This window comes from Meles meles, chromosome 1 (assembly GCF_922984935.1).
Source record: "Meles meles chromosome 1, mMelMel3.1 paternal haplotype, whole genome shotgun sequence".
In the NCBI taxonomy this organism is placed as follows: Eukaryota; Metazoa; Chordata; class Mammalia; order Carnivora; family Mustelidae; genus Meles; species Meles meles.
Genome location: NC_060066.1, coordinates 110905046 through 111049224, shown reverse-complemented (window position 1 = coordinate 111049224; position 144179 = coordinate 110905046). Strand labels below are relative to the sequence as shown.

Genomic DNA, 144179 nt, shown 5'->3' with positions numbered 1-144179 from the left:
GGAACTTAGCAAACTCAACACCCAAAGAACAAACAATCCAATCAAGAAATGGGCAGAGGACATGAACAGACATTTCTGCAAAGAAGACATCCAGATGGCCAACAGACACATGAAAAAGTGCTCCACGTCACTCGGCATCAGGGAAATACAAATCAAAACCACAATGAGATATCACCTCACACCAGTCAGAATGGCTAAAATTAACAAGTCAGGAAATGACAGATGCTGGCGAGGATGCGGAGAAAGGGGAACCCTCCTACACTGTTGGTGGGAATGCAAGCTGGTGCAACCACTCTGGAAAACAGCATGGAGTTTCCTCAAAATGTTGAAAATAGAACTACCCTATGACTCAGCAATTGCACTACTGGGTATTTACCCTAAAGATACAGACGTCGTGATCCGAAGGGGCACGTGTACCCGAATGTTTATAGCAGCAATGTCTACAACAGCCAAACTATGGAAAGAACCTAGATGTCCATCAACAGATGAATGGATAAAGAAGATGTGGTATATATACACAATGGAATACTATGCAGCCATCAAAAGAAATGAAATCTTGCCATTTGCGACGACGTGGATGGAACTAGAGCGTATCATGCTTAGTGAAATAAGTCAATCGGAGAAAGACAACTATCATATGATCTCCCTTTGCCCATTTTTAAATCAGATTGTCTTTTTGGTGTTGAGTTGTGTAAGTTCTTTATATTTTCTGGATATTAACCTCTTATTGAATATAAGACTTACAAACATCTTTTCCCATTCAGTAGGTTGACTTTTCATCTTGTTGATGGTTTCCTTTGCTTTTTATTTGGTGTGGTGCCAATAGTTTATTTTTGTTTTTTTCCCCTTTCTTGAGGAGACATGCCCATAAGTGTGTTGCTAAAATCAATGTCTATCACTGCCTATGCTTTATTTGAGGAGTTTTATGGCTTCAGTTCTCGAATTTGGGTTTTTAGTCCATTTTGAGTTTATTTTGTGTATTATGTTAAAAAATGGTCCAGTTTCATTTTTTTTGCATGTAGCCATCCAGTTTTCCCAATCCCTTGATTTATTGAAAAAATTGCCTTTTCCTCATTATACATTCTTGCCTCCTTTGTTATAGATTAAGTGACAATATAAGTATGGGCTTATTTCCAGATTTTCTCTTTATTTTTTTTATTTTCAGCAGTTTGACTATAATTTCCTGAATAGGAATTGAATTGATGAACATTGAAAATCGGACCAGTATGTTCAGATTGCAGATTCAATCTTTTGAATCATTTCCTTTTTTATATACTCTGTTTGACCTCATATTTTCCCAAATAAAGAAGTCAGTGAAGGCTTTGGCAGTGTTGAGATTATATATCTAGAATAAAGAGGTGGTGGGGGCGCCTGGGTGGCTCAGTGGGTTAAAGCCTCTGCCTTCAGCTCAGGTCATGATCCCAGGGTCCTGGGATCGAGCCCCACATTGGGGTCTCTGCTCGGCAGGGAGCCTGCCTCCCCCTCTCTCTGTGCCTGCCTCTCTGCCTACTTGTGATTTCTGTCTGTCAAATAAATAAAAAAATTTTTAAAAAAAATTTCTAGAATAAAGAGGTGGGGGGGGGAGCCATGAAAAAAGATTAAAGAAATACTATATAAGAATTCTGGGAGGAATCATGAAGAGAAAATGCACAGATATCTAACAATAATTAAATCGATCTTCTAAAAGGTATGTTCACCCCCATGTTCATTGCTTCATTGTTTATAATAGCCAAGATATGCAAACAACCTAGGTGTCCATTGATGGATAAATAAGTAAATTAATAAATTGTGGTATATAAACTATGGAATGTTGTTCAGCCACAAGAAATTATGAAATCTTGCCATTTGCAACAATATGGTTGGGACTTGGGGACATTTTGCTAAGTGAAAGAAGTCAGACAGAGAAAGAAAAATTCCTATGATCACTCTTACATGTGGGATCTGGAAAAACACACACACACACACACACACACACACGCTCATAAATATATAGAACAGGTTGGTAGTTGCCAGAGGCAGGGAGAGGGTGGTGGGAAAAATGAGTGAGCATTTTTTTTAGTTTAAGTAAATTGAATAATTTTTCAAAAAACATTTAAAAGATTTTTTTTAAATTACCTTATGATTGAGTAAATCCACTCCTACCTATGTAACCAAATGATTTGAAAGCAGGGACTCAAAAAAGAAGGAGGAGAAAGAAAAAGAGTTCTTAGAAATTAAAATATAAAAGAAGGAGCAAAATAATTCAATAAAAATATTTAAAGATATAATTAAAAAATCTCTCAGAAAGTATAACAAGGAAATACATAAAAATAGAAGACAAAATTAGAAGATAAAATTCAGGATGTTCAACTCCTGATAAATTAAGTTTTGGAAAGAAAAAACATAGAGAAGGAAATCACCGAAGAAATAATACCAGAAAAGTTCCCCAAATTGAAGGACATAAATTTCACAATTGAAAGGACCCACCAAAAAATCTATGTAATGAATGGACTTATATCATCACTGTGCAATTTAAGAATGGTGGTGATAAAGATCAGATCCCAGGATTTCCCTGGAAGAAAGAAGAAAAAAAGAAAAAAATACAAGATTTTTTTTTTTAAGTTCAGAAATCAGAACAGTGTTGGACTTCTCAAAAACAAAATTAGATATCAGAGGATAATGGACAAATATCCTCAAATCTTTGAAGAAAAATGATTCCAACCTAGAATGGAGTTTCCAAGTGAACTGTTGCTTGAGCATGAGACAGAAAAAGATATATTTAAACATGCCAGTCTCCTGGTATCTGGGAATCTCCCAAAGATGTTGTCTGGAAAAATGTAATACATACAATGAAAATTGTGAGGAAAGGGGGAAAATGTTTGAGAAAAGGAATGATATTAAGAAAGCTGCATGCTTATCTTCTATTATGAAATAATGAGATAAATACCAAAAGAAATGTCTAATTGCCCCTGGAAAATGCAACTTAGAGATGGGGTATCTGTTTTTCAATCTAATCCTACAGTACAAAGTGAATTTTAAAATATGTGTATATTTTGTTTCTAGGAGGGAGAAAAACTAAAAATTACCTTCCTGACTTGTATGATAGGTAGTGCTATGTGTTCACCAAGACGATTTTATTTTTCTCCTGCAAAATTAAACTGGCCCCCTTATTAGGTTGGAGACACATGCATGTAAATGGAAGCCACACATGCTATCCTCAGGCCTGACACATAAAACACTACAATAAAAAAAAATTTTTTTTTTATTTGACAGAGAGGAATCGCAACCAGGCAGAGAGGCAGGCAGAGAGAGAGGAGGAAGCAGGCTCCCCGCAGAGCAGAGAGCCCAATGCGGGGCTAGATCCCAGGACCCTGGGATCATGACCTGAGCCGAAGGCAGAGGCTTTAACCCACTGAGCCACCCAGGCACCCCTACAATAAAAAAATTTTAATCAATCTTTGAGCTCTACCTAAATAAAATTCATTTTAATAACCAAAGGTGTTCTATAACGAAACAGGCTGTCTCAAAGAAGTAAGTTACCTGTTACTGATGTATTCAAAAAGGATCAGTAGGGATCCCTATCAGGAAGCTGGGGAAGATGGTCCTATCTTTGGCATAAGGATGGGATAATCAACATATATGTTTTCATCAAATTCTAGTGTTCTATACCTCACTTTCAGAATTTTGGGGTTCTCTTTCTTTCATTCATTCATTCATTCATTCAACAAATACTGAAAGCTTATTATATGCCAAGTGCTGGGGATACCATAGTGAGCAGGAGCAATTTACCCATTCTGGAGGAATTTACCCATCTAGCAAAGGTATGAGAAGAAAGAAATCTGAGCTCTAGCACAAAGCATTTAGATTCGCTCTGAAGAAGGCCTTGCTTAGTTATTAAACACGGGAATTTTGTGAGTTATGTTTCTTTCTTATAAATTTTTTAAAATAGAAAAGATCCTTGTCTATCTGTGATTGTTTAAAATATAATCAAGTAATGCTTATAGACAGAGGAATGAACTTGGATAGTCTAGGAAATATTTTCTAGTCTGATGAACCAATTGTCGTCTGAACACATCTGGGAATATGTTATGTCAAAACTTAGAATATTTCATTCAAAGTCTTCATGTGCATTTCCTAATCTTAATTAAGCAAAGTTTAGGAGATGAATGAGTCTCTTTTCCCCTCTAATTAGAAGGAAAACTGAGGCATACCTAATGAAATGATTGCCCAGAACCAAAGCTAAACTTAGAAAAGAGTATATTTTCTTATCATTGATATTGATTAAATATCTACTATGAGCTATGTATGCACTGACCTAGCTACCTTAAGTATATTATTTATTCCTTCCAGCAACACTAGGGGTACATATTATTTTTTTAAGATTTTTATTTATTTATTTGACAGCGAGAGACAGGGAGAGAGGGAATACATGCAGGGGGAGTAGGAGAGGGAGGAGCAGGCTTCTAGCCCAGTGTGGGCTAGATCCCAGAACCCTGAGCCAAAGGCAGATGCTTAATGACTAAGCCATCCAGGCACCCCAGGGGTACATATTATTATTCATACTTTGAAATTAGAAAACAGAAACCCAGAGACTAAAAATATTTTACTGGTAAGCAGCAAGATCAGTATTCAAACCCAGATCTGTCTGATTCTAAAGCCTCTGCTTTTAACCACTACACTATAGTATGATCATACACAATGTATATATAGCAAACTGGGTTTGTAAATGATTCCCTAGGCTCTGCTAGCCGAGAAACATCGATGGCATGTTCTCTCAGTAAAGACTCATCTTGACCCAGAATATGAAGGGTACTAGGTATGCAGGGTAGAGAAGGTAATGGCAGGATTCTGGGCCTTTAAGGCCAAGCACCATGTCTCCAAAGGATAGCTGCAGTGCTTCTAGATGAGGAGATGGACACTACTGCCAATAGCAGTATTCATTCTGGCTGAATCTAGCCTCCTCCCAGGGCTATAAAGCAGAAAGTTAGCCCCAGACTAGGGTGAAACCATCTTGCCTTCTGATGCCATGATCGCCCTGTGGTTTGCTGAAGAAGATGTTTTTCCACTTGCTAATTGGATATTAAGGGGTTATCTATCTGACCAATTCTATAGGAAACCACTGACATGATTACATTTATAACATGCTTCAAATCTTGGAAGACACATGTGACTGGAAAAGGCAGAGAAGAAATCCCTCAAAAGTCAGATACTAAAGCACTGCTGTGTCCCTCAAAACCTAATCCAGGTTGTGCTCTGTATTACACTTAATTGTATACTGAAACAAGTAATACATTATATGTTAAACTTAAAACAAGTAATTGTATACTGAAACAAGTAATACATTATATGTTAATTTAAAAAATCATAATAAATCTGTTTTCAATGAACTCAGTTATAGATTGGATTGAGATAAATTGCCCTAGGCCAGTTACTTTTAGAAGAAAAAGTATATATCCTCTAAAGTAAAAAAACATCATTAAGAGTCTCAAAATATCTCTACAATGTATTATACACGAAGTCTAAGATTCAAACAAATGTTACAATGTATCAGAAGACAAGACCAAATGTCTGAACAACAAGAGGGAAAAATTCAAATTGTAGTAATTATGACTAACATGTTCAAAAATAGATGAGAAACTTTCTCCATCCAGAGAACTGGAATCTATTTCAAAAAGAATCAGATGGAAATTCTAAAACTGAAAGAAATACAATAATTTAAATTAGGAATTCAGTGGAGAACTTTGAAAGTAGATTAGACACAGCTGAAAAGTGTGTTAGGGAACTGGAAAAAATAGGTCAATAGAAAGTACCAAGAGGCAAAGAGGGGGAAATAGAAGAGCTTAAGAGACCTGCAGGCCATGGTGAAAGGTCTAAAAGATGTGTAATTTAGGTCCAGAAAAAAGCAAGAGAGTGAATGGGGAAGAAGCAATATTAGAAGAGATAACGGGTGAGAATTTTCCAAAACTGATTAAAGGCATCAAGTCACATATTGGAATCTCAATGAACACAGCAGCATGCATACATATATAATCAACCCACAACTAGGCACATTATAGCAAAACTGCTGAAAATCAAGACCAAGAAAAAAACTTCAAAATCATCTGGGGCCATGGGTGAGGGAAGGAGAGTGAAATCACATTACCTACAAAGGAACAAAACAACACTAGCAGATGACTTTCCAACAGAAGCTGTAGAAACCAGGAGGCCATGACCTATTTAAACTGTTGGGAAAAAAAAATGCTAGTCTAGAATTCCATAACCCATCAGAAAAAAATCTGTCATCAGAAATGAAGTTTAATTTAATTCATTTTTAAACAAAAATAGGAAATTCATCAAAAGTAGGCTCGCACTAAGAGAAACACTGAAGTTATTTCCTTAGGAAGAAACAAAATCATCCCAGATGGTAGGTTGAAGACACGGAAAGGAAAACAGGCAACAGAAATGGTAAATATGTTGGTGATTCTAAAGAAGTAGTGTCTAAATTGATAGCATCATGTAAAGAAACCCCAGTTCCCAAAGCTGCATGCCTCATGGAAGCAAACACTTCCACATTTGGAAACACTTCCACATTTCTCAACCATCATATTTGTGCCATCTTCTCTTCTTTTTTTTTTTTTTAAGATTTATTTATTTATTTATTTGAGAGAGAGAGAGTATGCTGGGGGAGGGGCAGAGGAAGCAAGAGAAGCAGACTTCCCGCTGAGTAGGGAGCCAGCTATGGGGCTTGATCCCAAGATCCTGAGATCATGACCTGAGCCCAAGGCAGACACTTACCTAACTGAGCCACCCAGGGACCCCTGTGCTCTCTTCTCAACTTAAGCCACAGATGGATTTACCCTCTAACCATCAATACTAAGTGTTATTATTATTTGTTAAATTAGTTTGTCTTTGACCAAGATTTGTTGATCTATTATGATGACTCTGTTCCAATACAGCCGAACGTTCTTTCTCCAACATACTGTATATAAAAGACTGTACAATCTTTGCTAGCATAGTTCAAAGAATTCTGTGGTCCCAGAATCTAATGATATGTATTTAAAAATGAAAAGTCTTCTGTCTCCTTCATCACCATGTGTTGTCTACTCCTGCCATCAGCTCTGGTGGATGCTCTGGTACACTCTGCTCTACTTCAGCTCCAGCGGAGTTGTCCAATCCTGAGTAGCCACAGTCATTTTTGGCTTCACTTAAATGCAAGTCTTTCTTCAGGCTAGAACTAGGCACAGTCTTGATTATGGAATTCAGGCTAGTCTGTTGCATACGCTCTTTCAGTTTTTCAAATCTGCAGTTGCTTGTAGATCATTAGTACATCATTGGCTAGTCTATACACTGGGTACCCAGGATTTGGTAGTGATCCTTTTCATTGGTTGTTTACCCATTTTGTTTTCTTTCGAAAAAGTTTATCCCATGGTTTGGTCATATTGAGTGAGAAAAATTATATTGATTCAAACACTTTTTGAGCACCCAATACAGTAAAATCCTGGAGTGACATTGAATTAGAATTAAGATACTTATAATTCAATGGGGGTCCAGTGTGCCATGGCTACAAACAGTAGCCTCCTCGGTAGTGTATGCAGCCTGTTGATTGTATGGGTTGCCCTAAGGGACCTTGGAGACAGCCCTTTTGGTGGATGCTGGGGTCTGACCTCGTGGCTATCTCCAATTTAGGCTGCAGACAGGTATGTGGGGTGCCTTTGGAAAGCCCCAGGGCACAGTAGCCAGGGTGCACATTGGCCAAGTCATCATGTCCATCCGTCCCAAGCTGCAGAACAAGGAGCATGTTATTGAGGCCCTGTTCAGGGCCAAGTTCAAGTTCCCTGGCCACCAGAAGATCCACATCTCCAAGAAGTGGGGCTTTACTAAGTTCAATGCAGATGAATTCAAAGACATGGTGGCTGAAAAGCGGCTTATCCCAGATGGCTGTGGGGTCAAATACATCCCTAACCATGGTCCCTTGGACAAATGGAGGGCTCTGCACTCAGGAGAACCTTGGCACCACCCCTTCCCATCATACTCATGCCCACCAATAAATCCAACTTCCTGTCAAAAAAAAAAAAAAAAAGAATTAAAACACTTATAAGTTGACTCTTATCCCCTATGTAACCCCCATTCTCAAATGAAGCCATCTAAATTTCTTATTATTTGGGGGGAAAGAGAGGGAATGTGCAAGGGAGAAGGCAGGACAGGGGAAAATTGGTGTAACTGTAGGCAAATTTGCCTTTGAAATCAGAGAAGTGGTGTGTTCCAACATCCTCACCGATCTACTTAAATTGGGCCTCACTACCCAGATTTCTGGAATCACTGCTCTTGCCCTGGAAATAACAGGATCCAGAAGCATCCCCATCAATATGTAAGCTAGAAAAACTGCCACCAGGAGTTGCCAAAACACAGCCAGGTAGTGATAAATCTCGATGGAACTCCCTGCTGGCTAGTTGAGCTGGCTGGCCCCAGTTATCTTATTCACCCAATTAATTTGGATGCTCATTTTTTATTAGTGAATTTCTGGACACAATTTAATCAAGGATCAGCAAAATCTTCTTTAAATTAGTTTTAATTAATATGCCTTCAAGAAACTTATATTTTATTGGAGGAGCCAACCAAGTTAACTAATAATCATCATGTAATTTAATAAATTCCGTAACAGAGGTATGAAGAGGATGGGATCATCCCAACTAAACAAAAAGATAATTAGCTGATTTTCTTTTTTCATGTTTTTCAGGAAATGAGAGTGATCATCTTCACTGTAAACGCTTTCAGACTTTGAACAGATTGTCAAGAATAATGGGTTTAAAAAAAAAAAGAATAATGGGTTTTAGATCTGTGTTGGCCCAACAGATAAGTGTGTCGAACAAATACTACAAATGAATCAACCACCAGCCTCTACTGCAGTAGGGTTTGTTTTCATTGATTATATTCAGTGTTATGATTATTGTGATTAATTTCAGTTGGTTTTTTTTTTTGTTTTGTTTTTGTTTTTTAGGTAGGCTCCACCTCCAGTGTGGAGCCCAATACAGGGCTTAAACTCATGACCCTGAGATCAAGACCTGAGCTGAGATCAAGAGTTGGCGACTTAACCAACTGAGCCACCCAGATGCCCTTATTTCACTTGTTCTTAAGTTAAAGTTAGAGCCACATTAAGTCCATTCTTAAACAAAGCTAATTAACTTCTAGGCAGGAATAAACAGGAACTCCATTTGACTAAGCTAGTGGAAAAAAGACCAATTTAAAGAGGTTATGAAAAATCATTAAACATAAAACTAACATGAGAGAGAAAAAAGATTCCTTGGGAACCAAAGCTTTTATATTTCCAAGAATAGAAGAAATGGCAATAGGCAAAATCACACAATTGGAAGAGTAACGTTTTATAAGGCAGCTAGAGAAGGCTGTCCAAGGCTGATTTCTTATAGACAGTACAAGATGAAGGAAGATCAGAGACCAAAAATCCCTGGACACTAATCTTCTCAGTGTATTTTTCATGCTGTCTCTGCACAGTTCTTTTATGCCTCTTCTTCCAATCTACTTTAGCAGTCTGCCAAACAGCAGCCGACTGGTCTGGTTATCCAAAAAAAAAAAAAAAAAGTCCCACCCCCAGAATGGTTACAATGGGGTTTCAAAAAAGCAATTTACAAGCAAAAATTTACAGCAGGAAACATGAAAAGAACTGGGTTATGCATAAACCATAAGACATCTCTGCCAGGACCCTGTTTCCTAAAAGGTTGGATCTAATTATACAGGGAGCCATGAAGGGAAAGATGTTAGCATGAATGACTCGCTTCAGTTTACCAAGACTGAGGGACAAGGGCTAGAGGAGGACTTTGGTGTCTCTTGAAACAAAAATAACTCCAGCTTGCAACCACTCTGGAAAACAGCATGGAAGTTCCTCAAAATGTTGAAAATAGAACTACCCTATGACCCAGCAATTGCACTACTGGGTATTTACCCTAAAGATACAAACATAGTAATCTGAAGGGGCACGTGTACCCGAATGTTTATAGCAGCAATGTCTACAATAGCCAAACTATGGAAAGAACCTAGATGTCCATCAACAGATGAATGGATAAAGAAGATGTGGTATATATACACAATGGAATACTATGCAGCCATCAAAAGAAATGAAATCTTGCCATTTGCGACGACGTGGATGGAACTAGAGCGTATCATGCTTAGTGAAATAAGTCAATCGGAGAAAGACAACTATCATATGATCTCCCTGATATGAGGACATGGAGAAGCAACATGGGGGGTTAGGGGGATAGGAGAAGAATAAATGAAACAAGATGGGATTGGGAGGGAGACAAACAATAAACGACTCTTAATCTCACAAAACAAACTGGGGGTTGCTGGGGGAGGTGGGATTGGGAGAGGGGGAGGGGGCTATGGACATTGGGGAGGGTATGTGCTATCATGAGTGCTGTGAAGTGTGTAAACCTGGCGATTCACAGACCTGTACCCCTGGGGATAAAAATACATTATATGTTTATTAAAAAAAAAAAATTTGGAAGGGGAGGCGAACCATAAGAGACTATGGACTCTGAAAAACAACCTGAGGGTTTTGAAGGGTCAGGGGTGGGAGGTTGGGGGAACAGGTGGTGGGTGATGGGGAGGGCACGTTTTGCATGGAGCACTGGGTGTTGTGCAAAAACAATGAATACTGTTACGCTGAAAAAATAAATAAAATGGAAAGAAAAAAAAATAACTCCAGCTTGACAAGGACCTATATGTCACCTTTGTCTGTCATCCTCTGGGTCTTGGTCCTTTTAACGCTCTCTTTTATTTGCCCATTAGGCCTCTTGGTTTCTTTTACCAGAGCTGTCTCCTGACAGATGACAATTCATCTCTCATTTTAATGGGCACAGGAGGGTACAGGATCTTCTCCCCCAACCTGGGAGCAGACATCTTATTTCCTAGCCTTTCACACCAGGGCCCACCCAACAAAATGTGCTGAATGCAAAATGATGCAAGATGGGCTTCCACCAATCCCCAGTTTAAAGCTCAGTCATAGGGTCCCTCCACCCCACCCCCACTGTTTTTTCTTTATCAAGAGAAAGCAAATCATGTTACCAGAGTCTCAAACTCCAGCTGCTATCTCTACCTCTACATTCTCCAAAGGACATGTACCACAGTGTAAGGGGAAAAAAACCCAGGCTTTAACATGCAGTTGGGGGCCCGGATATAAATTCGGATTCTGCCACTTCTTGACACTGTGACCTTGGCCAAGTGAACTAGCGCATTTAACCTCCATTCCCCCATCTGTAAAATGGGAATAAAACAGCTACTTGATAGGGCTTACGTGCTGATTAAATGAAATGATGTATTTTATAAAAGCACAGGCTCTTACATGTGCATTTGATAAGGGCTAACTATTAGAAAAGAGACTCTTCCATTTTAGGTGGGTAATGTTTTCATTTCTCATAATAACATTGACGTTCACATTCACATTTTTCTCTTAGGATAGAATCGGTAAATGAGAACTGCATCATGTCAGTCCCTTAGAACATGAGTGATGGACAGTAGCAGACCTTCTTGTTTATAGTTTTGATCAAGGAGTTCCTGTACTCTTTATTTTTTGGTCTGATTTCCAACCAAAATGGATGATGAAGAGACCGGGACCAATTTCTCTGCTCTAGTAATTGACAGAACCATTTCTCAATCTAGTCCCACCCACCTCTGGGGCCTTTCCCACTTATAACGTGGTGTTCAGAGAAGGAAGTTAGCATTCTTCAAGAGAGAAAGCTCCACCAGAAACAGTGGCCTGGGCTTTAGGCAGGAGCAAACTTGTGCCCATTCAGAAACTAACCATGAAGCCGAACAAAGCATAGAGTAGGGCGTTGCTCCAACTATTAGTTAGCACCTCATAGTTTTCCAAGGGCTTTCAAATTTCTAACCCTCTGGGAAGGCCAGCTGTTCATTGTATGTGTATTTCATGCTGTATATGTCTGCTTCACTGACACAATATTAATTCAAGAATTACATATGTTATTTGTCTGATACCCATCTCCAGGAGAATGGGGAACATATCTAGTGAGGGCAGCATTGTCTTACCAGCTCCTTGGCCAACACCTGGTCCAGAGTGGGTCCTCAATAAATTTCTTTTAACGATTTTATTTATTTATTTGACAGACAGAGATCACAACTAGGCAGAGAGGCAGGCAGAGAGAGAGGGGAAGCAGGTTCCCTGCTGAGCAGAGAGCCCGATGTGGGGCTCGATCCCAGGACCCTGAGACCATGACCTGAGCCAAAGGCAGAGGCTTTAACCCACTAAGCCACACAGGCACTCCAATAAATTTTTTTTTAAGATTTTATTTCTTTATTTGACAGAGAGAGTGAGAGAGGGAACACAAACCAAGGGAGAGGGAGGGGAGAAGCAGAGGGGAGAAGCTTACTCCCCACTGAGCAGGGAGCCCAATGTGGGGCTCTATCCCAGGACCCTGGGATCATGACCCAAGCCGAAGGCAGAAGCTTAGTGATTGAGTCACCCAAGTGCCCCATCGATAAATATTTCTTGAATAAAAAGAGGTTAGAGCACACATAAGCCCATCACTCTCTAACAAAATATTTGTAACTGAGCTACCAGGTTTAGTTGAAAAATTAATCTACTGCCAAAACAAATACCATGACATTTCCCAAAGATCTTTTTGTATAAACTGCTCACCAATGATCAGCACAGGACTGCGGATAACCCTAACTCTTGCTGCTAATGAATGAATCATCATCCCAATGAAGAAGCCAGGAGAGCATTTTCTTCCAAATTCCATTTCATTAGTTTTACTTAAACAGTTGTCAGCCCTAATAGGTTATTTTTCCAGATTAATTCTTTTCACTTTTTTAGAAAGAATGATGGCACATTGCCCTCATTCTGGTCTTTCTACCCTTCAAGATTCTCCTCCCAGAAGATAGTGACACATTTTAGAGATTGTCTTATTCCAGCAGTCCAGGACCTAGAACGTATCTTGAAATTTACAATACATCTTTTGACAATTCTAGAAAAATTTCAGATTTTTCTAGATTGCTCATTCCTGATTCCCACCCACAGAATTATCTTTCTTTTATTTTTCTTTAAAATTTTCTTGTTGGAGACTCTAAAAATAAATGAACAATCAACGAGGTGTGATGGAAGCTCTGAGCTGTGCTTTATTCCTGGCATTACCCCAGATTCACTGTAGCTGTGCCTGCAGCTGCCAACACGGTTGAATGACATGTCAAACAGACTGTCCATGACCCGCTCTGTCTGTCGGTGCCAAAAGCTGCTTTGATTAATTTTTATTTTTAAATGTAATTGGTGTGTGTGTGGAAGTATGGATCCCGCCTTTGCACACGTTGTGCACAGTACATCATCTGTCTTGGTCACCCATTTCTCCACTTGCAAAATTGCTATGACAATATAATCTTTCCACATTGATATATAGTAAAAGAAAAGCTATCCAGGATCCTGGTCAAAAGGTGCCATATAAGTGCCTCAAAATGATCCATTTTCTGGACTCCCTGCTTCATATCTTGCATTTCCAACAGGCTTCCCTCAACCATGTTCTGAGCCCCTAGCCCCAGCACTTACCAGCTGTACAAGCAACAAATACAGATTCATCTTCGTTAAACTAAGTCAAATGAGAAAATAATTCTCCTAAAACGTTCATCACAGTACTCCAGAGGCATCCTTGGATAATTCAGGCCGCAGCTCTGCAGACGATGAGGGCTACCCTTCTTTGGATCCTTACTATGTGCCAGGAACTGTTTTCAGGGCACCATATGCATTAGCTAGCCAATCCTAACAAATAGGTATCATTATCAACTGCATTTTATATATAAGGCAACCAAGGCACAGAGAAGATTAAATGATTTGCTTGCTATCACACAGCTAGTAAGTGGTAGAGTCCCAATCTGAGCCAGCTGGCTTAGCTACTACACTCTACTGCCTTTCAAGATAATGACAGTGACCATTTACATGCCAGCCATTGGGCCAAGTACTTTGTATAGAGTATCTCATTATATCCCTGTTACAATCATCTTCATCTATAGATGATAAAACTGAGATTTCAAAGACTTAATTTGCCAAATATCACATAGTCAGGAAGTGGTAGGTTCAGAGTCAGGCTGTCTAGTTATAGAGTCTGAGAGCCAAGAAAATACTACATCATGTTGAGAATGCCAGTGATGAATTCCAACGACAGAGTCCTCCACGCAAGGCCCCCTCATCCTTTAAAAGGACATGAAAATGTACCTACTGGATCTAGTGGGCAGAGGAATATTCCTCGGAAGTCTCCACACAGGTTTGCGGACAGGCCAAGGAGAGCATGAATCGGTGGGTAGGAGCCTGGAGGCTGTGTTGGTACAGGCTGTCACACTGGCTGTGGATCAGCCTGCGGGCTCTTGGAGGGCAAGTCCAAGCTAGGCAGCTCACCCACGAGGAGGCCACCGCTCAAGCACCTTCTGCAGCTCCAAGAGTTCCACCAACTCTGCCTCCAGCTACAGAGGCTTCCCAGAATGATAGCAAGCAGCTGGATGAACTAAATTCACACACTGTCAGCCATAACTCTTAAAATGGACTCTCCCTTACTCTGGCCAGAATGGCCCCAGAGTGCTGCTGGCCCTGGGGCCTCTAATCTCTGAGGTTAGAGACAGATACCTGCTGAGGTTCTTTGCTTTGCTATCCCATGAACCAATGATACACCATATACTTTTGCCCTTTCACAATCAAATATTTCCCAGGGGTACAATCAGGGATACAGTCAAATAGTTCAGGAACAGAGGAAACAGGGCAGGCCTGAGAGAGGGAAGGGGGTATAGCAGAGAATTTCAGGACTCTCAGGTTTGACGGTTTAGGGGGACCATGAGAAATAGGGCAAATGTTGCAGTGATGAGAGGAGCTAGTGAGTAGGGAAAGAGGGTGCCCCTCTGGGGCACCCACTCACTAAAGAGGGTGAGGGAAGGCAAGCAAATATGGTCCCACAACAGTCCCCTAAGTTAAGGCCAGGCTTTGTCCTTTTGCATTCCCATCTTCTCAGCCACTCACACTTGAACCATGCCCTTCTATTCTGGTGTGATGAATAGAGTTCTTCTACTCTGAGGCACATCTGAAAGGGGCTTCTTTCTTAGCCCACAATATCTGAAGCCCCCAAAAAGCAAAACAAAACAAAACAAACAAACAAACAAACCAAAAAACCCTGCATGGAGTAAAAGAGAGAGAGCATCGCCCCCTACTGACGCAAGGACAGAATTGGTGGCGTTCTGGATGCTTTCCTGGGCTGCCCAGGCAGAGGCACAATGCTGAAATGGAAAAGATCTCTCTCAAAACTCTGTTACATGACACATTTTATCAGGTAGTGAGGGCTCCCAAAACCATCACCTTCCCCCCCCCACCCTCCCCGCTAAGTTCCCAACTCATGAGCTAGACCTGTCTGCAGTGCCTGCTTTAAAGACAGGTTGCCCCTGCAAGAAAACGTGTGGTTTGGTAAGTCAGTGGATTAAGGCTGAGGATGAGAAGAGAGCTCTGGTGTCTTTGTTCCCATTTCAGTCCATTCTGCCAAATTGAAGCAGACTGATTTTTCATTTGTCTTAAATCCAAAAAAACCAAAAACAAAACAAAACCAAAAAAAACCTCTTAAGCCAAACACCATCACATATGTACCCCTAAGGAATAATGAACTGCCTTTTTAGGCAAAGGAAGAAAGGCCCAGAGAATCATAGCCAAGCCTGGGGTGCATGAAGAAGGCAGGGAAGAACTTTGTTGACTGAGTAAATGTCTGGGTCTTGAGCTCAAAAGCCAGGAGAGCAGCATGGAGCTCTGAGTGCCCAGGTCAATGCTGTTCCCGCTGAGTGTCACTGCCTGCTGTCCACGGAGCCCTAGACAGACACACTATCTTCCTTCTGCCCTGCCTCTCTGGGCCTATCTGAAGCTTTACTGCCCTGCCCCAGCCCCAGCTCACTCTCCTCCGGCTGCCTGGCGGGAGGAGGCCAGGCTCAGTAGGGCAGGCAGGGCACAGCCAGAACGGCCCCCTACATCAGAGCAAAGAGCCTAGAGTCTAGACCCACCCCGGCCCACACAGGCGAGCAGGGAGGGAGAGAGGCAAAAGGAGCTAGCCTGTTTCCATAGATACCGATTTCAGTTGCATTTTATGACAGCCGCGCCTGGAGAGGCATTGTTTGGATGCCTGGGGACCCGCTCCAGAAGGAAAATGAAGAAGCAATTAAAAAAAAAAAAAAAATTCCAAGTGGTTTTTCTCCCAGTTTTAGGTCAAGAGCAGCCTCTGCCCTCCAGGGAGGTTCGCCTCTGGAGTGAAGAGAGGAAGGTGTCCACCTCCCTGGAGTCCTGGGCAGGATGAGTAATTCGGGCTATGAGCTCATTTACCCACTCCTAGGAATTCAGAGAATTTAGAATTCCCCTCTCTGCTTTGTCAACACTCTTCTTGAGCCTTTGCAAGCTCTCACACTTCAGGTAAAATGGGACTTGTCACCATTATGCCCCCCTCTACAGTTTGGAGGGGGTAACTAACATGTGTCCGGGGGGGGGGGGCCCATTTGAAGCCCTATGACTGTGGTAATGCCAGGAGGGCTAGATGTTTCTCCTCTGGGGCTCCCACGCTCTCCATTACACGTCCAGAGTCCCTTCTTGCCTGTGAGACTGGAAACTGGCTTTGACCTATTTTGGCAGACTATCTGGAGAAAAGCCACCTGGGGTCTGCAAAGAGACTGGCCTCAGCAACTTACATCAGTAGCTCAGAAGTTGAGGGAAATCCCAGCTATCCTCAGTAGCCACACGACCTATGCAGGTACAGGGCCCCGGAGTAGCAAGTCTTTGGGAAATGGGCAGCCTCTTCCCAGATGGAGGATAAAACGGGCCAGAGACTGAAGGTTCTTCAGTTTTGTATCACCTCACAAGTACAAGCTAATAAAGACTCCAGTTTCAGGAGCTAGAGGAGCTATTTGAGACAACAGGAAGGCAACATTCTCCCTCTAAAGTATGCCCTGGAGCACCTTGGCCCTTGAGTCTGCTGCTTAGGGAGGTGCCACAGTAAGGAAGTGTGGTAATACCATCTCTGTTTTTAGGGGGAAAGTAAATCTTCTAGTTTTTTTTGAAGCCCTCATGCCCCACAGGTCCAGAGGCCAGAGGGTGACAACTTGGTGGTCGGCTGTCTTGGTTCCCACACACAAAGCTGGCTCAGGACTGATTCCTGTGCCTGCAATTACAAGGAACAAGAACCACCTTCCCACTTCCCAGCCCCTTTTCCTCCTGGAATCATGTGGGCTGCTCAGGACTGATTCCTGTGCCTGCAATTACAAGGAACAAGAACCACCTTCCCACTTCCCAGCCCCTTTTCCTCCTGGAATCATGTGGGCTGCTCCCCGAGCATTTGCCCCTTTGAGAGAGTTCACCCTCATTAACCTGAGGAGCCCTGTCCTATGCCCTTCTCAGGGACCCTCAGAAGAAAAAGAGGATGCGGTCTCAGAAGAGGAAGAAAACAGAGAAAGAAAGTGTGTGTGTGTGTGTGTGTGTGTGTGAGAAAGAGAGAGAGAGAGAGAGAGAGATTTCTGGCAAAGGTCATTTGTGTTGGGGTCTTCACCTTTACCGTAGAGGGTCTGAGCAGCTCTAGACCCTCAATTCCAGTCCACTGAAGGTCACTGCCAAAATTATTCTCAGAAGCAGGCTACTTCTGGGGCTTCTCTTATAGCTGCCATACAATCCCCACCTTACATCCCCACCCCACTCCCATGACTTCATGAGGACTACTGTTGGCGCTTTGAGAGGACAGGGCTCAACCTGGTCTCCAGTGAGTGGCTCAGCCTGGATTGTGGGAAGAAATCCCCTTACTCCTGGACTCAAACCATCCACTCCCTGCAATAGTCACCTCCCTCTCCAACTTTTACATCTTCATCTCTTGCCATCTCATCTATCTGGAATACCCTTCCCTCTGTTCCTCACTCATTCATTGATTCTTTCCACAAAAACCCATTGAGTTCTCTCATTGGCCTGGCCTTCCTAAAATAGATACGAGAAAGACACATTTCTTGCACTCACAAATATCATAGACGAGTAGAGGAGAAAGACACATGAATGGCCTCTTGAAATCTAACCTAGATGGGGTCTGATGAGGTCTTCTTCCTCCTGAAGAAGGAATTCTTGGGTAAAGCCCAAACTGAGCATTGTTGGATGAGTCAGAGTTGAGGAGGAAGGTTCAAAGTAGAGGGGACTGCAGGGACAGAGGCACGGAGGCAAGAATCAGGGTGCTATGTAGAGGGAACTCAGTAGGTTATAGCAGCTGAAGGTCAGGAGCAAAGCAACGAGTGGCAAGATACGGGCTGGAGTAATAGGCAAGCTGCAGACAGCAGAGGACCCTATGCAATATATTCAAGGCCACAAGCTTCACTTTGTCTCTATTCTTGAGCCTTATTTCCTAGAGCTTCAGGGCTCCTGTGGTGCCTGAAAGGTGGGACTAGGGGCATGTTGCCCTTGACCTGAGTGACTTATTTTATATCCTCAATTCCAGAACAAGGTTGAACTTAAAATAAAAATATCAAATAGTACCTCTGTTTATATTAGCAAGCTATAGAAGGGTTTTTTTTTTTTTTAAAGACTTATTTATTTGACAGATAGAGATTACAAGTAGGCAGAGAGGCAGGCAGAGAGAGAGGAGGAAGCAGGCTCCCAGCTAAGCAGAGAGCCCCATGCGGGGCTCGATCCCAGCACCCCGGGATCATGACCTGAGCTGAAGGCAGAGGCACCCGGGATCATGACCTGAGCTGAAGGCAGAGGCTTTAACCCGCTGAGCCACCCAGGCGCCCCTATAGAAGGGTTTTAAGTATGGGAAGGACATGATCAAATTTGTGTTTCTGAAAGACTACTCTGGCTTCTGGGTCTCCTTGCAACCATTCCTCAGGGCAGTCTGTTGCCTAAGAAAAGCTCTGACAGTAACAAATGACTTACAGAAAAAATGAAAGCTTCTTTGTTACATCTGTAATCATCGCTGCTAAATATATTTCATTCATAGGGAAGAAAAGGAAGTGGGGATCCCCTTTCCCCAGCTTGGACTTCATACGGAACCATCTTAGCCAGCTGGCTGTGTTGATAACGCCATCTAGTGGCATGAGTGCAGCATAACCCCCGAAAGGAATCAAACTTGCCTCTGAAGAACCACCTTTTTGTCACGTGTGTTTATAAAATTCTGTATTCTCTTATTTAACCCTCAAAACAACTCAGCCAGGGGGCACCTGGGTGGCTCAGTGGGTTAAAGCCTCTGCCTTTCACTCAGGTCATGATCCCAGAGTCCTGGGATCGAGCCCCGCATCGGGCTCTCTGCTTGGCGGGGAGCCTGCTTCCTCCTCTCTCTCTGCCTGCCTCTCTCGCTACTTGTGATCTCTATCTGTCAAATAAATAAATAAAATCTTTAAAAAAAAAAAAAAAAACAACTCAGCCAGGTATGTCTCATTGTTTACCCATGTTACGGTTCAGGAAACTGAGAGGTGGATGTAAGGGCCTATTTAGCCAGAGTGATTCCATCCAGTTAAACAGTGATTTTGTTGTTTATGCAGTAAAACTTAAACTGACCCTGCCCACCCACCCAGGGGAACTTACTTAAAAGCAAGTCCAGGGGGGCGCCTGGGTGGCTCAGTGGATTAAGCCGCTGCCTTCGGCTCAGGTCATGATCTCCGGGTCCTGGGATCGAGCCCCGCATCGGGCTCTCTGCTCTGCAGGGAGACTGCTTCCTGCTCTCTCTCTGCCTGCCTCTCTGCCTACTTATGATCTCTCTCTGTGTCAAATAAATAAATAAAATCTTTAAAAAAAAAAAAAAAAAAAGCAAGTCCAGGAAACCAGTCCCAGGTAACAAAGCCCAAATACAAGGGTGGGTCAGGCCAGGTGGAGATAACAGCCCAAATGCAGGGATGAGTCGAACCAGGTGGAGACATCCAATCAGTGGGGCACGCATACTGTCTCCCTAGCTACCAAGGAGTGTGGACCCCGCCTTTTAGGCGCCTTTTGGGTGCCAATTCTGACCAAGGTGATAGGCTAGTTCAAATAGCTACTATGGGGTGAACTGTATTCAGTTGGTCACCCATGTGTGACCTAACATGACTGTGCAGCTTTCTCTGTATGTTGCAATCTCATTGGCCACCTGTGTGTGGCCAGGCTCAACCACAAGGCCTTTGCTCTATAATTATATATTTGCTCTATAGTTAGTCGGTAAGGCAGGGAGGGGTCATCTCTTTGTAAGAGACGGCCCCGGCCAGTTGGTTTAATTCTCAATGCTTGGCACGAAATAAAGCTTTGCTTGACCTTTGCTTTGTATCAGTCTCACTCCTTTGATCACGGACCCATTATTGGGGGACCCAACAGTGGACAGAGAACAATATTTGTTTTGAGTCTTTGGACTCAGAACCAGGGTAGACGACACAGAAGACTGACTAAAGACAGAGGAACCCAGTCCTTGGTGATGGAAAAACCAACTAGATTAAGCCACAGACTGAAGTTTTCCAGCTGCCAGAACCATGTTCTTCCCGACGAATCTGATCGAGTCAAGCCTCTTACTTAAGGCAAAAAGAAACCAAGTAGTAAAGGATTAAAAAAGAGGCAGGCTTTTTTGGAATTCAGGGTAACTGGCCCAGACTACAGCTATTTGATTTGCCACAAAGAAAAGACAAAGGCAAAAAGAAAAAGAAAAAAATGTCCTCCCCATAAGTAAGCCTGTGTAAAAGAAAATAATAATGTTCCATGCTCTCTCTCTCCACCCACGCATGATATCTGAATAGAAGTACAGATCAGGCATCCAAAACCATAGAGGCAAAACAAAAGTACATTTAGGAAGCAAAATGACACAGGTTTGGTTTTCTGATTTGCAAATCAAACGGGTCCTCAAAATGATGATGATGATGATGATGATGAAATCTGTTGTCAAATGTACCAAAACAATGAATGCAATTTACACAATTCCTTTATTATTAAAATTAAAAGGCCACTATCGACAAAACTAGGAGGAGAATTAGGCAGGGCTCATATTGCTCTGTTAATTCAGTTTTTCCAGGCTTAAATGCTGAACTGAAACGGAATCTACTCTGGCAAATTTCTTTCCTCACTGGTCTTCTGAATTTTAATGAAATGCAGAAGCCTTTCTAAGCAGGCACAAAGATGAGAAACCACAAAGTTTTTAACGACAGATTTGATTGGATAAAAATATAAGTCCTCTTTTACAGCAAAACACTCTAAGAGCAAAGTTACAAGTCATCATATGAAAAAATTTCACAATCCTTATGACAAATATTAGCTGTGGTCTATAAAAAGAGTCAAAAAACCAACAAGGAAAAGGAAAATAATCCCCCCAAAACAGACAAAGGATATGAGTGCATGATCCAGAAAAAAAGAAATGTAAATGGCTAGTAAATATATGAGTCATCCGATAATCAGAAAATGGCTAATTAAAATAAAGACTATCTCCTGCTCATACCACTGTCAAAGAAAAATGTAAAGAGAGACAATAGCTGGTGATGGTAAGACTAGAACACAAAATGCCTGCCCCCACACTCTTCTGAGCGTATAGTCAGGCACAGTCTGTTTTGAAAGTAACTGGTGTCACTTCACCAACTTTCAGGTCGTTCCTATGTTTCGAGTAATTTGTTCTACCTCCAGGGATCCATCCTCCAAAACTATTCCTTCATTTGCCCCTGAAATATGGACATATAGATGTTTATCCTTTTCTGAAAGTTTGTCATAGCCAAAAACGTGGAAGCAACCTAATGTCCTTCAACAGAGACCAGACTGAACAAACTTACAGGATGTCCTTATGATGGAATACTATTGCAGACATTAAAATGATGCAGACATATACAGCAAAGATATCAAGATATATTAGGCATATATTAATATGTATATATGAAGTGCATCTTTAAAAAGCAAAAACCGTCTGGAAGGACACACACCAAAGAGTTAAGCAAGGTTGTAGTGACGAGGAGGTGGGAAGACGAAGGTAAGCAGAGAACTTTACTCTTTATCCTGCATGTCCCTCTACCGTTTTGATTCTTTCCATCATGCAAGCTTTCACCCTGTAGATTTGTCATTTTTCAAAGATACACAGATAGGTACAAAGTTAATTCCTCTATATAGAAAATGTTTGCAGCTATGTGGGTTTTTCAGAATAAAAACAGCAACAGCAATAACAAACAAACAAACAAAAAACCCTTTTCTAAACACTCAAATGTTAACTGATTAGCACAAAGACCGGAGACCCCCAAATGCTCTGAAAGGTCAGCACTGTCGAACTGAATCTCATAATTAAAGGTGACAGCACGGACAGCCAGAGCAAACACCGGCTTTGGAGTCGAGCAGATCTGGTTCCAGTCCTCGCCCTGCCCCTTTCTTTCCATGACCGCGGGCAAATTACTTAACCTCGCTGAGCCTCAGTAAAATGGAGACAAATCGGCCCACCCCTCACCGTGGGTACAGCTGCCTACACCATGTATATGCAAAATATTTTTCTCCCCTTCTGACTTATGATATTACATATGTAGGATGGGCTACTACAGCAGCTGAGAGACTGCAGGGAACTCCACAAGACTACTTGGTTTATTTTCTGGATGAACCCAAAGACCTGTCTAGGGCCTCATGGTGGACGCAAGTATCAGAAAGTGCCGGCCGTGGGGACTAGGGGAGGGCTGTGGGCACCGGGGACCAGCACCACCAATTCTAGCGGCCAGGGTTACACTGAGCAGTGGTTCTAAAGTTTTAGCATGCACTAGAATTGCCTAGAAGGCTTTTATTTTGTGTGTGTGTGTTGTTGTTGTTGTTTTGTTTTTTGTTCTTTGTTTTTATTTTATTTTATTTTATTTTATTTTTTCAGTGTTCCAAGATTCATTGTTTATGTACCACACCCAGTGTTCCATGCAATACATGCCCTCCTTCACACCCACCACCAGGCTCACCCATCCTCCCAACCCCCTCCCCTCCAAAATCCTCAGTTTGTTTCTCAGAGGGCTTTTTAAAAACAGTTTTCAGGTCTCCACCTTCAGAGTTTCTGATTCAGTAGGTATGGGGCAGGGCTCACCCCCCTAACCAGTTCCCAGGCAATGCTGCCACCGCTGGCCCCAGGGAACTGCAGTTGAAGACCTACAGGCTTACAACATTCACAACTGCTCCCACCCCAGCGAATCTGAGGCTGCATCAGTCTCTTTCCCTACCCCTTTTCTGGGATATTCTCTCTGTCCCTCCCCAGGCAGCTAGAATGTCAGGACACTCCCTAGTCTCGCCTCCCCCCCAGCCAATGGCCGCTTTCTGCAGCCTGCGCTCATGTCCCCAAGGTGACGAACAGGGCTGCGGAAGAGAACCCAAGACCTTTAGTGGGGAGAGGAGAGGAAATGAAGGGGGCATGCCGAGAGCCAGATCTCGGCCTGGCCTGGGTCCTACTTGTTCTGCAGGCTCAGCACAAGGACGGGAAGTGTGTCCCCTTTCTGCCTAAGCAGATTGGGAAAGATAACTTTGTTAGCAGAAGATCTCAGGGCCGAGGGGCCGTGCTCTATAGAATTGGCACAGTCTGCTCTCATGCATGAGCTGCTCTGTTCAATAGAGTGCCGGGCCTTGTCCTGACAACTGTCTGTGTGGGAAATCCTGTCCCCAGTGAAAGTGACCCCTGTACCTCCCCTCCAACCCACCCTTTGCCCCTCAGGGCACAGGAGCTCTTGAATCCCAGCCAAACGGTTGTCATACAGAAGATTCTCTGGCTCACACCCAAACTGGCCAGGGAGGAGGGTTAGAGAGGGCCATGGCTCACCTCTGGGCCTCTCTAGGTGGTGCAAACAAGAAAAAGCAAGCATTGAGCCCCCCGCTGGTTAATTAAGGAAGGAACACTTGACCTCCTTCCGTGGGTAGTAGCCAAACCTTCTTCCAAAGGGTGGTGGTAATGGCCATTACTACTTAGCAACCACTGGCCCAATGTCAAGTACTAAACTCAGTTTTATGCATATTGTTTTACTGAATCACTCTGCTTCTTTGAGGAGACACTGGTTCCTAATTTTCGCAGGAGAAAACTGAAGAGGAGCCCAGGAAAGTCATGTGAGCGAGGTTTAGGCAGCCAATTTGGGGCAATGCTGAGCCAAACTCATTCTGAAGCCTGGCCATTCAGCGCTTCTCTGTTCAGCTTCCTGAAAGACGAAGGCCCCCCATTCTAAGGCCCAATGCGGGAACTGGGGTCTGGGAGACCAGAGCTCCCTCCAGTCCTCCATCTCCTTGAGAAGATGGGTGTGAGGCCTCTCTGCACACACTGTGTCCTAGGCATCCCTGAGTTTCATCCAAGTTTGAGCTCCCAGCACAGTGCCAGGCTCATACCAACCACTTCGCCAAAGCGTGTGGCAGAAGAGAAGGGCAAAGTTGCACGTTGGAGGCTGGGTATCTCCTTTCTTGGTGTTGTCGATGCTTTAAAGATGTGAAGGTGATCAAACCACACATGGATGAACAATCAGGAGACAAAAATTACATTTCCCAGCAGTTTTTGTCTGCACCCACTGTTCCAGCCCGGCCCTGGGCTGCCTGCTCCTGCAGGACTTGGCCTGGCTTACTCTCCCCCATGCCCCCCCCCCCCCACCGCCCACCCCACACCCTCACAGCTCCCTCCCTCACCCTCTTTAAAATGGGCTCCACCAGGGGCGCCTGGGTGGCTCAGTGGGTTAAGCCGCTGCCTTCGGCTCAGGTCATGATCTCGGGGTCCTGGGATGGAGTCCCGCATCGGGCTCTCTACTCAGCAGGGAGCCTGCTTCCCTCTCTCTCTCTCTCTGTCTGCCTCTCTATCTACTTGTGATCTCTCTCTGTCAAATAAATAAATAAAATCTTTAAAAAAAAAATGGGCTCCACCTCACCTCAGTGAGGTCTGCGTGGGAACCATCTCCCCTCCACTGGCTCTCCCAATCCCTTCCCTCGCACTCCCCCTCCCATACTTTTCCATTTGGTGCTAGCTGTTATCACCTCCTAACCTCCTGTGTCATTCCCTGAGTTATCACGTTTAATGAGAATCAGCCGCCTCCCCCACAAGACTGTGAGCTCTGCTATGGCAGGGATCTTTGTTTTACCCGCTGGTGGGTCCCAAACACCTCATGGAGTGGGAGTTCAGAAAATGCTTGTAAAATGAATCCCCAAACATTGCCCACGAAGTCAGAGGCAGGCCTGGATATTCAGGGAAATAACCCAATTCACCCACAGCCCCTGGCCCTGGGTTTCTCAGAGACTCATTCTACCCTGTACATCCAAGCAGCTGGAAGAGAGAGATTTTTTGCCTCCTAATTCCAGTCATTGCAATTGACTGAGAATTGTCCCCTCGGGCCCCATACATCTGTCTGCCTGACTTTCTACCCACGATAGGGCTTACCTGGTTCTCCCTAAAGAGCCTTACTGCTGAGTGAGTCTCTACCCCCACATGGAGGCATCCAGAGCCATGGAAAATGCCTGGGCCTCTAAGCTGCACCACGACCTCAAGACGTCATTTCCACCCTGAACTGACTTCTCATCTGTAAAATGAGGGAATTGAGGCCCACAGTTTCTTACGGTCTTTTCCAGTCCTGGTATTTTCCCTGTGGAAGGAAAACATATTATGACTGTAATCAAGACACACTTAGAAACAAGCCAACCCAGGACCTGGGGACACAAGACAGAGCCAGACTCAGAAAGGGAGGAGATCATGGTGAACATAACTAACAAGCGGACAGGGATTCACAGCATTGCCTGGGTTAGAGCAATCGCCACCATCATTGTTAAAAGGACTTTTCACAAAACAGGAAAGGTGGTCATTATCAACTCTCTGACATAGTTGAGAAAACCAAGACCCAGAGAGGCTGAGCAAACTGCTCAGGAAGGGTCACACCAAGAGCCAGGTCTTCCCACTGAAAATCCCACGACTTTCCCACATGTACTGCTTCACTGCTTCCAAAACACACCCTGGTGAAAGAATGCCACTGTTGAATTATCCAAAATGTCAATGATCTAATAATCCATATTACAGAACATAAAAGTGGGATTTGCCTTCAAATGTGGTTTTATCCCATGTTCTAGAGCTTTGTTTACATCAGATAAAACAATAGAGCCACCACAAGAAGACTTCCCACTGAAAGACCTGAGAAACTGACTCTAATTTCTGGTTAGGACATCTCTTAACCCCAGATGAACCTGGGTGTCTTCACCCAGAGTGTCTTCAACACCTATGGAGGAAATAAGCCAAAAAAGTGCTAAATTACAAAGCTAAATTTGTCCAAACCTGAGCTCTGATGACATTCCTTATTTTTCCAGACTTGAACACATCCTCTACGACCATCTCTTACACAATGATGTCAGGAGATGGGACTGCTCTACCACACAAGCAAGTTGGCCTGGAAAGCCCTGGATGAGAGAAATTCATCTGAAGAGAAGTTTGTAGTTTCTGGAAAATCCCAGAGAAAGCTCAAGCTTCAGGAATCAACACTGACCAAATGCTCTCAGAAGAAACACTGATTAGATTTCCTTCCCTCTCTCCTCTGACTTCTTGCCTCGTTGATATTGGGCAACAGCCTTGGCCAGTTGTTTTTAATTGACAGATTCTCTAGAAGACTCTGTTCCAGTTAGACTCATCCTTCAAATTTGAAGTCCGAAAGAAATCAGAATTCTAAAGTAAATAAGGTTTGGGCTAGTGAACATTAGAATACGATTGGAACTGGAGACTCGTACAACTTTGGTAACATCCCCCTTCAAACCACCACCATCAAAATGCAGTATGCCCATGACACCAGAAAGGGCAGGAAATGAGGGTAGAGAAGAGGCAAACACTTAGATTCTTTTTTTCTGGGTTTACCTCAAAGTGGCCTTCGGCTCAGTAATTATATATTGTAGGTTTCCTAAAACAATCCCAGTTTCAACTATGTTTGCTCCATTGTTTCCATATATCAACTTATATAATAAAATGCCCCAGTTTGGGGTTTGGAAAGGTGGTCAGTACAACCATCTTTCATACCAATGCAATGCTGAGTCCCAGACATTGGGAAGATGGTGGGCCTCGGGGAGGCAGAGGGCATGCGTTCATGCCCCCCGAGCTAGCTTCCCAAACATCATTCCTCATTAGACCACACAGGTATTTCAACCCAGAGCTTCTTGGTGACCCAAACCTCATACCCCCATTTCACAGTTGGAGGCGTGAGAGTTTAAAACTATTAGCTGACACTGCATAGTCCCCTTGACTCTGCAGTTTCTCAAAAGTATTTGTAATTATGAGTAAAACAAGGTGAGGGATGTTATTATATTGACAAATGACACCAGAATTCTTTGGCATATGCAGGCTCCTTTCAAAGAAAGAAACTTGGAGACAAATAAAGAAACCCCCAATAGAGAATGATAGATCAACCCTTGAAAAAACAACTCTTCCTTGGGGGTGGGGGTGCTTTGGTACAGTCTGACTGAGGGCAGGGGATGCATGCAAGTGACCTCTTACTGTCCCTACATCCCGAGCATTCTCTAAACTGATGATAAGGCACTGGAAAATTCCCCAAGGTAAAATAGCCCCTCTGGAGAGAAGCCAAAGGTTTTCTGCAGTACGGGACCAGGTCTCCAGCTAAAAGACACTTTGGGAGGCTACAGAAGCCCATCTAAGCTTTCCCACATCAGCTTTTCCCCACACTCCTCCCCTCTGTGCCCATCACAGCTCTCCCATTCTCTCTCTCTCCTATTGTTTTCCAAACATCCCTCCCTTCATAAAAGCTGTCTGGCTGGGAGCTTAAAATATTGCTGGACAGTAAAACCTACCCATCAGGGCCAATCCAGTCATATCTGCTCAGTCGTGCAGCACAGTAGGGGCGGGATAGAGAAGTGGGAGGTGGGCTTTTAGGCGCCAAAGGAAAGAGGCCAAAGTTGCCATTTTGCTGCTGAGCGCCAAGAGAGAAAGAGAGCACGTATTTCTCCGGGGGACCCTACTGCTATTGGCAAGTTTTCCTTGGGTTATTTTGGTTTGTCGCCTCCCCCACCTCCCATGCAACCTGGGCTTCTTTTCTAGCCTAATCTAAGGACCAGATCAGGGTTTCTACAAAAGGAAAAACGTTGTCACTAAGGTTTGGTCTTGGGTTGGGATGGTTGGACTTAGAGTCCAATTCTGAAACCCTCTTGTGACTGGCCTGACAGTTGGCAGTTTCGGAAGGGAAAGGACTGTAGGAATGGGGGAGGGGGAGGGGAGGGGAGATGCCCAAATTCTAACTACAATTTGACTTTTTAAGGTTTTCTCATTTTTTCAGAATGAATTAACATGCCTCCAGGAATTCCGAGAGATCTAAAATAAGTAATTGGTGTTTATGAAAGAGTTTTGCACTTTTTCCTTGACCTCTGTGATAGGTGTAACAGTGATTACCACTGAGTGCTGTGGGAGAGGAGGCTTCATGAGCTGCATTTTCAATGTTGGAGCATTTAACGGTGCATAAGAACAGGTCTAGTTGAAGACCCCAACAGTCTTCCTGGGGGCTGGTTCTCTAGGAAAGCTGCTCTTTGCAGTGGCTGCTCTAGAGACATGAAGGGAGACCCATTTACACTCCCTTACCAACCAGACTGGTAAGTGGCCATGTAATCCTTTGTGGGAACTGGCTAACATGGGTGTAAGTGTGGTATTCTGCCTCTTCTCAAAGCCAAGAGAAGAGGATATTTCTCTATATTGGAGATTGCCCTGGGCTTGAAGCCAGAAGACCAGGGCTCCCACCCTTGCTCTGCCCTCACTAGTTGAGCCCCCTTGGCAGACTTAGTTAACCTCCTGGTCTGCCTTCCTATCTGTTAATGGAGGCTGAAAATGCCTGGTTCACTGATTCTAAATGGTCATCCTGCGGACCTGTCAGTTCTGGTCCAAGATGAACCTTCCAGAAGCCTGTAGTAATAATGTAGTAAGCAATATAGTAAATTTTTCACCAACTTAAATGTGTTCCGTTTAAAGGACTTTTATTCTGAAATTATGTCTTTTCTGGTTTTGTGGTATGAAATTTCACCTCTTATGAAATGATGTAGTCATAATTGTGATTTAATAAGTTTATTTTTTTTTAAGATTTTATTTATTTATTTGATAGAGAGAGATCACAAGTAGGCAGAGCAGCAGGCAGAGAGAGGGGGGGAGGCAGTCTCCCCACTGAGCAGAGAGCCTGATGCGGGGCTCGATCCCAGGACCCTGAGACAATGACCTGAGCCGAAGGCAGAGGCTTAACCCACTGAGCCACCCAGGCACCACAAGCTTCTTATTTTTATATCCTTGCATGGCAAAATTAGGAGCTGGTAACTCTGCGTTGGTCCCCCTATTCTGCTGGTATTTTACTAGTTTGTGAAGCCCAAGCTTGAGAACCACTGGCCTAGTTTACAGGTTCTTATGAAGACTAAAATAAGATATGGAAAAGTGTATCAGTTATAAATAGACAAAGGATACCCAAACATAAGGTGTCATTTTAATCATTATTTAAAACCATAATCCTCTGGTGGAACGTTCTGTTGGATGACCTGGGGGTGGAGGCTTGAACTCCATCGGTTTATTTTCTATCTGTAAAAGATCTGTTTCTTTTTGCAGAAGAGAAGAGAAATAGTCTTCCTTTGGTTTAAATTACTCCCTGCTCCAGTGGAATAGTTTGTTCGGATATACACTTAACTGACTTCCTTTATGTGTAATTTTCATTGGTAGAAGTCAGGGACCCAAGGCATTTTCTCTTAGCACCTCTAAAGCTCCTCTTCTTAAAAGAGTAGTTGGTCAAAAAAAAAAAAGAATAGTTGGTCTGTTTCAACAGCATGGAATTGGAAAGATTTTTTCCTAAGTTAGTTTCTCTTCTTCCATTATCATGAGAAACTTTGTAAATAGACATTAAAACACACACACACATACACACACACACATACACATTAACACACTCAATCTTAGCATTGCAGAGTAGGGTATGGAAGGACACAACCTTGTTTGACTTAATTTGGAAACTACTGATGGGGTGGTCAGGAGGGTCTTCATGTTTCATGAATATGTCACAACAGTCACAACATGGCAAAAATCACTGGCCTTCCAGTTTATTTATACAAAACAGTCCCTCAAAACAGCCAGTTTGGGATCAATCTACGATCCTTGTTTTGGTATTTAGCCTTTCTTTGCAAGTTCTCTGTCTGCCCACTGCTAACTGCAGCAGAGAAGACTGGAGTTTCCTAGACTTTAACTAATACTGGTATTATATGCACTCAGAGATTGAGAATTTCAGATTTCAAATTATTACCATTGGTCCCATGTACTGGTTATTTATGGAGCTCCCACTCTGTGAAGGTCTTTGTTTTGTGTCATGACGTTTCATAGAAGATGAAGATAAAATGATCCCTGGCCTCCAAGAGCTTTTGATTCTCAAAGGGAGAAACAAGATTGATAGACGCGCCATCCTGAAGGTGTGTGCTCCCTGCACACGTCCACATAGGTACCTGAGTGAAATACACACGAAAATCCCAAAGGACAAATACAGTACAATACAAGGAAGAGTGTCAAATCTGAGTTGATACATCAATTGGGATAAGACATTAGCAACACTAGATGTAGAGTACGTTAAGGGGAGACTTGAGCTTATAAGAATAAATTACATAAACTGTTGTTTTCACATGAATGTTAGATTGAACCATGTGATAGGAAACTGGGGTTTTCCTGGCTCTGCCACCAGTAGGATTTCTGCCTGGGCTGCTTACCTGATTGTGAGATTTCCCATCTTTTTCCCCCCGGAAGGCGATGGAAATGGCTGCCCCTCACTACAGGGCAAGCACTAGATTTAACTGCTCATGGAGGAGTGTTAAAAGCAGAAGTATAACTAGACACATGTGGTTGGGATTCTGAACAGCTGGTTCTGGGTAGAGGACCCTCTCCCACTCTCAGCTCCCCATCCCTACAAGGAACTCTTTCCAATGCTGGAGTCATGACTGGGGAGCCCCAGATGCTCTCACCTTCTCAGGAGAAGAGAAGCTGCTCTTGGGTGCCCTACCTAGTTGTGAGTTTCTGGGGCTCCAAGAGGAGCAACACCCTCTGCTCTACAACAAAAAGCAGCAGCAGCTGTGCGTACCCTGAGAGCACAGGGTGCGCATTGCTCATGCCTGCAATCACTGTCTGCCTCCCGTACTGTCTGGCCAAACTCCAAACCACAGGCTGGAAGGAGGCTTTAAGATGTCACTTTGTTTATCCACTCCTATCTATGAAAATCACACCTTATTTAAGATACCACTTTTCATCACTCGTTCAAGTGTTTAACAAGTATCATGGCCATTAAAGTGGTGGTCTTCTGATCCTATAGGGTGAGACAAGGCTGAAAGAAGCCCAGAGCAACATTTCCAGCATGCGCTCTTGCCCCCATCTAAGAGCCACATTGAGAAAACAGTGCAACACTAGAAATGTTCAGGCTGGAGGAGCATTTGCCACAGGCTGAGATAGAAGTTTTGTTGTGTTTTGTTTTGTTTTTAAATTTATTTATTTATTTAAGTACTCTCTACACCCAACGTGGGGCTCAAACCCACAACCCCAAGGTCAAGGATCCCACGCTCCTCAGATTGAGCCAGCCAGGTGCCCCAATGTAGTTTTGATGATAGTCCCTCTTAGGTTAGCACAGGTTTGCACTGGGTGAGTGCCCCAGTTTACACACATCAGCCCCGTCAGTTCGATCCCCAGTGCATTAATCATTGCTGTTGCTAGGGGCATGATATGCTATCATGTTTAATGGTTGTTTTTTTTTTCAACAAATTTTTAGCTCTATTAAAGTAGGCACACATTACAGACCCTAAAACCTTTTCATTCTGTGGGACATTAAAAGTGTCTCAGTGGATCTTCCTCACCCTGTAACATGATTCCTCCCTGAAGCATGCTCCTCATTCTTTGGATTTAAAAGAGTAATAATAATCATATAAAAAAGACAGTGCTCTCCATTTGTGAAGCTGTTAAGAATGGTTTACAGATGTCAACCTAGAGACGAAAAAACATAAATTAAGAGTCCAGGAGTTGCAGGGGCGCCTGGGTAGCTCAGTGGGTTAAAGCCTCTGCCTTCGGCTCAGGTCATGATCCCAGGGTCCTGGGATGGAGCCCTGCATTGGGCTCTCTGCTCAGCAGGGAGCCTGCTTCCTCCTCTCTCTCTGCCTGCTGCTCTGCCTACTTGTGATCTCTGTCAAATAAATAAATAAAATCTTAAAAAAAAAAAGAGAGAGAGAGAGTCGAGGAGTTGCAGAATTGTGTGGTTCAGATCGAAAGCAGTGTATCTCCAGGGTGTGGTGGAAAGAACTCAACCCCTGGGACCAGGCAGACAAAACGGCTGCTATTTAACTGTCTGATCTCAGTTTGTTTAACCTCTCTGAACTTCGATTTTCTCATGTGTACAAATCAAATTGGTTAAACACTTCCTGAGCTTTCACTGGGTGCTGGGCTCTGTGACAGGCACTGAGTATGAAGCAGTGAATGAAACATGCATGGCCCATAGCCTTATGAAGACTACAGTCTAGCAGGATCCAATTAAATGAAATAATGTAATGTCAAAAGCCTGTCACAAAGTAGATGTTCAAAAAATGTTTCTTTCCTTCCACTTCCCTCCAAACACATCATTGTACATTTCAACACAGTCCAAGTAAAATGGCTACAGGCAGTTTCGCACATCCAAGAATTCTGTTGGGGGCCCAGACCCCCCACAGTGTAGGGTTTTCTTCACTATGATGCCTCTTAAAGCATAGTTTAGCTTGTGGTCTTGATTTAAACCCATGTAAACATGGGTTTCTATCTGTGGTCAACAACGAGCCCTTATTTGGAGTGGAATTCAAGGAATGATACACATATCGCCTTATCTACACTTTCAGACCACCCCTTGCAAGTGATGGAGAGCACGTATTAGCATTAAACCCATTTTGCAGATGAGGAAGATTCTTCACACCGCTCTTGTCCCCTCATCCCAGCCCGCAAGAGGAGGCACTCCACTCGACAGGTGCTCTTTTACATACTGATGGTTCCAGCAAACTCAGAAAGGAGAAGTACCTCACCCCACCCCCAGCGAGCAAGAGTTAGCAGAGAAAGACTGGCAGGGGATGGCACCACGGCCACTCAGCTCTTGCCTTCTTCCTCCTCCAGGTGGGTGAGAAATGGGTGACTGGAGTTTCCTGGGGAACATCTTGGAAGAGGTGAACGAGCACTCGACGGTCATCGGAAGAGTCTGGCTCACGGTGCTGTTCATCTTCCGGATCCTCATCCTGGGCACAGCCGCGGAGTTTGTGTGGGGGGACGAGCAGTCCGACTTCGTGTGCAATACCCAGCAGCCCGGCTGCGAGAACGTCTGCTACGACGAGGCCTTCCCCATCTCGCACATCCGCCTCTGGGTGCTACAGATCATCTTCGTGTCCACGCCGTCGCTGGTGTACGTGGGCCACGCCGTGCACCACGTCCGCATGGAGGAGAAGCGCAAGGAGCGCGAGGCCGAGGAGCTGTGCCAGCAGGCGGCGGGCGACGGCGGCGAGAGGGTGCCGCTGGCCGCCGACCAGGGCAGCGTTAAGAAGGGCAGCAACAGCAGTAAAGGCACCAAGAAGTTCCGGCTGGAGGGGACCCTGCTGCGGACCTACATCTGCCACATCATCTTCAAGACTCTCTTCGAGGTGGGCTTCATCGTGGGCCACTACTTCCTGTACGGCTTCCGGATCCTGCCCCTCTATCGCTGCAGCAGGTGGCCCTGCCCCAACGTGGTGGACTGCTTCGTGTCGCGGCCCACGGAGAAAACCATTTTCATCCTGTTCATGCTGTCGGTGGCCTCGGTGTCCCTCTTCCTCAACATCCTGGAGATGAGCCACCTGGGCCTGAAGAGAATCCGGTCTGCCTTCAAGAGGCCCGTGGAGCAGCCCCTGGGGGAGATCCCCGAGAAGTCCCTCCACTCCATTGCCGTCTCCTCCATCCAGAAAGCCAAGGGCTACCAGCTGCTGGAAGAAGAGAAAATCGTGTCCCACTATTTCCCCCTGACTGAGGTCGGCATGGTGGAGACCAGCCCACTTGCGGCCAAGCCTTTTAGTCAGTTCGAGGAGAAGATGGGTGCGGGGCCCCTCGGGGACCTGTCCCGAGCTTACCAAGAGACACTGCCTTCCTACGCTCAGGTGGGGGCACAGGATGGGGAGGTGGAGGAGCAGCCGGTGGAGGAGGGGACGGAACCAGAGGTGGGAGACAAGAGGCAGGAAGGGGAGACAGGGAGCACAGAAGGGCTGGAGACCACAGCAGTGCTGGAGGGGGAGAAAGCCGAGACTCCCGACGTGGGGAAGGAGGGTGAGAAGGAAGACCTACAGCCTGAGAAGGTATCAAAGCAAGGGTTGCTGGCAGAGAAATCACCTTCCCTGTGTCCAGACCTCACCAGGGATGACACCAGACCGCTGAGCAGGCTGAGCAAAGCCAGCAGCCGAGCAAGGTCAGACGATCTAACCGTGTGAAGTGGGGCCGAAGAATGAAAGAAAGAAAACACCAGAGTTAACATAGGGCAAGATGAAACGTAAAGAGGCCACCGGGATTCAAGGCTTCTGTCCCTCCCCTCACACCCACCCCTGATTGGACAGGTGCTGCAGAGGGCACAGCACTTGCTGTACAACTAGAAAACCACATTTCCCAAATAAAAGGGCCACCAAGATGAACCCACTGTCCCATCAAAGTTCCCAGTCTCGAATGACTGCCCTGCCCCCCAGCTCAACTACAATGGGAAGCTCTGCTTTCATCCTCGTTTCTCCACAGAAATCCCTCCAATCAGAATTGTGGTTGCCTCATAGCTTTTTGCCTGTCCGACTCAAGCTCACTAGCTCAGCCGGATTTTTATCACACCAGCACTTCCCTAGCAGACACCACATGATCATATATCAGGGGGCCCAAGCTCAGATGTCTATGGGGTGCAGGCAGGGGCTTTCAATCGATAGGGTGGGCCTGTTCTAATGCCTTGGGATGTCGAGGGTTGTGAAGACTGGGGGGGGGGGGGGGGGCAGAGGGCAGCTGCCACTCATTACCAGGCACTGATTATCAGGCAGTGTTACTGGACCATCTGATTTTTCTAGAGAATCCAGAAGTCCAAACTTCTCAGTGAAATTTTTAACACTGCCAACTAAATTTTTAAATATGCCACGTGGACCAAGCAAAATGTGCACAAGCCAAGTTTAAGCTTTGGGGTACCAGTTTGCAAAGTTTGCCTACACTAGGGAGCCCAGCTTTCCTGTGGAATTGATCATATTGTTTATGGTCTCAACTTGTGTCTATGGCTCCCAAATCTCAGTTCACCATTTTGAAGTGTTCAGCTTAAAATCATCAGTCCAAAAAAATAATAAAATTAAAATAAAATAAAATCATCAGTCCAGGAGATACCCAGTATTCTCAATGACCTTCCTTTTGGGTCACTGTAGCCCCTGGGTTCTGATTTAATTATCCCTTGAATTGGTGGGGATTCTGCCCTGGGCACCATTAGGGAAAGACCAAAAATCTTACCCTCTCCCTGAACTGAAAGGTCCTTGAGGCCTGGTCGCAGTTTTCTTCCCTGAAGAAAGAAGGTCCCCTTCTTTTCTCTCCTCTTCCAATATCAGTGAGTGTTCACCCTGAAATCGACACCTTCTTTCATCAGGGGCTGGGAGCAAGCCAGTCTGAGCCAGGAGATAACCTGCTCACTGGCCTGTCTTGAGGAAAGTCAGCTCTCAGGCCTTGCTGAGATATGAGATGTATACAAACAGGACCATCACAGTGGTACTAGGGAGAGCCTCTTATGAAGTGGGAGCTAAAACAGCCAGAATCCCAAAGTCTAGTCCCAGACCAGGTGCCATCCCTGGAAGGGACATAGAGACTAAAGGGAAAAAGAGGGACCTCGAAGTTCTCCTATCCTTTACCCTCACAACCAACACTCCTCAAACATAGAATCCAATCCAGGGAAATCCTCAAGTGCAAATACACACTTCACACAAGGAGCAATTTTTACCTGGAGCCAATCAATTCCCAGAGCTGAAGGACAAAGTGATAATCAAGACAGTTTATCTAAACCAAAACTAGCATCATGGGCTGCAGTGCCAAGGCTAAAGAAGGAGGGATAGAAACCAAGATGACATGGCAGAGATCTGGCAGGGGACCACCAGGGAACCCAAAAGAAGTACCCAGAAAACTGCCTTAATTCTTTTTCCCAACCAGCACTATCCCAAAGCATGCAAATCCCCTGGACTACCCTCTGGTTATCACATTCCTTTTACAATATTCATCCAAGATATGCTTTTCCAGAGCAAAGCCTCCTCCAAAACTATTCCTCCCCGGGTGTCAATATTCCCATTCCTTAGTGCCCTATTTTAAAACAAAGTGATCTAAAAATTAAATTCATCCTAAGGTATGATTGTTTGATCATCCCTCCAGGAAATTTTATATCCTAAAAGACAGCCTAATATAGGGGTGTCTGGGTGGCTCAGTTGGTTAAGTGACCGTCTTCGCTCAGGTCATGATCCCAGAGTCCCTGGATCAAGTCCCACATGGGGCTCACATGGAGAGTCTCCCTTCTCATGCTCTCTCTCTCTCTCTCAAATAAATAAATAAGATCTTTAAAAAAAAAAGCCTAAAATATATTTTACCTATGTCAATCCAAAGTGACAAACTTTCAATGAAAGAACATATCAGGCAGTGGATAGTTGAATAGAAGAGGTATATTTATCTCAAAGACATGTGACTTTCTGGCTATGGCTTGAATCTGCCCCTGGCCAGCACCACTATTCCACCCAGACCTTCCATCTGGGGAGACAAGTAGCACAGTTCTGGGGCCTGAGAACTCGAGAGACTGGGTCACTACACTCATCCCACTGGCTGCACCCTTGCTTCTACAGTTTTAACTCCTGAAGACTCATTTTAAGAAGATATAAGCTCAGAGCCTGAGAAGAGCTTGATCATCACCAGAATGGAGTGTCTGTCTCAACTAGGACCTAATCCAAAAGAAAAAAGGAAAAGAGAAGGGCATCATGCTCCAGAAGAAAGCTGCTTGGTGCTGTTTGGAAGCAGTGGCAAGGGCCTAGGGGAAGGCAGCTGGTCTCCTTGTCTTAGTGAGGACAGAAGCCTGGGAGTGAGTGTATCTCCTTGGATGAAACAGCCTCCTGCCTCATGGTCTATAGCTTCCCCATGACCATGGAAGTTGCCATTTTCCCTCTTAGTCTTCCCAATAAATGAGGAAGACTACCTAGGGAGAAAGAGACACAGGCATCAAGGAACCAGGATTTTTTTTTTTCTATTTCTGCCATTTAGTAGCTATGTTATTGTCATCCCCTCACTTCTCTGTGTCTTGGCTTCCTATCTACAAACTTGAGATGGTATTTGCCACCAACCTACCTCCAAGGGTATCATAAGGGTAATGAGTCGGCTGCCAAGTCTGGAGCCTGCCGAGTGTTGCCACTCCCTGAAAGATTCCTCCAGCCGCAGGGAGACTGGGAAGGAAGGGAGGTGGGTGGTTTCCATCCCACCCTCTCAACCTGTCTTGCAGTTACCTAATGAGAGTTTTTCAATATGGAATAGATACTCTGGAGGTCAGTTTTCTCAGAGAAGACTCAAAACAGAATCTGGACCCCACATGTTTAGTAGGAACTTGAGGCTCTTTGACCTTGAGAAATGCCTGGGGGAGAGATTGGTAATTGCTTTCATCCTTGGGAGAAATGTCCCAGGGTCCATTCCCAGGTAGCTGTGTGTCCGCTGAGGCCCTTACCCTATACAACTGGATCCCTCAGTATATGTTGTGGGGCAAATAATTATGGCCGACTCAGGATTATAATCCCCACCTGGGCTCCATGAGGTCCGGCTTTAAATCCTACTTCTGGTCCTTCTCCTGTTAGACTAAAACCCTTAGGGCACATAGATCTACCAATAAAAAGAAGCAATGGACAGCTGAATAGCCGAAGTGCAGCTCCTCCCAGAGGCAAAGGGCCAGGCACTTAAGAGCAGTTAACAACACCTCTGTCAGAGGAGATCTGTGACCAGGAGACCAGGAGGGACAGTTACTCGCAGTTCAGTTAGAAACATCAAACCTTGCTCTGTAATCCCTAGGCTTAGCATTTGGGGCATTGTAAGAAGGCCTATCTGCTTTTCACCATGACTTTGCCACTTGCCACATAGGTGACACATCCAACACAGAATTAGACAAATGCTCCTGAAGGTCAGTGTGACTGGGGATAAGATTTTCCCGCAAAAAACCAATGAAGTTCAATTCAGCAGCGTTGGCTGCCCCTTGTTGACTCTCAGGAGCCCACAGTGTCACTTACCAAAATGTCACTTCCCTAGGTGAATGGGGTGTAACAAATATTGCCCCTCCTTCACAAGACACAACAGCAAATTGATATCCAGGAAAAACCGAGCGTACTAGAAGAAATAAGTTGGTGTTTTTAAAAGCTCACTAATCTGGAAATAAAAGGAAGGGGAAGAAGGCCTTATCTAAATTTGTGAGAAGTCCTTACTGTCAAATGTATACTGAAGCAATGACAGCCACCACTTTCAAACACTGCACAGATTGTTGACTAAAATCCTGACAAAAATCGAGCTAATAACTAAAGGGAAGGAAGTAAATGAGGAGGGGGAATGGTCAATATTTCTGTTGTCCTGAATTTCTAAGAATGACACTATGAAAAAAGAACATTTTTTATCATGAGAGAAGTCACTGCTCCAGGCGGTGCTACAGACAGTCTGCTTCCCAGAGCTCACTCGTAGAGACGCACCAGCCCCTGAGACTGTCTCTGACTCACGGCAGCAGTGAGCCCCTGGAGTTAGGGCAGGAACTCTTCGGGTTTAAGCCATGGGATAAGCCTGGGGCAAGGCTAGTGTGGGCAGTTGCTCTCCAGGAGTTCCGGAGCAGGGTCCTGGGCTCATTCTCAGGGTGAAAAAGGAGCATCGGACCCATGCAGCATATCCTATCCCATCACATCTCTCTTCCTCTCTCCTTCCACTGATCCTGAACTTTCACTCTATGCATACCATGTGCAAACAACCACACAACCCAAGTTAGCAAAATTTAGATGAAAAAGGCTTTGCCTGGTTGGATGGAAAACTCCTCTAAGTGTACATATCGTCTGTAAAACAAAGTAGAGTGTGTGCCTAGAAGACCTTCCCTTCTTGTAACTATCGTATTTTAACTAAATGTGTAACTGGGAAGGAGGGAGAAAAAGGAAACAAAACTGTAGGTTCAACAGTTAGATAAGATAAAAGAAAGATTTGGGATGCCTGGGTGGCTCACCCAGGCATCCCAAACGCTCGATTGGTTGGGCATCTGCCTTCAGCTTAGGTCATGATCCCAGAGTCCTGGGATGGAGTCCTGCATAGGGCTCCCTGCTTGGCAGGGAGCCTGCTTCTCCCTCTGTCTGCTCTGCCTGCTGCTCCCCCTGCTTGTGTGCGCTCTCTCTCTCTGACAAATAAATAAAATCTTTTTAAAAAAAAGATGAAAGAAATGTTTTTATAAAAGACAAGTCACTCTCCGCTGCCCCAGACACTGTAGCTCCCAAAGCCAGCCACAAAGGTAGCAGGGGGATATACTGTAAGCTCCAGCCCCATTTCCTTCTGGAAGTTCTTTCTTTAGGGCAGACAAAGAGAATTCTGGAAAGATACATGAAATTTCCTGGAGGGAAAAGTAGATGCCTTCATTGCCTTTTCTGCAAAAGTTTCCATCATGATGGAATTAGTAAGGACTCAGCTAAGAAGCATATTCATAACAAACATCCTGGGGAGATCTCTGGCAAGGGAGAGAGGCCTTATTGCGATTGTGCCCTGAATTCTCCAACCCTCCACATCCTTATGTTAGAGCTAATAGTCACATGTTAGATGGTTGCAAAACAAATAAAACTAACTTGACTTTTCGCCATCTTTGTTTTTTTTCTTTTGACTTGTCACCGCAGCTAGACTGTGAAGGACTGTGAAGGACTGCCCCAATTTCTCGTTATTCTTCCTTTGGAATTAAGGGGTTGCTGAACAAGAGGCCTGGGGTATGGGGAGGGGGCAATTGTATTCTGGTAAACATTTCACAACCTGCTCTCTGCAGGGTAAAGAGGTCCTTCCCAGTTTATAATGTTTGCCAGTTTCCTCGGTGTAAATTCTCCTACTATTGCCCGTTAATTTCCCAGCCTAATGTCATTGAACACATAGCTGGGGAGAGGTGTATAGTAGCACAACATTATAAAATATTTCTACCTTATAATACATACAAATAACCCATTAATGTAGATAGTAATAAAATAAGAAGCGATGCGCTTTGAGTATTTATTATCTTGTGTTTCATATTTTCTTTAAGTTTATGTAGTTTGTTAATAATGACTGCGTTTAACAACTAGCTCACAAAATTCCAGGAAACTTAGCAAATGATACTTATGGGCCAGTATAGGCCAGTTCCAGCTCACCACTGGGTAGAATGAACATGAAAACTCTCCTTATCAGTTAGATTTGATCACTTTGTTCCCTCTTTTTCTCTATACAAACATCAGGAAAAATCAAAAAGTATACTTTCTTGGCCTTTTGAAAAGAAGCAAAAGAATAGGATTTGTTCTCACCAATGTCTCTGACAACCATAGGAAGAGTTAAAGTTATTCATTGCTGATCAAAATAAATAGATAACTCAAAATAAAATTGGCCAAAAAATTCTGCCTGAGACTTCCCATGCCACTTCTCTGCTTAAAATCCTTCAACAGCTCCTCATTACACACCCAATAAATTATCATTTCCTCAACACAACACACAAAGCCTTTATAACTGCCTTCAACCCACCTAGATAGGACATCTGTTTTTACCTGCCCAGAATCTATTCTCCCTTTTCCTATAATAACATCTCAATTTTATCTAGGGGAGATACACTTCCTCAGTTAGAGATAGGCATGGTAGAACTCTAAGTAATGTTTATGAGCTTCTCCTAGGTCAGGTCAAGGGTCAGGTTTTTGTTTTTTGGGGTTTTTGTTTTGTTTTTTTACCCAAATAGGCCAACCATACCTTCTCTCTCTGGAATGCAGATCTTGAGTGGAGTAACCGAGAGACTGTAACTTGGTTGAAATACATTGATCTCGACAGAAGCCCCTGAACAGACCCACAGTGAGTTCCTGCTTATCCAGATTTCTGCACCATGCTTGGTTCCTCTTTTTCCAGATCCTGGTCTCTAGCCAGGATCTTCAGCCAGTTTGCTGAACTATCCCAGAGTTTTGCTTGTTTGTTTCATTTAACTTAGCTCAAATTATCTCTATTGTTTGCAAGGTCTCAACTGCTGTACCATCTTTGTAGCCTCATCTCCCACATCTACCCACACCCATATGTGCCCCAACTTTCTGGGACCATTGGCCTGTCCCTAGTATAGGCAGGCCTGGCCCATGGTGACAAATGAATTCCATGAAGTTTCAAGACTCTGCCGTGGCCTGCCTTTTTCTCCATGGTCAGTTCCTTCTCACCCTTAAACATTCAGCTCTGTTGTCTCCATCTTTATGAAATTCCACAAATTTCTCAAGACAAACCTAGTTGCTCCCTCCTTTGTGATCCTTCAATACTTGTCTACACTTCTACCAAAGTATCTATCACGTTGTTTTATCGCCCCCTTTTCTCGCATCTGACTGCAAGCAAATTTAGGATAGAGATTTCATCCTATGTAACTCTGAATATTCAGAACTTAGCAGAGTGCCTGGAACATAGTAATGTTTGGTGAATGAGTACTGAGACATCTCCCAAGGCAAGAAGGAGACAATGGGCCAAGCACTCCCATCACTAAAGGGATGTACTGTAGGCTGACACTACATAGGAATATTTTTGAAGAAGAGATTCCCTAATGGTCCCAGGGGTTCCAGGTTTGGAAGCAAAGAGGCTTTGCTTTGTCATAAATAAAGGAATGTGGGGGGGGGGTGCGGTATATGAATTGCTGGATGTCATCACCCAGACCAAACTTGGAAGCCATATGTTGAAGATGGCAGTCAGTCTTTGAATGACTGTAGATCAGAGGGCCTTCCCATCCCTATCAATTTCTAATTGGGCTTTTGAACTTCTAATTAAATAAAAAATAAACTCTATTGTGTTAGTCCTCTGAGATCTCAAGATGTATCCATCACAAGATCTAGCAATATGTTACCTATTGATAGAAATTGAGGTTACATGTGGTTATAACAAAAATGTAAAATCTGTTGTTTTGGCTTACCGATTGAACAGTGAATGATAAAGAAATGAAAATCAAAAGCTACAAGGCTATGCCATGCAAATATTTAGTAAAAATGGCACCTGTAATGATTGATGTATTAGCTCTCTGTTGCTGAATAACAAATCACTCCAGAACTTAGTGGCTTAAAACAACAATGAGCATTTATCGTCTCTCATAGTTTCTGTGGGTCAGGAATTCTGGAGAAGCTTGGGGTCTCTCATGAGGTTGCAGACAGATACTGACAGGGTCCGCAGCTGGGGTGGTAGGACCAACTCACTCACACGGTTACATGATTAGCAAGTTAGCATGGGCAGGTTAGTTGCTTTTGGGTCTGCTTGAGGGTCTCATGAGCTGGTGGCTGCTTTCCCCTAGAGCAAGTGATCCAAGAGATCAAGCAAAAGCTTCCAGGTCTTTCATGACCGAAACTTAGAAGTCGCATACCATTCCTTCCATCATATTTTATTAGCCACTTTCCCTCAGACTGTTCCAACTCCTGTGGAAAGAATGAACTAGCGAGGAGGAGGATTTGACGTAAAGCCATCAAGTATGGTTCCTTTTCCTTTGTTTTAATGATTTCATTGTATATAGGATATGTGTTTTAATATGCTCCAAATGCTCTTAGAAGTGGGCAGGATTTGAACAGATGGTAACTATAATGCTAATTCCAGGTGGCTGGGCATTTGCCACCATGAGGATGATGTCTGGTCATGACTCCTTGGGCCAGGAACAGAGTTTCAAGGGGCTTCCCCTCCCTGCAGCTACTCTTTCTCTAACACTCAGCTTTCCTGAAAAATGTTCAGTTTTTCTAATTCATCCAGGTTTTCCAGGTCTATTTTTCTACCTTTTTCACTTGTTACAGTTATCATCTCTACACTGGCTGGACCTATAGATGGAAGAAAGACCAAGGAATCTCCAGAATTTAATTAGATTAATAAAACCAACAGAAAATGGATGAGATCAAATAAATGCAAGTGAGCTAAACCCACAGAATATAATGTGACCCAAAAATCCTCAATCACATCTTTAAGGCAGACACGATGACAAGAGGTATTCTTATGGCATTATGACAAATATGGGCATCTCTAATGTATCTCAGATCAGAACTTCAACTTTCTCCAACTTATTGTATCAAACTGAAACCATAATTTCTAGGACAACTCTGTATTATTCTTGAGTTGCATACAAATGTCTTCCCTTTAAATATTTTTTAGCTATTCACTTATCCAGTAGCCAAAGACCCTTCTTGACTTTTTAAAAGTCCTGTTGAGTTAACTACTGTGTCTAGTTGGGTTCCACACATATACTGAGACAGATGAGATGCTCATCTTTACAGATGAGTAAGAGACAAGGAAAATAACAACAAAGAGACAGTTAACAACCTGGAGAAAACAAACAGTGGACACCAGAAATAAAAGAATAGCATAATTTCAAAAGATATTTACTTAAGCTTAAATAAGTAAGCTTAAAATCTGTTTTGTGAGCTCAAAAAATTTAAAAGAAAACATGGACTCTGTAAAGCAAGAAATGAAACAGAAGATAATAAGACAGTAGACTGAGTTGGAAAAGAAGCTAGCAGAGTTAGTAAGCAAAGTCACAGCAGAATTTAAGAATAAAGAGCAAAATTAGCAACACATAAAGCAAAATCAGTACTTTAAAGAATCATGACATCAGGAAGTCTCCCAGAATGCCAAGAGGAGGAACAAAGGCATGAAAATTATCACAGAGGAGGTAATAGACATGGAGTGAAGGCCACAGAAATCCAACATAAATATGGATCCTCCTGAAGGACAGTCAGGACAAGAGAACCATAAACATCAAAGATCTAATGGGACAAAGCTTCCTTAGAAAGTCTGATAAAAGACCTGAAATCATAAATTGGAAGGAATTGATTATGTCCCAGGGGAAAAAATCTAGACAAATCTTGATTTGCAAGTAGACAGATATAACCCTACAAATTTAGAAATACAGGAAAACAGCCCCTGATAATGTTTGTGTACTGCTAATAAATAGTTATGTTTTCACCTTCTAGTCCAGTTATGAACATAATATAGGATCCTATACTCCCCATAGGTGGCGAGGCTTTCTGTGAAGAAAATGGATATTTCAATGTCAAATCCTGAAAAGAGAAAGATTCTAGGATGAGAAAAGAAATAGAAAGAAGAAGGAACTCCTTTCTCTCCCTGAGCCTCATTCTCCTAGGCCTGTAATCCAACAAGTGCCAATGTGCTCAATATGCTTCCAAAAGAAACAAAACAATCATGTCGGCCATATAGAGGCAAGTCAGGGACTAAGTTAGGGAGTTAATGAGTTAGTACATGTCAAGATCTAAAAATAGTATCTGGCACATAGTAAGTACTTGGTATGTATTAGCTATTATCACCATCATAAATATTATTCTATGTGATATAATAACTACCATAGTCTTGTGACATATGACTGGCAAAGTTTTATTGTTAAATGCTATACCTTAGGTTCAGCTGGGATCCAGAGATTTAAGGGAAGGGTTTGTGCACTTGGCCTGGAGGGATTGAGAGGAGAGATCTCCATTCCTGTCAAAGGCCATTGTTGGTCATGGGGATTGGTAATAGCTCTAATGGAAAAGAAACAAAGGTGAGGACAAAAAAAGCAAGAACTCATAGCTCTCAGTTTCAGCCATCCCTCCCGGTACTTTGAGAGGTGAGTCAATTGGACATAAATCTAGTGTGAAAGCTTCTAGACACATTCTGCAATCAAAAGCAAGGGGTATAGTTCTTTGGGTCACCAAGGCCTGTCCTTGACCTGGATACAGGTGTTACAGTAGGGAAAATCCTGAATGGTGCCATTCAGAGCTTTGCACAGGGCTGGGGCCAGTGGGATGGCATGCCTTTCTCTGCTTTGCCAAGTTCACTGAGACCCTGATCCCGACCATGCATCCCAGTAAGCCACCAAAGTGAACTACTAACCTTGATATGTTCTCCCAGAATTCTGCATTATCACACAGCCTTGAATCTCAGATGAATTAGATGAAATTCTAATTCATCAAGTAGCATCCGTGTGGTCATCTACCTGCCTCCCTGATAGATGTAGCCAAAGACGCAAAGTTCTTTGACTTGACTCTCCCATAGTAGGGCTACCTCCACGGCTTCCTAGCCTTCTGGATAAAGGATTGGACATCTGACAGGTAGTTTGGACTGCTTAGTAGGGCAGAGTTCAATTCCAATAAATCAGTGTGTAATAAATCAGTTACTCAGATTGCAGTAGTCTAAACACTCAGGTCCTCAATGCCAGGTGCACTCAAGGCTGTGCTTCCAGGTATGGACTATAGCAGCTCTCACACTGGGTCATTGCCCTCAGACAAAATCACCTTCTAGTGCTATGAGACTACAGGCACTACAGGATTACCTAGAGCCCGAGGGCAAAAGGATAAGCCTCACAGCAATGCATTAAGCTTTCATGAAATGGGTATCAAATGGATGAAGAAGTGATTCAGTCCATATTTGAGCAACTCCAACGGAGGGGGACTATTTCCTAAAATAATTCATCTTCAGACCCCTAAAGAATTATTCCTTGTTTTGAATTAAATCTAGCTTCGTTTAACTTCCAGTCCTTTGTCTAACATGTATTTCCAGGGGCCGTATCCATTCTACCCATTCTTTCACACGTAGTTATCATGTTCCTGAGTCTCCTTACTTCAGTTCCTCCCATCTGTCCTCATTGGGTGGCTCACCTCTGAGCATGCTCCAATATATCTCTGTGCCTCTGAAAGTGTGGTACAAAAACTGCAGTACTCCGGGTGTGGGCTGACTGTTACCAAGTTCGATGAGATTATCACTCCTGTTATAGATGGTGTGCTTTTTTTTTGTTACCACCTTGTTTATCTATATTTGCTAAAAATATCATCTGCCTCTCCACTCTTCCTTACCTGTAATTAAGTAGTTGTTTGGGTAGCCAAGTGTAAGTAATAACATTTAAAACACAATGCCTCAGTTATGGTCTATCTAGCTCATTATAATCATTAACTTCATCTTATTAACCATGACCACTACAAAATGGAATTACCACTTAAAATAAGATATTAGGTCAGGCCCCACCATCTTTGGCCTCATAAATAAAATGCTACCTTGCAGTACATCAACTCTGGGATTTTCAAACCACCTAATTATATTCCGCCCCTTTTAGCCAGGACATCCATAATTCAGCCACGCCCCCAGAACTTCCGCTCCTTGACCCCACCCCCGGGGCCTCTCCTCCCAAGAGTCGCGTCCGCCCCGCCCACTCTTAGCCCAGGGCGGGAAGCTCTGGATAGAGGCGCGGATTGGTTGACTGGGGCGCAGCTTGATGGCGTCGGGCTGGCTAGCCGCGGTCCCCGCGGTGTCCCCCGGGCGAAGGCCGCCTTTGTGAAAGGGCCTGTGGCCCGAGCTTGCTGCGATCACAGGGAGTGGAAATTGGAAGCACTAGCCTTCCCCTACACCATGAGTTTCCTGATTGACTCTGGCATCATGATTACCTCTCAGGTGAGCTACTGCCTCCCACCCCGAGACCCCTCAGCCACTCTTCCGTGAATTGTCTTCTCGGAGTTTCAGTGATGCTGGCTGGCCCAGAATCTCGCTGTCCTTGTCCTGCGTCCGCACCTGCCTCTTCGGTTCCCAGAGCTCGGGGAGAGTGTGGAATTTGCTGAGTCCGATTTCCTCAGCCCTCATGGTGGGAAGGCGTCCTGCGGCCGTCCGCTCCCCCACCCACCCTGTATCTCCCCGCTCTCTCGTCCACTTTTGGAGAGAATCACACGGCCTCAGCGCTCAGCGCCGGGGACGCGAGAAAAGGGCGGTCCCCAAAGCCCCCGAAGCTTCTGGCCTGCGCCTGTCACCCATGGATCCGGGAAGAGTGTGGTTCCGTGTGCGGAGTACGCAGCAGGCCAATGGGAGCTGGCTCCTGGGGACACGTGGGGACCTTGCTGGTTAGTTGTCCAATCCTGAATCCCCATTTGCAGGAATTTGCCGTGGTCACCTCAGAGACCTTAAAAGTACTTAAGGTTTGGTTTGTGCACCAATACCTCATCCTTTAATATTCTTTCTGCTTCGGATCTTTTTCTTAACCCTCCCTTTTTTACCCATTGGGCACCTTCATTCATTAGCACAGTCAGCAGACTTTTATCGACCATTTTATAAAAACTCTGAGGGTACAAACCTAAATAAACGCTAATTCCTTGTTCTGTACAAGCTATGTCTAGGAAGCCTCTTGCTTTTTTTAAAATTTAAATTCAATTAATTAACATATAGGTATTAGTTTCAGAGTTTAGTGATTCATTAGTAGCATATAACACCCAAGTGGTTATCAAAGGTGCCCTTCTTAATGCTGATTACTCAGTTACCTCCCCTCCAGCAACTTTGTTTATTTCCTATAGTTAAAAGTCTCTTATGGTTTGTTTCCCTCTCTAATTTCGTCTTACTTTAGTTTTTCCTGCCCTTCCCCTATGATCCTCTGTTGTCTTTCTTAAATTCTACATATGAGTGAATTATCATATGATAATTGTCGTTCTCTGAATGACTTATTTTGTTTAGCATAATATCCTCTAGTTCCATCCAGGTCGTTGTAAATAGCAAGATTCATTTTTTTGGTGGCTGAGTAATATTCCTTTATATATATCTTCTTTACCCATTCATCTGTTGATGGACACCTGGGCTCTTTCCATAGTTTGGCTATTGCAGACATTGCTGCTATAAACAGTGGGTGCATATGCCCTTCCGATTACTATGTTTGTATCCTTTAGGTAAATACCTAGTGTGCCATTGCTGGACGATAGAGTGGAAGTCTCTTGCTTTTACCAGCTTTCATTCGTTCAGCTACTCTGTTTTCTTCATAGCATTTATCATAGCTCTGATATTTATGTATTTATTTTTTGAGGTCCTGTTTTGTCCAAGCCTTATCCCCCTGCCTTTAAGTACAAGTACTAAACACAAGTATTGGCTGGCCAACTGTTAATATTTGTAGAAGCTCAGACTATCTAATTATTGATTTTTACCTCCTCATTTCCCCAGTAGTTTAGAGTATATTTCAAGTGGCAAATGACAGAAACAGTTTCTTTTGAGAGTTTAAATGAAACTAAATTTTTGATCTAGTTTCCATAGTCCTTCATCCTAATGCTTCTGTCTTTGAAACAGAGCACTATCCGTGGCTCTGGAAAAACTTTAAATACAACATTTTAGAAAATAAGAAACAAGGAACACTCTAAAGATAACTTTTAAAATTTACCATCCTTTATATAATTTTCATAATTGTTTTTAATTGGCTGCATAATATTCAAATTTATTAACACAAAAATCTGGGCATGTAATTCTCATATTTTTCTAACTTTTCTTAAGCTTTTCTAATTTTTCTAAGGCTAATTGCCCTTTGTGACAATTCAGGTTTCAGCCGTACTACTGACTTAGGAAAAATGACAATATTTCAGTAGTTTTTTTTTTACTCAATTTTTAAAAAAGAATGTGGGTGAGGAAATTGGCATTATATTGTTGCATCTTGAGATTTTTAATTTTATTTATTTATTTGACAGAGATCACAAGTAGGCAGAGAGGCAGGCAGAGAGAGAGGAGGAAGCAGGCTCCCCGCTAAGCAGAGAGCCCGATGCGGGGCTCGATCCCAGGACCTGGGATCATGACCTGGGCGGAAGGCTTTAACCCACTGAGCCACCCAGGCACCAAGCATCTTAAGATTTTTAACAGACATAGTAAGTTGAAGCAAGAAAGTGGCTTTCATATCTTTTTACATTATATAATACTTTAACTTTCACACATTTCACATGCAATATTAAATATTTAATGCTCTTTACAAGTGAGTATCATTTGTGTGGACTGTTCTCTGACCGTGTATTTATGTAGCTCCTTCATCATTGTTTTGGTATCAGTAAATATATCACTTTAGAGAGGTTTGTCTTGACTCCCTACCCCCATCATAGTAGCACCCATTCTAGCCACCTTCAATCCCATTTTCCTGTTTTATTTTCTTCTTAGCCTCTATCACTATTATTTGTGTCTGCTATTTATAAACTTCATGAGGTCCAGGTTATTCTTTCTTATTCTCTGCTGTATTCCCCAGCATCTTAATCAGCTGCTGATACATGGAAGCCTAGTAAATATTAAGTAAATAGAGATGTAGTTATGTTAGAAACCCCTCTTCCTCATTTTTCCTGTTTTATATGAACTGAAAGGTTTAGTTTAAATGAAGTCTGTGGGGCACCTGGCTGGCTCAGTCTGTAGAGCATCCTTCTCTTGATCTCAGGGTCATGAGTTTGAGCCCCATGCTAGGCATGGAGCCTACGTAAAGAAATAAAATTAACTAAATAAATATTTCAGGCTTTATTTTATTTATTTTTCTTGAAATGGCCAGCTGTTTGTACCATTCCCCTCATAATTTCTCTGAATCTTTATCACTGTCCTCAAAGCCCCCCTTTTCATCCTCATCTTTTAAAACTCTTAGCAGGTAACCTTGCCTCCTACTATATCAGTAAAAGGGAGGACAAAAGATATAATCTCCTTCTACTCCTAGGTCTTAATCTAAGCCATTATGTATGTCTACAACCATCCCAGCTGCCTTCCTCCCATGTCAGAAAATAAAGTGCCCCTTACCCCTTCTTAAGGTCATCCTCTCCACCTGTGCCTTTGATCTTAGCGCAGCTTACTATAAAGTGTTTAAAAGCACAAGCTTTGAAATCAGCCATACAAACTTCAAATTTGATCCTGATTTGACAATTACTATAAATGAATTAACTTCTATAAACCTCATCTTTCTCTGAAGTGAGGATAATCATTTCAGGTTTTTAGGATTTAATGAGATTACAGTGCTAAGTACTTAGATTTCCTGGAATATAGTAAATGATCAATAAAGGTTAGTTGCTGCTAATCATAGTAAATTATTAACACTGTTAATTAGTTTTCCTTGTAAACACCTTTGCCCCAAGTATTTTTGCCACATAACTAACTGGTCTTAAGGCAATTTTATGTAAAATATAAACTCACCAAAAGTAAAATGGGACATTTATTTAAAAGGGCATAATGAAATGTGAAAAATGAATAACAAAATTAAAAAGACTTTATTTTGAAATACAAAATATTTGAATACATCCAAAATATGTAGTATAGATTCCTTCTCACATGTGTTCACCTGCCCCTTACTCTACTACTTTCTTCCCCCAGGCCTATAAACTTTTTATTTTCCCCACCTCCTTCTCTAGGCTACTATCTAATGTTTTCTCTTTTTCATATTTTTTAAACAATTTTTTGTTTTGTTTTTTAATTGAAGTATAGTTGATACACAAAATTACATTAGTTTGAGGTGTACCAAATAGTACTTGGTCATCCACCAGTCTTCTGAGTTAGCCTGTGCTCACCACTAGTGTAGCTACCATCTGTCACCATACAATGCTATATTCTCTAGGTTGTATCTTTATCCCTGTGATGTTCATTCCATAACTGGAAGCCTGTATCTCCCACACCCCTTCACCCATTCTGCCCATCCCCCCACTCCCTCCTCTCTGGCAACCATAAGTTCTCTGCATTTATGGGTCTGTTTCTGCTTTGTGTTTGTTTGTTTTGTTTTTTAGATTCCACATATAAATGAAACCACATCTTATTTGTCTTTCTCATCTGACTTAATTTCACTTAGCGTAATATCCCCTAGGTCCGTCTATGTTCTTCAGATGTTAAGATCTCATCCTTTTTTATGGCTGCAAAATATTTGTGTGTGTGTGTGTGTGTACACATATGTACACAAACACCATATCTTCCTCATCCTCATATGGATCATTGGGTTACTTCTATACCTTGGCTTTTGCAAATATGCTGCAGTAAACACAAGGGTGCATATATCTTTGCCAATTAGTGTTTTTGTTTTTAATTTTTTGAGGAAGCTCGATACTGTTTTCCACAGTAGCTACACCAGTTTGCATTCCCACCAGCATTGCACAAGGGTTCCTTTTCCTCCACATCTTTGCCATCACTTGTTATTTCTTGTCTTTTGAATAGTAGCCATTCCTATAGGTATAAGGTGATATCTCATTGTGATTTTAATTTGCATTTCCCTGGTGATTAGTGATATTGAGCATCTTTTCATGTGTCTGTTGGCCATCTGTATGTCTTCGTTGGAAAAATGTTCGTTCAGGTCTTCTGCCCATTTTCAATTGGAATTTTTGTCTTTTGGTTGTTGAGTTGAATAAATTCTTTGTATATTTTGGATATCAGCTATTGGATATATCATTTGCAAATATCTGCTCCCATTAAGTAGGTTGTGTTTTTCCTTTGCTGTGCAAAAGCTTTTTTTGGTATGCTCCCAGTAGTTTTTGTTTTGTTTTGTTTTTAAGATTTTATTTATTTATTTTTAGAGAGAGAGGAAACGAGAGTAAGGAGAGGGGCAGAGGGGAGAGAAAGAATCTCAGGCCGACTCCATGCCGAGCACAGAGCCCAACACAGGGCTTGATCCTATGACTCTGAGATCATGACCTAAGCGGAAACCAAGATTCGGAACTCAACCGACTGAACCACCCAGGTGCCCCCCAATAGTTTACTTTTGCTTTTGTTTCCCTTGCCTAAAGAGACCTATCTAGATAAATGTTGCTAAGGCCAGTGTCAAAGAGATTACTGCCTGTATTTTCTTCTAGGGGTTTTATAGTCTCAGGTCTCCAATTTAAATCTTTAATCCACTTTGAGTTTATTTTTGTGTAGGGTGTAAGAAAGTGATCCAGTTTCATTCTTTTGCATATAGCTGTCCAGTTTTCCCAGTACCATTTATTGAAGAGACTGGCTTTTCCCCACTATATATCCTTGCCTCCTGTGTCATGGATTAATTGACCATGTAAACCAGAGTTTATTTCTGGGATATCTATTCTGTTCCATTGTTCTATGTGTCTATTTTTGTATCAGTACCATACTGTTTAGATTACTACAGCTCTGTAGTATATCTTGAAAACTAGGAGTGTGATACCTCTAACTTTGTTCTTCTTTCTCAAGATTGCTTTGGCTATTCAGGGTCTTCTGTGATTCCGTACAGATTTTAGTATTATTCTTGTTTTCTGAAAAGTGCTGTCAGTATTTCTCAGTCTTGGCTCTCCCTAGGTTAATTTGTGTTTATTGTCTCTGTTGCCTTACCCTTTTCACCCTCAGCCCACCTGCAGTCGGCTTCCTGCCTCCATTTCAGTATTCACTGGTTTCCATAAGGTTAGCATTAACTTTCAAGGTACCAAATCCTTTGAACAATTTTCAGTCCTGGTTTTATTGCCCCTCTGCTTCAATTAACACTCATTCAGACTATTCCCTTGGTTTCAGGATACCACCCACTCCTGGGTCTATTCTCTGTCCACTCCTTCTCTGTCTCCTTCCTGCTCTGTTCTTCCCATTCCTACCCTCCACTGTTTTCTTGCCACATTGCTTTTCTCACTGTACATACTATTCCTGGGTGATCTCACATACTTGGTACTTCGGTGGTGGTTTCAACTCTAAGGTGTATCTGAGCTCTGCCTTTATAATCTCTTTTATGTTGACCTGGATGGCCCTTAGGCACTTAGCACATCTTAAATTGAACTCTCTTAATCTCCCAGCCTAGTTCCCAGACCTTTTCTTTATCCAATATTCTTTGTATAAATTGGGTGGCCTCACTCTTCTTCATCGTGTATTCCAGACTGGTCAAGCTTGACTCCTCCCTGCTGATTTAACCTAAGTATTCAATCTATTGTCTCCTCTCCAGCCACCAGTGTCTTAGTTCAGACCTTTAGCATCTGTCATCGGGACAGCCATGGTAACCTCCTGTACGGTTTCTCTTTCTGCGGTGTTGTTTCTTTCAAATGCATCTTCTACATGGCCACCATAGTCCATGTAGAACAAACCTGGCTGTGTCTTTTCCCTACTAAAATATGACTCATCACCTACAGACTTTAAGCTCCTTAGAGTGGTCTTCAGGCCTCTGAGTTGCTCTCCTGCTCCTCCTCTCTAAGCCTCATTTTAACCACTTCCTCCTCGAAATTTTAGCTTCCAGCAGCACCAAACCATGTGTTGTGTATACCCATGTATATTCCCAGTATACTCCCAGGTAGATATCATGCAGTTTCTTAGTTCTGTGCTTATACTCATGTTCTTTCCTACCTATAAAGAAAGCCAGTTCTTTCTACCCCATCCCCTGTCTTTTGCCTACCTACTGCTCTTTCATCCATGAAGAGAGTAGTTCTTTACTATTTTAGGGGTGGTGGAAAACTTTGAATGTGTGATAAATACCTTAGAGCCTCTCTCTAGAAAAATACATATAATCCCCAAATTTGCACATGATACAAGCTTGTAGCCCTGAATTAAAACCTCCTTCAACTAAGGTATTCTCCAGAAAATGCATCCTATCTCTCTACATACCTATTTGATCTCCCTTTTCCCATATTTTACATTATGTATATATTTCTACCATTGCATGCCCCTTGTGACATTATAATTATTTAGTGTCTTCACCACTACACTTCAAGTTCCTTGAGGGCAGTGACTGTCTTACTCATCTTTGTATCCCCAGCACTTAGCACAGCACATATAGGTTATCACCAAAAAATTGAGGTTGGCTCTTCCTTAAGAACAAACCATCTTTCACCTTGGACCATTTACCTATTCAGCGAACATTAATGGAAAGCCTACCATGTGCCAGGCATTGTGCAGGGTGCTGAGAATACAGATTAATATTCAAACACCCTTGTCCTCACAGAGCTAACATCTAAGAAATTGTGTTTAAATTAGACATTACAAAACCGTGTGGCAAATGCTTTGGAAATACAAGATCGAATAGGATTATATAAAAGGAGCAACACATCTTTGAGAGGTCAATGAAGGCCTTCCAGAGGTAGTAATAATTAAGTTAAGACTTGTAGGGACTGGAGAGAAGTTCCTGTCAGAGGACAATGTCCATAGAAGTCTTTATAGGAAAGAAAGTATTGTGTCTAAAGAACCATAGGCAGTTCCGTGTGGCTGAAAATACGAATTTGGTGGACATGAGGGACACAACAAGAGGCTGGAAGAGTCTTCTAAACCATGCTCAAGAGTTTATGCTTCCTCCTAAAGTTCGTGGGAGGCATTAAAGAATTTTATTCTTAACGTTCCTAACAGAAGAAAAGAGGAGTTATGGGGCACCTGGTTGGCAAAGTTGATAGAGCATCTGACTCTTGATCTCTTTGTGGTGAGTTCGAGCCTTACAAAGGGTATAGAGATGACTTTAAAAACAAGACAAATTGTTTAAAACAAAAAAGAAAAAAAGAGGAGCTGTGTCAGAGTGTGTGCATGTGTGTATACAGAGAAGGTTCTGCTCACCAGTTAAAAAAAAAAAAAAAAAAAAAAACAGAAAACAAAAAACAGCTTTTAGAACACTGAACAGTGCTGTCATGTGCCTACCATCTGATGCCAGCTTGAACCAAAACTGACAAAGTGGGATCCTGCAATCTCTTGGCTTTACATTGTTAGGGAAACCGTTTTGTGGAGAAACTAAGAAGGCTCCATGAAAGAAAATACATTAAAAAATCCGTTTTTCTACCACTTTCCTTTTTCCTTTTTTTTTTTCTTTTTAAATTTTAACTCCTTTCCCATAAAGTTTTGTTATTCTAAATACTTGCAAGCAGGGATATAATATAAGAGGCAAGTTCCACTGGCTCCTTTTTTGTTTGCCAGCTTTTCTAGCTATAATGATCATCGTAAATTGCAGAAAAAAATATACTTTTATTTTTGCCTAATACAAACAATGTTCTAAAACATGGATAATTTCAAAAATTGATGAGCATTTTAACACCTTCTCCCAGTGTTGTGGGCTTTAATAAATAGATCTTATATAAGTGGATCTTGTCTTTAATCTTGGAAACAAGTTAATTGTCTGGTTAACAGAACTTTTATCTTAAAATAATCTGTGTTGGGCATTTCTCAAAAGATTATGTATATTGACATTTGATCTGCTTCTCCTCCAGATACTTTTCTTTGGATTTGGGTGGCTTTTCTTCATGCGCCAACTGTTTAAGGACTACGAGGTAAGAAGAGATCATTTTGGTTATACTGCTACTGTATGAATTTAGATTGTTTTAAAATGGGCAAGAATTGGGTGGCTCAGTCCACTAAGCATCCGACTCTTGGTTTCGGCTCAGGTCGTGATCTCAGGGTCAGGAAATCAAGCCCCCTGTTGGGCTCTGTACTTAGCATGGAGGCAGCTTGAGATTCTGTTTCTCCCTCTCTCCTCTTGTGCAAGTGTGCTCTCTCTCTCTGAAATAAATCTTTAAAAATAAAATAAAATGGACAAGAAAAATGCCTCTGTTCAAGAAAGGTCATGTTCACTTCCAAGGTAGGAAGTTTTAGCCAAATGAGTACTATATAATTCTTAAATTGGAGACTATGATTAGTTGACTTTAAAAAATAAATAAATAAATAATAAAGGCAGGCTCTGTGTAACCCAGGAGCAAAACTGACATGCCTTAGTAATATCAGTATAAAGAATAACAGCAGACAGTTATTTTTTTGAAGAGAATTTAATTTACAGTGTCTTATAAATGTTCCCATTTATTTGGGTATCTGACCTTCAGTGTGAATAACCTAAGTCATCCTAAGTTAATACCAAAATCTTAAGGCTGATCTGGTTCTCAAGCCAGAAGTTCATAGAAACAGCAGCCTAGACTGGACATTTCCTAATTAATCCTTATTTAGTGATAAGCTCAATGGTTGTGGACTACTTTTAGATCGTTTCCAGGATGTTCACCATTAAACCTTTCCAAGGAGTTTGGTTTGTGGTCTGAAAGAGCCCAGGATTCTAGAGTCTGCTCTGCTCGAATACTTCAAGGCCTCCCAGGGGAGGTTCCAGAACTGGTCCAAGGTCTGAAGAGTGTTGAAGAAACCCTTTTAGCACTAACCTGTGTGTGTCTGTGTGTATAACCTTTTTTAAGTCAGTGCGCATCAGGAATTCTAAGTGCTGCTTCTCGCCCTGTCACGTCAGGCTGTGCTTTAAATTCTCCATCCACAAGAGGATGATGGTCATAGTGGCCCATGATTTAGAAATACTACCTACTTCAATCTATTTCTTTAGCTCCAAGCAAGTTGTTATTATAGCCCTGTTTCCAATGACTTGAGAATTTTTTCATTAAGTTTTCTGACTTGTGACCAGTTTATTAATTCAATATTTCACGCAAGGAAATGACTTGTATTCTCTATTTGACTTTTAATAGGTTCGTCAGTATGTGGTACAGGTGATCTTCTCTGTGACTTTCGCATTCTCTTGTACCATGTTTGAGCTCATCATCTTTGAAATCTTAAAAGTATTGAACAGCAGGTGAGTGAGTACTAATCAGCCCTTCTCATGGAGAGAACTGTGTGATGAGGTGGAAGACTTACCTGAATTCCATAGCTGAAAAAAATGCACCGTGTGGTTAGTTTGGTCTCAGTCACTGTAAAAATCATAGCAAGTATGGGTCCCAATCACCTAGTAACTGGTTTGACACCAATTGTGAAATAAGAGGAAAAAAAAAAAAAGTCTGACCTAAAGGACTAAATGCTCTAATTAGCTCTAATGAGAGCTAATTGAGAGGCCTAATTGAGAATGAAGCTGTGAGAAGCGAGGTCCCAGGCTTCATGCCTAGAAGTTTTATTCTTCTCAGGCTGCTCTTTGAATCCTGCTAAGAGCCCTTCATATTGTTGTGCTAATGAAAAAAATCTCTACCTGAAAAGGTCAGAATTGCTCAGTTAGTTATGAATGGGCTTCTCTGAAGTCTGTACTCCAACTCTCACTTAAGTTACCTTTGTTGATTTCACAGATGTGGTCGAGTCTGAACTTAGTCTTCTTTAAAGCATTTTTTAAAAGCAACTCCTATTCCCCTCCAAATAACAGGCCCGTTGTTTATTAGACAGCCTGTCCAAAATATTTCTTGCTTGTTAACTGCAAGCTTGAGTTCTTTTAGACCATTGTTTGTGTGTAGAGTACATCAGCTATTCTATGTTGACTTTTGTAATTTTTTATCCCTGTATGGAAAAATCTTTTAATAAAGTGTCATTTGACTCTGTAATCAGGAATCAGTGCCAAGCTAAGCTGTATAACTTGTTCCAGACTCCTGATACTTGAGAGTTACAGAGAGATGGTGTTCTCAGATTCCTTTGAGAATCAGAGTTGATAATTAATGTCTCTTGATAAATCAAGAATTTGTAGTATGATAAAACAAGAATGTATCCTGATGCTTACTTTAACTAGTTCTTTAATAATCCAAACCTTTTTTGGATGAGCAGGATATAGATCCTATGACTATCAGGAATAGACAAGTGTTCTTTTACTTACTAATTACAAATTATTAATTACAACCAGAAACTTCCACTGCTCTCTACCCAGAGGTCAGCAAGTCATTCCGTAAGGGCCAGATAATAAACATTTTAGGCTTTGTAGATTATACGGTTTCCATCACAATTACTCAGCTGTGCTGTTGTAGAGTGAAAGCCAGCCATAAGCGATGAATAAACAAATGGGTGTGGCTGTGTTCCAATAAAATGTCACTTATAAAAGCAAGTGTCTAAATGAATGAATGAATGAATGAATGAATGCAGGTGTCTGGCAAGCCATAGTTTGCCATCCTCTAAGTAAGAAAAGAGTATGCCTCAAATATTCTAGAACCAAAATTGTTTTTGGTAGATGATGTCCCCGCCTTTTAACTCCTTTATAATTAATCCATAGAGTAAGACACATAACTCAGTTACTTTGATATTTATTTCTTAAATAGTTAACCTTAAAGAATATAGGAAGTTGCATTACTAAAATCTGGTTGTGGTTTGGGTGCTTTTTGGGGGGTTGGGTTTGTATAGACTGAGACACATTCAGTTACACCTATTTCTTTTATACTAACACGTGGCCCTACTATACAACAGAAGTACGGGCCTTGATCATGTGTTATTTTGGTGCACTGACTTCATTCAGAATAGTTCTCAAAGAAGAATCTCGGTCCTAACAAAGAGTTAGGACACCTCTGAGCAGTTTGACACCTCTGAGCAGAAATGCTGTGGCCTCCTACTTAGATATATAATCTTGTTAGGATCCTTAATTTTCTCAAGAGAATGTCATTTACTTTCAGCTTAAAAAAAAAAAAGTTAAAATACGTGTTCGTTTTTAATTGGCAATATGGGTCACACTTGTCATTTCAAACCCACCGCCTCCCAGTATCTTTTAGAAATTTAGCTGAAATACTAAGTACAGTTGCCTAGAAAATGTGTAGCTTATTTGTTTCTCTAGATATTCTAAAATGGGTTAATCCAGAGAAATAAAAAGCTATCTATAGATCTAGACTAAATGGTATTGGCTTTTTGTAGCGCAGCTTTTAATGAATAGCTCTTTGTTTTATGATGCCTTCCACCTGTATTGGGGGAAACAGTAAAAAACCACCCTCTGAAACTCATTTTGATGCTTCTCTTCAAAGGATATTGTTGAAGACCTTGTTAATCGCCTTCACATTTCTTCTTTAGGAAATATTTGGAGTAATTTCATTATGGTCTTGGTAATACTTCAGTAATAGTAAATCAGTAATAATTACACTTCCTTGAAGCAGTTGGTTTCCTATAACACTGTCATTTCCTTAACTGATCAAATTTTCTATTTCACATCAAACATTAGAAACTTCAAGCTAAATTTTTGATCCATTGATATCATGTTTCTAGAGCTCTGTGGTGTGCATTTTCATAATAGTCATCAGCCCTGGACTTCTTTTATACCTATCTTTTCTCTTGTTTTTCCTTTCTTTTCCTACTTTCTTACAGTTTATTTCATTATCCTATACTTTATATATCTTCATAAGCCACTTAACCACTTAACTCTTTGAAACAAGGCCCAAGTGTAAGTTTAAAATTAACAAATACAAAAGACACGGTCAAGAAAGTGAACAGACTCCCCAAGAATGGGAAGACATTTTTGTAAATTACTTACTTGATAAGAGATGTCTATCTAGTATATATGAAGAACTCTTACTAGTTCAACAATAAAAAGACAACACATTGAAAAATGGGTAAAGGATCTAACGAGGCATTCCTCCAAATAAGAGACACGTATGCCAATAAGCGTATGAAAAGATGCTCAGCATCATCAGTCGTTTGCAGGGAAATGGCAGTCAAAATCATGATGAGATACCACTTGACACCCATGAAGATGGCTATAATCAAAGACAGTAACAAGTGTGAACAAAGCAGTGCAGAATTTGGAACCTTCCTATACTACTGGGGAGAATGTAAACTGGTGCAGCCACTGGGAAATAGCGGCAGTCCTCAAAAAATTAAATAGTTATCATATGACCCAGCAATTCCACTCCTGGGTACATACCTAAAGAGAAATGAAACATATCCACACAAAAGTTCATACCCAAGTGTTCAAGCATCGCTGTTCATAATAGGTTAAAAGTGAAACAATCCAAATGTTCAGCAACTATGAGTGGATAAACAAAATGTGGCATATCTATACAATTGAATGAATATTATTTAGCTATAAATAAGAATGAAGTACCTTGAAAACATTATGCTAAGTGGAAGAAGCCAGACATAAGATGACATGTATAGGCAAATCCATAGAGACAGAAAGTAGATTGGGGTTTCCCAGGGCTGGGCCAGTGAGGAGAAAAGGAGAGCAAATGGGAACAGTTTCACTATGGAGTGAGGAAAAATGCCCTAAAATGTATTGTGATGGTTGCACAACTTTATGAATATACGAAAACCATTGAATTGTACACCTTAAATGGTGTACAATAAATCTCAATAGAAGTGTTATTTATCTCAATAAAATTGTTATTTAAAAAAAAAGTCCACGGTCAGGGGTTGGACAAAATTGGTGAAGGGGAGTGGGAGATACCGGCTTCTAGTTATGGAATGCATAAGTCATGGGAATAAAAGCCATAGCATCAAAAATAAAAGTCCTAAAAATATTGTAATCAATTCACAAAATACAGTTCATAAGCATTAATAAAAGTAGTCATGCATATCAAATGTTTATATTGAAGATGCAAAAGAAATATTTAAGTCTTTATAGCACATTACTATTTATAGCGATTACTATTAACATTTATTTTCTTTTAATTATGAGACTCCCAGTGATAAATGAAACAATAGTCATTTTCTACCAGTAATAGTATATGTTGATATGTTATTATACACTGCCTATGAATATAACTAGAGCATTTCCATTCTCATTTAAATAAGTAAAATTCTTAAAAGTTAGGATGTTCATATATACTTTCCAGGACTCTATTATAATATATTCTTTAACCTCTATAAAGAAGCAGACAGTAACAGCCTACTTGACTAATTGGATGGGATATATTCAGTATTGAGTTCAGAGTAAGAAATCTTTAAGACTAAAGAGAGTGAAAGTTGCTGCCTTCTTCCCCTCCTAGTGATATTCTTTAATATTTATTTCAGTTCCCGTTATTTTCACTGGAAAATGAACCTGTGTGTAATCCTTCTGATCCTGGTTTTCATGGTGCCTTTTTACATTGGCTATTTTATTGTGAGCAACATCCGACTATGTGAGTATTTGTAAACGTGAGTATTTTACCCTCTCGTGTCAGCACATAGATTGAGATGAGGATTTGTGGGGATTGAGGCTGTGGAGAGATTCATTTCTACGTTACTTTCAGTAGCGACTGTTATTTAGGGATGCCTCACATGCAGCATCTTAAGAAGTTTGGCACAAAGTCAATGTTGACTGATTAGACAATTTGTGCTGCTACAGCTGTATTTCTATTTCCGCTATAGTATCTCCCTTAACCCACATCTTAATTTCAGCCAAATTCCTCTTACAGTGATTAGGATGCTTTCTCTAAAAACTTTTTTTCCATCACTCCTTTGTCAAGTGAACAAGCCAGCCAAATATTAGTATGATTCCATATCTGTAAGTAGAGCAAGATCTTTAATAGATCTGTTTTACCTTACTGTCTTTCTCCTCTTTCCTAGTACATAAACAGCGTCTGCTCTTCTCCTGTCTCCTGTGGCTGACCTTCATGTACTTCTTCTGGAAACTGGGAGATCCATTTCCCATTCTCAGCCCAAAACATGGTGAATATATATGTGGTGGGGAGAAGGAAATAATTGTTTATCATTTCCTAATTTTAAAAAACAACTATTTTTAAACTTCTGATTGTGGGAAGTATAGCAAATTATTTCTCTAAAAACAGTATGGTTTTGTTTTATTTATTATTATTTTTTTAACAGTATGGTTTTAAACTGAATTTCCCTTCATCCTAGGAAATATCAAATACTGGCTTTGGAAACTACTTCTGTGATTTTAGAGCAGGAGTTTTTGACCTTCAGTTAGTGAATGAACTTCAAGAGAGTAAGGGGTGGGGAAAGTTGTCTTTATATTTAAAATTCCTGTTATTGTTTGTAGAATTATCAGGAAATATTTGTATGTATATTTGGAGCTGAAGTATCCACAAGCTTTTATTAGATTCCCAAAGAGGTCAGTGACCCAAAAGATAAATGACCACTGCTCAAGTAATGATAAATACTGTCTTTAGGGACTATATGTATTTTAGGAAAAAGCAGTGACATAAAACATTCAAAATTAGTGGATAAAGAAAAGCTTTCTAGGTATCAGTGTCTCTCCTTACATAATAAAGTTCATTTAAATACAAGAGCAGGAGCACCTGGCTGACTCAGTTGGTAGAACATGCAACTCTTGATCTTGGGGTCATGAGTTCGAGCCCCTTCTTGGGTGTAGAGATTACATAAATAAAACTTAACAAAATCTTCAAATACGAGAGCAGATCATAGAGCCCTAATTTCTGTGCTAAAAACCATAAACAATAATCTGTCATCGAATAGTCCTTCCAGAACTACTTCAGAAATATATACATGAATATAGGTATAGATCTATATGCCACCTGTAATGAATATATTGGCACTTTGATACTGGAGGTTTAAAAAAAATACACATTTGTTCATTTCACTGTCCCGCTATGTCAGGATTCTTATAGCAGAAAACAGAATCTGCTCTAACAAATTTAAAGCAGAAAGTGATTTATTTCAGGGTATTAGGGAGTTAATAGGATTTTTAGGAAAGCAAGATGTCAAATTTAAATGCTGCATAGTGAAGAGTAACATTCAACCATACCACAATAGTCACTGGAGAAAACCTCACTGAAGTTGTCACTACCACTGGGGACCTGTGACATCAGGGATCAGATAGTAGGATTGCTGCAGTCCCAAATGCTGTCCACACTCCCATGTTATTCACTTCTGCCTCTGAGGTCTCACATGGGCATGTGACTTTGATACGACCTAGGTACATTCAGAACCTTAGTTTCAAGGAAATCTGGGAAAGAATATTTGGCTTTCCAGATTCCATAATACAAGAAGACATGCCTGAAAGGCATTGGAGTAAATGTTGAGTAAACCAGTGTCTAGAACCTACCATGAATCCATCTGTGTCTACTCCTTGCCTATAGCAGGGATCTGGAGGAAAGAGGTTATAAGATTGTGCTGCAGGAGGATCAGAGAAAATGCACAGTTTTAAAAAGCATATACAGGGGTGCCTGGGTGGCTCTCAATCAGTTAAGTATCTGCCTTCAGCTCAGGTCATGATGTCAGGGTCCTGGGATCAAGTTTCTAGAGCTATTCTCAGGACATTCCTTCACCTTTTGTTTTTTCTAGAAAATACCTATTCTTGCAATATTCAACTCTTGTCCATTCTAGATTTTTCTGGCCATCATGAAGATACTAATTGCTCCCACCTAGTGTACTTATATCACCTATAACAATTATAATTACTTGTTACCTTTTCTGACTTCCTCATTAACTCACGAGCCTCCTGAGGACCCTGGGGTCAAAAACTACATCTTACTTATCTTTCTATCCCCAGTGTCTAGAGTGGAACCTAGCACATAAATGTTTAATGCATGTTTATTGAATCAGTGAATAAAAAAAAAAAAATCTTAGTCTCTTCAAGATACTAAATGAGTCTAAGAATGTAACACTCTGGATAGGATTTTAGGATTTGCTAATATGATTAGCATGCACATGTCCATATAGGGAAAGATTTGGAGTACAGAGGCCCTGACAATATAGCTCTCCTATAAACTATTTCAACTAAGCCCAAGAGAGAGAAATTTGTGATATCAAAAATGAGGGACAAGAATTATAAAAAGACCCTATGGCTGCTTTCAATAATAGCACAAGCTAACACGCAGCCCAAAGACAAGACTCTGGTGTCTGTCTCCAGCTTTCTTCTTATGAGCAGTCAGTTCACACGACCGGTGTAGCCAGACCGTGCCTGAGGGGAGATGAAGACCATCACATCTTTGGTATCTTTCTTTTTTTTCAAAATTCTGTAGAGATATCCTAAAGAAGACACTAGCAGGAAGAGCTAGGGAAATAGTTTCTATTTTAGTTTTCCTTTGTGCTCCAGGAAATAAGCATGTTGGTTTTATGTCCAGTGTCTTATTCATTTGACTAAAAGAAGGAAGTAGGAAGAACAGTTTAGGCAATGGATAAGAAGCAGCCAGGCTTACCCTGCCATCTTAGAGCTTTTCTAGGACAATCCCAACACCAGTATGATTTATTACTGTAGAGACCACAAAAAGACTGCAGAACCCCATCCTTAGCTATAATGAGAAGATGTCTATGGAAATACTCCTTGTGCAGTACCTGAACCAAGGAAGATGAGAAGGCATTCCGTACTGGGAAGGAGTAAAGGAGGCTAAGAAGGTTTATGAAGTGCACAAAAAAATTAAAAATAAATAATAAATAAAAAGTGTATGAAGCTAGAAAGAATCTGTGGGAGCAAATGGCAACAGTGAGATGGTTTTCCGCATGCTACTTCATCCACCTGACTTTACACTTACTAGCTAGAAAGCAAGTAACAAATGACCTTAACTTTATAGAAATGCTAAGATTATGTAGATCCTATCTTCAAAGTACTTTAGACCAGGAAAAGATATTTAATAATGGGACACCACCTTAAAGGGAATAAAAGTGAGGGGGCATTTTTCTAGTTTTTTATATTCAATAACCTACATTAATCCCTTGATTTTTTTTTTGTTGTTGTTGTTGTTACTGGATAATTTTATATCTACAGTCAGTAAACATTTGCTGAACACCTTCCCTGTGCCAGACAGTAAGAAAATCAAAGATCAGTAAGACATGATTCCTTCCTGTAAAGAGGATGTAAAGAGATATGTGGGAAGTAGAATCGACAGAATTTGGATAAGGATTTAGTCATTCATATAACATTCCACAAATATTTTTTGAATACCTAGTTTTATTTTAAGTGCTGGAGATACAAACATGAATGAAACAAACTTGGTTTCTGCCCTCGTGAAACTTACCTTCTGGCAGGGAGGACTGAACAGTAAATATATAAACAAATAATTGCCTGTTGTGATTATTACCAAGGAGCAAACGGGTTACTGTGGTAGACAACAATGTAGATAAGGATGTCAAATTAGATGCGAGTGGTTAGAGTCAGCCTTTATGAGGAAGTATTTAAGCTGAGATTTAAAAGGCAAGACCAAAGCTAGACCCAGCAAGAAGGCAGAAGAGACATCATGTAAAGCCCTGAGGTTAAAAAAAAAAAAAAAAAAAAAAAAAGACTGGTATATTCAAGGGGGAGCAAGAGGCAGAATGGAGACTAGTGGTATAGACTTCTCTATTTTGGTGACTAGATAGTTGATGTCATTTTCAAGAATAGGTAGTGCAGAAGAAGGAAGATAATTCAAACTTGGCATATGTTGAATTTGAGTTGCCTATGCACATCCAAGTGATATTCAGCAAGCAGTTGGATACAAAAGTTGGCAACTTAGGAGGAAGGTATGGATTTATTAGTCCTTATGGAAATAACTCCAGGAATCAAAAAAATTGGGCACCATCAGCTAAAAGCCATTGGATGAACCTGGGAAAACAGCCAAGATCACCCATGGAAAATGTATTGAGTGAAATGAAACAGGATCGGGCCCATTCTGAGCAGAGAAGACCCAAGAAAATAACAGCTAGAGAAGTTAAAAGATAACTGAGAGAAATGGTATAAAAGCCAAGAAAGTAAAATAATTTTAAATAACAATGATTCAGTTGCCTGGCTAGCTCAGTTAGTAGAGCATGAGACTAAGCAGCAATGATTAATGTCATGAAAAATCGAATAAAGCATGGATTGGAAAATGTCACTGAATTTTACAACCAGAAGAAAATTCATGACCATATTATAGTAATGGTGAAGAGCATAGGTTGTAGAGCTACACTGCTTGTTTTTGAATCCTAACTCTGCCACTAGCTGTGTCGCCTTGACTAAGGTACTTACCCTCTCAGTGCTTCTGTTTCATCATCTGTAAAGTGAGGTTTTCCATAATACTGCCTCATAGGGCTGTCATGAGGAGTAAATGAGTTAATACTGCTTCAAACAGTTCCTGGTACATAACAGGCATTGATGAATGTTGCTCTACTATTGCCATTATGATTATTAGTGAAAGCAATTTTCTTCAGGTAGGAGAACGGAATGGAAGCCGAATGGCAGCCAGTTGAAGAATAAATGGAGGTGAAGAAGAGGTGATAGTAAGTGTGAGTTCCTTTCAAAAAGTTTGGCTTTTATAGGGGAAATAGAGGATTGGCGACTAGAGATAAACTCAAGGCTAAGGACAGACTTTCTTAGGAAGGAGACTTGAAACTGAAGGAAAAGAACAGCCAGGAAGGAAATATTGACGATAGAGAGGACAGGGTGATGGAACAAGAGTCTGGAGGCAGTAGAAAGGAAGTAAGATCAAAGCATAGGTAGAGAAGTCTTAGCTTTGCACACTGTCTCGTTTGAGGGGGACAAGTTGGGAGGATGATTGCAGATGTGAATATAGTAGAAGGAAGTATATATCTAATAACTTCTATAATAGGGGCATTAGCTACCGAGAACAAGGATTGGGAAAATGAATTCAAGATTTTCTGCTGGATGGGAGTGATGCAACATCTGGTGGCTCAGGCAGATACATGTCTGACTCTTGGTTTCAGCTCAGGTCATGAGCTCAGTGAGATCCTGTGAGATCAAGTCCAGTATCAGGCTCTGCACTCAGTGGGGAGTCTGCTTGAGGTTCTGTCACCCCCTCTCCCTCTGCCCCTCCCCATCATGTGCTTGTGCACTCTCTCTCTCTCTAAAATAAAAAATGTTTTTAATTTAATTAATTTATTTATTTGAGAGAGAGAACAGAGAGAGAAGGAGAAAAGACTCCCCTCTGAGCAGGGAACCGACATGGCGCTGGATCCAGGACCCCGAGATCATGACCTGAGCTATAGGCAGATGCTTAACTAACTGAGTCACCAAGGCACCCCTAAAGTAAATTTTTTTTTTTTTTTAAGATTTAGTCTGCTGAGGGAATTGGGAAGAAGTGGCTAACCAAGGGCAGAAGAATTCCTCAGTAGTATCGTAAGCTCTGTTAAGACTAGAGACCATAAATCTGTAATGGCACCAATATCACAATGCACTCTAGCTGTTTTAGCAGCTCAGTCGTGGGCACAGGGAAGATGGAGTGTTAGATTGATCCAAGATAGGGAGTTTTCAGGATCAGCGCTAAAGAAAGACAGTCAGGACAGTATCCTAATGAGAGAAGTTGAAGCAAGCAAGCTTGGAGCTTAGACTCTGTGAAGAAGGAAATGGAAGGTAGGAGAAAGAGGTCACAAAGAGCTCTAAAATGGTGTAGTGGAAGCACAAGAGCAGGAGGACCAGAATATTGGAATTTCGGTTTCAAAGCCAACAAGATTCCTGAATGGCAGCTCTGGTGTTAGGCCAGAGTGAATAATGCTCAAGTGGATTCGATCCTTGAAATAGGAAGGGAAAACAGAAGTAGTTTTGTTCTGCGATTCCAAGCTTCCTGGCTTATTCTTCAGCATTGCTTTCTCTCACTTATCCCAAATATCCACGGCATTTATTTTAACTACTAATTATCAGCATTCTCAAATAATTAGAAACAGTTGATAATTAGAATACAACTGATAATCTAAAACTCACGTATCTGCCTTTAAGATACTCATGTATAAATTCAGCTCATCTGTGAGATACCTTATGTGTTTATGGACAAAAATGAGTACTACATAAACTTATAAGACTTAAGAGCTTATTATGACCTCAGGGGGAAGTGCATATCTTGATGGTAAGTATCGTGGAAAGTGTTACCTGGTATTTCTACTTTTCCAGCAGATTTATTTCCCTAACATTATTCTGCCAAAGCTTTTACTACTAAAAGTGCTTTGCTAGAGTTCACACTACCTTAAGTCAAAAAGTATTATCTGCAAATATTATTTTAGTATTACCATCGCCCAGCAATAGAGATGATTCTGGAATCATATGGGATAGGAGGAAAATCCGTAGACTTTTATATATTTATTATGGAAGATCTACATATTGATAATTGAATTTTTAAATTTAATATTGATAATAAAATTTTGCTCATTTAAGTTGTATGTAATGGTTGAGGTTTTCTGTCATTTTTCCCCTTGCAATGCCATTTTATCTTTATCACTTTGATGTTTTTAGGGATTTTGTCCATAGAACAGCTCATCAGCCGGGTAGGTGTGATTGGTGTGACTCTCATGGCTCTTCTTTCTGGATTTGGTGCTGTCAACTGCCCGTACACGTACATGTCCTATTTCCTCAGGTAAAAAGAACTTGTCTCTTTTTTTTTTTTCTATTACTTCATGAATATATATGTCCTAGCATGCCATCATCATTAATACTTAAATATGAGATCTGTGACACTGATTTTTTAATTCTTTCCCTCTGTCCTTAAAGGCATTGTCCTAGGAATCTCTCCAAATAAATAATCTTATCACTTATATTATTTGCCCTTTGTTTGTCCTACATTCACTTATTTTTAAAATGGTTATTTTGGGGCACCTGAGTAACTCAGTTGGTTGAGTGTCCCACTCTTAATTTCGGCTCAGGATATGATCTTGGGGTTGTGAGACTGAGATTGAGCCACACATTGGGCTCTGCACTTAGCAGAGAATCTGCTTGAGATCCTCCCTCTCCTTTTTCCCCCACTCATAGGCATACACTACTCACTCTCTCTCTCTCTCTCTCTAAAATAAATAAATCTTTTTAAAAATGGTGATTTCAGTCAGATTCTCTTTACTTCCTCTTACACTTTTTAAAGGCACATTTCTCATGCAATGTGAGCTAATCGCCACTTCAGTAAATCAGTTCCTCCTAGAAGTAGGATGGTAGAAGGCAATGCCAAGTTGTAAGAGTGCTTACATGTGCATCATAAATGTCATTGGATCAAAGCTAAGAAAGACTATAAGAGAGCCAGTTACCTTCCACTGCCCTGAGACTGCACAACTTTTAGCTATATAAAAAAAAATGACAGCAAAAGCATTTTTGCTTTTTATAGTCATTTTAGTATTCTCTAGAAAAAGGTCCTTGAATTACTGGGTAACAACTAAGGTTTATGTGTTTCTCCAGCTGCCTTGTATTTGTTATGCCCAAGGATGGGATCCCCAAACATTGCTAACAGTTTGTGCCTATTATAGAAATGTGACTGATGCAGATATTCTAGCCCTGGAACGGCGTCTGCTCCAAACCATGGATATGATCATCAGCAAAAAGAAAAGGTAAGATATCAGCACATTAAAAAACTTGTACTCCTAGAATTTCTCGACAAGAAATGTGACTATGAATTGGGGCTAACAGGGAATTTCATCTTACATATTGTTGTAATAAATTAAGGTACCATCAAATACTTAATGTCTAGTCTTGCATGAAAGAAATTTTCAAATTCCACTTATTTCCTGACTTTAGATAAATTCTCCTGAGACTAGCTATTAATATAATGTTTACATTTGAAGGTATTCTGCGTTGGATGCTCTAAAAGTCTATTGTCCTACATTTTTATAAACTTTTGCATGCCTGATTTCAATCTTTTCAACTTCCTTTTCTCCAACCACTTTGAAAAATCCTTCAAGTCTTCTAGCTGTTGTCATTTTATCATTTAAGAAGCACTTTTACAATGCTTTAGAAATGCTAAAGTGGCATTTCTAGAAATCTATATCACAGTGAGTCACAGCCTAGGCTGTACACTCAGACTGTCTGAATTTGAATCCTTGGCCCACAATTCACAGTGTGGCCTTGAGGTGTTACTTTAGTCTTGGTTTCCTCATCTATAAAATGGAAATAATGAGTTGACATGTAGAACTCTTAGAACAGTGAACCACACAGAGCTGAGGAATACTATTGAACTTACTAATAGTCTCTGGAGGACAGTCATTAGGTTTTAGTGTTTTGTCTTCATTTATTCATTCATGTATTTTCATTCTCTTAATAGTTATAGGAAGCCTAGTTTATGCTAGGTACTGCACTAAATGCTGAACTCATAGAAATAGAATGAGGACAAGATAAGTTACTGGGCAGGTGCCTGAGTGGCTCAGTTGGTTAAGTGCCTGGCTTCGGTTCAGGTCATGATCCCAGGGTCCTGGGATCAAGCCCTGAGGCATTAAGCTCCCAGCTTTGTAGGGAACCTGCTTCTTCCTCTGCCTCTGCCTTTCCCCACCCCCCAACTTGGGTTCTTTCTTGTGTGAGCTCCCTCTCTCTGTCTCTGTAACAAATAAAATCTTTCTTAAAAAGAGATAAGTTACTGACTTCACGAAGCTCATTAGTCTACTGTCTTTTTTAAAGCTCTGTTACCCAAATAAAAACAATGACATAGAGGTTTTAAATTACATGAGTGTTTCTGCATTTCATGTTTTGTCTTTCAACATTTTTCTATAGTAAGACCCAGAGTCACATCAAAGAAGGCTTAATATAAGAGACTTTAGAATGATAAAGAGGGCCTGATTTACCAGCTCATTATTGATCTCCATTTCTGTACATCTGTACTAGAGTATTGATTCACATGTTGTGTGTTGTATAGACATTTATTCTTTGCATTTTGTTCACATTGATTCTGTACAGTTTATTTTACATAAAAATGTAAATTTTGATTTAAAAAACATAACAGTAAAAGCATTATTCAATATTGAAAGATGATTATTAAGGAATACTATTTTTGTTCCTGTGATTGTTCTCCCATATACTATACTTCTTTCATTCATATGGAGAGATGAAAATAATGACCCATGTCAATTGTGGATGTACACTTTATTTAAGATTTATTTGAGAGAGAGGGTGCGAGTGCACGAGTAGGCAGGAGGAGGAGAGGGAGAAGCAGGCTTTCTGCTGAGCAGGGAGCCCCTCATGGGCTCCATCCCAGGACCTGAACTGAAGGCTTGTTGAACCAACTGAACCATCCAGGCATCCTCCATACTGTTTTCCACAGTCAATGTACTAGTTTGCATCCCCACCAATAGTGCACAAGGGTTCCCTTTTCTTCCACATCCATGCCAACACTTGTTATTCTTGTCTTTTTTTATTGTATCCATTCTGACTGGCATGAGGTGATTTCTCATTGTGGTTTTGTTTTGCACTTACCTGATTGGTGATGTTGAGCATCTTCTCATGTATCTGTTAGGCATCTGTATGTCTTCTTTAGAATAATGTCTGTTCAGGTCCTCTGCCTACTTTTAATCAGATTGTCTTTTTGGTGTTGAGTCGTATAAGTTCCTTATACATTTTGGATATTAACCCCTTCTTGGATACATAATTTGCAAATATCTTCTGCCATTCAGTAGGTTGTCTTTTTGTTTTACTGGTTTCCTTCGCTGTGCAAAAGCTTTCTATTTTAATGTTGTCCCAATAGTTTTTTCTTACATTTGTTTCCCTCAACAGAGGAGACATATCCAGAAAAATATTTCTAAAGTTAATGTCCAAGAGATTACCACTGGTGTTTTCTTCTAGGAATTTTATGGTTTCAGGTCTCACATTTAGGTCTTAATCCATTTTGAGTTTATTTTTACATATAGTGTGAGAAGGTGGTCCAGCTGCATTCTCATGTAGCTGTCAGGTTTTCCCAGCACCATTTATCTAAGAGACTGTCCTTTCCCTTTGTATATTCTTGCCTCCTTTGTTATAGATTGAGTATGTAAGTGTGGATTTGTTTCTGGGCTTTCTGTTTCGTTCCATTGATCCATATTGTTTTTGATTACTGTAGCTTTGTAGTACATCTGGAACTCCAGGACTGTGATACCTCCAGTTTTGTTCTTCCTTCTCAAGATTGACTTGGATATCTGGGGTCTTCTGTGGTTCAATACAAATTTTTGTACAATTTTTCTAGTTCTATGAGAAAGGCTATTGATATTTGACAGGGATTGCATTGAATCTGTACATTGCCTTGGGTAGTATGGACATTTTAATAATATAAATTCTTCCAATCAATGAACATGGAATATCTTTATATTTGTTTGTCTTCTTCAATGTGTTTTATCAGTATTTTATAGGTTTCAGAGTACAGGTCTTTTACTGCCTAGGTATTTTGTTCATTTTTGGTGCAGTTATAAATGGGACTGTATTTTTTTTCTTTCTGGAAATAATTTATTTCTTTTTTATGATTTTGGATGCCTTTCATTTTTTCTTGTCAGATTGTTGCAGCTAGGATTTATAATAGTGTGCTGAATAAAAGCGGTAAGAATGGACATCCTTGTTTTTTTCCTGAACTGAGAGGGAAAGCTCTCAGTTTTTCACCATTGAGTATGAGATTAGCTGTGGGTTTTTCATATAGGTCCTTTTTTATGTTGAGATATATTCTTTCTGAACCCACTTTGTTGAGAGTTTTTATGATCAAATACTGAGTTTTGTCAAAGGCTTTTCTATTGGGATGGATATATGGGGCTCTTTTTTTTTTTTTTTAAGATTTTATTTATTTATTTGACAGAGAGATCACAAGTAGGCAAAGAGGCCGGCAGAGAGAGAGGGAAAAGCAGGCTCCCTGTTGAGCAGAGAGCCCGATGCGGGGCTCGATCTCAGGACACTGAGATTGTGACCTTAGCTGAAGGCAGAGGCTTAACCCACTGAGCCACCCAGGCACCCCTATTTTTAGTCCTTCATTTTGTTGATGTGATGTATCATGTTGTTTTTGTTTATACTAAACCATCCTTGTATCTCTGGAGTAATTCCCATTTCATTGTGGTAAATGATCCTTTTAATATAGTCTTGAATTGAGTTTGCTAATATTTTGTTGAGGATTTTTGCATCTATGTTCATTGGGAGTACTGACCTATAGTTTTGTCTTTCTGTTGTGTCTTTGGTTGATTTTGGTATCAAGGTAATGCTGGTTTCATAGAATGAATTTCTTCCCCTTCTATTTTTTGGACCGTTTGAGGAGAATAAATATTAACTCTTCTTTGAATATTTGGTAGAATTCACCTGTGATTCTGTCTGGTCTTGGACTTTTGCTTATTGGGAGTTTTTTTTATTACTGATTCAATTTTGTTGCTAGTAATTGGTCTGTTCAGATTTTCTATTTCTTCCTGATTTGGTTTTGGTATGTTTGTATTGTATTTGGTATGTTTCTGGAATTTATCCATTTCTTCTAGGTTGTCGCATTTGTTGGCATATAATTTTTTGTAGTGGTCTCATAATTCTTTGTATTTCTGTGGTGTCAATTGTTGTTTCTTCTCTTTTATTCTGGTTTTATTTATTTGGGTCCTGTCTGTCTGTCTGTCTGTCTCTCTCTCTCTCTCTTTTTCATGATGAATCTGACTAAAGGTTTATCAATTTTATTACCTTTTCAAAGAACCAACTCTGGGTTTCATTGATCTTTCTATTTTCTTTTTTTAGAGTCTATTTTATTTATTTCTGCCTGGTCTTTATTACTTCCTTCCTTCTGCTAAGTTTGGGCTTTGTTTGTTCTTTCTCTAGTTCATTTAGTTATAAGGTTAAATAAAGTGTTTGAGATTTTTCTTATTTCTTGAGATAGGCATGTATTGCTATAAATTTCCCTTTTAGAATTGTTTTTGTTGCATCTGAAAGATTTTGGATGATTGTTTTTCCACTTTCATTTGTCTCTCTATATTTTTTATTTCCTCTCTGATTTCTTCATTGACCTATTGGTTGGTTAGGAGCATATTTAGCCTCTATGTGTTTGTGTTTTTTCCAGTTGCTTTCTTGTGTTTGATATCTTGTTTCATATCATTGCAGTCAGAAAAGATGCATAGTATGATTTCAGTCTTTTTTAAATTTATTGAGACTTGTTTTGTGGCCCATATGTGATCTGTCCTGGAGAATGTTCCATGTCCACTTGAAAAACGTGTATTCAGCTGTTTTGGGGGTGGAATGTTCTGTATGTATCTATTAAGTCCATCTGGTCTAGTTCAGAGATGCTATTTCCTTATTGATTTTTGGCCCAGATATTCTCTTCATTGATGTAAGTGGGGTATTAAAGTTCTCTACTATTATTGTGTTACTGTCAATTTCTCCATTTATGTCTGTTAACATTTGTATTACGTACTTACATACTCTAATGTTGTGTGCAAAGATATTTACAGTTATTATATCCTCTTGTTGGATTGATTTCTTTATCATTACATAATGCCCTTCTGTGTCTCTTTGTTATAGAGTCTGCTTTGTCTGATAATTACTGCTTCCCTGATCCCCTCCTCACCACGCCTCACCCCACTTTCCTTTGCATGGAATATGTTTTCCAGCCCTTCATTCTCAGTCTGTATGTGTCTTTGGATCAGAAGTAAGCCTCTTGTAGGTAGCATACAGATGGGTCTTGTTTTATCACCCATTCAGTCATTTTATGTCTTTTGATTAGAGCATTTACACCATTTTCATTTTAAAGTAATTATTGATCGGTATGTACTTGTTGCCATTTTGTTCATTGTTTTCTGGCTATTTTTGTAGTTACTCTGTTCCTTTTCTTGCTCTCTCTTGCTATTTTCTCTTGTGACTGATGACTTTCTTTAGTGTATGCTTGGCTTTCTTTCTCTTTATTTTTTGGTTATCTATTACACATTTTGGTTTTGTTGTTACCATGAAGTTCATATATAACATCCCAAGTATGTAGCAGTCTATAAGTTGATGGTCACTTAAGTTCAAACACATTCTAAAATAACTTTTTTTGCTCCCCCCATTTCATGTATATGTTGTCATGTTTTCTATCTTTATATAGATTTAAAGATATATAGTTATAAAGATAAAAAGATTTATATATACATATATATATGATATATCTCTCTCTTCATATCTTCCTTTTCTTCTACTTAGAGCCTTTTCTTTTCATTTAATGAGGTCCCTTTAACATTTCTTCTATGGCCAATTTAGTGGTAATGAACTCCTTTAACTTCTTTTTTTTTTTTTTTAAGATTTATTTATTTATTTGATAGAGACACAGAGGGAGTGGGATTTTTTCTGCTGAAAAAATCAGCCAATAGCCTTATGGGATGTCCCTTATGTATAACTATTTGCTTCTTGCTGCTTTTAAGAGCTTCTTCAATAGTTGACATTTTAATTACAATATGTCATGGTATGGACCTCCGTGGGTTTATCTTGTTTGGAGTTCTTTGCATCCTAGGCCAAGATGTCTGTTTCCTTCCCCAGGTTAGGGAAGTTTTCTTCTATTTTTTAAATAAATTTTCTGCCCCATTCTCTCTCTTCTTCTGGGACCCCTATAATATGAGTGTTTGTTTACTTGATATTGTCCAAGAAATCCCTTAACCTTCCCTTATTTTTTAATTCTTCTTTCTTTTTGCTGTTCAGCTTAGGTGGCTCGCATTACCTTGTCCTCTAGATCACTAATTCATTCTTCTGCATCCACTAATCTGGGTTAATGCCCTCTAGTATATATTTCATTTCAGTTATTATATCCCTCAACTCTGGTTCTTTTCATATTTTCTATCTCTTTGTTAAAGTTCTCGCTGAGTTCTTTCACCCTTCTCTCCAGTCTGGTGAACATCTTTATAATCATGATTTTATACTCTTTATCAGGCATGTTGCTTATCTCCATTTCATTTATCTCCTTCCATTCTTTTTATGAAGTTTCATCTTGTTCTTTGGTTTAGAGCATGTTCCTCTCTCTCATTTTGCCTGCCTTTCTGCCTATTCTATGAATTTAGTAGAACAGCTACTTCTCTTAAACTTGAGGGAATGCCCCTGTGTATGGTCATCCTCTGTGTAGACTGTGTGACTGGTAATTTTGGTTAACTGGCTGGAGCTGTGGCTGGCATGGGCTGGGGGTCCTGAAGCACTCCATTCTGGGTCTGGGATGTTCAGAGCTGAAGTGGGTGTGGTCCGGGATGGTCCTGGGGCTCTCTGTACAGAGAGTGCCTCAGCAGGATAGCTGGAGGTAAATTGGGCAGCGGCGGGGGGGGGGGGGGGGGGGGGCACGTGTCGTGGGCCTCTCTCTGCAGAGAGCTCTGCAAAATAGCTGCAGCTGCAATGAGTGCAAGCCAGGGTGTCCTAGGGCATTCCACGAAGGAAGCACCCTTGAAAGGGTGATTGGAGCCAAGCTGCCACAGGCCAGAATGCTCCACTTAGGGAGTGCCCTGGCAGGACAGCTGGCACTGAAGTAGGCACAGGCCAGGGGTTCCCAACGTGCTCCACACAGTGAGTACCCTGGCAGGGTGGCTAGAGTGAGAGCTAAAACATACATGAGCCAGGAAGTCCCAGAATGCTCTTCATCAGGGGGGCCCAGCAAGCCATCTGCAACTTAACTGGTGTGGGCCTGGAGTGTTCCAGGGTGCTTTGCAACTTTGCACCTGTGTCACCTGGTGAGATGGGTGGAGCTCTAGTGACCGGGGTGTCCTAGCGTGCATGGTTTTGGGCCTCCCTTGGTGGAACAGCTGGGGATGATGTGGTCTAGGGGCTCACTGAGATGGTAATCTGACTAGTGTGCCCAGCCCCTGCTCCTATCTATACTGTCAAGGTGGAGGGGAAGCATAAACTATGGTGCTTGCCAGCCCCTCCCACCTGAAGGGAGTTTCAGCAGTTCCTCTGCTGTCTGGTAGGGTTCTAGAGCTGGTTCCTTTATATTCTATTTGCTATTCTAAACCACAGCTTTTTTTCTGTGCCTCAGAGCAGACAAATCTGCTCATGATCCTTCAGTATTATTCTTTCCCCCTGCCCACCCTCCCCAGCCCCGCATTTCACAGCATTGGGGGTGGGGGGTTCCCTTTAATTGAGTCTCCATCTGTTTTGTTGTTCTCTATGTGGTCTATCTTTTGTTATACAGAAGCTGTTTAGTCAGCCCTCAGTTATTCTTCAGGAGGAATTGCTCTGTAAATAGGTGTAGATTTGAAGTGTCTATAGAGGAGGTAAGTTCAGAGTTCCTACATCACCGTCTTCAGCCTTTTCCTTGGATGTGTTCTTTTAAGCCATTTCATCATAGTGGTTAGAAATTCCTTTCCCATGGTTAGGAATTGACCTTGAGCCATACATGTATCCCTGTCGGTTCTGTCTAGTTGGAATCGGGGATGGTTTGTGGTTCTGCAGTACATCTTATTAATTTGAGTGGCTCTCAGAAGAGTCAACCTTCCAACTTGGCCTAATTAGCACAGCAGTGGAGCTAATAGGACAGACAGGCAGCTAACATGACAACACTGGGGCCATTGGGATTCATACTAGAAAAACTGTTTTCACAAATACTGATAGTTGGGGAGTAGTGGCCAGAAAACCATTTTTTAATTTAACAGCAGAGGGCCATAGTGAGACGGCATGCAAGAAAAGTAACATCTGTTATGTACAAAAGTTAATCGTTGAAAATTGCAAGAAAGAGGCACACTGTGTTCTCACTTGAAACACTAAAGAGAAGATGAGGTATATAGTATTTGAAAAACCTTCCTCAAAAACCTAGTTCAGTTAGTATGAACATGCTGGTTTAGTGGTCAGAGCCTTCAGCTTTTTTCAGGCTGAGAGAGTTAAGTCATCTGTTACATTGTTTTGTTTTCCTGTTGACTTAGATATTAAAGCTTTTATTTTGGTAATCTGTGATATAGCTGGAATATAGCCTGTATTCACAAACAATATTAATACAATTTTGAAATTGTGGTCCTGTGGAAGATAGAAAATACAGCTATGTAACTACACTATGGTATAATGAAAAGAACTTAAACTAGACCATCACTTTATTTTTCTTATTTTATTTTTTTTTAAGATTTTACCTATTTATTTGACAGAGAGATCCCAAGTAGGCAGAGAGGCAGGCAGAGAGAGGAAGCAGGCTCCCTGCTGAGCAGAGAGCCCGACATGGGGCTTGATCCCAGGACACTGAGATTGTGACCTGAGCCCAAGGCAGAGGCCCAACCCACTGAGCCACCCAGGCGCCCCTAGACAATCACTTTATAATAAGCATGTTAAGTGATCTTGGGCAAATCTTGACGGTCTTAGTTTCCTCATAGAATGATGGGGTTAACTAAAGGGTCTCTAGGGTTCCTTTCAGCCCATAAATTCTGAATTTATAATTTTTCAGTTTGTGGATTACACAAAAACTAGACTATTACAGCATGTAAAAGTTTAATAATGCAAGCTATTACTATGAAGAAAAAATCTTAACCTTCACTCTATAGTTGGTTTTTTTTTCTTTTTTTTTTTTTTTTAGGTTCCCTTTTGAAAATTTGTAGGGATAGAAAAAAAAATACATTCACTGGTAAAACTTTAGAACCAGCCACAACTGCCCTCAAAGTATGGCACTGCCAAGAGTTTAACTAATTCCTTTGACAGAAAACCATAAAAACTAGAAAAATTGTAAAAATAATAACAATAATAATAAATAATAATAATAATATTCAAATGCACTGGAAAATGAACAGAGATAAAATTTTGAGAAGAGTATCAGATTACTTCATTTTGTGGCTTTCTTGCCTGGAGTTGCTCTTTAACCACTGCTGGCTCTCCTAGCACCCACTCAGACTGATAAATTTCCAGTTAACTCTGATTTGAACTTTGAAGTGAAGTTTTGGAGGCAAAAGAAATGCAGAAGTACTAAGATAATAGAATCTAAGTATAAACTGTCTGAATACCTCCCTCATCACTAAACAATGCATTTGCAAAGTAAATACCAGAGAACCTGAGAAAAAGTAGGGAGAAACGAGAAGGGGGTGTACCCTTGAAAGATATAACTGCCTTTTACTATGATTTGCAAGTGTGTTGTGTCTTTGGTTGAGTGCATTGTCTGAACTATGTGTAAGATGGCACAGAGCTCAAATGACAGAAAGTAATATTCTTACTGGCTTGAGATGTCACAAGGTAGAACTGAGAACTGGCAAAGCATTTAGAAATTTTGAGAGATTGCTAGAAACAGAGACCAGAGAAAGGATAAACCTTAAAATCTGACTATAAAAATCTGTTCATATTCTTTGCTGATCATAAGCAGGTCTGTGGTCAACAGAGACCATCAGAGTCAGGCCAAAAAGAGTAGCTGGATGCTGAAAAACTAAGCAAAGACATTAGTTGCTGCATATAGTAGATATGACAGTTTCACAATTTGAACCCAGGGAATCTAACTGCTTAATAGAAAAACAACAACAAAAAAATCCTCAGAAAAACAAAATAGATTTCAAAGCACTGCAACATAATATATACAGTATTAAGTTTTTGCTAAAACTTACTGTATGTACAAAAAAAAATGGGGGCATGCAATCCATATTCAAGATAAAAAGCAGTTAATGGACACTTAAAGTGAGCCCAGATAATAGATTTAGCAAACAGGCTTAAAAGCAGCTATTATAAATTCTAAGAAATGAAGGTAAGCATATTATTAGTGAATAGATAAAAGATCCCAAAAAATGGAAACTGTATTTTTAAAAGAAAACAAAAAGAAATTCAAAAGTTAAAAAGTACGGTAACTGAGGGGCGCCTGGGTGGCTCAGTGGGTTAAAGCCTCTGCCTTCGGCTCAGGTCATGATCCCAGGGTCCTGTAATCGAGCCCCGCATCGGGCTCTCTGCTCAGCAGGGAGCCTGCTTCCCCCCCCCCCCGCACCCTCCCCCCCGCCTGCCTCTCTGCCTACTTAGGATCTCTGTCAAATAAATAAATAAAATCTTAAAAAAAAAAAAAGTACCATAACTGAAATGAAAATTTTACTAGGTAGGTTTAGCAGAAATTGAGATAGCAGAAAAAAAGATTCAAGTTGAAGACAGATCAATAGAAATTACTCAGTTTGAAGAACAGAGAGAGAAAAGACTGGAAAAAATGCATAGAGTCTCAGTATAAAACAATATCAAACAGTTCAACATGGTGTTGGGAGTCCTAAAAAGTGAGGAAGAGGCAAAGAAGAATTTAAAGAAATAATGGCCAGAAACTTCCCAAATTTGGTGGAAAATGTTAATTTACAGATCCAAAAACCCTAAAGAACCCCAACTGGGATAAACACAAAACTACACCAAGTTCATATGGTCAAATTGATAAAAGAGGAAGACAAAGAAAAAGTTTTAAAAAAGCAGCAAGAGAAGAATGTTACATAAAGGGAAACCATGCAAGCTAATGGTTGTTTAACAAGTTGCAAGGTACAAAATAAACGTACAGAGATAAGCTATATTTCTTTATACTGGTAATTAGATACAATATCAACTGCAATATCATACCAATTACAATCACTGTAAAAATGAAAGGTATAAGTCTAACAAAACACATACAGGACTTACATGTGGCAAACTATAAAATGCTGATGAAAGAAACCAAGTATCTAAATAGTTGTAACAAGTTTATCAATTGGAAGCCTCAAAATAGGAGAGAGATTGATTCTCTCTACATTGACCCACAGGTTTCACATATATCCCAACAAGATTTTTTGTAGATCTACACAAAATTATTCTAATATATAGAAAGACAAAAGTACTAGAATAGCTAAAACAATTTTGAAAAAGAATAAAATGGAAAGACTCAGTCTGATTTCAAAACTTACTATATTGCTGCACTAATCAAAACTATGTGATAATGGTAAAGGTATAGACATATCAATGGAACAGAGTAGAGAACTCAGACCAACACAAGTATGCCCAACTAATTTTTTTACAAAGATACAAGAGAACTTCAGTGAAGATAAGGTAACTTTTTGAACAAATGATGCTGGAGCAATTTGACATCCATAGATTTTTTTTTTTTTAAATGAATCTCAATATAAAGCTCTCATCTTACACAAAAATTAACTCAAACTATAAAACTCTACAACTTAGGAGGAAAAAACATAGGAAGTCATAGGAGGGATCTAGGGGTAAGCAGTGTTCTTAGACTTGACACCAAAAGCGTACTTTATAAAAGGAAAAATTAATAAGTTCGATTTCATCCAAACTAAAAAGTTCTGCTCTGGGAAAGACATTGCTCAGAGGATGAAAAGACAAATTACAGACTGGGAGAAAAATTTGCAAACTACATATCGGGGTGGGGGGAACTACTAAAATATGTAAACTTTCAAAACATAGAATTAAAAAGTCCAATTAAAAAATCAGCCTGGCTGGCTTAGCCAGTTAAGCATCTGCCTTCAGCTCAGGTCCTGATCCCATGGCCCTGGGATGGACATTGGGCGCCTTGCTTAGCAGGGAGCCTGCTTCTCCCTCTGCCTGCCACTCCCCCGCTTATGCTCACTGTCTCCCGCTCTCTCTGTGTGTGTCAAATAAAAATAAATAAATATAAAAAAATAAATTAAATAAATAAATAAATAAAATCTCAAAAAAGAAAAAGAAAATTGGCAAAAGACATGCAGATATTTCATTGTAGAGCATATACAAATGGCAATTTAGTACATGAAAAGATGTTTTAATATCATAAGCCATTAGAGAAATGCAATTAAAACTACAAGATAACCATGTATTAGAATGGCTAAAATAAATTAGTGATACCAAATTCTAGTAAGGATGCAGAGACACTGGATCACTCATACACTGCTGGTTAAAATATCGTAATAGTAATTCTGGATCACATTTAGTCATTTCTTTAAAAACTAAACATGCAACTACCACACAACCCAGTGAATTGCATTTCTGGGCATTTATCCCAAAGAAATGAAGACTTAGGTTCACACAAAACTTGTACGCTGATGTGTACATCACACATCAGTGTGTTATTCATCGTAGCCAAAAATGGAATATCCTTTATCCTAGATATCCATTAGTGAATGAATAGTTAAACAAAGTGTGGCACATCCATACCACAGAATACTACTAAGGAACCAGAAGGAATGAACTATCAATAAAACAGCCTGGGTGACTATCCAGAAAATTAGGCTGAGTGAAAAAAGGCAATCCACAAAGGTATATACTATCTGATTCTATTTGTGTAACATTTTTGAAATGACAAAATAGAAATGGAAAACAAATTTGTGGTTGCTGGGTAATTAAAGAGGAGTTGGAGGTGAGAGGAGGGAAGTGGGCTATACGAAGGCAACATGAAGGATTCTTGTAGTGATGGAAATGTTCTGCATCTTGATTCTTATCAGTGTCAGTACCCTGGTTGTGATACTGTACTATAAATTTGCAAGATGTTTCCATTGGGAAAAGCTGGGTGAAGGGTAATTGAGATCTATTTTTTTATAACCACGTGCGAATCTACAATTATCTCAAAATGTTTAATTAAAAAAGCAATTGCTGAATTCCCGCCTTTCTGGTTTCCATCAGAAAACCACAGAATGGCATATTTAACCCACAGTAGACCTTTTGCAACCTCTTGACATGAAATCTACCACTAAACCTCAGCCGGGTGCATGTGTTTTTCCAGACTATGGGTTTTTTAATGGCGTTCAGCTAATAATGAAGAGATAATTTCTTGATCTGGACTACCCTTGTTATAAAGAAGCAATAGGGGTTTTGCTCACAGTGGGGTTGGTGATGATAGTGACAAAAGTTCAAGATAAAACTTAGTGACTTCGCTAGTATCTCATACTGTTTTTTCCTTTTTTACCACATCTCAGGAAGTTTGATATTGTTAGTTTCTTTTGAAAATATATACTTATTGTTCATCTGCAACTAACTTGATAAGAGCAAAACTGATTCTATAGCTAAGTGATAAAAAGTGAAAGTAAGTTGTTTAAAACAAGGTCATGCTTGCTGTGTGCAGACATCCTTCACTTCTTCTTGTGGTTATCCCTCTCTCTCTGCCTGTTATGGAGCCATGATAAAATGTCAGTCACCTTTAGAAAGTCAGCCATTTCCACTCCACAGTTGTTGTGTTTGTTGTACCAAGACATGAAAACTGAGGATAATAGAAATGGCTCTCTGTGTGTCCTCTCTCTCCAAGGCCTGTCCTTCAATCCAGCATGCTAAACTGAAGTGAACTTTTAAATGAGTGAGATAGAACCTCTTCCCTCTTCATATACTTGTTCCAGCTTTTCCACCAATGAAAATGGGAAAACTAAGGGTTAGGAGTCTTGCCAAGTCAAAAATCTCCCTAGGTCTGAGCCTCTTCTTGGTTGCTAATTACATCTTCCAATAATGCTGAGTTACAGTGAACATATGTAATTAAAGAAAGAGCTAAAGCTTGGAGCTATATTTTATTCACTCAGTATTCAGACAGAGGTTATTTAGAGGAGGAAACAGTTAAGTCAGCATGGCCCAATACACCTAATGTTCTTCTTCTTAATATTGTTTTAACCAGTGGCTTAAAGAATTAGTCCATAGAAATACTGTTTGGTACCACTGGTACCATTTTGTGTTGGTTCCAACTGTAAATATTAATGCCGTTTCTTCCTCCTTACCACTTCTGTCTCTTGTCACCCAAAAATCTCCATCTTCTTTTCAACTTTTCTTTAGTCCTATTACTCTATCTCTGTTACACCTAACCTGGTTTATTTTAAACTGGAAGGACTTGGCCCGTTATACCCTTTGAGTAACCATTATGTACAAGTGATCTTCCTTTTCCTTGCAAGGACCCTGTTCTTAACACCATTGTGGTAGGCTGGAACATGCCAGCATCTGCTGCTGAGTCCGTGAGTTCTCCATAGAACTGAGAGGACAAGAGGAAGGAATAGAGGAAGGAAGTTTCTTGTTGACTTATTCAATAGCTGGGGGGGATTAGAGTTAGAGAATGATGTTTTAGAAGAGGGTAGATTTATGTGATCTTGCTGGGGTTTTTTGTTGTTGTTGTTCTTTGGTCTGCTTTTGAAAAGGAAGGAAAAACTTTTAGTTCCTATCCTGAATCTGGTCCTTTAGGTGTGTTGACTATTTTTGTCCTTAAATGATAACAGTAATAATTATTAATATATGTGTAGTGCCTTGTTACTGATAACAAGAATTCTTCTGGATGATTTCAGTAATCTTCACACCTATCAGAGATGAATAAATAGAAACTCTGAAGTCTCACAGCTTCTCAGAGCCAGTCTCCACATTTACTGTTTTCTCCAAACTCTGTGCTCCTTTGCCTAGGCCACATAGTTTGCTTCTTGGGAGTGTATAGTTGCTCTTTGGTTGTAAACAGTAGAAAAACAAGACTCCAGAGTTTGCATTCTTTCCTGAACAGCTCAGCAAAGGAAAGGGGCACTTATGAGACCAAAAGGTGGATGAGAACAGGCCATGAGGCTCCAAGCTCCCTTGCTGAGGTTTTATCTTTTCTTTCATTTCAGGATGGCAATGACACGGAGAACTATGTTCCAGAAGGGGGAGGTGCATAACAAACCATCAGGATTCTGGGGAATGATAAAAAGTGTTACCACTTCAGCACCAGGAAGTGAAAGTATCCTTTATCACTCTGTTTGATTCTTTTTCTCAATTCTGAACCAAGGGCCAGAAGAAAAAAGTAGTATTGGGATGGTCTCTCCTACGGTACTTGACTACATCAGAGTCCAGCTGGCCAGGGCTAGGCTTAGGAAATAGAGAGTCATCTTTCCAACACCTCTAAAAGATCATAAAACCATTGTCTTTGAGCTAAAGTCCTAAAAGTCACTCTTTCCATTTTACAGATGAGAAAATAGACCCAGAGAGGTAAAGTCACACTGGTTTGTGGCAAAGACAGGACCTCCTCTTAGTTCTTTCCACTGCACTCTTCTATTTCCCAGGTCTGAACAAGCAGCATAAAACACAGTGGCTCCCTAAAATGGATGGCTTGTATATGTATGGGATGGTAAGGGCCTACTTCTAAAACAGTCAGTATTTCTTCTTTTTTTTTTTTTTTTTTAAAGATCTTATTTATTTGACAGAGAGAGATCAGAAGTAGGCAGAGCAGCAGGCAGAGAGAAAGGCAGGGGGAAGCAGGCTCCCCACTGAGCAGAGAAGGCAGAGGCTTAACCCACTGGGCCACCCAGGTGCCCCACAGTAAGTATTTCTAAACAAATTTTAAGCAGCGCTGTATCTTCAGTGACTTTAGGTTTAAAGAATTAGGGAGATTGGGTTAAAGATTGTTCTTGGCCCAGCTACTTGCATTATTAAACTGACACCCAAATTGAGAAACAAAATCTCTTTGTGGCTACCAGGCTATTAAGTCAAAACTTGGGGCACCTGGAGTGAGATAACATATTCCTGCTTCCTTCCCCTGCCGGTGGAAGTACAAATTCCCTTTTGCTTCAACTCTAGGAGAAGGATGTAATCGGTTCTTGCTATAAATTGTGGCATATCTTTCTGGTGTCAAATGTAGGTAAGATTTAGAGCAAAGAAAGGCAGGGTGACATGACCATGAGAGAGGAAAGAAAGGATTACATTGAATTCATTTAATCTAGAAACATTTATTTCACATCTCCCATTTCCAGGCAGAGTCCTAAGGGATAAAATGATGAACAGAGTATACTCTCTTTTCTCAAGAAGCTGTCTAATCATGGGAAAGGCAGACATGGAACTAGTTAAACCCTGTTGTTTGACTGCCTGAACCATGAGAATAGCAGCCTTCCTTATTGAGGAAGGAACAGAAGGACACTCAGTAATTTGAGTACTACAGGCATACCCCAGAGATGTTACAGTTTTGGTTCCAGAACATCACAAAAAGTGGCTATCACATTGAAGGGAGTCAGATGGATACTTTGGTTTCCCAGTACAAATAGAACTTATATTTATACTGTATCCTATTGAGTGTGTAAGAGCATTCTTTTTTAAAAAGTGTATAAAAAAGGCTAACCATCATCTGAACTTCCAGTGAGTGGTAATTACTAATCACATATCCCCATTAAAAAATATAATAATAATAATAGTAATGATGATGAAAAAGTTTGAAATAAGGTGAGAATTACCAAACTGTGACAGAGACCTAAATGGCACCAGTAGACTTCCCCAACACAGGATTGCCACAACCTCCAACTTGTTTAAAAAAAAAAAAAAAATCCACGGAGTACAACAGAATGAGGTATGCCTGTAGTGAGAAAAATCAGAGTAGGGAGGATTTGGATCAAAGTGAATCTTCCAGCTTGGGCTGTCTTCACTATTTTTATTACTTAAAAGTCCATAAAAGCCAAAGTTTAGGTTTGAACTGTCTTTATGACAATAAGTCAAGTCAGCAAAAGCATCAGGATTATTTCACTTCTCTGAGGCCCTGTCTCCTAAATGGAGAAACTAATATGACCTCAGTAAGTTCTTGGAAAGTAGCATAGTGTAATGGAAAGAACAAGCCTTGGAGGAAAGCAGATCTGACTTTGCATTCACACCTGTTAGCTACATGACTTTGAGCAAGTTACTTGACTCTCTTAAGCTTTGCTTTCCTTATCTGCAAAATGGGTAATAATACCTATCTCATGAGACTGTTAGGAGTATAATAGAAGATAATGTCTATAAAGAACTAAAAAGTCATATTTATAAATCCCAGCCTGTATTGGAAACTCAGTAGTATTAGTTCCCTTTCCTAATGTTACATTTATTCAGATAATTTAGGGGAAAGTTATATTGTATTATAGGTGTTTTACTGTGTAACTATTTGAGATTTCAAAATTATATTTGACTTTAACTAATCAAAGAAAAGCAACAATGAACAAAGCCATCTGTCTGAGCCACTTGAACAAGTGAGAAACTGAGTGGTAGTTGTTTGATAATGGAGAAGCTTTTACACACCTGTGTTGGAGGTTGGGAAAATTGCTCTAAAGGAGTACTGTTGTCCATGAAGCAGGAAATTGAATATATAGGCAGTTCCTAAATCTACTGTAGGAAAAACCAAAAGCATATGCTTTCTTCATTACTATTTCTTGAAACTTCTATGTGTTTTAAGCCTTGATGCCCATTTTGTGCCAGATCTTACTCTTATTCAACAGGAAGTGGATGCTTTGGAAGAACTAAGCAGGCAGCTTTTTCTGGAAACAGCTGATCTATATGCTACCAAGGTACAAGGCAAGGAAACAAAAGTGTGATTTTTACCAGTTTTTACCAGAAGGAAGAACAAGACTAAATAGCTTTTTAGTGTCCTCTATGGCCAAGCAGTGTAAGAGTGACCTCATAGCTCCAGTATCAGCCATGAAGCATTAGGAGTCTGCGTCCTTTATGACATTGCTCCAACCCCCAGCAAAATTCATACTGGAACGCTCAATAATAGAAATTAGTAGGATAATCGAGAGGTTTTTCAACTTCAGAAAGTGGCACACACCACTTTCTACTGATTCAGGGTCAAGATGGTAGCTCCTCTGATTGCGTTTTATTTCTTATAAATCAGTGATATTTTAAGAGCAGTGCTATGATCTAGCCATGTTTTAAAAGATCCAGATTAAGGGGCACCTGGGTGGCTCAGTTAGTTGAGTGTCCAACTCTTGATTTTGGCTCAGGTCATGATCTCAGTGTCTTGAGATTCAGCCCTGCATCAGGCTCTGCACTGGGTGTAGAGCCTGCTTAAGATTCTCTCTCTCCCTCTGCCCCTCCACCCCCCACCAGCCAGGTTTTTTTCTCTCTCTCAAAAAAAAGAAAGAAAGAAAAAGGAAAGGATCCAGATCAAGAAGTGATCTAACTATAAGAAGTAGCTTTCCTATTTGTATCTAAAATGCAATATAACTTAAATATGTAAAATCTATTAGTTAAGTTCATTCAGACTATTTTTATCCTTTTCAAGGATCACTTCATAGGAATAGCATATAGGGTAGAGATTAACATAGACTTTGAAGACAAACCTGAGCATAAATTCCTCTACTCACTAGCTGTGTGACTTTAGGCAAGTATCCAACCCCTGTAAGTCTTAGTTTTCTCATGTGTACAATTAAGATAATAGAACATATAACAGTTGCTATAAAAATTAAAGTAGATAATGTATGTAAGGTGTTTTTCCCAACTTCAGGCTTAAAGTAAGCATTCAATAAATGTTGCCTACTAGTATTATTTTAAGATTAATATCATGTGTGGGTTTTTCACTCCGGCAAAACAGTAATTTCATAGAAGCAGGAATGTTTTGGTTGAGTGTAAGTTTACATTTTGCTGAGACTAACAGTGTTTTGTTGTTTGTTTTCCCTCAGGAGAGAATAGAATATTCCAAAACTTTCAAGGGGAAATACTTTAATTTTCTGGGTTACTTTTTCTCTATTTACTGTGTTTGGAAAATTTTCATGGTAAGTATATTAGTTTTAGCTGCCAGGGTTGAGGTTATTTTCCCTGCTAATGGCAGAGAGAAAAGTGTGTTTGACTGAGGCACTAAATTCCAGATCCAATCGAGTCAACACAGAATGCTGTCTTTCACATCCTTAAGCCTGACTCCTCCCCCTCTCTTTTTTAGGTCACCTAGACATTGCATTTTTCTTCATTCAAAAATCATTAGTAAGATATAGTTTATAAACTATTGAAGGGAATACAGAAGTTTCTTATTTTACACTCTGTTTTCCATATTACTCTTAAGTATATCTATGTAACACAATCCCTACCTTCAGCTCAGAACAGAAATTACCTCTCCTTTTTAGTAATCTATATATACCTTAAAAAGTTCAATCTAAAGTAAGTTCTACAAGTAAAACATTTATATTTCTGGAAATAAATTCATTTTAGGAGCTTATAGCTCTCATTCTTTTATGGCTCTCTCTTAGTGCTCTATTCTTTATGTTCATTTTATGTACATTCTTCTTATGACTCATCTGTAGATATTCATGGGTTTCAGGGTGATTACATAAAAGACTAATTGGACTTTCTGGTTCTGTGACTCTCCTGGGGCTGTGTTTGCATAAAGAGGAGCTTTATCAGCTTGTTAATTTTGGCCACTATAGACGAATGAAAGATTCTGGATTTTAATAGATCTAATATTATAATAAATTGATGTCAGTACCTACTCAGAGAACAATTTTTAAATCTTAATTCATACAGTGGGAGAAGATAAATGAAGATAGTATGTTCAGTTAGCTAAGCTACTAAAAGGTTTTTCCTGAGTTGTAGACTTTAGGGGAATATATCCTATTTCAACAGCTTTATTGAATTATTGAAGTTTAATTGGCGTTTAATAAACTGCACATATTTTAAGGGTATAGTTGGGTAAGTTTTGACAGATGTGTACACCTGTTGCAACAACTGTCACCACCCTTAAGGTAGTGACCATATCCATCCATCACTTCCAAAAAGTTTCTTGTGTCCCCTTATAAAGTTTCTTGTGTCTCTTGCATTCATCCCCAGTCAACCACCAATCTGCTTTCATTATACATTAGTTTATGTTTTCTAGAACTTTATATAAATGAAATCTTAGAGTAGATACCCTTTTTCTGACAACTTCTACTCAGCATAATTTTCTTATGTTTCATTCATGTTATCGTGCGATCAGTAGTTTATTCCTTCTCATGGTTGAGTAGTATTCTGTTGTATGATTATACCATATTTTGTTTATCTTTTCACCTGCTGATGGGTATTTGTTTCTAGTTTGGGGATACTACAAGTAAAACTGCTATGAACATTTGTGTACAGGTTTCTATGTGGACATGTGCTGTCTTTCCTCTTAGGAGAAAACACTTCAGTATAGCATGGCTAGGTCACATGGCAGATGGATGTTAAACCTTTGAAGAAATGGATAAACTTTTCCAAAGGAGGTTGTACCATTTTACATCCCCACCTGCATTGTCTGAAAGTTTCATTTACTCCACATACTTGCTCACATTTTGTAGTCAGTATTTTAAATTTTAGACATTCTAGTAAATATGAGGTGATACTGATTGCTTAATTTGCATTTCCCTAATGGCTAATGGTGCTAAACAACTTTTCAGGTGCTGATTTGCCACCTGTATATTTTGGAGGGAGGAGGAAGATAGAGCTATTCAGATTTGTTGCCCAGTTTTTAAATTAGGGTTTCTTTTTATTGGGTTTCGCAAGGTTTTCACTATATTCTGGAAACCCTTTATCAAATATGTGATTTTCAAATATTCTCTCCCAGTCACTAGCTTAGCTTGTCATTTTCTGTACAGAAAGTTTATCTTTTGTTTTCTATTATGGGTTATGCTTTTGGTGTTATAGCTAAGAAATCTTGGCTAACCCAGGGTCACCAAGATTTTTTCATCTTTTACTCTATAAATTTTATAGTTTGAGATTTTTACATTTCAGCACATGATCCATCTGTAGTTAATTTTCTCAGACAGTGTTGGAATGTGGATCCGAGTTCATTTTTTTCATATAGATATCCACTTGTTCTGGCACCATTTGCTGAAAAGATTATCCTTTCTCATTCAGTTATCTTTGCAATTTTGTCAAAACCTAATTGCCCGCATATGGGTGGGTCTGTGTCTGTACTGTTCTTTCCTACTGTTAGGTGTGTCTGCCTTTATTTATGCCAATACCACTCTGTCTTGAAATGTCTTTTTTTTTTTTTTAAGATTTTATTTATTTATTTGACAGACAGAGATTACAAGTAGGCAGAGAGAGAGGGGGAAGCAGGCTCCCTGCCAAGCAGAGAGCCCGATGCGGGGCTCAATCCCAGGACCTTGGGATCATGGCCTCAGCCAAAGACAGAGGCTTTAACCCACTGAGCCACCCGGGTGCCCTGAAATAAGTCTTGAAATCAAATCATTTAAGTATTCTTTCTTCTTATTTAAACTTGTTTTGGTCATTCTGTGTCCTTTGCTTTTCCATATGAATTTTAGAAGCTGCTTTTTAATGCTGCTGAATACAAAATACCTGCTGAAATACGTATTAGAATGTCGAATCTTCAGATCAATTTGAAGAGAAGTGACATCTTAATATTGAGTTTTGCATTTGATGAGCACAGAGTAACTCTTCATTTATGTAGATCTTCTTCAGTTTCACTCAACAATATTTAGGTTTTAGTGTACAGATCTTTTATATCTTTCATTAGATTTATCTCAAGTATTTAATATTTTTGATGCTATTATAAATAGGACTGTTTTTATAATTTCAGATCCTGAATGTTACTAGTATATAGAGACACAATTGATTCTTATATTCCACAACCTTGCTAAATCCCCTTATTCTAAAAGCTTTTCATAGATTTCACAGGATTTTTTTCTAAGTAGACAATCAGATCTCTGCAAATGAAGGGTTTTGCTTCCTTGTTTCCTATCTGAATGCCTTCTATTTCTTCCCTTTCTTTCCCTTCCTTTTCTGTCCTATGCCATCTTTCTTCTTTCTTCTCCTCCTTTAGCCTTACTGCACTGACCAAAACCTCCTGTACAAAATTAAACAGAAGTGGTAAGAGCAGTCATCCTGATCTTGTTAAGTATGGTATTAGCGGTTGGGTTTTCCTAGACTCCATTTAGCAGGTTGAGGAAGTTACTCCTACTCATATTTTATTGAGTGTTTTTAATCATAAAAGTGTGTTTGATTTTTGTCAAATGCTATTTCTGCATCTTTTGAGGGGAGCACATGACTTTTCCCTTTTTTTCAGCTGGTATAGTGAGTTACATTGGTTAATTTTTTTAATATTAAACTGGCCTTGAATTCCTATAATAAACCTTACTTGGCCATTGTGTATGTTGTTGGATTTAACTTAGTAATATTTTCTTAAGAATTTTTGCATCAGTGTTAATGAGAAATATCAGAGTATAGTTTTTTTGTAATGTCTTTGGCTTTGGTGTCAGAATAATGCTAACCTTAGAGGTTGAGAAGTATTCCTTCCTCTTCCAATTAGTGGAAGAGTTTATGTGGAATTATTATAAATTCTTTCTTAAACATTTAGTGGAATTCACAAGTGAAGGCATCTAGACCTAGAGTCTTCTTTGCAGGAAAATCGTTTAATTACAGATTTAGTTTTTTTAATAGAATATAAGGTTTATTTAGGTTATATATTTCTTGAGTGAGCTTTTGTAGTTTCTGTTTTTCAAGGAATTTGTCTGTTTTTATTGAAGTCAGATTTATTTGCATAAAACTGCTCTTAATATTCCCTTAGTATCCTTTCAATATCTATAAAATCTGTAGCGATATCACCCCCTCCTTTTTGTATAACACGTTTATTGAGATAGTCACATACAAAATAATTAACCCATTTGTTGTATAGTTTGGTGGTTTTTAATATATTCACAGAGTTGTGCACACAATAATACAGTCACCCCGAAAGAAATTTCATACTCATTAGCAGTTATTCCTTATTTCTTCTCTAGCCTTAGGCAGGCACTAATCTATTTTATGTCTCTATAGATTTTCTGTTCTGGACATTTCATGTACATCGAATCACACAACATGTGGTCTTTTGTGATTGGCTTCTACACTTCATTCCTTTCTATAGATGAATAACATTCTTTCCATTATATAGATATACCACATTTTATTTATCCATCCATCAGTTGAGAAGCATTTGGGTGGTTTCCACTTTCTGGCCATTATAAATAATGCCGTTGTGAGCATTTTTTGATAAATTTGTATGTGGATATATGTTTTCATTTCCCTTAGGTGCATGCCTGTGAAAGCAAAATTGCTGGGTCATATGCTACCTATATGTTTAACCTTTTTTTTCTTTTAAGATTTTTTATTTATTTATTTGATAGAGAGAGATCACAAGTAGGCAGTGAGTCAGTCAGAGAGAGAGGGAGAAGCAGGCTCCCTGCTGAGCAGAGAGCCCAATGTGGGGCTCAATCCCAGGACCCTGGGATCATGACCTGAGTCGAAGGCAGAGGCTTAACCCACTGAGCCACCCAAGCGCCCCTATGTTTAACCTTTTGATAAACTGCCAATCTGCCAGGCTCTTTTCCCAAGCAGCTGTACCTGTTTACATTCCCACTGGCAGTGTAACAGTTGTCATTTCTCCACAGCCTCACCAGTACTTATTTATCTTTTTATTAGAGTCATCCTGGTGGCTGAAGTGGTATCTCATTCTTGGTATCAGTAATTTGTGTCTTGTCTTTTTTTCCTGATCAGTCTGGATCAAGGTTTATCAATTTTATTGAATGCTTCAAAGAACCAGCTTTTGGATTAATTGATTTTCCATATTGTTTCTCTGTGTTGTTTTATCAATTTCTGCTCTGATCCTTATATTTTGTCTTCTGCTTATTTTGGGTCTTTTTCTAATTTTGTAAAGTACAAGGTAAGATCATTGATTCAAAACTTTTAATATAGTTGTTTTCGTGCTATAGATTTCTTTTTTTTTTAAATATTTTATTTATTTATTTGACAGAGAGAGGTCACAAGTAGGCAGAGAGGCAGGCAGAGAGAGAGGGAGAAACAGGCTCCTCACTGAGCAGAGAGCCTGATGCGGGGCTCGATCCCAGGACCCTGAGACCATGACCCGAGCCGAAGGCAGAGGCCTAAACCACTGAGCCACCCAGGCGCCCCCGTGCTATAGATTTCGTGCTAAGCATCTCATAAAATATAACATCTCTGATGTGTTGTATTTTTATTTCGTTCAGTTCAAAATAATTCTAATTTTTCTTCTTTAACTCATGGATTATTTAGAACTATGTTATTAAATACTTGGGGATCTTCTGAATTTCCCTCTGTAATTGATTTCTAATTTAATTCCATGTGATCTGAGAACAGATTTAGTATGAGTTAAATTTCTTCAAATTTTTTGAGACTTGTTTTCTGCTCCTGTTGGCTGGAATATTGTATAAATGTCAATTAGGTCAAATTAGTTGATAGTATTGTTAAAGTTTTCTATATCCTTTTTAATTTTCTCATTTATCAGTTGTTTCATCAGTGATGAAATTTCAAACCATTGTTGTGGATTTGTCTTTTTAGTTCTGTCAGTTTTTGCTTTGTATGTTTTTTTTTACCCAACTGTAATTAATATACAATGTTAATTTCAGGTGTACAGCATAGTGATTCAACAATTCTATACATTACGGAAGGCTCACTATAAGTGTAGTCACCATCTGTCACCATACAGTATTATTTTAATATTGACTATTCTCTGTGCCGTACATTTCATCTCCATGACTGAAAGTTTGTGCCTCTTAATCCACTTTATCCATTGCAGCCATCCCTTTACTCACTTCCCCTCTGACCTGTTTGTTCTCTGTATTTAAGAGTCTGTTTGCTTGTTTCTTTGTTCATTTGTTTTGTTTTTAAGATCCTGTTTATAAGTGAAATCATGTGTTGTCTTTCCTTGTCTGACTTATTTCACTTAGCATAGTACCCTTTAAGACTATTAAAATGGCAAGCTCACATTCTTTTTTATGGCTGAGTAATGTTCCATTGCATATATGCACCACATCTTTTTATCCATTCAACTATCAGTGGACACTTGGGTTGCCTCTATATCTCAGCTATTGTAAATAATGCTGTTGTAAACATAGGGGTGCATATAGCTTTTCAAATTAGTGTTTTCATATTCTTTTAGTAAATACCCAATAGTGGGATTACCTGATCATGTATTTTTCTGTTCTGTTCCATTGATCTGTATGTCTGCTTTTGTGCCAGTCCCATACTGTTTTGGTTACTACACCTTTAAAGTGTATCTTGAACTCCAGGACTATGAGACTTCCAGCTTTGTTCTTTTTCAAGATTGTTTTGGCTATTTGGGGTCTCTTATGGCTCCATACAAATTTTAGGGTTATTCATTCTAGTTCTGTGAAAAATGCTATTGGTAGTTAGGTAGGGATTGTATGGAATCTGTAGATTGCTTTGGGTGGTGTGGACATTTTTAAGAATATTAATTCTTCTAGTCCATGAGAACAGAGTATCTTTCCATTTGTTCATGTTGCCTTCAATTTCTCTCATCAGTATTTTATAGTTTTTAGGGTAATCGGTCTTTCACCTCCTAGGGTAAGTTTGTTCTTAGATAATCTTTTTGGTGCAGTTGTAAATGGGATTGTTTTCTTAATTTCTGGTATTTAGTTATTAGTATGTAGAAATGCAACTGATTTCTGTATATTAATTTCATATCCTACAACTTTACTGAATTCATTTATCAGTTCTAATAGTTTTTGGTGGAGTTTCTAGGTTTTTCTATATTATCATGTTATCTGCAAATAGCAAGTTTAACATCCTTGTCATTCTGAATGCTGTTTTTTTTTTCCTTGTCTAACTGCTGCAACTAGGACTTTCAATATTATGTCGAATAAAAGTGGTAAGAGTGAATGTCCGTGTCTTCTTCTTGATCTTAGAGGAAGAGCTCTCAGTTTTTCACCAATGAGTGTGATGCTTATTTTCACCAGTGAACATTTTTCATATATGGCCTTTATTATGCTGACATGTGTTTCGTTAAACCCACTTTGTTCCCTCTAAATCCACTTTATTCCCTCTGAATCCACTTGATCATGAATGGATGTTATATTTTGTCAAATGCTTTTTCTGCATCTATTGAGATGAGCATATGGTTTTTATACTTTATTTTGTTGATGTGGTTTATTGTGTTTGATTTGAGAATATTGAATTACCCTGTATTCCTGGAATAAATTCTACTTGATCGTGGTGAACAATTTTTTTACTGTATTATTGAATTCAGTTAGCTAAATTTTTTTTTCAGTTTGATAATTTTCTTAAGGAATTTTGCATCTATGTACATCAGAAATATTGGCTTAAAGTTTTCCTTTTTGGTAGTGTCTGTCTGGTTTTGGTTTCAGGGAAATGTTGGCTTTGTAGAAAGAATTTGGAAGTTTCCTTCCTCTTCTATCTTTTTTTTAATCATTTGGGGAGAGGAGTGCCTGGTGGCTCAGTTGGTTGAGCAGCCGACTTGGTTTTGCCTCAGGTCATGATCTCATGGGTCGTGAGATCGACCCCCCCATCAGGCTCAGTGCTCAGTGTGGAGTTCTGCTTGAGATTCTTTCCCTCCTCCTGTCCCTTCCTCCCCACCCCCTCTCTCTAAAATAACTCAGTAAAATTTTTTTTAATCATTTGAGAAGAGTAGATATTAACTCTTCTTTCTTTGTTTTGGTAGACTCGATACACAATGTTACATTTGTTTAAGGTGTACAAGCATGGAATATCTTTCCATTTGTTTGATTCAGCTTCAGTTTCTTTGATCAGTGTTTAACAGTTTTCAGAGTGTAGGTCTTTCAACTCTTTGGTATTAACTCTTTGTTAAATATTTGGTAGAATTTACCTGTGAAGTCATCTGATTCTGGACTTCTGTTTTGGGAAGTTTTTTTTATTACTGATTCCATTTCATTACTGGTAATTGCTGTGTTCAGATTTTCTGTTTCTTCCTGATTTAGTTTTAGAAGATTATGTTTCTAAGAATCTGTTTCTCTTAGGTTGTCCACTTTGTTGACATACAATTTTTCATAATAGTCTCTTAAAATTCTTTGTATTTCTGTGGTGTCAGTTGTTACTTCTCCTTTATTTCTGATTTTATTTGAGTCTTTTTCTTAATGAGTCTGGCTACAGATTAACAAATTTTGTTGATCTTTTCAGAGAAATAGGTTGTAGCTTCATTGATCCTTTTTTCTCTCTTTCATTTATTTCTGTTCTAATATTATTACTTCTTTTCCTCTACTAGCTTTGGGCTTTGGTCTTTCTCTAGCTTTTCTAGGTGTACGGTTAGGTTGTTTACTTGAGATTTTTCTTGTTTCTTGAGTTAGGCCTTTGTTGCTATGGAATTGCCTCTTGGGGTGCCTGGGTGGCTCAGTAAGTTAAAGCCTCTGCCTTTGGCTCTGGTCATGATCTCAGGGTCCTGGGATCGAGCCCCGCATCGGGCTCTCTGCTCAGCAGAGAGCCTGCTTCCTCCTCTCTCTGCCTGCCTCTCTGCCTACTTGTGATCTCTGTCAAATAAATAAAATCTTAAAAAAAAAAAAAAAAGAATTCCCTCTTAGAGTGGCTTTTACTGCATCTCAAAGACTTTGAACCATTATATTTTCATTTTCATTTGTCTCCATGTATTTTTTTATTTCCTCCTTGATTTCTTGATTGACCCATTCATTGTTTAGTAGTCTGTTATTTAGCTTCCATGTATTGGTATTTTTAGATATTTTTCTTGTTATTGATTTTTAGTGTCCTACCATTGTGATTAGAAAAGATGCATGATATGATTTCAGTCTTACTAAATTTATTGAGACTTGTTTTGTTGCCTAAGTTGTGATCTATTCTGGGGAATGTTCAACATAGACTTGAAAAGAATGTGTATGTGGTGGTTTTTTGTGGAATATTCAGTATGTATCTGTTAAGTCCATCTGTTCTAATGTGTTGTTCAAGCCACTGTTTCCTTACTGATTTCTGTCTGAATGACCTACACTGTTGTAAGTGGAATGTTACAGTTACCTCTTATTACTGTATTATTGTCAATTTCTCCCTTTATGTTTGTTAATTATTGCTTTATGTATTTAGGTGCTCCTATATTGGGGGCATAGATATTTACAGTTGTTATATCCTCCTGTTAGACTGATCCCTTTATCATTATGTAGCGCCCTCCTTTGTCCCTTGCTACAGTCTTTGTTTTAAAATCTACTTTATCTGATACTAAGTATTGCTATCCCAGCTTTTTTCCTGCCTTTCACATGTTTTATTTTTTCCAGCCCTTCATATTCAGGCTCTATGTATCTTTAGGTCTGCAGTTAGTCTCTTAAAGGAGCATATAGATGGGTCTTGTTTTTTTATCCATTCAGTCACCCTTTGTCTTTCAATTGGTACATTTAGATGATTTACATTTAAAGTAATTATTGAGAGTTATGTATTTATTGCCATCTTGTACATTGTTTTCTGGTTGTTTTTGTGGTTCTTCTCTGTTCCTTCTGGAGGAAGGAACAGAGTTCCTTCTGTTCTCTTCCCTTGTGGTAGTGTTATGTTTGCATTCCTTTCTCTTTTTTGTGTAGCTATTACAAGTTTCTGATTTGTGGTTGCCATTAGACTTATATATTATATCTTAGGTGTATAGCAGAGGTTGATGGTTGAACTTAAGTTCAAGCTGAAATTCAAAAACATTCTAAAAGTACTACATTTTTACTCCTCCTCCCCATTTTATGTATATAATGTCATATTTTACATCTTTTTATTTTGGCCGTTTCTTGACTGTTTTTTGTAGAAATAAATGATTTTACTACTTTTGCTCCAGACTGGTTTTATAAATGATTAATCTACTACATGTATTATATGTTTACTTTTACCTATGAAATTTTTTCCTTCATAACTTTCTTATAATTATGACCTTTTCTTTCCACTCAAATAATTTCCTTTTACATTTCTTTTTTTTAAAAACATTTTATGTATTTATTTGACACAGAGAGAGAGATCACAAGTAGGCAGAGAGGCAAGCAGAGAGAGAGGGGGAAGCAGGCTCCCGGCCAAGCAGAGAGACGAATGCGGGGCTTGATCCCAGGACCCCAAGACCATGACCTGAGCCCAAGGCAGAGGCCTAACCCTCTGAGCCACGCAGGCGCCCCTACATTTCTTATAGGACTGGTTTAGTGGTGATTAAATCCTTGAACTTTTGTCTGGGAAACTTTTTGTCTCTCTTTTATTCTGAATGATAACTGCCTTGTAGGGTATTCTTGGTTGCAGGTCTTCCTTTCAGTACTTTGAATATATCCTGCCACCCTCTTCTGGCCTGCAAAGTTTCTGGTATAAAGTCAACTAATAACTTTCAACTAATAGCTATGGTATAAAATCAACTAATAACTATAGGGTTCCCTCATGGTAACTGTTTTTTTCTCTTGGTGTTTTTAAAATTCTCACTTTAGAGGCACCTAGGTGGCTTAGTCAGCTAAGCATCCAACTCTTGATTTTGGCTCAGGTCATCATCTCAGGGTTGTGAAATTGAGCCCCACATTGAGGTCTCCAACTCAGACTGAGTTTTCACTCCCTCTCCCCGACCCCTCCCCCTGCTTGTGTGTGCTCTCGCTCTCTCTCAAAAATAAAACAAATCTTTAAAATTCTCTATCATTATTTTCTGCCATTTTAATTATTACATATCTTGGTATGGACCTCTTTGTGTTAATCTTTTTAGGGGGTCTCTAAATCAAAGGGGATACCTTTGATTTAGGTATCCAAATCAAATCCTGATTTGGATACCTGTTTCCTTCTCCAGATTAGAGAAGTTTTCAGTTAGTAATTCTTCATATAAATTTTTTGCTCCCTCTCTCTCTCCTCTTCTTCTGGGATGCCTATAGTGTGGATGTTATAACACTTGATGGTGTTGCTGAGTTCCCTTAACCTGTTCCCTTTTATTATTTTTCTTTTTTCTTTTTGCTGTTCAGCGTGGTTGCTTTCCATTACTCTGTCTTCCAAATTGCTGATCCATTCTGCATCCTCCAGTCTACTGTTGATTGCCTCTATTGTGTTTTTTTCAATATTAGTTACTGAATTCTTCACCTTTGACTGGTTCGTTTTTATATTGTTATTGAAGTTCTCATTAAATTCATCCATTTTTTTCTCAAGTCCATTGAGTATCTTTATGTCCATTACTTTGAATTCTTTATCCAAGCATATTGCTTATCTCCATTAGATAATTAGATATTAGATCTCCTGTTGTGATTTTGTCCTGTTCTTTCATTTAGGACATATTCCTCTATCTCCTCATTCTGTCTAGCTCTCTGTTTGTTTCTCTGTATTAGGGGGTCAGCTATGATTCCTGGTCTTGAAAGTAATGACCTTGTGTCTAGGTCCTATAGTGCCCTGTAGTGCAGTGTCCCCAAGCACGAGAACCAGGTGCTCCAAGAGGGTCTCTATGTGGGCAACATGCACTCTACTGTTGTGGCTGAGTTGCATTTGCCTTAGTTGGCTACAGTGACCTGCTTTGCCTGCTGTGGACATACTGGGCAAGGTTTAGTCCCTACATAGCCAACTGAGAGGCTTAGCTGTTGGAACTGTGGACACACTGATAGTTAGGGTTATCTCTCTCTCTCCAGGGCTGCAGTCACTTTTGGAGTGGTATGGGTCCCTGCTCAGGCTGCTTACAGGGTGTAGGTCTCTGCTAAGGCTGCTTGCAGGGTATGGTGGGGCAGGAGTGGTTTTAAAGGACCACCTGCTGAGGCAGGCAGGTCCCCAGGTGAAAGTTGGGACAGGGCACTAGGAGGATAGGTAGAGAGTATTAGTGTTAGTTCCCACAAGTGTCTGGCTCTCTAGGCTGGGGGAGGAGAAGAGAAATGGTGCCCACCAGCATTTTTGTTCTAGAAGTATACTGAAGAGAAGACTCCCTGGCCCTCCAGCACATGGTAAGATTAGTAAATGAATATCTTTTATATACCCAAGCACTTTTCAAACTGCTGTTTCTGTGCTCTCAGGCCGTTATTTATTCTAGCTCTTTAAGAGCAGGTGGTTTTTGATTGCCTTCTGGCTCTCCCAGAATTAAGCCCTGCTAATTTTAAAAGTACCTGGACTTGGGGCGCCTGGGTGGTTCCGTGGTTTAAGCTGCTGCCTTTGGCTCAGGTCATGATCTCAGGGTCTTGGGATCGAGTCCCACATCTGGCTCTCTGCTCAGCAGGGAGCCTGCTTCCCTCTCACTCTCTCTGTCTGCCTCTCTGCCTACTTATGATCTCTCTCTGTCAAATAAATAAATAAAATCTTAAAAAAAAAAAAAAAGGTACCTGGACTTAAGCCCTGCTGATTTTAAAAACTCCGAAAGTTAATCCCCACTGGTTTTCAAAGCCAGATGTTATTGGGAACTCATCACTCCACTGCCTAGGGTCCCTTGCGCAGGATCTGATCCTCTCTGCTTCCCTGGGCTTGTGGTGTCCCTCCTGTCTATGGTTGGTCTCACAGGGAGTTTTGTTCCCAGGTGTGTCTCAGCCCCTCCTACCCTCTTCAGTGTAGCTTCCTCTCAACAGTTAACTGTGGAAGGTCTGTTCTGCCGGTTTTCAGGTGATTTTCAGAGCTGCACAGAGGTAGCTATTATCCTGATGTGCTTGTTAGACAAGATGAGGTCAGGATCCTCCTACTGCACCATCTTCTGACACCCCTGCGTCCTGTATTTTAAAACTCTATTATTTGGTACCTACATCTTTAGGGTCATTGTATACTCCTCGTTGAAATGATCCTTTTATCATTCTGAAATGACTGTTTTCATCCCTGGCAATATTTTTTATTATGAAATCTACTTTTATATTAGCATAGACCTTACAGTTTTCTCTTGATTAGTGTTAGCATAATGTATCTTTTTCCATTCTTTTACTTTTAACCTATTTGTATCTTTATATTTAAAGTGGGTTTTTTGTAAGCAACATATTGTTGGTTCTAATTCTTTAACCAGTCTTATAGGTCTTACAGTCTCTGCCATTTAATTGGCATTTTTAGACCAGGATTCAGCCATCAGCTTATAGGCCAAATCCAGCCAACACCTGCCATTGTAAATAAAGTTTTATTTGAACACAGCCAGGCCCATTCATCTATACATCATCTGTGACTACTATCATTGCAGTGTCAGAGTCTGCCAGCTCCTGGTTTAAACTGTTTACATTTAATGCAATTATTAATATGGTTGGATTTAAAACAACCGTGTTGTTACATGTTTTTCATTTGTCCCATCTGTTCTTTTTTCCATTTTTCTTTTTTGTGCCTTCTTTTGGATTAATTGGGTACTTTTCACAATTCTGTCTAATCTGTTGTTGGTTTGTTAGCTCTAACTCTCTTTTTTTTTTAAGATTTTATTTATTTATTTGTCAGAGAGAGAGGGAGAGTGAGAGAGCAAGCACAGGCAGACAGAGTGGCAGGCAGAGGGAGAAGCAGGCTCCCTGCCGAGCAAGGAGCCCGATGTGGGACTCGATCCCAGGATCCTGGGATCATGACCTGAGCCGAAAGCAGCCACTCAACCAACTGAGCCACCCAGGCGTCCCTCTAATTCTCTTTTCATTATAGGGATTGCTCTTAGAACATTCAGAAAATAATCAGAGTGAATGACCCTGGAATTCTTGATCCTCTTACTCAGACTTTATCCACCAGAATGGTACCTAACTTCTGTGAAATTAAAATGTCTATGCCATAGCCTTTTTTCCTTTTATTCTTTACAGAAAAGAAAGGGTAGATAACAACTTTTTTTGCCTGTTGAGTAGCCAAAATAAATGTCTTATGCGTGATTTAGATTGAGACCAGTACTGCATTTTTTGGGAACACCCACCTGTAAGGCATGTTATATTAATTATTTTGTGTCACTTTTTGAAATAGTGATTATTGAGATGCTCTAATATAAAGGTCCATGTCTTTACAGGCAACGATTAATATCGTTTTTGACCGAGTTGGGAAAACTGATCCTGTCACAAGAGGCATCGAGATCACTGTGAATTATCTGGGAATCCAGTTTGATGTAAGAGTTGTACCAAGATCCTGGTTTGAGACATTTCAATTTTTTCTGCTATAAATTACAATTGTTACGATCTAATTCCTTTCTTATTCTGCCTTTGTTCTTCCCACTCTCCCCTGTTTTTTGACATATATATGGCAGATTTGTGAAAGGCATAAAACCATAAGTGATGGCTGGTACTTATTATCTTAGATGCTGATTATTTCTGTAGTTCCTCCTCTGCTTTTCTATAGCCAACTACCCCTTCCCAGGTTCTCCCCACCAAATACTGGATACTTCTCTTTGCGATACATGAGATTGTCAAATCCAAAACTCACCTTTGATTCCTCTAGTAGAAAATTAACTACCAATTAGTGTTCCATGTTAGAAGTGAAATTATGTCTGCTGTTAAAAAATACTACCAATTAATTAATGTGGACTTTGAGCTAAAGATGGTAACTGAAACCTGTGCAGTTTTAATCCTCTTTCTACCTGTTTTATAATACCACTATCGTTAAACACACTCTTGTCCCAATTTAAGTTTAATGTCTATATTTATAGAATATATTTTCTAAATCTATGTGTGTATATATGTATAAATGGCCAGTGATTCCAGCTGATTAGCACTTTGATGTAATAGTAAGACCAGAATCCTCTTAGTCCCTCTGAGGGCCATGTAGCTATGCTGTGAATCTAGTGGCACACTACACACTCCCCCCAGCCATCCGCCTCAGCAAGACATGCTCTGAGTAGCTGGGTAAAATGAAAGTAAACCAGAGCAAACTGAGCTCCAGTCCTTGATGAACAATTCAGAGTACCCATTTTTTTTGATGGTAGATCAATAGTGTAAACTTCTTCATGTGAGGGAGCATGGTATCTTTCCTCCAAGTAGTTTATAAATTATACCATAAAATAGGCTTCACTATTGCCACATATGTGTTCTCTTTTCCTCTTTTAAAATTTTTACTAGGCTCAATTATTAGAAGTGTTCTTCCTCATCAGTGCTTTCTGAGGCTTGTTGCTGTGGTGTCTATTTCATCTGTAATCCATCTGTATATGCCATGCTTCAGAATTCTGAATAACATCTTTTAGATGTTAGTAATAGCAGTTCCCCCACAGATAATTTTCAGACCCGAATCAAGCACAGGGTCCCAAAGCTGCCTTCCTACTCTGAAGCAAACCAAGAGGAGAAAAAGGTAACATCATGTGATTCAAGTGAAGGGCAACTATTTCCTAGACCAATAGCTGAGATTATTTACATAATCTTCTATTATAAAAAGAAAATTTTCCTTAAGTTTTGGGTGATCAGGGGACTACATTCAGATGTTAAAAAATTTTAGCTACTATTTAATTTCCTTTTAATTTGTGCTTTTTACTTAACACATCGAAGCTGTGTCATTAGTTCCATCTGTGTTTCTTTGACTGGTGTTATTTTCATCACCATTGCACTTGCTTGCTGCTGTCCTAAGTTTTGATTAAGTCTGCTTATGAAGATATCCACTGCATTCTTCCTTTTTTTAAATCAGGCAGGGCCTAATGACGTTCCCTCTCAGTCACATAAGAGATCAGAATGCATCAGAATAGCCTTCACGTGTCCCTCAACAGAGATTTTACTCGTACTTTTCCTTCTTTTATGGTGGCAGGTGAAGTTCTGGTCTCAGCACATTTCTTTCATTCTGGTTGGAATAATCATCGTCACATCTATCAGAGGTTTACTGATCACTCTTACCAAGGTAAGCTGTAGCACTGAGTTTAAAGTATTATTTGCGACATTTCATGTGGCACCATGAGATAATTTTACCTAATTAAGATTTCTGCCTTCGGAGAACTTCAACAGTCACAGATACTTAAAAGACGTACAATAAAATTTTTTTAAAGTGAAACTGCTCAATAAACCAATGGTGATGGACTTCTATCATACAGCATTCAGAAGAGTACATGTACCAAAGGTCATAGAACGAGATCACAGCTTGTTTTGTTCACTGATGTGGCACCAGAATCTAGGAGTAGAAACTGGCATATGGTAGGAGCTCCAGAGATATTTGGAATGGATGAACAAGATAGTTATTTGATGTTAGAGTAACTTTGAGAGCCACTTATAAGGAGGACGTGTAAGTAGGAGAAACAGAATGTTTGACTATTTTCTGATCAACATAGAAAGGCTTTGTGGAGGCAGAATGTAAGTTTTCTCTTGGAGAAGAGGTATGAAGAAGCCCAAGATCCAAGAGTTGTTTAAATGAAAGAAGTGAAGAGGTTAGGAGGAGAGAGGAGACGGGCTCTCCAGGTATCTAGCACAATTTTGGAAAGAGCTCAGGAGGCTAGTATTACAAGGGCTTGGGGTGGCTTGGAGTATCCGTTTGAATGTTTTATAGTGATCTGATAGTCATATGCATCACATAGTTTCTGAAAAATTTGATAGCAGTTGGAATCCTTCCGGGTCGTAATGTAATTCTTAAAACCACCAACCCTCCCTCTGGGGACACCATAGCTGGATCCTTCGCTCTCAGTCTGTCTCTCTTCTTAAAAGCATTAATCATATCAATTTTCTGTACTGGATTACTACAGGGAAGAAACACTTCTCATTACATGTTAACTGTTGCTACTTAACGTTCTTGACCCAAGGATCTAGCAGCACTGCCTAAGTTCTTCTCCCTTTCTTGACAGTTCTTTTATGCCATCTCTAGCAGTAAGTCCTCCAACGTCATTGTCCTGCTATTAGCACAGATAATGGTAAGTTTGATGATCTAGTTTTATCCTCACAACTGTAAAGTACCAGAAGTGTTGATACTTCTCAGTATTTCAACAATTCCCTTTGGCCCTTCACTGCACTCAGAGTGACTTCCGGATTGACTTACAGGGGATGTACTTTGTCTCCTCCGTGCTACTGATTCGAATGAGCATGCCTCTGGAATACCGTACCATAATCACCGAAGTCCTCGGAGAGCTGCAGTTCAACTTCTATCACCGTTGGTTTGATGTGATCTTCCTGGTCAGTGCTCTCTCCAGCATACTGTTCCTCTATTTGGCTCACAAACAGGCACCAGAGAAGCATATGGCACCTTGAGCTCATGCCTATTACAGACTGCTACAGGCCAGTGTCAGAATTTGAATATAAGAGAAAACATTGAGGGGACCAGGGCCTAATGTTTCTTAAACAATCAAAATGCTGAGGTAGCATATTCTACCTTCAGCTTATGCCTTCCTCCTCTGTGGATACTGTGATCATGAGTAGCATTAGCTAGAACATGAGAGCCTGAAGTAAACTTAAGTTAGCACTCAGCTGAGGGCATCCCACATAGGTCTGAGGCTTGTGCAACACAGGGAGGAAGGGAGTGGAAAAGAGCCAAGAAACTAGGTGGGGGGAATACACTGGAACTCTGGGATAAGGGGAAGTCTCAGGTAGCTGGGCCAAACACCCAGAATAACTGTTCAAGGCTCACAGGGAGGAGGCTCCCAGAATTTCTATTCAAGGCTCATGTGGCTTTCCCTTGAGATTGACTATCATTAAAATCAGATTGTAACCCTTTGGCCTTAGCTTCATTTTCTCAAGGATAGCTTGGTGTAGTGGGCTTGTGCAAGCTAACATGGTTGGCATCCCCGTGCCAGACCCTGTCCCCTTAAAATAACCAACAGGTTCTCTGCTCTTGTCTGGGGATGGGACAGAGTGCTACTGAAATAGATTCTACCGAGAGCGTTCAGGTATATTATCTTTATTGATCTCCTTTTAATTTAGTATTATTTGAGAGTGAATTACCGTACATTCAATTTGGTGACGATGTCTCATTTTTTTTCCTTTCCATCTGTCCCTCATGCTGTGGGGTAAAACAATGAATAACTGTTAAATGGAGTAAGTCATTTTCCTATCCTAGCCCCTACTTTCTCCATCTGTGAAAGAAAAATGCTGGAAAGTTTATAGAACATTGAGAAATGCAATTTAAAGAAATCCTGAGTTTTATTGCCAGGAAGTCTCTAAGATCTTACTCCGAATTTTATTATGTTTTGGGTTTCTAAAGACAAAATGAAGGTTAAAGCGTAAAAGCAAGTTTACCAAAAACAAAAGCACTATTAAGGTTTTATCAGCTAACAGGGAAGATTCCAATATACTCTAAAGACATTCTTTTTTTTTTTTTTTTTAAAGATTTGATTTATTTATTTGACAGACAGAGATCACAAGTAGGCAGAGAGAGAGGAGGAAGCAGGCTCTCTGCCGAGCAGAGAGCCCGATGTGGGGCTCGATCCCAGGACCCTGGGATCATGACCTGAGCTGAAGGCAGAGGCTTTAACCCACTGAGCCGCCCAGGCGCCCCTCTAAAGACATTCTTAATGGCATCTATTTTAGCAACCACAGCATTCTTACAAAAGCATAATTTTAATAGGCTTATCTGCTCAGAACTTTGTAGCAGCTCTCACATATACAGATTTATGAATCATCTTTAGTGCTCAGGGATCCTATAAAATTAAGAGATAATCGTCATACTGAGAAATGTAGTGAAGCTGAAGCTTGAAAGAGATCACATGAAAAGAATCTGGCTCCTGCCTTAAGTTGACCATAAATAAGCCATCTATTGCAGTAGTCACCCCTAAGACAAATGACAACAGAAGACAGTCCCACATGATGAACTGGTTCCCAGAGGGGTTTCTAACAGAAACAGTAAACGGGTGGCAGCTCATTCTTCGGGAAAGGATTCCTACTAAATACCCAGAACCAGCTGTCGGTCAAAGCCTTTATTTGCTCTTATCACATCTCTGTATCTTCAGAATTGGAAGAAGAATGTGAGGCTGTACTGTACGCCTGTGCAAAAGAAAACAAAAGATTTATAAGTGCGAGAGCGTGAATGGCAACAGTTGCATGACTTAAGGCAGGAAGTAGAGTCACTCACTAGAAGCCAGGTAACCTGAATTTTACACTTGGTTTTGTTTCCAGCTTGCTGTTTGACACTAACAAATTTCTTAATATCTGTATATCTTTTCTATAAAGCTAGCACAGGCCTATAATTGACTTGCTATGGAAATATAAAACTTTTTAAAGACACACAGAAGGCTTTCTTTGCTAAGCAATCAAGAATGCAAGGTCCGGAGCACCTGGGTGGCTCAGTGGGTTAAAGCCTCTGCCTTTGGCTTGGGTCATGGTCCCAGGGTCCTGGGATCGAGTCCCGCATCGGGCTCTCCGCTCGGCGGGGAGCCTGCTTCCTCCTCTCTCTGCCTGCCTCTCTGCCTACTTGTGATCTCTGTCTGTCAAATAAATAAAATCTTAAAAAAAAAAAAAAAAAAGAATGCAAGGTCAGTGACTATGGTGTGTGCTGTGGTCTGAATGTATCTCCCCAAAATTCATATATTGAAATACTAATCCTAAGGTCAGCTGATGATATTAGGAGGTAAGACCTTTGGGAGGTGATTAGGTCATGAGGGCAGAACCCTCGTGATTGGGATTAATGCCTTGTAAAGAACCACCCCCCCACCCCGCCCCCTATCCCTTTCTACAATGTGAGGACATAGCAGGAAATTGGCTGCCTATACCTGGAAGCGGGCCTTCCCAGACACCAAATTTGTCCTTCAGAAAAATAAATGTGTGTTGTTTATAAGCCACCAGTCTATGGTATTTTATTATAGCATCCCAAACTAAGTGTGTATTCATTAGTATTTAGTATTAATAGTTTTAATTAATTTAATTAATTAATAGTATTAGTATTAAATTAATTAATAGTATTAGTATTTAATTTATGACCAGTCCATAAAATTAATGTAAATGGAATAGAATTTAATGGAAAGAAGAATGATATAAAATTTTTAGAGTCTTGGCTTTGCCATACATTTCTATGAACGTGGGCAAAAATAGACTTATCAAGGATTTTAATACAGAATAATGCTTAGTCCTCCCTATTAATAAAACACAAATACCTACCAATTATCTTAAAAACCATGCATTTTATGCTTACCATTATTAACTAGGCACTGTTTGAAGCACTTTAATAATCTTAGTTAATAGGAAACAAACTGAGGGCTGCCGGAGGGGAGGTGGGTAGGGGGATGGAGTAACTGGGTGACAGGCATTAGGGAAGGCACTTAATGCAATGAGCACTAGGTGTCATACGCAACTGATGAATCACTAAACTCTGCCTCTGAAACTAATACAATATGTTAATTGATTTTAAATTTAAAAAATTAAAAATTAGTAATTTTTTAAAATAGTCTTAGTTAATATAATCCTAATTATAATCCAACAAATTGTCCTTGGTTTACAGGTGGGGAAAGTGAAGCAAGAGCAAATAAATCCATTTGCAAGGCTGTTAAGTGGCAGAACGAGAATTTATACATAGTCTGATTCAGGTTCTTCTGGTGGTTCCATTATAATTTTGATAAACTTTTATTTATTGATTTTTATCTGGAGAGTTACTGTAACTCCATGCTATGAAAAAGCAGCTTGTCCTCCTACCACTTCCTCTCCACCAAAATAATTTTACTTGCTTGTTACCTTTGTAATTTTCTAGTATTCTAGGAAATCTGTGGTAAACACAGACCTGAAGTGTACTTATTAAGGACTTTATCATTCCCTGAAAGAAGTCTACCCTCACTCACTCGTTCTTTTGCCATGTGTGAGTCATGCTCTGGTTCTGCCAGTGTTTCTTCTTTGGAATCAGTGGGGGCATCCAGTGGATCAGCCATGGAGGAAACAATAGGGATTTTCTTAGCCTGGAAATAATCATAGGCCTTCTTTCCACAGACTAAGAATGTGACATTCTTCCCACTGCTCTGGATTCTTTCTACCACTTTCTCATAGGGTTCATCCACCACGTTCACTCCATTCACTTCGATGATGATATCCTCATCCTCCAGCCCTGCCAGCTCAGCGGGGCTGCCCTTCTGTACCTGTGAAAAGAGGTTCTCAATTACTACTTCCAGACGTGGATAAAGGAATGTTAGATTAGCTTCCCTTGAGAGGAGAGAGGAGTTTGAAAATGTATTCTTAACCATGGTATTGCTCCCTGAGATATAGAAAAAAAGGTGCTCTGATGCTTTTCTGCTTCTGAAAGCTCCAACTTCCATACTCAAATATTTGAGTACCATGGGAAGAGGGCTCCAAAATGACAGCACAAGGAGACTCTGAACTCACTTCCTCCTACAGACACCAAATCTACACCTACATAAATAGCAATTCCTCCTGAAGAACTGAGGGCTGATTGAGCAGCTTCGGCACCAAAAAAAAAAAAAAAAAAAAAAAAAGGATAGATCACAGAGAGGACAGCAGGAGAGAGAGACAGTAATGATGAAACCCTCACCCTTGACACTACAAACTGCAGTAGGGAGGGAGAGCACGGAGGAGTCTGCACACAGATTCCCTAGACCTGGGGCACAGGGGGAAAAAATAGCAGTTTAAAGAGCAACTAGGCTATGAAGGGAACCATTTTACTAACCCTGGAGCATCCTCCAAATGGTAGGGAAACTGCTGAAACTCTCCAGGGTCACAGGTACTAGCAAGTACCACTGTTTACATTCCCTCTGCACCTTGACAGTGTAAGACAGGCCCAGGGTCCAGATGCTCTAGCCATTCTGCCACCTCAGCAAACCCTGGACCCTAGCTCATACCAGCTCAAGGTGGGCCCATTATAGCAGACACCAGGACACCCTCAGCTGTCAAACAAAGCAGTCATGGCATAGGCACACCAAGATCATCCCAGCCCATGCTTGCTTCAGCCATGCCACCAGAGCTGGCTCCACTCAAAGCCACTAGGTACACAGTCTACACAAGATTACTCCTTTAAGACAGGGAGAGGTAAAGGTTTGTCTAATTCATAGAAATAAGCCAAAAGTGAGACAAAATGAGACAGGAATATGCTCTAAATGAAGTAAGACAAAACCTAAGAACAGAACAAAATGGAGATAAGCAACAAACCTGAGAAAGAGTTCAGAGTAAAGGTCATAAAGATGCTCACCAGACTTACGAGTAAATGAATTCAGTGAGAATGTAAAGAAATAGAAAACATGGGGCGCCTGGGTGGCTCAGTGGGTTAAGCCGCTGCCTTCGGCTCGGGTGGTGATCTCAGGGTCCTGGGATCGAGTCCCGCCTCGGGCTCTCTGCTCAGCGGAGAGCCTGCTTCCCTTCCTCTCTCTCTGCCTGCCTCTCTTGTGATTTCTCTCCGTCAAATAAATAAATAAAATCTTTAAAAAAAAAAAAAAGAAAAGAAAACATGGGGCACCTGGGTGGCTCAGTGGGTTAAGCCGCTGCCTTCGGCTCGGGTCGTGATCTCAGGGTCCTGGGATCGAGTCCCGCCTTGGGCTCTCTGCTCAGCGGCGAGTCTGCTTCCCTCTCTCTCTCTGCCTGCCTCTCTGTCTACTTGTGATCTCTGTCTGTCAAATAAATAAATGAAATCTTTAAAAAAAAAAAAAAAGAAATAGAAAATATATTCTTTATCTCTGATTGGTTTTTATAATAACTGAAATTTTAAAAACACTAGAGGGAATCAGCAGATGATACAGAACAGATCAGTGATCTGGACAAACAGTTAAGCACCCAAGCTGAACAAAAAGAAAAAAAATTGATTGAGATTAGATTAAGGAATCTCTGGGACAACATCAAGCATGGTAACATTCATGTCATAAGGACCCTAGAAGGAGAAGAGGGAAAGGGACAGAAAGCTTATTTGAAGAAATAACTAAAAACTTCTCTAACCTGGGGAAGGAGACAGACATCCAGGAGAATCCCAAGCAAGATGAACCCCAATTTAAATGTCAAAGATATTAAAGATAGAGAATCTTGGGGCACTTGGGTGGCTCAGTGGGTTAAAGCCTCTGCTTTCAGCTCAGGTCATGATCCCAGGGTCCTGGGATTGAGCCCCACATAGGGCTCTCTGCTCAGCGGGGAGCCTGCTTCCTCCTCTCTCTGCCTGCTTCTCTGCCTACTTGTGATCTCTGTCAAATGAATAAATAAAAAAATCTTTAAAAAAAAAAAAAGATAATCTTAAAAGCAGCAAGAGAAATGCAACTAGCTACATACAAGGGAAATCTCATAAAGGCTGTCAACGGATTTTTCAGTAGAAACTTTGGGATTATGTATATAATCCCACTCCCCCTCTGGCCTGCAAAGGGCTGAAAGGAAAAAACCCACATGCAAGAATGTTCTACCCAGCAAGATTATTTTCAGAATTGAAGGCAAGAGTTTCCCAGACTCTTAAAGAAGTCACAACCCCTAAATCAGCCTTACAAGAAATGTAGGGTCTCTCCAAGTGGAAAAGAAAGGCCATAACTAGAAGAAAATTATGAAAGGAAAAAATTTCACCAATAAAAGCAAAAATATAGTAAAGGTAGTAGAAACCTAGTATGAAAGTTGAACCACAAAAGTAGTAAAACCAATTATATCTTTTAAAAAAATAAGATTTACAAAATAAAAAGATGTAAAATAAGACATGCACTAATATGGAGGGAAAGGAATAAAAATGTATGGCTTTTAGAATGTATTTGAATTCGGGAAACCTGGGCGTCTCAGTTGGTTAAGCATCTGATTCTTGATTTTGGCTTAGGTTATGATCTTGGCTGTGAGATCAAACCCCCTGCATCAGGTTACACACAGGGCATGGATCCTGCTTAGGATTCTGTCTCACCCTCTGCCCCTCTTTCCCCTGTGCTTGTTTGTGTACTCTCACTTGCTCGCTCGCTCTCAAAAAAAAAAAAAAAGTTTGAAATTAACTAACCATCAACTTAATATACAAGACGATTTATAGGCTGCCTATAAGAGACACACTTCAGGCCTAAAGACACAGGCTAAAAGTGACAGACTAGAAAACACACCATGCAAATCGAAGCCAAAAATAAAGCCAGGGTAGCAATACTTACATTAGATAAAATAGACTTTAAAACAAAGACAGTAGCTAGAGACAAAGATACTACCTAATGATAAACGGAACAGTCCAACATAACAATCATAAATATCTATGCACCCAACATAGGAGTACCAGAATACATAAAGCAATTATTAATAGACATAAAGCGAGAAACTGACAGTAATACAATAATCATAGGTGACTTTAACCCTTCACCTACATCAATGGATATGTCATCCAGACAGAAATTAAAAAGGAAATGGTGACTCTGAACCACAAATTAGCCCAGATAGACTTTACAAGTATATACAGAACATTCTATCCAAAATAGCTAAATACAAAATAAAAATAAATAGCTAAATACACATTGTTTTCAAGTACACATTGAATATTCCCTAGGATCTCATGTTTGGCCACAAAACAAGTCTTAATAAATTTAAGACTGAAATCATATCCTGCATTTTTTCCAATCACAACAGTATAAAACTAGATATCACAAGAAAAAATCTAAAAAGAACACAAATAATGTACTACTAAACAATGGGTCAACCAAGAAATCAAGAAGAAAATAAAAAAATACATGGAGATGGGGCATCTGGGTGGCTCAATGAGTTAAGCCTCTGCCTTCAGCTCAGGTCATGGTCTCAGGGTCCTGAGATCAAGCTCCTCATCGGGCTCTCTGCTCTCTGCTCTGCTTTCCCCCCGCCTGCCTCTCTGCCCATGTGTGATCTCTCTCTGTCAAATAAATAAATAAAATCTTTTTTAAAAATTAAAAATATATATATGGAGACAAAACACAATTCAGTCTTTGGGATTCAGTAAAAGCAGTTCTAAGAAGCTTACCGAGATACTGCCCTACCTCAAGAAACAAGAACATTTCACTTTAACCTTATGTCCAAAAGAGCTAGAAAAAGAACAAAGTCCAAAGTTAGTCAAAGAAAGAAAAAGATCTAAGTGGAAATAGAGACTAAAAAAAAAAAGAAAAGAAAAGGTCAATGAAATCAAGAGCTGGTTCTCTGAAATATAAACAAAACTGTGTACCTTTAGGCAGATTCATCAAGAAAAAAAAGAACTCAAAGGAAGTCACAACCAACACCATAGAAATAAAAAGGATTATAAGAAACTATTACGAAAATTTAGAAGCCAATAAATTGGACAACGTTCCCTCTTGCCACTTTTATCCAGCATAACACTGGAAGACCTAGATGTAAGAATCAGACTAGAAATAAAGGCATCCAAATTGATAAGGAAAAAGTAAAATTATTATTTGCAGATAACATACTATACATAGAAAACCCTACAGACTCCACCAAAAAATTAGAGTAAATCAGTAAAGATACAAGATATAAACCAAGAAGGTATAAGGCCTGTACTCTGAAAACTTAAAAGACAATGATGAAAGAAACTGAAGATGACAAAAACAAATGGAAAGACATTTCATGTTCATAGATTGGAAGAATATTGTTAAAATGTTCAAACTACCCAAAGCAATCTATAGATTCAGTGCAGTTCCTATCAGAATACCAACAACATTTTTCACAGAACTAGAACAAATAATGCTAATTCATAGGGAACCACAAAAGAAAGCAAAATAGCCAAAGCAGTCTTGAGACGGGAGAAGAAAATTTGGTATATCACAATCCCAGATTTCAAGATACACTACAAAGCTACAGTAATCAAAACAGTAGTACTGGCACAAAAAAATAGACACACAGATCAATAGAACAGAACAGGAAACCCAGAAATGATCCCACAGTTATATGGTGAATGAATCAACAAAGGAGGGAAGAATATATAGTGGAGAACAGAGAGTCCCTTCAATACATGTTCACATGAAAACTGGACAGCTACCTAAGAGAATGACCACTTTTTCACACACAAAAATGGTGGAATATGGAATGAATAAATCATGAGGTAAAAGATACGGCATAGGGAATATGGTCAATGATATTGTAATGTTGTATGGTGACAGATGGTAGCTATGCTCCGGTTGAGCTTAGCATAAGAGAGGAAGGAAGAAAATCCCATTTACAATTGCATCAAAGAGAATAAAACACCTAGGAATAAACTCAGTGAAGGCTAAGAAGGAGATCTGAAAGGCCTGTACTCTGAAAACTGTGAGACATTAAAGAAAGAAACTGAAGATGACACACATAAATGGAAAGATTCCATGATCACAGATTAGGAGAACTGATAGTGTTAAAATGTCCATACAACCCAAAACAACCTACAGATTCCATGAAATGCCTATCAAAATTCCAATAGTGTTTTTCACAGAACTAGGAAAGATCCTAAAATTTGTATGGAACCACAAAGATCCTGCATAGGCAAAGCACTCTTAAGAAGAAAAAAGCTAGGGTCTCATAATTCCAGATTTCAAGGTATGCCACAAATCTACAGTTATCAAAACTGTGTGTAGTACTGGCACAAAAGTAGACACATAGATCAATGGAACGGAATAGAGAGCCCAGAAATAAACCCATGCTTATATGGTCAATTAATCTACAACAAAGGAGGCAAGAATATACGGTGCAGAAAAGACTGTGTCTTCAATAAATGGTGCTGGGAAAACAGGAAAGATACATGCAAAAGAATGAAACTGGACCACTTTCTTATACCACATACAAAAACCTAAAATGGATTAAGACCTAAATATGGGACCTGAAAACTAAAACTAAAAATATGAGACCTAAAACTCCTAGAAGGAAACACAGGCAATAATTAACTCTGACATCAGCTTTAGCAGCATTTTTCTAGATCTGTCTCCTCAGGCAAGGGAAAGAAAAGCACAAAGAAACTATTCAGACTATACCAAACTAAAATGCCATTACACAGCAGAGGAAAGCATCAGCAAAACCAAAGGGCAACCTACTGAATGGAGAAGATATTTGCAAATGATATATCTGATTAGGGGTTGAAATCCAAAATATATAAAAACTCCTACAACAACAAATAATCCAATTAAGAAATGGACAGAAGACCTGAATTGGTGTTTTCCCAAAAAAGACACACACATGGCCAAGAGACACACAGGAAAAGATGCTCAACATTATTAATTAGGAAATACAAATCAAAACCACAATAATGTATCACCTCACACCTGTCAGAAGGGCTAGTACCAAAAAGATGAGAAATGACAAGTAGTGGCGAGGATGTGGAGAAAAGAGAATGAACCCCAGTGTGCTGCAGGTGGGGATTGTAAATCAGTGCAGCCCCTATGGAAAACAGTATGGAGATTCCTCAAAAAATTAAAAATAGAAATACCATAAGACCCATTGATCCCACTTTGAGTATCTTCCCAAAGAAAACAAAAACACCAATTTGAAAAGATCTGTGCACTCCTAGTTTATAGTAGCATTATTTCTACTAGCCAAGGTATGGAAGCCACCTAAGTGCCCACTGATAGATGAATGGATAAAGAAGATGTGGCATGTGCATGTGTCCCAATGGAATATTACTCAACCATATAAAAAAGAATCCTGCCATTCACAATTATACGGATGGGCTTAGATAATATGCTAAATGAAATAAGTCAGACTGAAAAAGACACGTGCCTTATGATTTCACATGTATTCAGAATCCAAGAAACAAAACAAACAGACTCAAATCCAGAGAAAAAACTGGTGGGTTGCCAAAGCAGAGATAGATGGGGGATATGGGCAAAGGGGATTAAGAAGTACAAACTTCCAGTTATAAAATAAATAAGTCACAGGAATTAAAAGTACAGCTTAGGGAATATAGTCAACAATATTTAATAACTGTATGACACAGTGATAACTACACTTAACCAATGATGAGCCTTTGTAATGTATATAATTATTAAAACACTGTTGTACACCTGCTATAACATTGTATGTCAACTACAATTTTTTTAAAAAATCATTAAAAGCGTCAGAAAAAAAATGTGTAGCATTACAGTGATTGTAGGTTTGCCTTCATAGGTTCCCTTTCTGCATTCCCAACTTAGGAGCCATAAGAATGGTCTTCTCACGGTCAGTCCCTACAGGCTAGGGACATTATTCCAAATGTGTAAGTTACCAAGTATCACTCCCACTCAGAGCTGACAGTGACTGTCAACTAGTCACACCAAATCACTCTATTTGATTTGAAAGTATCTAAAGACAATTAGGTGTTTAAGAAAAAGAAAAGAGGTGAGCTTAGGGTGTACTGGTCACTGTCTTAAAGGGTAGAGGACCATGACAGCATTTGTTTAAACCCAAGTGAGACCCTCAGTGTAGGCCTTCCATGTAAGCTTTTTACTAAGCCATCAGTGAGCAGGAGAAACCACAGCTCTCTCAACTGCGGCTGCGCTCATTGGGCTGCTAGAACCAGAGGACCATACCTCTTTGACGAAGGAGCCTGGCTGACCCTCAATGGTGTTTAAGTGAAAGCCACAGCCATTTTCTCCTTTCACCAGCCAGCAAAGTTTAGGCTTATGATCTCCTACTTCCTCTGTAGTATCTGGACTTGACACTTCTGGAGGAGTGGGCCCCGGCATCAGAGCTGGAGCCTCCTTGACGGAACCATTGGGCAGTTCTTGACTTTGATAGTAGAGAAATGGAGAGAAATGAGCCTTTTGAAAATAAAGGGGGAAAAACCCATTAATTGTAAGTATGAGTAGTTATACTTTACGAAAAGTGCTAGCCTCATTCACAAGGTGTCACCCATGTTCCACAAGCCTGGCGGGTACATCTGATTGTGGGCAGGAAAATTTCTATACTACCCCAACCGCAAAACATAAAAAGAAAGATTGAGCTTAGCTATGGAGTAAACAAATGCCCAAATACACAAAAATCGAAAGAGTACAGAATGCCGTGCAAAGATCCCAAAATAAGTAACAAAAATGCTAGTTTCTTGTGACTTGCCCTGTAGCTCCTGCATAATAGGTTCATCAGGCCCTTTCCTCCTCAGTAAGATGGTCTTCAGAGCTCCTTGAACACATCAGAGAAAGTGCAACAGAGCAATATTTTTATCACCATCTGAAGTACACAGAGTAATCTGTTGTACTCGTTTTACTATTTTTTGTTGTAATCATTAGCTGACATTCCTGTTAGGTCAAACTCCTCACCATCTTTAAATACTTCTAATCCATCTCCTCTCTCAGACCATCCATGTGAAGAAGGGAGTGAAAGTCTTGAATACAAAAGAGACCTAGAACAGGAAACACACGACTGATTTTTTTTAAAGAATTAAAAGCTTAGTAGACTGTAGGTTTTAACTGAAAGAACTAATAGGGTAGATTTGGGTATGATAAGATCCTGGATCAGCAGTTAAATCGCTGGTTACAAGTATCCAGGATATTTGTTAGGCAAGGAGTAGAAAATCAAGCAATTGCAAGTGAGTACAATGTGTGCTCTGCCCCAGATTGTACTGTTCGGCTACCTGGTTAAAATTAGAATAGGGTCCTCTGGTTATCATTTCTCTCACTAACCACAAGACCACATCTTCCTTTCTAAACAAGAGCAGCACCAGCTAAGAACTCCTAAGTTACCCAGGTCAACTAAATTTCAGAACTTTCAGTGATATGCTTGCAAATGTAATGTCCCACATTTCTTTCTGTTTTTACAATGTGGAAAGTTACCAGTGACTCATTACATACAAAAATACCTCTGACATCACTACCCAACAGGCAAATCAGCTGTATGGGATAGTAGCAGCTGACCTTGAAGATAAGTACTGTAACATTAAACACTTAATGAGGTTTTATGCACTTTCATATATTTGGGTGCCTAGTATGTGCCAAGAACTGGTTTGTTTGATTCACCTATAGATCTCAAAGATCCCCACCACCACCAGCCACCCACCCCTGTACAGAACCTACTTTAGAGGGCATTTGGGGAGAGGGAAGGGAGAATATGGGGACAGGCATCTTTTCAGATCAAAGTTCTCTTATATTAAACCAGAACATTACAGAGAAATCATTGTCATAAAATCAGGAGGGATTAGAAAAGAACTGATGCCAGAATCCCCTTTATAGCAGCCAGAGCAGTGACCTCCTGACTTCTGCCTAAAATTTTCCACAAGCTGGGAAGTCATAACTTGGCAAAAATGGCTCCCCCTATTCCTGGCAGCTTCATGTGTCCTTAAGCCAAAAGCTAGCTCCCTATATATTCTCTATTTAGTTAAGCTATGCCCCGTAGAACACCCCCAAAAAGGGGCTTCTTGCATGTAATAACCTTCTGAATTCTTTTAAATATATTTTTTCAATTTTATATACACACACTATATTTACCACCATTTTTAAATCCATTCATCTGTCAGTGGACACATGATTCCATCTTTTGGCTATTGTGACTTAATCTGTGGTCTAACATATGGTCTGTCCTAGAGAATGGCCCTTGTGCCCTTGAGAAGAATGTGTTCTGTTGTTGGATAGAGTGCTCTGTATTTCTGTTAGATCTAGTTAGTTTCTTTTGTTCAAGCCCTTGAGTTCCTTATCTTCTGATTGGTGGCTCTGTCCATGATAGAGAATGGGATATTGAAGTCTCCCAACCATTATAGTAGAATTGTCTATTTCTATTTTCAAGTTTGTCAGTGTTTGCTTCATTTTTTTTCAGCTCTATTAATGTGTAATTAACAAATTGTATATATTCAAGGTGTATGATGTAATTTGATACACATACACATTGTGAAGTGATCGCCACAATCAAGGTAATTAACATATCTATTGCCTTACATAGTTACCATTTAGCCTTTTAAATTCCTTGGTTTTTTTTTTTTTTAATTTTTATTTATTTGTCAGAGAAAGAGATAGAACACCAGCGCACCAAGCAAGGGGAACGCCAGGCAGAGGGAGAAGCATGGTCCCTGCTGAGCAAGGAGCTCCATGCAGGACTTGATCCCAGAGTCCTGGGATCATGACCTGAGCCAAAGGCAGACAACCAACTAAGCCACCCAGGCATCCCTAGCCTTTCAAATTCTTGAAAATGTTCTCCTTTCTTCCCCAAAGTCTACGCTTATTCAAACTAAATATTCATATGGTGATCTCCAAAACCTCTGCCCTGATTACCTTTCTGGACACTGGCCTTCTTATAGTTATGTTCTCAGAACTGGATACAGTGTTGTCTTAACAAACATACCTATGTGCCAGGCATTATTCTAAATACTACCTCATATAACCCTTCACAGTAGTAATCCCCATCTTACAACTAAGGGTGCAAGCACAGGGAGGGTAACTTGCCCAAGATCACATTATGGGTCATTTAAAGTATGGTCTGAACAACTCAGGACAGAAAGACTATCATCTCCAAAGCCAAGTGTCAGTTAAGGTAACTTTAAATTGCCTTTTGTGGGGTGGGGGTGGCTACTTAGAGTATAATCAGGTTTCTGGTCTTTTTTGTAGTCCTCAAATCAGGTCTCACCATTTGGTATTCATACAATTTAGTTTTAAGTTAGTTTAGTACCTGAAATTTATTCCTGTTTAAACTTAAGCTCATTAGTTTTTACCCTTCTTTCTATCCTGACTGGATATTTTGAATATAATCTCTAGTAAATTAATTACCCATCAATACATTAAGCCATCAATATGACTTAAGTGTGTTGAGTATTTTCCATGTTGTCATCCAAATTTGGTAAGAAACTAGCTGAAGATAAGAAGCCTACCACTGGAGCCATCTATTCAGACTGACACTGTTCCAATATCAAGGATTCTTCAGGTAAGGTTGTACAACTAGCTAGAACCCATTTTAAAAACCCATTAACTGTTCTATCATCCAGTTCACTCTTTAATCTTCTTTACGCAAGTATCTTGAAATAATTCATCAAAATGTGCAGAGAGGGTATATGGTATAATGAATTAAGAACCTGCGTTCAAATTCAGGTTGGGTTCAAATTTAAAAAGTGGGAGACTTTTTTTAAAAATGAAGTTTAAAGAGACTAAGAAATTGCTAATCTATAAAAAGGGACTAATACCACACCCTACCATATTCCTCCTCTGTATCATTTATGCACCTTCAGATGCTTCCGTTATTATGTATCGCATGGAACAAGACCATCTTTGTTCATCTTTGTGACCATGGTATGTAGAAGGCCCCCACATGTCTGTTAAACTGGACTGAACACCTCACTTCTTGTGATAAAATTAAAAGATTATTAAGAAACAAAACATGCAGATAACACCAGTTGTGATTAAAAGTTGAGAGCAAATAAAGTTAGTTTGACACTAGGGTTAGTTAGTCTTGGTGAATCTGTGATTCCGTTTCCTTGCTAAGGGCTTAGAAGCTATTTAAAAATCCTTTCTAGGGATGCCCAGGTGGCTCAGTCGTTAAGCTTCTGCCTTTGGCTCAGGCCCTGATCCCAGGGTCCTGAGATTGAGCCCCTGCATCGGGCTCCCTGCTCAGCAGAAGGCCTGCTTCTCCCTCTCCTACTCCCCCTGCTTGTGTTCCTTTTCTCACTGTCTTTCTCTCTGTCAAATAAATAAAATCTTTTAAAATAAATAAATAAAAATCCTTTCTAGTCTTTTCTGTGGGTTAATGGAATTCATTGGTCTATGGTTTAAAATCCCGTTGTTTCCTACTTGGGAAAGTTAGGGTTACATCTGCCTTTTCCCAGGCTATCGTTCATAGATTTTTCTTAGATCACCAAGAGTAGTTCTGTAGTTACATTTGCAAATTCTTTCAAAATTTGGAATCTAAGAATTTAAAACTCATGTACCTATTACTTGGCATTCTCTTATCACTACCAGTTTGAACATCAGTGCGGCCTTAATGATGATTGTTATGCCCTTCCAATTTGAAAACCAAAGTGGTAACTTAGCCAAAGTTTGAGGACTTGAGAGCATGAACCCCAACCTTAATGCATGAATATACAGCCTCAAATTATTTACCAGTCTATACATGTTGTCCGTCTCTTTGTCTACCACCAGCAGCGAAGTCTGATCTCCTCCCTTTCTAATCATTTCCACCACACTGTCATGATCCAGGGATTCCACAGATTGGCCGTTGACAGCGACTAACAGGTCATTGTTCTTCAAGCCAGCTTCCTCTGCCGGACTTCCAGAATCTATGTCTTTGATGACTTGACCTACCCTCCCCAAAAATGAAATAAAATTATCAGAAAGACCCCTAAATTAAGCTGTAGAATTTCTGCTGGGACCCATTTATTTTATCAGATAAGATAAATTTAAAAGTCATTCTGAATACTACTGACCCTCCCACCAGCATCCAAGGAAGATGATAAGCACACCATCCAGCCACATTCCCTGCCCACAACTTACTCCAGGAACAAACTCAGCCATTACCGATGAAAGATCTTAAAGAAAAGAATCGTGTTGTAACTAAACACATCTGAGACATAATCTTGACAAAATTGCATGCTAAGCATTAAGAGTGAGCAAGTTCTCAAGAAGTCAGTGAGCATCTTTGTACCCATACATCTTATGTAGATGCTAAGCCATTAAAATGGGGCAGAAAGAAGAAAGAAGAACCAAACCAAAGAACCCAGAGCCTAATTAACACATGCTGGCATTTTAGTAGCAATTGGATGTATTCAACTATGAATGTGTTTGTGTGTGCGTGCCTCAAGGATGCGTCTTTACCCTTCCTCTCCTCACTCGAACTGCCTTCACCAGATGCCTTTAGATCTCTCATACTTTTTTTGTTCTTCCCGCTATTTTAACAAGCTCGTTTCACTTTTCCAGCTTGCTGCTGGGCATCTCCAAGTAGATAGCCCATAGTCCCCTCAAATGAAACGTGTTCAAACCAAAAGTCATCTCTGCCCATCTCCCCCATCCCAAAGCTCCTCCCCTTGTTCCCCTGTTCATAGCAGCACCATCACCCCAGTCACTGACATTTAGCATCAGTTCTTCCACAGTATCCACTCCCCATATTTCAATCAACTGCTAGGTCATTTGATGCTACCTTAATATTTGACACATCTCTTCTATGGTCCCACTTCTTCTCCCTAAACGCATTTCATCTTAGTTTCTGCCTGAAATCTACCTAACGACTACCGCACCTTACCAACAGCTCTCCCTGTCCCTAATCCTTGCCTTCTCCAATGCAGATCTGCCTTCAGATTCATCTTGATGCAATGTCTGATCAAGTCTTCCCAGGTACAACAGCACAAGCACGGACTTTAGAACAGAATAAGATCTAAATTTGATCCCAGTTAAACCACAACTATTTGTCCTTATAATAATTCCTTTATCTTTTCCCAGCCCTCAATTTCAGAAATTCTTCTTGCAGAATATTAGGAGTAATGGAGATGTGTAGAGCCCCCAAGATGCTGCAGGCTTAATTTTTGCCTCTCACACTGTTGAAAAAACTTTTCGCTCCCCATCAACTACAGAGCCAAGTCCAGACTCTTCAGCCTGGCATTAAAGGCCCTCATCATCTCTTTCCAACCTGCCTTTCTGACGTGCTTTTCTGTGCCACACATCAGATGCCAATCAAACTGTACCCACGTTTCCCTGCTTGGTTCACACAATCCTATCCTCATGGAATGGCCTTCATTGTCCCCACACCATCTACTTGTTCAAATTTTATTCACACTACAAAGGCCTGAGCTCAGGTGCTGTCTCTACCATGAGGCCTTCCAGTACTTTTTTAGTAAGAAAAATTTGCTCCAACCTTGAATTCCAATAGTACTCTACCCCATATTATGGTGCCCCCACCCTCCACCTTCAGTCATGGTAATATGTGTTGTATCTCCTCTACTAAATAGTGGGCTCCTTGACTAAAGAATTCCTGTTTGAGTCACTTGATATTCTATAAGGCCCTGAGGATGTTTTTATATAATTCATCAAATGTTAATTTGATTCATATTAATATAAATATACACGATGAAAAGAAAATAGCAACATCTAGAACAACAGTTTGCTAATGGCCTGAGCCTGGATTCCTTTATATAGTCAGCTTCCCTATAAGGACCTTAATTCTTTCCCTGTTGAGTTAGAAGGAATCAGAAAGATTTCAGATACTATTTGATTCCCAGAACCCGACCCACACCCCTTACTCAGATCCAGAACCAATTCTGCTCAAGACTTCTCAACTTTGCATGCCAGGGTAGCGCATTCATGGCTTGAAATCGGGTATATTGGAAGTATTTTCACCACAAAAAGGTAAACCAAAAAAAAAAAAAAAAAAAATCAACAAATGCTACAAATTAGGGTATTTTTTTTCCCCAAGAGCAAATTACAGCATTTCCCAGATCCAAAATTCTGCCTCATCATTCTGTTAAGGAAACCTTGAGATGCCCATCATGGCCCCCACGGAAAATGATCCAGCTATGCTCTCTAGTCTCTCACTGTCCCCTCAGCAGCTGGTAGGGACTCGGGGGCCCAAAAGAACTCCAGAGTCAGAGTGGCTGAAGAATTAGATGGTTATACCACCAAGTTTTCTGTTCTCCTAGTACCTTACCCTTCTGTTCTGGGCCTGCCCTTAGATAGAAACCATAGCCATTGCTTCCCTTCTTCATCTCCACAACCCGGGGCTGGTGGGGTAGCAATTTCAAACTGGCTGTCTCTCTCTTGAATTTTATCTTCTGCTCAGCATGGAGCTTGTCCGTCTCCTTGTCCACCAGCAGGAACATGACACGGCTTCCAGAGTTTTTCACCTGCAACAGCACACACAAGTAAGACCGACAGCCATCGCCAAAGAACAGTGTGGGAAGCAGGAAAGTTTCTTCCTGGAGTCACAGGTCTCTGGATTCGATAGAAAATAATGGAATGTAAGACCCAAGTTTAAACTATGATACTCTTTCCTACCATCTCACTGGTGAACACTATCTCCATGTCCATAGCTGTGTTTGCCTTTGCTAAGTATGACCTCACCCACACAGATGCTAACTGAATCCAAGTGAGAGCTAGAATTCAGAAAACCCAGAAAGGTACTTAAGTGAAGTACTTAAATCTAGAAAAGGAGTTTGGAAAACCATGAAAAGGTCTACTTTGAAAAATTATTCTACCAAGAGAAGATCAAGTTGGTCAGTTTTCAAGGTTCCATATGACCACAGAGGAAAACCTCAGAGGGCTATCCATGTGTCAGGGAACTGTGCTGGGACATAAGATTTGGGGTAACATGTCTTCCAATACTCTCTATGTGTAGCTCTCTATCCATCACCACATTGGTTATCTGCCAGCTTGTATTAAAACATTTTAGTAGAACACTGACTTTGTTATAAATTCGGAGGGGGCTTCCAATCAGGTACAAATAAGATCCAAAATTAACAATACTTTAGAATGCTTTTCTCCAAAAACCTGAAACCAGCAAAGGCCTTATTCCAGAACCCCATGTTAACACTGCTGACACCACTAGTGAGTCCGTACCCTCTTAATGCAAAGGGTTGGTTAACTCTCATCACTATATTCCTCCCATCATAATTTGCCATTCGTGTCTTCCTGTCACTTCCAGTAAGAGTAGAGTGAAAAGTAAGGAAAGTCCCCTTTGGGCCATACCTTTGCCACCACTTCCTCATGGCTGGCATCTTCAACATTCTCTCCGTTCACTTCAATCAAGTGATCCCCAGCCAGGACACCAGCTTTCATAGCCACGCCTTGAGGCGTTATATCAGTCATATACACTCCCTTTTTACCTGAAAGGGCATGGACAAGCATTACAACTCCATTTCATGGAAAGTCCAATTATAAAGGGTTTTCTCCCCAAAATGTAAAATTACAACTTCCAATTTTAAGGCTAACTCAAATAGACTGGGTCTTCTGATCTTGAACTAAAATTATAGCTCCTGGCACAAAGTCTGACACAGATGTTGATCGGTTTGGTTTCTATTAATCCGAGTAGAATTTCTGAGTCCAGCTGAATGCAAGGAAGGAATCTCAGAGGGCAGTAGCCTCTTGAGGCAGAAAGCACCAAGCCATGCCCTTGATGCTTCCTTGTGCCTTACTCCCATTCTTTGCCTTTGTGGAATTAGAAGGCTTCTGTTCCACTCTGTCCTCTTTAATTAGTACTATTGCCAACCACCATACACCAGTGAAGTCACAAAATCTCACTCATTCTGGCTTAAGAGAACAGAGGCACAGAAGGGTGGGCACACACAGTCAGTCTGGATTAATAGATGATGTGACTTAGGTGCTTCTTATAGAAATGCTGCCACTTCTTTCAAGATACTAATATTTCAACCTGGTCAAAGGGTAGCTTCATCAAGACAAAATAAATGATTTATAAGGAATAACAGTATAAACTGCTGCCTTAAAATTTCTCCGGTTGCCTTGTTATATATTTGTCACAAAGAAAACATTTTCTTCATAAAGCAAATCGAAAACATTTATTATGTATACTAGCACAAGAGTCCAAGGAGTAGAATCTGAATTATGATAACTTTTACACCATTTTGCTGATAATGGACTTCTATGAAACGTCCAGCTTCCCTTGACCTGCACCATTATGTTTAATAATGGACAAACTTGAGAAGTACCTTTTTTTTAAGCTTTTATTTATTTATTTGACAGACAAGAGATCACAAGTAGGCAGAGAGACAGGCAGAGAGAGGAAGGGAAGCATGCTCCCTGCTGAGTAGAGAGCCTGATGTGGGACTTGATCCCAGGACCCTGAGATCATGACCTGAGCTGAGGACAGAAGCTTTAACCCACTGAGCCACTCAGGCACCCCGAGAAGTACCCCTTATAGCTACTTTACGTCACTTGCTATAGGTTAAATAAGCCTTGGAAACAATTTATGTCTACTATTGCTCGGCTCTTTATGATTTACTCAATTACGACCTGTGCTTCTCCAGTAGCGGAAAGAACGTGGGAGGACTAACATTCAAGGTCGAACCGGAAAGGATTATGTAGTGTCTGTGTCTCCCGCCTACATCCCAGAGACACCATCACAGAACCACGGGCAACTGAGCAAAAGTCAGCCTGCATCTCTATTAATTCTTGAAACAGATCTTCTAGTACTTCTAGTACTTCCTGTCAGACAGAGGCACCTTAGAGCAGGGGGGAGGCTAGGCACTACTTCAGTGTCACAAGAGGGTGAGGACTAATATAGCCTCCTCGGAAACTAGACCAGGGTCTGCCTCATCAACAGGTGCTCCAGAATTTGCTGAATAAAGGAGCATCTGGGCACTCAGAAGTGAAAAAGTAGCTATTCGAAAGTAGCTATGATGAAGAATCTCCTTTTTCTTGCCTTTTCTTCCCCTTCTCCCCTCCCTCCTCACCCTAAGGCAGACAGGAAAGAATAACAAAGAAGCATCAGCCCTCTCACCCTCTGGCCTCCAAAGCTCAGCCCAACAAACACTAGGGGACAGGAGTGCCCAGCACCCCTCCCTGCCCTGGGCTGGGTCCAGTGTTTTGATCCCTCATTGCGCAATTGTCAAAGCAAGGGAAAGGCCAGGGAGGGAGGGTAGGAGGGAGAAGCTGCAGTTGGACAGCCAGAGCATCTGAAAAATCTGTCAAAGAAGTCATTAACCAATAATAATATCTTTCTTCAAGAAAGGCCACCCTCGAGCTCACCTTGGACAGTTTTCAGAGAGAAGCCATAGCTATTCCCCTCCTTCATCAGGTAGCAGAGCCGTGGCTGGGTCCAAGTCTGTGCTCCTTCGTTCATCCCAGAGGGTAGTTTCTTATCATTCAAACTCGGCTCCTTCTGACTTTGACCCAACTCTTTCAAGTCTACCTGTTTTTTCATTGCTTTCTCATAGGAATTCCCATCCAGGACTAGCAAAGTCACTGAATTCCCACTCTTTCTGACTAGATCTACAACCTAGGAAGAAGAAAAAGATCACTTTAACCAAGAAGCCTATCAGTGCCCATAGGGAATCCTCACCATCTGCTCATTCTCTGCATCTAGAGATTCAGAATGCTGACCCCTGAAGCCCAAAGAGTCAGCAGATGGGGCTCCAGCCATCTGTACCCCATTTTTCCTAAGATCCAGGGGCAGATTGGAGAGGACAGGGCTCTAACACTGTTGTAACCTAGACTGTGGCCCAGTCTCAGCTGGGCTAATAGAAACAGCATGGCGTAGTGGAAGGAGCATCCACTAGGGGGTAGGCAGAACTGGGGCAGGTCAGACCATCCATGGGTTCGCTGCATGAGCACATTAGCAAGCAAAGTTCTCCGTGCCTCTGAGCCCTCTTCTGTGACATGTGATATGGAACCTCATGGGTTCCATGAGGAACCCATGAATTCATTCATTCCTTCATGAATATGAAATTGCCTAGCATAGTTCCTGGCATATAGCAAACACGATGCCTATGGACTCTGGCACTATTCAATCTAGGAATAATTTTACAGATCCCAGTTCATTGGAAGGGACTTGAGTAGCAGGCAGAAGGTAGGGCCATAAAGGGGTCTGCCTTGCCAGTGGCAGCTGGGAACTCTCCGCCGACCCCAAAAACTAATCAGCAGAGATGTGGAGACTAAAAAGATCCTGGAGGAAGAACCCCAGATGGCCCACTCACCTGCATATGCTCTTCCTTGTCCACAAAGACACCATTGATCCTAAGAACTCGGTCTCCATCCTGGAGGCCCGCCTTCTCTGCCGGGCTTCCCTTCTCAACTACCCGGACCAGGTGGCCATCAGTGTCCTTCTCGATTCGCAGGAAGAAGCCATAGCTTTGCCCTTCTTGTTTAGACAGTTCACATTCTCGCGGATGGAAGGTGGAAGCCATTTCTGTGATGAAAAACAAATGGATAAACCCATGGGAAAGAAAATCTGCTTGGAGAGAGAACCCTTGTCCTCCATCCCCCCAATCCTATTCTTCTAACCATGTCAAACCTAGACTGCAGCCAACACGGGGGGCACAGGAGGCCACCTTCCAGGACTTGCTAATGATTTCCAAATCTATGCCCCAAGGGTGATCTCTTTACTTGTGTTTCAGACCCATGTATTTGGCTGTGTCCTGGACCACAAATTTTTCAGTTTCAATAGGTCTAAGACTAAATTCCTCTCTGTCCCCTGATCTAAAGAAACTAGGTCCAAATACCTGACCTAAAATTTTTTAAGAAAATCCAAGCCCACTCTCATTCAAATAGGACAAGCCTCCCAAGGACTAGGACTTGAGGATCAATCTGTGGGCAAGACAGACCTATCCTTTGCCCCCCCATCAGGGAGAACGTATTTTTTACAACAACACATAGTGAATGATATGTTAGGAAAGAACAGAGTTGATGAGGCAGAGTATAACAGAGGGCACTGGGAGTAGGGAATGGGACAGGCAGAAATAAGAATGGCCTCCTGGGAAAATGATTTTCCTAAGACCTGAAGGATGGGTGGGAGTCAGGTGAGGGAGGACAGGATCAGGAAGACCTTGAACAAGTAAGAACAAAGACACCAGCCCTCACAGCTGGCCTGATCTATTGGAGAGGAGATAGAAAAGCGGTAGATAGAAAAGCACCCAGTTCCTACGGGGAAGGCTGCTGCTGGTGTCATCCATCTCTCCTGGCTGAAGCGTTTTCTTTCACAGGTGAATAAGAGTGGGGATCAGAACGGCTGGTGCCAGGCAGAGGCCAGGTAGCAGAAGGTTGGCCTCTGCTGTTGCCACTGCCCGCAGGGCAAGCCCTGTGTTTGGCTTGTCACAGTTCCCTACCAGTAAATCGGAGACTGTCCCTTCCCTCCTAGAGGGACAGGGACAGATGAGAATGGAGGGTGGGGTGGAGGAGAAACAGCAAAGTGCTCCAGGCTCCCTAGCAGCCACAGCACAGTGATTCCAGATAGCCATCTCTGACCTTCATGCCCACAGAGACACACAGTACAAACTGGGCAGAAAGGCTCCAACTGCCTGACAGCTTGGCCACTGCAGGGAGTCGTCTCAGCCGAGTCTGGCAGCCACGCCATTAGTGGCAGGAATGACTAAGCAGTCAAGAAAACAAACCAAGAGACACGGTTTCAAGTGATCTCTCGCCAAGGACCCAGGGCCTAGGGCCTGAGCCCTCCCCACCGTGTCTCCAAGGAAGAGAAAAGTCAAGCCACAATCACGTGGGCAGCGGCCACCCCTGGGGGACACTGGCAAGCTCTCGAAGCATGACTCGCTACCAGGAAGACACCGCTGTGGGAGGAGACGGGGAAGAAGGGTACTGGGGGGAACTGGGCAGCACCCGAGCGGGACATTCTCACATGCAGGCACCTGATCTCGCGGAACCTTTATTTTTCTTTTGGCAGAGCATCTGGCCTGCATGTTATCAGTTCCATTTTCCAGCTCAAACCCACATCTATGTCCAAACTCACCTCTAGATCCCTCTCAACTTTCAATTTCATGGGACTAAAAACTGAAAAAAACCAAAGCTCTCTGAAATTTGGGGGTAATTATAGAGAAACTTCAACCAAAGCCTGCAAAATCCACAACATGTCCTTATAATCAAAATAGAGGCCATTCAATGCTGTGTTTTCACCAAAAGAGGAGATGGTCTGTGGTCAGCACATGCATGCTCCTTCCTAAGGCACCCACCCCTAAAATTCAGCGATCTCCCACCCTGGGTGTCCGCCACAGTATATGTAATTGCTTTCTCTGAAGTTCTGCGAGGATAGAAAGTGAAACTCCTTGTCAGCCAAACTAGTTCCATGTTTAGGGAAGGGGGAAGAGGCATCATTTTCCTAGGTCTCCAAGGGGACCCACAAGGAAAGACAAAGCTCTATTTCTTGGCAAAATCCCGAGTTGTTTATTTATTTGGTGAAAGTTTTCCAGACAGCAATCACTCAGATCTGCACTTGTCTTTGAAGCCTCTGGTGCGGGCCAGGAGATGGCTACCGCTCTGAGCCACCTCGGGCTCCTGCCACCACATCAGCCCTTCCATGCGATCCAGCCACTGATGCCGGGGCCCATGCCACACTGATGAAATATTTAACCCCTTCAACCATAGCAACAGAGAAAAGCAGATTGATACCCCAAAAGCTGGGCTTTCCATTGGACCCTTGGCGCCCTAAAACAATTTCCTTTGCCATCTCACCAAGTGACACTTCAACTAGAAGCCAAAGAGCCTGGCTCTGGTCCAGCTCCAGGCCTGGGTCCATCTGGTGTTACACCCACCCCTAAGTCGGGGCTGGGATCCATGACTTTAGCAAGACTATCCCTGCTCCGTGATGAGGATGCCTGGGACTCCGGAACACCGGGCCTAACTGGAAGGATCTTTGTATTTAAGGATACTTATTCCTGTTTCTTCACCCCCAGCCCCCATCTTCTGTTTCCAGAGAAAATCCAGATTGGACCCCTATGGTGGACAGGGAATTAACTAGTGAAGGCATATGGATTTCTATAATACTGTACCAGCAGTCATCGAATGCTGGAGTCTGTTAAATCTTCAGCAGCCTTTTCCCCCAGTTCAATCTGAAATTTCCAAAATAAAATACTGGAAATGAAAGGAAGCTCTTACCCCTGCTGAGCTCTGGGAAGAAAGTCAGCTCTTGGCAACAAAGTTGCTTGTCTGTAGGAAAGAGAACAAAGTGCTGGCTGGTGGTCAGGGTGGAAAGCCAGGGTTCTTTTTAATCATTCTTAATTATTAATCATACCTTTAGACCCATCCCTTCTTCCAAAAGAATTAGATTATTGCTACCAGAAAAGAGAGCAATACGACCATAGTCAAGAAGGGAAGTTCAGCGTACTTTACAAATTGGGCAGGTGGGACAATGACAACAGAGGAGGGCAAGCAGGACCTCGGGAGGTGGCCAGAGAAGAAAGAACTGAAGCTACTGAGCTGTTTTCCATAGGAAAGAAATAGCTGGTGGAAACTAGGGACTCTTCTGAGCCCAAGGCAGGCCAATGCGTCTCAGCTCCCAGGCAGCCATCAACATGGGCCTATCTCTGACCCCGAGTCAACACCCCCCCCCCCCCAACAGAACAGAAGTCTAAGCCAGGAGGTGTTCCTGAGGGGAGCGTGATCTACGTAAACAAGACCCAAAAGCCAGGAGAGTTCGGCTTAGTGGGCCAAGGCTAAGAAGTCATCTCATTTTGCCCTCCATTCGCCTGTTTGGGGCTGGAAGCTACAGGACTTCCCTCAGCAGGGCTAGCCAGGACCACAGTGAGACTCCATTCAACTGATCCCCGTGCCAGTGGGACTTACAGTGAAGTGTGCCTGCCCTGTCACTTTGCACATCAAAAAGTTCTCTGTTCTACCAAAATAATCATAATCATAATCTAATTGTTAAAAACAGGCAGAGGACCTCAATAAACCTTTTCCCAAAGAAGACATTCAGGCGGCACCTGGGTGGCTCAGTTGTTAAGTGTCTGCCTTCGGTTCGGGTTGTGATTCAGGGGTCCTGGGATTGAGCCCCGTATCAGGCTCCTTGCTCTGAGGAAAGCCTGCTTCTCTCTCTTCCCTGGCTTGTGTTCTCTCACTGTCTCTCTCTTTGCCAAATAAATGAATAAAATCTTAAAAAAAAAAAAAAAGAAAGAAGATATTCAGATGAGCAAAGGGACACATGGAAAGCTGCTCAAATCACTAACCATCAGGGAAATGCAAATCAGAACCACAAGAGTTATCATATTACACTTGTCAGAATGACCAGTAACAAGAATAAATAAATATATAATATATATATCAACTCAGCTATAAAAAAGAATGAGATCTTGCCATTAGCAACAACATGAATAGACCTAGAGGGTATTGTGCTAAATAAAATAAATCAGAGAAAGACAAATGGGGTAGGATTTCAGTTATATGTGAAATCTAAAAAAGGAACAAACAAAGCAGAAACAGGCCCATAAATGCAGAGAACAGACAGACAGTTGCCGGGGGAAAGGGGTGGGGGGTGGGCAAAAGAGGTGAAGGGGAGTGGGAGAGACAGGCTTGCCATCATGGGGATGAAAGGTGCAGCCCAGAGAATACAGTCAGTGGTGTTGGAATAGCACTGTAGGGGGACAGACGGCAGCTACACTTGAGCATATCATAGCAAAGTTGTCTGCTCACTATTTGTACCCCTGAAACTAATGTAACACTGTGTCAACTATACTTCAAGAAAAAATAAAAATTAAAAAAACAGAACATTCTGTTCTAACAATAGCTACAATCGAAATTTCTAATTAAAAACTATCATAAAGGGGCACCTGGGGTGGATCAGTCCTTTGAGGGTCTGATTCTTGATCCCAGCTCAGGTCTTGATCTCAGGGTCATGAGTTCAAGCCCTTTGTTGGGCTCCACAGTGGGCGTGGAGCCTACTTTAAGAAAAAAAAAAAAAAAAACTATCATGGGCAAGAATGCTCACAAGCCTACCCAGTGTAGGAAACAGGGGAGGGAGGGAAGGGATTTTAAAGCCACTTAGCTCATCAAAAACCCATGATCTACACGTATTTGAGAGTCTGAAGGTCAGTGGGAGCCTGATAAGAACACAAAGCATTTCCCAATACAACAGTCTCTGAAACGTTGCCCTACTCCAACACAGTTTATCTAACACCTGGGAGCTTCCAGGTATTATTTGGTAAAGGAATCCTGAGGTTGCCAAAGATCACATAAAACACAAGTCAGGTGAGATCAAATTCTGAGGAAGGAAAAGAAAGGACAGCTCCTAGAAAATTAAGGCAAGAATTATAGGATCTTCATTCATCTCAGACCTGGGGGTCGTCCACTCATGCTCAAAGACACCATCTGGTTTCATAAGAGGGAACAGATATATTTAGCTCAAACAGTATAAATTCATAGACCTTCAGGTGAGGCCAGCAATAATAAATCTCACTGCCATTTGAAAACTCACTACATGTCAGGCATGGTACAGAACCTCACCGAACCCTCCCATCACCTTACAGATTTGATTTTCCAACCCCCACTGGCCCCCAGAATCACCTATAGAGATTTATAAAAGTAGATGCTTAAACCTCATCTCAGATCTACTGATTCAATCTCCCGGCTTGAACCTGAACATGCACATTTTGAGAACCACCCCCACCCAACTAGCTTAAGAAACTAGTGCTTAAAACCATCCCTTGCTGCTCCTAACTCCTGTTTTCTCTCCTCAGTCTTGGCATAACACCCTCATGGGTCAGAGAGAATGTCAAGGTTGGGTGAACTATTAACAGCCACCTTAAGCTCACCTCTAGTCAACATGAAAAACCAATTGGGCAGCTTGGTTAGGGGAGGCCATTGCCACCCTATGTGGTCCATGGGATCCAGCTCTGACCATGGCCAATGTCCTGGCCAACAGTATAGGAGTGTGTGACGACCTTAGTCTGGGCCTCATGCCTCCCTCCCCAAGTCCCAGTTCTGAGCCAAACAGAATCAAGCAGAGGGGGGCACCTGGGAAGCTTAGTCGGTTAAGTGCCTGCCTTCAGGTCAGGTCATGATCCCAGAGTCCTGGGATCTAGTCCCACATCAGGCTCCTTGCATAGCAAGGAGTCTGCTTCTCCCTCTGCCTGCTGCTCCCCCTGTCAAATAAATAAAATGTTTATTAAAAAAAAAAAAGAATAAAACAGATGAAACCAACCTTGAACAGCTCCCATGTGCTCTTTATTCTATGAATTAAGTGTGTGGGCCCACTCCCCAACCCCTAAATCTAACCATCGCAGAGGCCATGTCTCCTCCCCCATCACCCTGTAGGTAGAGTCTCAAGTTCCATCCTTGTCTGAGGCCCCACCAGTCATCTTGTGATTCTACCAGTCATCCTGTGAGGCCCTGGGGAGGGGTGATGCTTGCCAGCTCTACCTCACAGTTTCTTGCTCCCTATCAACCTCTTCCCCATCCCTCCCCCTTATTTTCTTCAGTTAGCATATGGGAGTGGATGAAGTCTATTTAGGATCATGAACAAAGGTCCTTCAACTTTCTCCTGAACATCAAGAAGACCTAGGACTCTAAACCTGATTTCATTAGTCCATGCCACGAATGTTTGCCTCACACTTAAATGCAAAACACTCTTCAGTGGTTGATGGGATAAAGTTTAAAAAAAAACACCTCTATTCTCAAGAGACTTTGTAGTTGAATAGGAGTGAAGGAAAAGTTTTAATACAAAAATAGCTATCACCATGAACAGAGTATAAATGCCATACGACCTACAACGTGACACAAGCTCAGGAAAGCTCCATGGATTAGGTAGGACTTGATGTAGACCTTGACAACAGATAGGTAGAATTTCAGCAGATTTGAAAGTAGGAAGAGAACATTCTAAACAGAGAATAATGTAAACCTTCATTGTGGAAGTGGAAACATGCTGGGGTGCGGTCAAGGAAGAGTTAAGAACTCAACATGACTGAGGGACAGCAGCCAATGTGTCCTTCCATCATGGTGACACATTAGCCTGTAAGGGCCTCCAATGTCAGCCCAAGGAGCTCAAGGCGTATCAGCAGACGGATGACAGGACCAGAGCTGGGCTCCAAGAATCGCAGGTGGGATGAAGCAAAGATGCCCTGTGGGGAGGCCAGGTGAGAGGCTGTTGCCTAATCCTCCTCACAGTGAGGCTTATCCAGTAAGGCCCTGCCCTAGGAGGGCAGCTGTGAGAACAGAGCGGAGGGGACAGTGGTGGAGGAACTACAGCGAGGACAGAGTATATCAGTTCTTCAATCCCGTTCCCTCCGATTTCTCCATGCAGAGGTGGCCACAGACAGGGAGGTTTCCGTAACACAGATGTCCAAAATACTTATTTACACTCACTGTGACCAGTGAACAGGAGGTACAACAGGGCCTCAGTCCCCAGTGGTGTGTGTGTGTGGGAGGGGGTCCCTGTTCCTCTCCCCAGCCTCTGCAGACCTTACTTCCATGCAACTTGCCGGCCGTCCCACATCACCAGGAAGGTGCCTCGGCTGCACCAAGCGGCACACGTACAGTACAGCCTTCTGAGGCCGCCGCTGAGGCCACAGACCATGGCTGTGTTTTGGCTTCTCTCTGTTCTGAGCTACGAGGATACTCGAATTCTGCAGTCATCTTCCCATTCCGTCTGCTGCTCCATAAAGGCCATGTGTTACTTGGATTTATGACCTTAGCTCAGTTTTTCCTGCTACCCAACTCTGAGAGCTCTCCTCCGTTAAGCCCTAGACTCCCTTTCTGTGTGGACTGAAGTGTCCCTCCCAGAATTCGGATGTTGAAGTCTTAACCCTCGAGGTGACTGTATTTGGAGGTTGGGCTTTACAAAGATATAAGGAAGGTTAAATAAGATCACAGGGTGGGGAATAATCCAGTAATCCTTGTGAGATGATGAAGAGACACAAGAGAAGTGCAGCACCCAGAGAAAGGCCATATGAGCCCACAGAAGGTGGCCATCCGCAAGCCAAGGAAAGAGGTCTCAGAAGAAACCAGCCCTGCCAACATCTTAATCTTGTATTTCCATCCTCTAGAACTGTGAAAAACTAAATCTCTGCTGCTTAAGCACACACACATTCCACTGCCCAGTCTGTGGTACTCTGATTATAGCAGCGGGGAGACTAATGAGTCTTCCACTTGGGTCGGATGTTGCCAAGGGAAGGTGTCAGAGAAGCCCATGCCCTGGTGACTAACAGAAGAGTGATGGGAGTATGGGCCTGGAGCTCAGGACAATGGACTGGGCATGCACCACAGAGTTAAGGAAAGCCTCCGAGTGGGAACATGGAGGACGAGGTACCTAGGATAAGGCCTGGGGTAATCCTATATCCAGGCAATCACAAGAGGAAGCAGAGAAGGAATAAGCAGAAGGCTGAGATTTTACAGTGCAGTCAAAATGAAAAGCATTTCAAGATTGTAACTGACAATGCAAAATGACGTTAAGAGGTAAAGAGAATGAAAACAGAACATGTCACTAAGCTTAGAACACAGGAGTCCAGGATGGAGAAGGGCCTGAGAAGCTAGTGAACAATAACAGAGGCAACAGATATAGACACATCTCGAAACGGATGATGGACAGAACAGGGATAGCAGCTTGAGGGGAAATGCAGGGCTGGTGGTTTTATTCTGTGAAAAAAATGAGCAGTGTGTTGGTGTATCAAGGAAGGATACAGGGAGCACAGAAAATGGGTTTTACCTCGATGGGATAGAATATTTCCACAAGGGCCAAAGTTAAAAAAAAAAAAAAGAGGGGCGCCTGGATGGCTCAGTGGGTTAAGCCTCTGCCTTCAGTTCAGATCATGATCTCAGGGTCCTGGGATCAAACCCCACATGGGGCTCTCTGCTCAGCAGGGAGCCTGCTTCCCCGCTCTCTCTCTGCCCGCCTCTCTGCCCTCTTGTGATCTCTCTCTGTGTCAAATCAATAAAACCTTTAAAAAAAAATGAGATGAAGAAGAAAAGAAGGTCACTTACCTTGGCTCCAATCTCTCCTGCAGAGTAACTAAGACAAATCAGGAATTCTGAGGATATGGACCTAAATGTCCAGTGGGCTCAAACTGGTAAATCGTTAGGGTCAGGAGAGGCCTGTGGGTTTGCTGCCATTTAGCACTTTGAGACAGCTGCTGGGAGGGGACAGGAACCAGGAATTCTGGATCTGCCCATTTCTCAAGAGAATCTGGAAATCCAGATTTATGCAAATTTTCCCCACTGTAAAAAGCTGACAGCTATTTCAAATTTTTAAGAAACTCCATGTAAACCCAACAGAATTGAGCCCCTGGGCTGGCAGTATATAACCACTGGCCAAAAAGGATTTCCAACATCTACAGCATTGCTTTGCTACAATGAGTCAACAAATTGAATACAATTTTCTAAGAAACAACTTAGGTTAATGTTTCCCTATTAGATAGATCGGCCAATCTCATTAATTGACAGTAGACCAATAAGGATGGCTTCTCATGGCTTTTTCTCACCACAGGGTCCACGAATAGAAGGAGAAAGTGGTAACTTTTACCATAAGTTGGGGTTAGACATGTTTAAAAAACAGAAAGCTTGGAGATAAGGATTTCTATACTTACAATGAGCATAGAGCTAGAATGTTAGACCAACATGAGTTGGCAGGTAAGAGAAGTCAGAGGGTAGGGCTGGAGAGATGAAGAGTGTCAGGCACTGGCTGAGCAGGACAAATGGGGAGAAGGAAGGAATGGAAGGAGTAGTTTCAAAAATTAAGGGGTCAACAGAGGAAAGGTCATCTTAAAAGATCTATAAAACAGAGTAATTTCTAGTCATGAAAAGTCTAAAAGAAATGTCTAGGTATATAGCTGATGTGAAGGGAATTGGTATTTTTATTTCTGTCTTCCCATATCATTCAAGTCTCAGTAAAGGACATTATTAAGAACTAGAGTTTTGGGGATAACCCAGTTTTTAACCCCAGCATCACCACTTTCTAGCTGTGAAAACATGGGTGACTTCTTTAATTTTGAGCTGAAGACAGAGGCACACCTGGAATAGGAAATGCATATAGACACAGTGAAGAGGACCTAAGATCGACCAGGTAAAGCATCTGAGCACAGTATCTGGGACATAGAAGGCAAGCATGCACATTGTCTTCCTGGCCCTCTGGTGGGAGCCCCAATCCCTTTTTCTGTGAGAACACTTGAGCAGTATTCCCGGTTTTCTCTCTAAAGCAGACAAGAAGGGCTGGGCTGGGGCTAAGCAGGCCCCTTGATCACCAGGGTTCTCCACAGCCCCGCTCTTTAAAGTTAGCATTAACCATCAGAAAGACACGACTGACGATTTTTGTTCCTCAGGAACTAAAACTCATGTAACGAACTCCAATTTCTCCGACCGACCCCAGAAGGAGCATGTAAGTCTGAAAGCCAGAGAATTACAAAAATAGAACCAAATACCATATATCAAAAATGCATAAGTTTCTGGGGAGCTTTACAAAACTTCCAGACCGGGGGGGTGGGGTGCGCCACCGGAAGCAGACGAGCTCTAACAGGTGTGCACATGAGGTAACCAGCACAGGCACCAAGGAACAGACAAGGGTGGAGAAGGTGCGTGAGGGGAGCGGGACCTTGTACCCGGAAAGCTACTCCAGGTAGGGACCATGGCAGCCAAGCAGTAACTAGTGAGCAGGCTCACCCGCCAGGCCACATCCCTGAATTTCCAAAAGATTCAAGAAAGGGCATGGGAGAAACGAATTCTGTTTGGAAGCAGAAAAACAGAAGAGCGCTGTCCGCTGTGACCCACAGCCTGGTGCAAGGACTTCACCAGGAAGGAAGGGGTGGGCTCTTCTGGCTAGGATGCAGCAGGATTGGTCTACAAACACGGTGCCTATAGCCGCTAGTCACGATGGATCCAGTGCTATCTTGTCTAATACTTGGGAACCAGTGGTGCAGGGAGTACCAGACCACAAAGAAAACAGTGTCTCCTCAAAAGGCACTTATGTAACCAACACCAGAGCCGTGGAAAACCACGCAGCAGTCACTGAGCCACACGGCAGGTGAATAATGTTTAACCCTAGTAATTGTGACTGTGGATGGCTGTTTGTAGGACTAGGATGTACCACGGAGAAATCACTTCTGTTTCATCAAGGCATGAGGGGAAGAGAGGGTGGGAGCCCAGGGTGACATTCAACCCAAATGGTATTCGCTTTGCACTGAACTCCTTGCTGGTCTATAAAATCCTTGGAACTTCAGCGAGAAGGCAACATTCCCAGGAAGCTTGGCCAGGCATCTGGGCGCATTGTGTCCTCATGGAGAACACTGTCTCTCCCTCCCTGGTGTGCATCTGTGTCATGAGTGAGACAGACAAAACACTAGAGTTCTATCAGAAAAACGCCATTGGTGGAGACTATGAGATAGTAAGTCAGCACGGGGACAGGCCAAGAATTCCCGACAGCCATTGGCCCTGACCAAGGCCTCCTCCTACCCTTGCACATCTGCCTTCCTTCAAGGGCAGCCTCAGAGCCTCAGCCATGCAGTTTCTTCCAACGGCATAAGAGGAATCCTATCGTGTCCCAGCTGGGACTGACAGATGTCCCCAGCAAGGAAGAGATAAAGATTTCATCTTTCTTCAAAAACATTTAACCCGGAGCAGGTTCTAGGTCTTCACTGCAGATAATTCACTTGGGACCACCTGGATTCTTCCTTGGAAAAACAAGACCTGTGGAAGTTCAAACACTCAAGTATCTTCATTTTAAAGAATTAGTGTCAAAAACAGAAGGATAAGCGGGACCCTAAAATATGTATTTGCTAACTTTACTTTCCCATTGTCACAGTTACCATTTGGTCTTAGCCAGCAAGAGATTTCAAATGTGGGAAATTAATGAAATGCATTCCACTGAGCATTATGTGGAAAAGAGTGACTCCAGGCCCAGGGAGTTAATTCTTACTCCTCATTTATGATAAGGAATGAATCTGCTTATCTCAAAGTTCATGTGGCCAGCTGGTACCAAATACTACCCCCAGCCACCAGGTATCATGAATGACACTTTGTCCTACATGGCAGGACTCTGGGCTGGAGGTCAAGGTCTTTCACACTTGACTTGCTTACCTAAGCGTTCTGCAAGCTGGGAGAAGGACAGAGTCAACATTATGTGGGAACAAAGACGCCCTCACAGAGGATAACTTTTGCCACTGGTAAAGCTGGTAAAACCTGAGAATAGCCAAATCACCCTGAGGGTTGGCTGGAACAGCGGCTATCCCTCAAACTTGCACCTTGTTCTACAAGACCTCTTGACATTGAATTTCTACCCCCTCATTGTTTTCATGTGTTCCAGAGTCCTCCTGCCCCCAGGCTCTTCCACCTACTGCCTTGAGATCTTTCCATCATTCTATCAGGTTCTAAAAGAATCATTTAAGGGGCACCTGGGGTGGCTCAGTCAGTTAACCATCTGACTCTTGATTTTGGCTCTGGTTATGATCTCAGAGTTGTGAGATCTAACCCCGTGTCAGGCTCCATGCTCCGCTTAAGATTCTCTCTCTCCTTCTACCCCTTCCCTGCTCTCTTGCTCTCTAAAAAAAAAAAAAGAAGAAGAAGAATAAAAATAAATAAAAACAAAAGAATCATTCAAGAAGCAGAATCCAGACTCCTTGCTCGGGCATAATCCCACCCTACCTCATTCCTCTAGGCGCCTCAGCAGACACCCTGCTGGCCTGCGCATGGCCACCCACACCCAGCCTGCCCTTTGCTCATGCCTGGAGTACCTTCCCCACTCTGATTAGTTATACATAGTATCTCTTAAGTAAACATTCTTTCCAAGTGAATGAATCTAAAATCTACCCGTTTTTAAGGCTCAGGTCAATTTTAAGTTAAACACAAATCCTGTCCTGAGCACCACAGTCTGAGGGCATCACTATTGTCTGAATTTTAAGTATCATTTATACAGTCGACAAGGTATATTTGGTTCATACCATGGGGCAGGCAGATCCCAAGGCCCTAATCAAATTAGACACTGTCCTGCCCTCACAGAGCCCAGGAGTGCAGTGGGGAAAGTTAGAAACACAATTACCCAAAAATGGCATGGGTACAGTAATATCTAAAAGAAAATGTCTTGTTATTGTTAAACGTGTTTATTGAGGTCCTACTGAGCACCAAGCACCAGCCTAGGTAACTATTATGGTTTATATTTAATCCTAATGATCCACACTGAAAAGAAATTAAATAAATAAATAAATAAATGTGAGAAAAGGGGAAAAAAGAAAAAAGAAAGAAAAAAAGAAATCCTAATGGTCCATGCCACAAGTAAAAAATAAATTAAAAAAAAAAAGACTGAACAGTTAAGTTGGTTTCCCATGGCTATTTGGATAAGCCACAGAGCCTAGATTCAAACCCACTTGAGTCTGGGCTCCTTTCACCATCTCCCCAGCCTCCCACCCCTGAGGTATCTGCTGTGTTAGGGGACACAAGTAGTTAGACAGGAAAGAGGAAGGCAGCCCAGGTAAAAGGAAGAGCACGGGTATGAACGGTCCAGAAAGCCAGGAGAAGATGTGTATGTTGAAAGGAAGAAGCAGTTTAGGTGAGCCTTGGGAAGCATGTTAGGCTCAGTCTTACAGATCTCCAGTGTTCGTGTTGCATGAGGTTTAAAGCCTCAGAAGCTGGAGGCGGCCTCAGACCAAGAGCAAACCCTGGCAGAGCTACCCTCAAGCTGCCTAGAGGCTACTGTTCCTATTTATCAAAACTCCTTGCCGCTACCTGGGCTCCTTCCTTCTCTGGGGCTATGCCCATCACAGAGCTGCCTGAAGACCATCAAACAGGGGCACCTGGCTGACTCAGATGGTTAAGCATTTGCCTTCAGCTCAGGTCATGATCTCTAGGTCCTGGGATGGAGCCCCAGGTCAGGATCCCCGCTCAACAGGGAGTCTGCTTCTCCCTCTCCCCCTGCCCCTGCCACTGCCCCAGCCCCCTGCCACTTGTGCTCTCTCTCAAGTGAATAAATAAATCTTTAAAAAAAAAATCATCATGGGGCGCCTGGGTGGCTCAGTGGGTTAAGCCTCTGCCTTCAGCTCAGGTCATGATCTCAGGGTCCTGGGATCGAGCCCCACATCGGGCTCTCTGCTCAGCGGGGAGCCTGCTTCCCTCTCTCTCTGCCTGTCTCTCTGCCTGCTTGTGATCTCTGTGTCAAATAAATAAAATCTTTAAAAAAAAAAATCATCATAACAGTAGCACAGACAGTGTGTGAGGCCCTCCAAGTTACGTTCTCCCATGTAATCCTCCAGATACCACAACGAGGTGGTTGTGCCTGTCTGACAGAGGAGGACACAGAGTCTCAGAAAAGAAGAATATGTCTGCTTGCAATGCAGCTTTCCAGCATCCACACTCTTCATCACTTAGCCAACGAGAGTAAGAAATCGTGAGGCAGCCCCTCATGAAATGCCAAGGAGAGGAGTTGCTGCGATCTTGAGGAAACCTATCTAAGTTGAACTTGCTATGCTCATATGCAACAAATATGAAAATCATTTAACCAGGCTGTGGCCAGAGATGTGCATCCCTACATGATCAAAGCCAGGCCCTCTGATGCCCCGAGAGTATCAGAGTGCTTAAGCATCCTCTCCTTGAGAGCGGTTTCTCAAAACACCCTGATTCCATTCTTGCAGCCCATTTAGCTGAATAGCTAAGCATCTACTCTATGCCAGGTGCCTTCCTAAGAGCTGGGATTAGAGCAGTAACACAGAAGACGAGACCTCAGCTCTCCTGAAGGCTGACATCTGGCAAGGGTGACCAGTAGAAAGTAAACAAGAGGACCTCTGGTGACAAAGGCTATGAACGAGGAGATGTGGTGGTGGGACTGAGGGGGAGGCTGGCTTGGAAAGCCCTTCCTGGGAAGGTAGCATTTCGATTCAAACCCAGACGATGGGAAGGAGCCAGCCTTCTGAGCTGCAGGATAATGAAGTCCTCATACTTAGGGCTCCACCTTGACTTGGTGGGCTGAAGAGGACATTGGCCGTGATCTAGTCCCAACTCCTGATTTATAGGGGAGTCCAGAGCGACTTGTTGAGATGAAAACACCAGGACGAGGTGCCTTCCCTCACCACAAGCCTGTTTCCTCCCACAGAGCCTTTGGTACACACACTGGAAATGTACACACCTTACGTTTATGCTTTTAATCCCCTCAAACATGTCTCATTTATAATTTTATATTCAGTACAGCCCTGGGGAAAGCGAGGCCGTCACTGATAGATGGTGAAACTGAAGCCCCAGCTGTCTTGTCTAACGGACTGTCACCACCAACCAAAAACAGCTCCCAACACCAACCAAACTGGTGCTCTTTGTGCCCTAGTCCCGTGTCCTTTCTCATCGAGGAGAAGCAGCTGTCTACAAACACAAGACATCATTACTAGCTACTTCATAGTTTATGGTGCAAAGACCAAACAAAAGAGTCAAAGATAAGAACAATTTACTTAGTCATAACACACAAACTCAAAGTCCCTGAGTTATTTGCTGCAGGAAAGAACATGTGACTACAGGTGACTAGACACCCGCACTCCTATGACTTCTGGATATAGGACTGAGAGCAAGCACATCGAACAATGCTGCAGGGACAGCTGAGGAGGAAGGAACCAGCCCAGACCAAGGGTCTCCTCGGCTGGAAAACCCTTATATGAAGTCACCTTTAAGTTCCTTAGTTCCTCTTAGGAAGACACCAGTGGTTCCCAAACCTGGCTGCACACCAGAATCATCTGGAATGTTAAAGAAACAAATATTTTCAGACCCACACAAGACCCAAAGAATTATAAACTTCAACGGGTAGAGCCTGGGGAGGTTGCTTGAAAACTCAGCCAGCCTAGAAACTCACTGCTTTTTTCTCATTTCTTAGTGTTGTTATGTGATGAAAAGAGGAGATGCCTGTTTTTATTATTGGGTGGGAAAGTTAAGTTAGGTTTTACTCTTGAAGGGAGGCTTCCAGAAGAAAATCTCCAATGCATAAAGCCCTTGCCTAGTGGGGAGGTCCAAGGACCTCCTGGTGACCTGTGAGGTCTGTTGTCACGCTCCCTTTGGGCTGCACGCCAACCCCCTAGGCAACCGTGGGAAAGCTTTTTCTGAGGATCAGTTTACCAATTCCTTTGTGAAACAGACCCTAACCTGTGAGGGTCAGGCATCACGAGCAGAGAGAACCTCAGAGTGTGAACTATTCCCTCCTACCCCCACCACAAAAGGCCCCTGGCCCCTTCCCCGCAGGCCTCCCTTCTGCCCTGGATAGCCAGCCACTGCTTGGAAAAGGAGAAAGGAAAGAAAGAAGGCGGTTCAAGCCCAGGCAGCTGGTGCCCTCAGTCAGGGAGACCAGAGTCGGCTCTTACCTGAATCTGGAAAGAAGAAAAGCTGGTCCGTTCACCAGGGAATTCTCTCTCTGCTGGTGAGCTCTAGTCTTGGAACTCACTGGACTTTGAACAAAGATTGATTTAAAAGCTGATGTATTTAACAGAGACCTGTGGTCTGAGTTCAAGTGACCTCTGTCCTGCTTCCTGCCAGCTGGTGGGCCCTGAGTAGCTCAAACCTGAGACAACCCACAGCAAGCCCAGTGCCACGGCCCACCTAAGCCCTGAGGGGACGCTGCTGCTCGCCTGCCCCTCCCAAAGAAGGGGGAGCAGGGAGAAGAGAAGGGGCATTGGGGGAGGAGGCTCCTCTGCCTTCCTCATTTCTCTCCCTTGGCAAATGCCTTGGTCACACCAAGCAACACTCAGTGAATTAGGACCCTCCACCGTGCCCCATCCCAGGGTTGTGGGGGCACTGCGGTTCACCACCAGAGCACCCTCGATCATGGAGGGCTCCCTGGGGAGCAGAAATCTCTGTGACCCCCTACGTAATAGAAGGCCTGATGCAGACAAGCCACAGTAAATGGAGCAAAGCCCCTCAGGCGCCCTGCTCCGTCCCCTGGGAATTTTTACCTACACTCAAAACCCTTGCTCTTATTTCCCAGACTCCCCTCCTCTTACCCGCTCTCTCCTCCCTCCCTTTTCTCACCTGAGGATGCTCTGTCTCTATTCTCCAGCCTCTTGAAAATTGCCTTCCCCTTCCACCCACTTCCCTCTCAGGCTTGTCTCGGGCAAGCCCAATGGGGGAAGGTGGAAGGCTGAGGACCACCTGGGCAGTGGAGAGGGGCCCCAGGCGCTCAGAGCAGCAGCTCAGTCCTACCAGCAGCACCCACACAGGCAGACCCAGAGCCAGGCTCCTGACTGACTTGGATCCGCAGCCCACACTGCAAATCAGGGCGAGAAAGTGCTCCAGGCAGTAAGGCGAAGCTAACCCCAGTCTGTGGATGGGAGCCCTCCTCCTCCACCCATGCTTGAAGGGCTACTGACCTTGGAGGGGCCTTAGGTTTTCCCGAGAAAGGCTTGGCCCAAGCCAGAGGGTAAATGGTCAAAAATGACAAACATCTGAGCAGCTAACTCAACTCAGATCTTGTCCATCTGGATTGCCCTGCCCCCAGGGCCTCCTGTGTCTCTTCCTAAATGGCAAAGGAGAAGGGAAAAATCTTGACTGAAGATTAGAATACCTGTGTTCAAGTGCTGACTCTGCCATTTCCCGGGGCTTTACTCTCTAGAGTAATTTTTCTTTTCTTTTTTTTTTTTAAGATTTTATTTATTTATTTGACAGAGATCACAAATAGGCAGAGAGGCAGGCAGAAAGAGAGGAGGAAGCAGGCTCCTTGCTGAGCAGAGAGCTCAATGCGGGGCTCAATTCCAGGACCCTGGGACCATGACCTGAGCTGAAAGCAGAGGCTTTAACCCACTGAGCCACCCAGGTGCCCCTAGAGTAATTTATTTCTGACTCGGAGTCTCACTTAAACTTCATCATCTGTAAATAATTGTAATTATATTGTTTTTAGATTTTTTTTAAAAATATTGAGTCAAAAGGTCTCTTGCTTCTGTCCATAAATCCTAATATTTCCCTCCAGAGTTACTCTAGGTCTACTCTATTCTACATAGCAGCCCTTCAGATATTTGAAGGTTGTTATATCCTCCATAAGCCTTCTTTTCTCTGGGATAAAATAAATGCCCCTTATTCCCTA

General features: G+C 41.2%; 3 protein-coding genes and 1 non-coding gene across 8 annotated transcripts; 3 read left to right on the top strand and 1 right to left on the bottom strand.

Moving 5' to 3' along the window:
• The first annotated feature begins 7462 nt into the window (after positions 1-7462).
• LOC123928675 lies at positions 7463-7597 on the top strand. Its single transcript, XR_006815787.1, has one exon. It is a non-coding gene; the product is annotated as a small nucleolar RNA SNORA70 (small nucleolar RNA).
• Positions 7598-32079: 24482 nt separating this feature from the next.
• GJA8 (gap junction protein alpha 8) lies at positions 32080-34415 on the top strand. Its single transcript, XM_045997806.1, has one exon. It carries the CDS (start codon positions 33041-33043, stop codon positions 34361-34363), a length of 1323 nt encoding a protein of 440 aa, XP_045853762.1. The 5' UTR covers positions 32080-33040; the 3' UTR covers positions 34364-34415.
• Positions 34416-46317: 11902 nt separating this feature from the next.
• LOC123937011 (Golgi pH regulator) lies at positions 46318-104771 on the top strand. Of its 3 annotated transcripts, none has more exons than XM_045997526.1 (14): positions 46323-46556; positions 55007-55066; positions 56249-56352; positions 60456-60562; positions 60990-61091; positions 67540-67660; positions 68535-68615; positions 83421-83530; positions 86002-86090; positions 87204-87296; positions 101174-101269; positions 102889-102978; positions 103910-103975; positions 104103-104771. In XM_045997526.1, the coding sequence occupies exons 1-14, from the start codon at positions 46515-46517 to the stop codon at positions 104307-104309; spliced, it is 1368 nt and encodes a 455-aa protein (XP_045853482.1). In that variant the 5' UTR covers positions 46323-46514; the 3' UTR covers positions 104310-104771. The 3 variants fall into 3 exon arrangements, with proteins under 3 accessions (XP_045853651.1, XP_045853482.1, XP_045853563.1); XM_045997607.1 differs by lacking the exon at positions 46323-46556 and adding an exon at positions 46587-46996; XM_045997695.1 differs by lacking the exon at positions 103910-103975 and having other exon boundaries at positions 46318-46556.
• An 827-nt stretch (positions 104772-105598) lies between these two features.
• Positions 105599-142623, bottom strand: PDZK1 (PDZ domain containing 1). 3 transcript variants are annotated; one of them, XM_045997409.1, is made up of 10 exons: positions 142468-142567; positions 129326-129376; positions 126418-126629; positions 125471-125720; positions 123455-123591; positions 122418-122613; positions 119885-120081; positions 115403-115633; positions 107822-108112; positions 105599-106037 (listed from the first exon to the last, which is right to left on the bottom strand). In XM_045997409.1, exons 3-10 carry the CDS (start codon positions 126625-126627, stop codon positions 105984-105986), a joined length of 1566 nt encoding a protein of 521 aa, XP_045853365.1. In that variant the 5' UTR covers positions 126628-126629; positions 129326-129376; positions 142468-142567; the 3' UTR covers positions 105599-105983. The 3 variants fall into 3 exon arrangements, with proteins under 3 accessions (XP_045853365.1, XP_045853336.1, XP_045853395.1); XM_045997380.1 differs by lacking the exon at positions 129326-129376 and having other exon boundaries at positions 142468-142622; XM_045997439.1 differs by lacking the exons at positions 115403-115633; positions 129326-129376 and having other exon boundaries at positions 142468-142623.
• Positions 142624-144179: the final 1556 nt, after the last annotated feature.

What these genes read in the sequence shown, in the direction of transcription:
- GJA8 (XM_045997806.1), top strand. Translation starts at nt 33,041, where the DNA reads ATGGGTGACTGGAGTTTCCTGGGGAACATCTTGGAAGAGGTGAACGAG.
- LOC123937011 (XM_045997526.1), top strand. Translation starts at nt 46,515, where the DNA reads ATGAGTTTCCTGATTGACTCTGGCATCATGATTACCTCTCAG. An exon ending in ATCATCAGCAAAAAGAAAAG is followed by an intron (nt 68,616 to 83,420) that starts GTAAGATATCAG and finishes CTTTCATTTCAG; the next exon opens with GATGGCAATGACACGGAGAA. An exon ending in CTGATCTATATGCTACCAAG is followed by an intron (nt 86,091 to 87,203) that starts GTACAAGGCAAG and finishes GTTTTCCCTCAG; the next exon opens with GAGAGAATAGAATATTCCAA.
- PDZK1 (XM_045997380.1), bottom strand. Translation starts at nt 126,627, where the DNA reads ATGGCTTCCACCTTCCATCCGCGAGAATGTGAACTGTCTAAACAAGAA. An exon ending in CGGACAACATGTATAGACTG is followed by an intron (nt 115,634 to 119,884) that starts GTAAATAATTTG and finishes TATTTTCAAAAG; the next exon opens with GCTCATTTCTCTCCATTTCT. An exon ending in CAGGCTCCTTCGTCAAAGAG is followed by an intron (nt 108,113 to 115,402) that starts GTATGGTCCTCT and finishes CTCTTTTCACAG; the next exon opens with GTACAGAAGGGCAGCCCCGC.